Genomic DNA, 141871 nt, shown 5'->3' with positions numbered 1-141871 from the left:
CTCAATTCCACCAAGCCAGGGTGCATTAATATCAATAGGTTTCTGCGAACATAATTCAATCTCATAGCTCCTCCTTTTCTTTATAATTTTTAAGCAAAATCTCAAGCCTAGTTAGAAAACCCAAACTTTTCTGTTTAAACAGTTCCATTTGTAACACAAAACCAGTTCCATAAGTTAATTCCATTTTTACATAAACAGTTCAACAATTCATAAATCTCCAATTAATAAAGCATATATGCATACACAAAATTGCATCTTGATTTTAAGTAGAAATACATTTCTTCATTTACACAGTTTCATTTTTAACCCAATTCCAGAAAACTGTTCCTAGGTCATTACTATAAGTAAGCTCAAAATTGTCCCATTGCAATGAAATCTCTATTGTTCATTTCATTTAAGTACCAAAATTCAAATGATAAATATTGGTACTAGCCTTCCAAATTTGAAGAAATCCATAACCAAAATGTTTTTGTAATTTTATCTCATTTTAAGTTCAAAAAGTTCAAACAAGAAATAAATTCTGTTATCAGGCTTTCACTTCCAAATATGAAGAGACGTTTTTCAACCAAAACTTTTTGCAGTTAATAATTTTTGTTCAAACAAGCGTCTCTGCAATTTTTGTTCTCACAGACAGAACTTTTTAGTTATAGTAATATTTTAAACCGCACCGTTTTTGCTGTTAGGTCAGGTTTTTCTGTGCTGCATTGATATTCCATGGATCTCAGCTGCGGATGCCTTGTGCTGGTTCTGGCGTCCGCCATTCTTAGCTTCTTAGCTGCTTCTGGAGATTTTTAAACCATTCAGACTGCCTACTTTGCAGTCTACTAGGACACTATTCTCCTGTGTCTCAGGTGTTTTCACCATATACATTAATAGACTCACACTTAACATTTACACTTTACAAACCCACATAACATGTGCTTAAGCATAAACTCACTCAACATTTACACATTTTTACAAACTCACATATTAACATCTACTTATTTATACTTTAAGGAAACTATAGAACTACTTTAGCAAATATATTTCTTATTAATTCTTATATACTTATATTCATTCCATCTTATTTCTTATTTAAACTTACATTTACAACTAGCATCTTACAAGCTTATTACTACATGTCTTAAGACTACCTTAGATACTTCTTACAAGCTTATATTTTTAAAGGAACTCTATAGATCTATTTTACAAACTTATATAGGCTACCATTAGCATATATCTAACTTAGCAAACACCTAAAGATTTCTTAACACACATCTAACAAGACAGAATTTTTACAAACTCAAATATCTTATTTTCGTCTTTCTACTTCCTACTCGTAATTATCACCACCATCTCTATCAGAAAGATTTTCTTAACTAGACAGGAAGTACATACATCATTTCTAAAGTTTAGAGTTTATAGTCAGCTTTGTTATAAAGCACTGGGATTTAGTGAGTGTTGTCATTATAGAGTTGTGATACTTGTTGCTAGGGGATTGTAACATTCTCAGGACAAAGCCACACTCTAAAGTTGCCAGTTCTCTCAGCCGTTCTGGACCGGCAGAGATGCACTGTCATCGGTAAACGGTTTTTAACTAGAGGCTGTCCCTTCACCCAAATTCATAGTAGTTCCCCTAAATGCTTCATTTCATACAAACGTTTCTATCACAGCAGTACTTTTGGTTTGTTCTACTGAAAAACTTTACGCTGAGGGTGAAGTTATCATATTTAGCTGCTGTAAAGCTCTTCGCCAAAAACTGCACAGCTATTAGGTGGTATTTTAAGGATTTTAAAGTGACTTGTTTGCTCTTATAGGTAGCTTTTTTGTCATCCAATTACCGTAAAAATTTTGCACAGCTATTAGGGTAAATAAGGCATTTTACCAATGGAGCCCCAAACCGCGAAGCACCTAGTTCCGTATCCTTTCAATTTTTCATTGGAACTGACACTTAAACTCTTAGATGATTTTCCTCCTTATTCTTTTTAAAGGCTGTATTTTAAGTTTACCATGAACATATTTTTGAGCTGACAAAAGTGTTTCAGGGCAATGTCGCCATCTTTAGCAGAAAAACTACCTTTCCCAGAATGCATTTCCCTTATATCATTCCATAATAATATCAGTTCCATATCAATCCCTTATATCAGTCCCTTATATCATTTCCCATATTTCTTATCGTGTTCGCGAGTCAACTGGTTCTCTTTTACCAGACTTGCTTACAAATTCTTGCCCGGGAGGTTTGAACAAAGTTTTTTTTGCTTTTGCAATGGGAGATTTGAACAAGCATTGTTACATTTTCAGCTATGGCACATTGAGAGGTTTCTCTTCTCCTCAGCTGGCTTTAACAGGCGTTTCAACTTCATCAGACACTGGCCCCCGAATCAGAACCACACCTGCCTCGTTAGCAGGCATTGATGCTGGCATTTCTGATAGCAACTTTCCTCGGGGCTTGTGTTTGCCTTAGCCAGTCAGTGAAAAGCAAGATCATTTACAACAGCGTTTCCATAGCTCTTTCAGAGATTTTCTCCCACTGATCTTATTTTCATTTTGCTTGTTCCTTCCCCCCCAGATGCCGAGCTTCAGGTATCTGTCTGCTGCTCTGTACCTCTGCTAGCTGCCTTTGGAGGTAGGGGCTTCTTTTTCTCCCCCTGAATCTGCCTCAAACTCTAGCAGCTTTGTCAGGTCATGCATTTTCTGGGGAGGAATCTGTCTGCTCTGTTTCTTCAGAGTCTTTCTCCCAGACAGTATCCAGTTTGGTCTCAGTTTATCCCCTCTACCCCAGAAACAGTTTCCAACACTACAGTGGCGGCTTTCTCTGCTACTGAAGGTAGGGGTTTTCTGTCCGTTTCTGTTTTCAGGGTCTGTGTGGTTTGCTTACAGACTGAAAATCTAACAAGGGAGGTTTTTGCCATTTCTAAACTCCCATTAGGATAGGTGCTTTGCCTCATCAGGCCTTCACCTGGCCCAGTCCCCCAGTGGGTTGCATTTGTTTGTCTGGGTGCTCAAGGACAGAGCTTATGCCACAGGCAATCACCCCTCAGGGCTACACTCCCTCATTCTCATCGGGAGTCAGTTGAAACAAAGCTTTTCTCAGAGAGGTGCTTTCTCTGACAGAAAAGAAAGCTTTACTCCTGGATAGTTCTGTTCTGCCCTGGCTGGGCTCTTTCCCCAGACAGTGTTCTGACTCAGCAGCACGACTGCTTCAGACACAGTTCAGCTTTACTCTTTTCCCAGAAAAGTCCTTTCTCTGATAGGAAAGCTTTTTCTCAGATTTCTTTTTGTAGTTGTGGACCTTTCAACCCGGGACTTGTAGGAAAGTGGACAACTGTGCCGTTCCCACCGGCTTTAGCTTTGTTTATATTCATTAGCAATCTTCCCCTGGGTCCTGCTCCTTCCTGCCTCAGCTCTGTGCTCCAGGAAGTTTACAACTGCAGGAACCCTAGTATCCCCGAAATGCACTCCAACTCAGAGACGCTGGCCAGTCGCCTCTTGGTTTTTGCTCAGAAGCGAGGATACAATGCTAACAGTTTCAGGGAATCTTTGCATTGGACGATTAGGAGCACCTTTTCATTCTGAAACGCTCACTCAAAACCTTTGCTGCCTCAGCTCAGCTGTAACTGTGAAGCTTGACTATTTTGCTTTTCTCAGGTAAAGTTTCCTGCCCTTTTTGGGCTCTGTGTAGCTCGTCACCCACACTCTCCCCAAGCGTTTCCCTCAGGGTACTCTGACCCACTGTCTTTTACTAGCTTGAAGAGACAGAGCTTAGAAGGGGTTTTTAGAAACTTGTCCTTGCCTCCTGCATTGCAGGGATGATTTTTAAAGCTTGAAAGAGAACTTAGAGGTTTTGCTCTCTTAAGAGGTTTGTTGTTTTTCCTTAGAGCTAATCACAGGTGGTCCCCATACTAATATCTTCAGGTGATTCTAATTTTTGTCCTGAGAGAGAGTTTTGAAAGGCTTTAGTTTTTAAGTTTGAGAGCTTTTGAGAAAGATTAAGGTTTTTTAGAGAGATTTTTCCCCCAAATTTTCCAAGAAAAGCTTTATAGTTTAAGAGAAAGATTTTTTCCCCCAGGAGAAAGACCAACTTTTCCCAAAACTTCCCAACTTTAAACTTTGACTTCTTACACCCCCATTTTTGCCTCAGGGAGAAATTACTTTCTCCTGCCGCTTGGATTTGGCATTTCAGCTGTCCCCAGGTCAAAAGCTTCCATAGGAAACTTTTTCTTCCCCATAAGCTCAAAGAAGAGCTTTTTTACTACCCGTAAAGCCCAAAGAAAGATTTTTTCCCCAGTTTGCTTTCAAAGCCCCCAAAGTTAGAAAATTGAAGAGTTTTTCTGTCTAGTTGCCTTACTTATTTTTTCCTACACAATCTTACACTTCTAAGTTTTTCCTAAACTATATTACTACCCTATACCTTATACTTATCACAGATAGAAATTGAGAAAGGGATAGAAGATAGAAAATTTTGACAGAAGAGAATTTCGCTGCAGCATCGGACATCCTTCCAGTCCGCTTTCCTTTTCTCTCGAGGATAAAACCCCTGCCTCACCAAAAAATATATATATAAATATATATATATTCCATAACACCGGCATGCCTTTCCACTGGCAGGGCTGACTCAGCACTTTCACCAAAAACTCTGTAATAAAACTATTATTTTCCTTTATCTTTAGTCCCTAATACTTTGTCTTTAGTCCCTGTTCATTTGTCTTTAGTCCATTTTTTTTTCTTTAGTCCCTTTTTTTCTTTAGTCCCTGTTCACGGCGCCATTCTGTGGGGCGTTTACCCACCACCCCCACAGCTTCCCAGAGTTTTCTTGAGTGCGAGCAGCAGGAAATATTAGATAGAAGGATTTATAGCGGAGAATCTTGTGGAGATAAACAGATAGAAAATAAAGGATAGCCTCGAGAGGGCCTGGAACCTATTCCAACAGGCCCGGACTGTCTCTGGTCCAGGGTTTTTATAGAGACGCCAAGGGGTGGAGCAAAAGACCTCCTCCCCCAGCACAGCCAAGTGCAGACCATCTCAGACACCTGCACTCAGGCCCGTGGTCCTGATCATCCTCTATTCGGACCTGCTGGGTAAAGCCACGAGGAACCCCAGAACGGGCTCCCACAGTTCCCCTGTGTTTCCTTTAACAAACTCAAGAAGAATGCCAGACAAGGAGTTGATCTGAGAACCAAGTGATGGAATCCCACTCCAGGGTGGTTAATCTGCAGCCACTCCCTTAAACACGGTGTGAAGGTTAGGCTTTACCTCCATCACGTGCTCCCAAATAGTGATTCCCATTTCACACGCCACTGTTAGATCCTGACACTTTAGTAAGGGCAGATCACTTACTGCTGTGGGTGGAGGCTCTCAGTTCTTGTCTTCTCAAAGGAAAGAATTCAGTCAGGAGACACACGTGGTTTAAGCAGAAATGTATTTGGCAAAACAAAAAGAAACTGGAGTGCACTGCCCTCAAGGTGGGTATCAGCACAGGGGGTCCTGCATTGTGAATGTGAAGGTTATATGAATATTTTGAGATGGGTGGCACATTCATGAGATAGGGTAACCGATCTTCCTTTTAGGGTACTTAGTGTTCCCTCATGATCCACTTGAAAAGTCCACAAGTGGGTTAACCACAATGAAATTGATATATTAAACCAAGGTCCTTTTAGGTCACATATCTTTCCTTAGTGTGAACATATAGCAACTGGGAAAGTGCCCTGGCACCATGGTTTCTTAAAAGAGCACACCCTACCTGCAGCTTCAGGGATGTTTAACCACAAAGAAGCATCTTGACCTTCAGACGACGTATCTACCAAGATCTAGCTACAGTTTGTCTTGGTCATGCATATCTAAGTCCTTGTTTACCTAGCACCAGTGAAGGGTGTATTGCTTTGTGACTTGTTGGTTCAAGGTGTGTATTTGTGTGTGTGCTTGGCCACAAGGTAGGATATATTTCTTACTGTAAGTTATAAGGTATCACTGCACTTTGTAATCCATGTTGTGGTCCAGGGCCTCTTCTACAGATGTTAGACTACCCATTCCCCACAATTCCTAGAAAATAGATGAATAATAGAAGATAGAATGAAGTTATATAACATTTATATATATATATATATATATATATATATATATATATATATATATATATATATATATGTATCCTTACTATTCATAGTATTCACAAAATATCCAAATTAATGAATGGGCAAATAAACTCCCATGTCCATATAATTGGTTGCCTCCCTTGTATCTGTGCCATATAGACTTGACCAAGAAAAGATCTAGAGATGTAACCACCATGAATTCATGGATACATGATATGACACTGGTCTTCAAACATGGATGTGTGGTTTTCTCGGCCTAAATTCTTACCCTTTGTTTTGTGACTGGCAATAAGATACTCTGTTGTCTCTAGTAGTGGGTGTGTTGGCTCTGATTAGTTCAGTCCACTCTCACATATGATGAGTGGTGACTTCGGTCATTGGGAAGTCTCAGTCTCCATGTGCTGGAGAAGTAGATAGACATCAATGCCTCTGGAACAATTTGTTATCCAGAAGTATTTTTTGGATAAACTAAAAAATGGAAGGAAAGGTGTAGTCTCCAAGTCCTGAGTCATAATCTCCCACTTTTAGCTTGCAACTCGACGAGAGAGCCCTTGCCCTACCTGCCGCACACAGAGATCTTTATGAATGTCTAGGACATGGAGGCATCTGCAGGCTAGGTTGGGAGCTCCCTGGGCGCAGTCCTAGGTTGGGTGCTGGACTGACATAGGAATACTGGTCTATGGCTGGATCTTATCATGTCCCAAGAGAGAAAGAAGCAATTCAGGACATTGGAGAAGAGACTCACAATGCAGATGGAGCCTCCTTCATAGGAAGGATGGGGTGACTTCCCATGGGAGGTTTTCAAAGATTTCCTGAGTCATGCCCTTCTGGCCCTCCCTTGTCAGAGGACTTGTTTTCCTCTGGAGTCCCCCACCCCCACCCCAGCACATACAGCACTTCTTTCAGCATGGAGCTTGACATTCCTACAGTAGAGTGTGAGGCGGGGAACTAAGTCTGTGGCTAACTCATCTGATGTAGAGACTGACCCGTAGTCAGCGTTCCTCAGATGCTTGTGCCAAGAGAGGAGAGAACAGACGGGGCAAACGGTAAGCAGGTTCAGAGCTTAGCAATCTGATTTATCCCCGGCAAACATGGCAGCAAGCAGTATTTGAGACCCCAGGCTTAGCAACATGGGGTATCGTGAAACGCAAGTCAAGGGGCTTCTCGAGGCTTTTGAGAGAGTGAGGGCTCTTCCCTCCCTCTGTGTCTCCTCCAGGATCCATGGGATAAACTGAGCCACAGACACAAACATACCGGGCCTCCCCCTGGAACCTGAGGTTATGCCCCAGCTGAAGACACCCACTTGAAAGAGCCTCCGAGTCTCCCAGTTAGCACAGACCATGGGTGCCCCGCTGTCTCCCTGGGAATGAGAAAAGCAAGAAGCACAACCTGTGAGCGGCCAGTGGAGCCATCCAGCAAGAGGACACAGAGGGATGGCTAGTGGTATGAGCAGGGGCCTCCCTCCTGGACTCCTTCAGGGAACCTAAGAATCGTGGGGTGTGGGGAGGCGGGTGTAGCGGGGGGGGGGGGGGGGGGGGGGGGGGCTGAGTACCTGGCAGTTGCCGTTGGTGCCTACTTCCTTCCAGGCACAAAGCATGCTCCTGGAGAGCTGAGCCACCCTCTTGGCACATGCTCTCCATTTAATCTGCACCACCCTCAGCTTCGTCATGTGCATGTTGAAGCCTCTGGCTGAGCCTAGCAAAGTAAGGAAGCTAGCCTGAGGATGAGCGTGCGTTGGCCACAGCAGTGGCCAGCCCACACACATCAGAGCGGAGGTCCTGGAAGGTTGCAGGGCCAACAAGTCAGATTCACAGGTCCCCTAGGATGGATGCTTTAGTGCAAGACCCCACTCTGCTATCTAGGTGTCCCAACAAGTAGTCCCTCTGCTAATGTATATGCCCGGAGGATGCAGGCTCTCTCCAGAAGCAAGCTAGTCCCTTTGGTGAGCCCAATGGAGACACTTGGAAGAGAAGGCACATCAGGATGTATCATCGTATGGGGTGGGGTGGGGGGCGGGAAATAACCACAGTGCTAAAGGAAATCCTGGCTTCCTCCCTGTTCATGGTCCGTGGATGACCAGCCTGGTGCTCTGTAGGAAAAGGAGTGGAGTTTCCGATGCTCACTGCCCCAGGGAAACCACTGGATTGATTATATCAGCAAATGGTGGACTCTATGTGAGGCTCACAGCTGTGTGAGCCACACGCTTTTTATAGAATCCATAAAAATGACCATTGCTTTCAAGTTTTGAGATTCTTCTATCTTCTGTGTATTTGCAGGGGATTTTACATCATTTCATCCATTTCATCTACATGATTGAGTTGAGGGAGGCATTGCTCTTATTCTGTAGATGGGAAGAGGTGATGATGAAGAAGGTGATGTGTGCTGCCACAAACTCAAACCCGAGTCTTTCCCCATCTAAACATCATTCTGCTCAGCAGAAGGCAGCCTACAAGTGAGCTTCATACCGGCAGGAAGGCAAGGCGCATACCGTGGCTGTGAGTTGACGTCCACTCTGCCATCCAGCACCGGTCCCAGGAGCTCTCCTTCTGAGGCAGGCAGATGGGTATTTTGACCTTATTAAATTGGACTGGCGTGGCGAGCAGGAGCAGGCAGAGGTCGCTGTCAAGGTGGGGCGGCTTGTAATCCTTGTGAGCAATGATCTTCTGCACTTGCTTTCTCTCCAAGTTGAAGTCGCTGAAAGTCTTGGTTCCCATGACTACAGTGATGTTCACCACTGCCATTTCTAATCTGAAGAATGGATACAAAAGCACCACAGCTGACAATGGTCGTGGTGCTTTCTGCAGACACATTTCCAAGCAGTAGAAATTACCCCTAAATAGTATAGAATAGTGGGTAAGCTGTGGGATCGGGGGAGGGGTATACATCTAGAGACCAAGGAGGTCAGAGTCAGGGACCAGACCCAGAAGGATCTCTGAACAGGTGAACCATTAGCTCAGGAGAAGCTCTCACCAACACAAGTGCAATATGCCCATTGAGAAGAGAGGATGTGGATGCCTCAGTGAGAGGAATCTTGGCTCTCTTATTGACTGCTACATCCCTATCTCTTGAAACTGTCCCCAGTAGGTGCTCAATGCATGCACAAGGAATGAATTTAATGTGTCTTAATATACAGGGGGTGGGCAGGAAAAGGAAACTTACACTGGTTTTTCTCCAACACTGGTGCTGAGCTACAAGAAGCAGCCAACTTGGGATATAGTTGATGAAGTCAAGAGAGATGCTTAGGTAGGAGCAGACTTTGGTCCAAAGCCACTGGGCACAGAGCCTATGGCTTCGAAAGCTTCATGTACCAACCAACCAAGTGGCTAGCCGAGACTGCATGTGTACTACATGGGACACAAATCAAGGCGATGCCCAGACACTTACAGGGTTCTTGGGAAGCAATGTGCTGCCGTCAGAACCCACCACTGATGGATGATGGAGCCTCCACACAGGTGTTTCCCAAGCATCTGGATACTCACTTGCCATGGGAATTCACCATGCTGGACTTCAAGCAGCTCACGGAACGGCAACCATGATGAGTTTGGAAAGGCAGGTCTGTGGCCACACAGAACTGGTTTTGAAAGAGAAAGCAGAGACATTGGTACACGAGGGGCCCAGAGAAATCCTCATGTCACATTCCCAGAGGCTTCCCAGCTAAGAGCAGGGTGGCATCTGAGGGAAATCAAAAGAGAGAGCCCACAGGACAGATCTTAGAAAATACCTCCAAACTGAAAAAGACCAGTGCAGGAAAATGCAAGCTAACAAAAATAGACCTGCCTCAGAAATCACAAATTCATATTCTATGTTTAAAGGGTGTTGGAAGGGCAATGGAAGAAAAGCAACAGAAGTTACCAGCTAATGCTGTTGCTTGATAGAACTGTAAAAAGCTGTGAGTGACTTGGAGAAAGATGAGTACATAGTATGCATACATATGTGGGGTGGGGAGGGAAGAATGGAGGGAGGGAGAGAGGAGGAAGAGAGGGAGGGAGGAGGAGCAGATCAAATACAGCAAAGCCACTTTGTGAACCATAATACACGCCAGCATCCTTTTGTGTGGGGTCCTGCTGTAATTCTGCAGAAAGAGAACCAAACATTTGTACATCTGGTCTACCCACAGAACTTTCTCTGTGGGGCATCTCCCAGGACCACAGAGCAAATGTTACATGAACCGACTCCTTACACCAACGTGACCTAATATTTTCTAAATTAAATGTATTTCTCTTCAACCCCACACCTTTCTTCAGCCTCTTTCAGGGTCTGGGCCTGGAAAGAGCCTCGGTTCATTTGCAGAGAGGGGGTTGAGTGGAAGAAATAAGGCCAGTTGTTGATCTTGCCCAAGTCTCCTGTGCTTCTCGGACTCTGGGCCCAGATCCTGGGGGATTCACTGTAGGTAGCATCTTCAACCAGTCCAGGACATCTGCTTTGATCCATCAGTCACACTCTCCTCATTCCCTGAGCCAGATTCCATCTGCTGTCACCTCTGGCAGCAAAGAGCTCTGGGTGTCTCTGGGTGAGAGTTTATGTTCTCTGGATCTGGGTTAGAGACCTCTAACTCTGCACCCCCTGGAGCTCCCCATCCACTCTAGGGGATCCAGGGATGAGGTGGCAGGCTTTTCCCTACCCTCATTCTGGGCTAGCCAGACACTAACCTTGGTGGTCATGGGCGTGTCCCTTAGATGCCATGAGCAATGCAATTAGAAGTGAGAGCATCGCGTTGTCTTTGCAGCCCAGTGTCGCCCACCTTGACGTCCTGCCCACACTGATACCACAGCAGCTGCAGCTGCCACAGGTGGGCATCACAAATGCATGGCAAAGCCTAGCCTGGTGACATCACAGTAAATGCTGGGATGGAGAGGAGGTGCAGGCACAGCCTGATGGAGCCATGTCTTTCTCCCTGTTCTTTCTGGTCACCGATCCCTTTGCATAGTGGGTAAGGAACACCCTGAAAGCTTCATGCAGAGTATCATCTGCCTGTGTGCTCTGACCTTGCCCTTGACTCTGAGCATGTTGAGGAGCCGTTTATGCTACTACCACCATTGGCAATAAAGAGCTTTGGGTCTCTGGGTGGGATTTTATATTCTCTGAAATTGGGTCTCAAAAGTTCCATGTGCCTTTATAGGAAATTGCAACTCTATCATGGGTTGGTTGGAGGAGAAGAATTAAAGTGGGTGTCATTCTTCACAGACCTCGAAAAAACAATACTTCATATGGAAAAACAGAAAACCCAGGATACCTAAAACAATCTTTCACAATAAAACAACTTCTGGAGGCATCACCCTCTCTGACTTCAAGCTCTACTACAGAACTCTAGTAATAAAAACAGCTTGGTATTGGCATAAAAAACTAACATGTGGACCAATGGAATTGAACTGAAGACCCTGATATTAATCAGCACACCTATGAACATCTGATTTTTGGCAAAGAAGCCAAAACTGTACAAAGGAAAAAAGAAAAGCATCTTTAACAAATGGTGCTGGCATAACTGGATGTCAACATGTAGAAGACTGCAAATAGATCCATATCTATCACCATGCACAAAACTCAAATAAAAGTGGATCAAAGACCTCAACATAAATCCAGCTACACTGAACCAGACAGGAGAGAAAGGAAGTAGTCTTGAATGCATTAGCTCAGGAGACCACTTCCTAAATATAACACCAGTAGCACAGACACTGAGAGCAACAATTAATAAATGGGCCCTCCTGAAACTGAGAAGCTTTTGTAGGGCAAAGGGCATGGTTAATAAGACAAAACAACAGCCTACAGAATGGGAAAAGATTTCCACCAACCCCACATCTGACAGAGGGCTGATCTCCAAAATATATAAAGAACTAAAAAAACTAGACATCAAAATACCAAACAATCCAATTTAAATATAAGCTACAGATCTAAACAGAATTCTCAACAGGAGAATCTCAAATGCCTGAAAGACATTTAAGGAATTGTTCAACATCCTTAGTCATCAGGGAAATGCAAATCAAAACTATTCTGAGATACAGATATGACACCTGTCATAAGGGCTAAGATAACAAACACTGGTGACAGCTTATGTTGGAGAGGCCGTGGAACAAGGGGAACACTCCTCCACTGTTTGTGGGAATGCAAACTTTACAGCCACTTTTGGAAATTAGTATGATGGTTTCTCAGAAATCAATCTAGCTCAAGACTCAATGATAATACGCTTGGGCATATACCCAAGGGATACTCAATCTTACCACAAGGACACATGCTCAACTATGTTCATAGCAGCATTATTTACAATAGCCAGAACATGGAAACAACCTAGATGCCCATCAACCAAAGAATGGATAAAGAAAATGTGGTACATATACACAATGGAGCATTTACTCAGCTGTAAAAAAAAATTACATCATGAAATTGCATTGTAGGCAAATGAATAGAACTAGAAAATATCATCCCAAGTGAGGTAACCTAGACTCAGAAAGACAAACATGATATGTACTCACAAGTGGATACTAGATGTAGGATAATCAGACTACAACCCACAGCTCCAAAGAAGCTAGAAAACAAGTAGGATCCTAAGAGGGATGTATGGATCGCCTTGGAAGGGGAAACAGAGGAGCTATCCATGAGTAAATGGGATGAGGGAGGGCAATAGGGGGAGGGGATGGGGGGGATGAGAACATGAGGGAATGGGATAGTAGCACTGGAGGAGAGAAGGAGTGGAAGAACAAGAAAAGAGACACCTTGATATAGGGAGACATTATGGTGTAAGGGAGAAACCTGGTGCTAGGGAGATTCCCGGGAATCCACAAGGATGACCCCAGAATAGACTACTAACAATAGTGAAGAGGGTGCCTGAACTGGCCTACTCTGGTTATCAGATTGGTGAATACCCTAACTGTCATCATAAAGCCTTCATCCAGTAACTGATGGAAGCAGATGCAGAAATCCACAGCCAAGCACCAGGCTGAGCTCTGGGGGTCCAGTCAAAGAGATGGAAGAGGGATTATCTGAGCAAGGTCGGGGAGCTCAAGATCATGATGGGGAAACTGACAGAGACAGCTGAACCAAACTCAAAGGAACTCACAAACTTCATACCAACAGCTGTGGAACCTGCATGGGACTGCAACAGGACCCTCTCTGCATAGGGGAGACAGTTGTGTAGCTGGGTCTGTTTGAGGGGCCCCTGGCAGTGTGATCAGGATCTATCCCTGGTGCATGAGCTGGCTTTCTGGAGCCCATTACCTATGGTCGGATGCCTTGCTCACCCTTGATGCAGTGGGGAGGGGTTTGGACCTGCCTCAACTGAATGTACCAGGCTTTGCTGACTCTCCATGGGAGATTTTACCCTTTTGGTGGAGAGGATTGAGGGGTGGGTCAGGGGAGGGAGGCTGGGGGTGTAGTGAGAAGAAGGATCTGTGGCTGTTATGTAAAATGAATAAAAAATAAAATGAATAAAAAATAAAAAACAACAAAAAAATAAAAGGGTGTCGAGGTTACATTAAAATGTTACTTACATTAAAAGATCACTCTAGGGTGGGTTGCAGAGATAGTTCAGTCAGTAAAGTGCTTGCTTGCTAGCAAGTGCAAGGGCTTGAGTTCAATTTCTAGAACCTGTGCTTTATTAAAAGGGTGGGGGGGCATGGTGATGCATGCTTGTATTTCCAGCATTAGAGAGGCAGAGATAGGTAGAATCTTGGGGCTTGCTGGCTAGTCAGCCTAGCTTACTTGGCAACTCCCAGGACAGTTAGACACCCTATATTTGAAAAAAATTTGCAGGATCAGGGATGGAACTTGGAGCAAGTGACTCATCAATTAAGAGCACTTGATGCTCTTGCAGAGGACCTGGGTTCAACTCCCAGCACCCACATGTTGGCTCACAATGTCTGCAACTCCAGTTCTAGGGAATTTGATATCTTCTTCTGATCTCTGAGAACACCATACATCACACGGTACACATACATGCATGCAGGCAGAACATTCATACACATAAAATGAAAATATATACGTATTTTTTAAAATGATGAATAGAGCCTGAGAATTAACACCCAAGTTTGCCAAGTTTGTTCATAGCCTGCACATGCACTTAAACATGTACCACACACACACACACACACACACACACACACACACACACACACACACACACACGGAAGAGAGAGAGAGAGAGAGAGAGAGAGAGAGAGAGAGAGAGAGAGAGAGAGAGAGATTGAGATTACTCTAGCTTTACCATGGAAATATGGATGCTGTTTGGGAATGGGTAAAAGAACAGAGAACATCACACAGGAAGTCATCCAGGTGAGAGATGTTGGTGGCCTGATGTTGGTAGGACGACTGAGAAACAGAAGAACAACAGCTATTGGCATGCCATGGCCACTGGCTCCACAGCATGTACAGTCCAAAAACAGTGCAGATCGGAAGTTTGGGAAAGGGTCCATCTGTGAGGTCCTCAGATGACAGTGATGCCTGGGAGAGTACGCAGAGACAAGGGAGGACTGAGCTGCAATGGCCTCCTCTACCTTGATGTTGACCAGCAGGAGGCAGAGCCAGAAAGGAGCCTGGACACTGTAAGGGAGCAGAGAAGAGTCAGAAGTGGTACTGGGTGAGAAGTGGGGGTGGGGGGATGATTGTCTGGGAAGAGCATCCTGTGAGCTCTGAATCTCTGCCCGGTCCCGCCACCTGTCCATCATCCATCATTACCCTCTCCACCTCATCATTCTTCTCATCAACATTTTAAGATGCTAGTTATCCCTAACTTCAAACAGACACAATAAGCAGCTCTAGGATGCACCCCCTGGCTTACTGGAGGACACCGCCTTATCTGCTCTCACTCACCGAGAGTCCTGTCACTCAGCGAAGGAGTGCACACTGAGAGAAGGAATAAAGTGCCTGCTTCAGAAGCAGTGTTGCCTACAAGGTTCCTAAGTCATCTAGGAGCCTCTCAACTTCCTCCAGGCTCCAGTCTCTTGGTCAAAGAGTCCTGCCTGGATAATTACTTACTCTCTTGCTGTGAAAAGATGCCCCTTAAGAACGCAACTTAAAAAAAAGGTGTTTCTTTTGCCTCACAGTTTGAGGGTACAGTCCATCATGGTGAGGAAATCATAGTGGTAGGAACTTGGGGCAGGTGGCCACATTCCTCCGTGGTCAGGAAGCAAAGGAAGATGGATGCTGGTCCTCAGCTTGCTTTCTCCTTTTTATTCCATCTAGGATACCATCCTAAGGGATGGTACTGCCCATCGTTGATGTGGCTTTGCATACCTCAGTTAACTTAATCTAGGTAATCCCTCTGAGGCTGTCTCCTAAGTGATTTCAGATCCTGTCATTTTTGACAGCCTTAGCCATCACACTGCCCTTGCCCAAGCGCCCTTCCCCCTCTGTCCTTCGGCTGCTCTTTCTTACCTTATCTCCAATAGCTAGCCAACGCAGTCCACATCCTCAGTATTATCACTTTGTCTCCCCCCTCCACGTTAGGTTATGACTCTGGTGAGGGCAAGGGTCTTCTTTTTCTTTGCTCTTACACCCTCTGTTCTTAGAGTGCTGCCTGGTACTTACTAGGTACTTAATAAATAGTTGAAATTGAAGTGGGTGGGGACTACCACAAGGGGGCCAAAAGACAAATCAACTCTGGGCCTTTAAACGTTTACCCTTAACATCAGAGAGTGTGTTTCCTTCACCCTCAGTGCTGACCTCTCTCAGCTTTGTTGTCACACACCAGATGAGGCCACACAAGGGGAAGTTTATTGACTGGTTAGGGTCTTCCCCGAACCCTCATATTGTTGAGGCAAGTACCCGCTGGGTGCTGCTAAGTGAGAGACACCTGAGATCGCCCCAGGATCCATCCCATACAGCCAGCACCCCTTTGCCTAGCTTACAGCTGAGCAATATATTAACGTCCCACTGGCTTTGCTGACAGATAACACCCCTGACCTGTGGGTTAGGATAACAGTTACCTAGCTTCCTTTGCAGAATGTAAAGGTGTCTTAAAAAAAAACCAAACTAGCCCGCCCTCCCAAAGTCAAATGAAAGCCTGCTGTACTCTGTTGCGTGGCGCAGTCTGATGGATGTCCTCAGGCCGCCCTTCTCCCATCCCTACCCCCAGTGAAGCTTTGAATGTCTTATTCAAAATATGTGCCCTGGTCTCATTTCCATTGCTTCCGTACCGAGAGATCCCTTATTCCCACATCAGAATAAATAACTGAGTGCCTGAGAAGTCTTGCCTCCTCTTCAGGGTGGAGGTTATTCCATCCTGGACCCACCCTCCAGGGCCTGTATTATCTTGAGCAAGTCATTTAAAGTCTAACAGCGTCTTCTTCCCTCATGAATGTCCGAGAACATTAATTATAACTATGAGAGAGTTGGAGGTTGTCTAAAAACACCCACGAAAGCAGCAGGGCCCTCAACACATGTCTCCACCCCCCCACCCCCACCCCCCACAAAACAAGGGAAGGGCTAGCTTAACATCGTTTGTGGACTTTTTCTGCACACTGAAGAAGACGGCAGCAAGTGACGTCATCGCCTGCAGGAGTCACGAGGGCAAATCAGCACCCCATGCCTGAGGTGCGCCTCGCTTTGATCCTAAGAGAGGAGACAGCAAGGTGACCTCCAAGTTCATGGCTAGGACAAGCCAGAGACTATGATCTTTCACTGACTCCAAATGTAAATCCAGTGGTTAAGTTGTGACCTGGGTCATAGATCTCCCTTGTCACTGTCACAGCAAATGTGGTCACTGTGACCACGGCCATCTTCTCACCAGCTGAGAGGGCTGTTCCTGGCAGAGATGAAATCCCCTCAGGTCGCTTTGTTCCGGCCACGGCGGAAGCTGCGTTTGAAGTGGGTGACCTGCACATCTGACTACAGAGTCTGCACTATCCTGGAGTATGAAGGCCGCCTCCTGTTGGTTGGTAACTGTCCACTAGTCACGGGCACTGTGAACGGAGGGAGGCCTCCAGGAACAAAGTGTCCCCAGGTGAGGTTCATGGCCGTTGCTGGATACTGGTGAGGCCCTGTGCCTGTAACACGATGCCCCAGTTGTGACCGTGGGTTTTATTAAGTTATCATGGTAATGGCTGCCCACACGGCACCATTGAAGGACATTTGAGGCCAATCTTTAGCTCCACAGGAGGCAGTTATGACCAGCTGCCCAAGGATGTCATAAGAGCTTGGGCACGAATGGAACATGTCACTCCTACTTGACATCTGCCTCCCTCCATCAGGTAACTTGTTTGGTTCAGATTTCCCACAGTGCTATGGAAGAAATCACAAGGCTCAGGCAAGATTTTCCCCAATGGCCATAAGGACAACCTTGCATCATAGGCAGCTGGAAAGGGAGGGTAGCAGGACTCCAGTGTTTGCACAGAGCAGCACAGGATCTGTGGTTAACCGCAGCTCAGAGCTTCCTGCTCTGTTTATACATCATACCGGGGAATGACCCGCTATGCTCCGACAGAAATGTGGAGCCATGGCTTCTTCACCAGTCTTGTGCTATAGTTCTGCGGTCTCTGTGCCCAAATCCAGCTGCAATTTCCCCTGGCCACAGTCAGGACTTTTATTCTGACTGGGTGAGTGTTCAGCTCCCTCCTTGGACGAGGTTTGGAGGTCCACGCCCTTTTCAGCACTGGCTCTGCTCCCTCTTCTCCACGGGTTGAAGCTGGGGTAGATGCGGGTCAGGTGAGCTAACCCATGCAGTACACCCATGTTCTCTGGGTCTGGAGACCACTCATGGCTAATTCTTGTGGGTGGGCATGTGCGTGGGATTCTCTGTGTTCTGTGCAGGCCAAAGAGAAGCTATTATGGTGTCAAGGTCCCATTCTCCTCACAGTCTCCAAGTGTCCACTCCTGTGATCACCTTCTAAAGACTCCCTGCATCTTCCCAGTTGTATGGATGCATCCTAGGACTATCGTGTGTCTTTCCCCTGCCAGCATCTACTGGGTCCCCAAACAAACTGGAGGTTAAGGGAGACCCTAGCCAGCTGCATCCCTCTCAACTCAGCCATCCATACTCTGGATTTCCTGGGTATAAGCCAGTATTGGGCCCTGAAATGGTACTGTGGACTTGTAGAAAGAGCTTCAGGAAATGCTTGGCCCTGATTTGTTGCCCTGTCCCACTCCCCTAAATCCACTTGATCGAAATCTGCAGACTAAGCCTGTAAGTTTGCCCACAAGGCTTTCCAAATAAAAGATGGAATGTCAGCTAAACCTGAATTTCAGATAGTACTTTTTTCTTTTCTTTACTTTTTTTTTACTATTTGAATGTCCCTGCCATTGCATGGGATATACGTAAATGTAAAAAGTCATTTTTGATGGTGGCTCACACTTGCAATCCCAGCAATCAGGAGGCTGAAGCAGGATTGCTGGGAGTTCAAGGTGGGTTGGGCTAATTAGTGAGTTCAAGGACATCTAGGCTATGAGTGGCATGTCTTGCCCTGTACCTTCTTTTGAGTTTCTGCAGGTTCTTTCAGGCCCTGAAATTGCTTTCTCTTCTTTGATCCCAGTGTTCATCCAATTCTAGGGAGGAGAAGGAAGAAGGTGTCTACTATAGTCTAGGGCAGGCTTCTTGCCTTAGTTGCTGTTCTATTGCCATGAAGAGGCACAGTGACCAAGGCAACTCTTATAAAAGAAAGCATTAAATTGGATTTAATTGGGGACTCATTTACAGTTTCCGAGGGTTAGTTCATGACCATTATGGTGGGGATTGTGGCAGCAGAGAGACAGGGCTCCCACTAGAGCAGTAGCTGAGAGCGCACATCCTGATCCTAAGGTCACAGGCAGAGAGAGGGAGACTGAACTTCTGGCATGGGCATCTTTTGAAACCTCAAAGCCTATTCTCAGTGACACACCTCTTCCAGCAAGGCCACACCTACTCCCACAAGGTCACACCTCCTAATCCTTCTTAAACAGTTCCACCAACTGGGAACCAAATATTTAAATATATGAGCCTATGGGGGCCGTGCTCATCAAACATTCACATTTTTTGACTTTTTAAAAAAATCTGTGGCCGGGCGTGGTGGCGCACGCCTTTAATCCCAGCACTCGGGAGGCAGAGCCAGGCGGATCTTTGTGAGTTCGAGGCCAGCCTGGGCTACCAAGTGAGCTCCAGGAAAGGCGCAAAGCTACACAGAGAAACCCTGTCTCGAAAAAACCAAAAAAAAAAAAAAAAAAAAAAAAAAAAAAAAAAAATAAAAAAATCTGTGATACCTTTTCACCAAAGTATATAAAACATATATACAAATCAAACCTTTATTAATATAAATAGTATTTATTTTAAAACAACTCTGGGATACACATGATTTTACCATTTACTAAAGATGAAAGCAAATTTGTATATTAGAGAGATGGGTGAGCTTGCTTAGTTTTATATAAAGAATTAAATCTTATCAGGTGTGGTGGTATCCATCTTTAATCCCATTTCTCAGGAGGCAGAGGCAGATGGATATCAGGATAGCTGGGGTTACATAGCAAGACTCTTTCTCAAAAAACCAAAATCTTGGCTGAACATTTGACAAAATATCTTCCATGTTTTTCAAGGTTGATAAATATTTTTATTTTATAATCTCAGTGTTGAGAATGCAACTTCACATAAACAAAATGTCAGAAGTACGGGACTTTTCAGAAGTCACTGGAAATTCTGTCTTAACCCCAAGACTAAATTCAACGAACAATTTGTGAGACTCAGCAACTTGAACAGCAGTTTTTAAAACTCAAATATCCTAGCCCAATACAATGCAAAGCTATCCTAACGTGCTACTTATGTGCAGAGAAATGACGGCAGGAAAATATCAAAGGTCTCTGTTTCCCATCATGAAACTGTTTCTGTAAGAGCAGAAAACTGTAGGTGCAGGAAACACACCACAGTCCATGACATGCAGTCTTGAATCTGAGTTTAAGGCAGCATTGGTTGACTTTGTGGAACATGGCATGTACAATGCAAAGCATACATGTTGTACTTTCAAAGCCACAGACATGGCCAAGTCACACAATGCCACACAGGCAAGCTCTGCCAGAAACACTTCAGATCACTACTCCTTTTATTTTCATTCAGTTACGTGAGCCCCTTAAGGGGTCATGGCCCTCAGTTTAAGAAGCTATGGACTATTGAGACTGTGTTCTATGGACCATGCAGCCTCGGTCCGTGTGGCCGGGTCCCATAGCTCTGCTCCCATCATCTGTTTTTCCACCCACTGGAACATGGGGCACTGATAAAGACTTCCTATGTTGTGGTCATAGGTGGTAGGTGTATCAGGGTTCTTCAGAGGATCATAACCACTAGAATGTGCATACATACGTATCAAAAATGGGACTTCTTAGATCGACGTACACAGTGTGGGCTGTGTAGTCCAATCACGGCTATCAGCATGCCAAAAGAGGCTGAGACTCTGGTAGCTACCTAGTCTATAAGAATGGCTGTCTCAGCCATGTTCATCCAGCTCCCAGCCTGGCGGCCAGTTTGCAAGTCTGGCCTGACTTTTGCGGTGACAACTCAATGTGATAGGCTCCCCAGAAAGGGAAGCTCGTGGACCTTTAGAAGAAACAGTTACGACAGGACCAAAAACCCCAGTGTCCAAAGAGGCTGGGTGATAAGGATGGGAGTCAGGCCGGCTGAAAGGGAAGTTCTAGGGATAAAGTCTTCAAGGATGAAGTCCTGGGCGAGGCATCACAGAAAGGAAATGATTTAAGAGGAGTCTTCGTGACTTCATGTGAGTTCTCAACACAGCCATTATGACATCGATAGCCTGCCTAGCCTAAGGCATCTGAACAGCCAGCAGGCACCATTCACTCAGCCCAGCCTCCTAACCTCCAGCATACAGCACAGCAGGCGCCATGATCCTGCCCTCCATTCTGCTACTTGTTGCCCACACCCTGGGAGCAAATGTTGGTACGTGGACTCCTCTCCCTCTGGCCAGAGCTGCTGACCCAAGCAGGGCCAGCCAGGACACCTCTCCTCGCCTCCTTTCATCCTATCGATATGTGGTGAGCATTGAGGACAAAGGAGACAGTGGACATGACCCAGGCATTAGCCAATGGGCCACCAGGAGGCCACCTTCAAGAGCACAGACCCCCCCCACACCCATCCCTCTTAGGGGCTACCTGTCTAATCGTGGAGTTTTGGCTTGGAAAATTAAAATTCTACCTCACCAAAACCAAGAAATAAGGAGGTGCCCAGAGCTTGGGCCAGGAAGTAGAAGTGACTTAATTCCCCCCCCCCCCCGCCGCTTCTATGATAAAATACTCTGACAAAGCAACTTAGGGAGAAAGGACTTATTCTGGTTCACAGTTCAAGCTTATAGTCCACCATGGGTGGGGAATGAGGAGACAGGAGCTTGGAGCGGTTGGTCACATCAACACCTACGATGAGAAATCCAAGAGTGATGGACGCCTAGCCCCCGTTCTCCTCTTATACAACCCAAGTTTATTTCACAGCTTCAGGGGTGGGGGGAATTAGCCTCCACGGGGACACAACTTTGACTTGGACCCGTCTGAGCTGTACCCAGACTTCCTTCCAGCACTCTCCACACTGCCTCTGAGCAGAGCAAACATGTCTGTCTGCCCAGCCTTCAGTGTGGCCCGGGGACACTCCACGGAGGAGGGCACGGGGACACCATAGGCAGAACTGGTCCCTCTGGAGTCCAAGTCACTCGAATGACCCCTCCCTGTGGGGGCCGCTGATGTTGCCTTCAGGTTTGGTGTTCTGGCTGCTTCCACGTTGGTGTTATGGGGGTGTTCTCAGGACCAAGGATGTAGAGAGTGGAATTTTCTGCCAGTTCCATGGGGGCTTCGGCGCAAAACGGACCTGAGAAGTCCCGAACCAACTGTGGCTTGAGGATTTTGCTCCGTGCCAAGCACTTTGAGGGGCCCTTCAAACACCATCACCACATTGGATCCGTAGGCTAGCCTGGTGGGGTGGAGCCTCACGCCCATCATAGGGATGAGAAGGGAGGAGATGAGCCAGGCTAAGCAGTGTTCCCTTGAGTCATTGGATAAGGAGATCACAAACCGACCTCTGCTGTCTGCCCAGAACCTAGCCCCTAGCCAATTCTGTAGCTGCATCAGAGAGAGGGGCCTGGAACAGACACTCACTGGCCAATCAGTCAGTCAAGCCTCTCTCTGGGGGGTTATCTCGATGTATTGGCTTCCTCACATGGGCCCACATTTCTAACAAGATAAATCACATAAGGTTCAAATACGATTTGTTGAAGTTATTGCATTTTAATTTAGTGTGTGTGTGTGTGTGTGTGTGTGTGTGTGTGTGTGTGTGTATGTGTGTGTGTGTGTGTGTGCCTCATAGCACACATGCGGAGGTCAGAGAGCAGCTGTGGGAATCAGCCGCCTCCTTACACCATTTAGTTCCCCTGGAGTGGAACTCAGACCATAAGCCTTGGCAACAATGGCTTTAACCACCGAGCCAGCTCACTGCCCGCTCAAGTCTGATTCATATCCTGATCCTGATCTTTTCATTCAAGTTTATATCACAGGTACCTCCCCCACATCACTAGAAACTCCCCATGAGCCTCATTTACATGGCTGAGAGATAGTTCAGGGCACAGATACCATGACACCAGCTTGTCTTCCGTCTGTTGCTGTTGTGACCCCCCCCCCCCAAGGGACGTCTTCCAATACCCAGATTTTCCCCTTACGACAGTTCTAGCACAGAATCCTTCTGTTAGAGGATTGAGTCTCCTGGTCATTGAGTGCCTCTCTGACAGGTGGTATGGCCCCATCCTGAAGACACAGCATCACCAAGACATGCATGCTGCTTTCTCCACTTGGAGCTGGCATTCTGGGGTCAGTGGCAGACAGAAGGGCTCCGCAACGAGCTGGTGTCCACTGTAACGCAATGGAGACAGCTAAGGCAGCAGACAACATGGAATGGCCAGGGCACAGGGTCATGTTGGAGGAAGCGTCACTGAAGAAGTGATTCTTGTAGGGAAAGCCTAAACACAGAGAGCAAGCAGGCCACCAAGGAGCGAACATTCCAGGCACAGAGTAACTGAGAAGCAGGTGGCCTGGCTTTAGATTTGGGTCAGGCCACTGACTAGGCTGTGTGCTCTTGGACAATTCACCTTTGTCTGAGGCAGCACTACTTCAGTGTGATCGTGAAAAGGAACATGAGTTCATCTTTCTGCAGCGCCTCTAACAGTGTCAGACCCAAGGTGAGCACCGTGAGTGTGTTTGGTGAACAAAGAGGATGTCAAGGTCAAAAGCCCAGGAGAAGACATTTGTGTGTTACAGACCGCTTAAGGCTCTTGACATACACTGCCAAGTCTCGGCTTTCTTTCACAGCCCAGCAGCTGCAGCCTCTGCCGCCAGCTGCTGAGCGGCACAGCTGTCCTATATGGACCAGATGACAATACTAAAGGCTTCTAGTGGCTTCTGGCACTTTTCATGACTCCGTGGGGGTCTTGTGCACCTCTTCCTTACCCAGGGCTCCTGTCACATCATCACAGGCTGGGTGGTTCAAGTCCCACCAGCTTCTTCTCCGTGGTCCGTAGGGTAGAAGTACAATGTGGGGATCCCAGGGTGAAGGCGAGGGTGGATAGGACCATGCCCGGCCTGAGCAGTGGGGGAGAATTGCCACTGTCCATGTTCTGACGTTGAGTGGCTGGTCTGGATCTTTGCTTCCTTCCTCGGAGTCAGCGCTGTAGTATCTCTCTTTGTCTTGAGTCTCCCTTCTGTGTGTGTGTGTGTGTGTGTGTGTGTGTGTGTGTGTGTGTGTGTGTGTGTGTGTGTGTGTTTGCCTGTTTGGGGCAGTGCACATATGTATGCACGTGTGTGTGTAAAGGTCCAAGGACGAACTCAAGGGTTGTTCCTCGGCTACCGTCCACCTTGTCTTTTGTGACAGGGTGCCATCATTGGCCTAGAATTCACCGAGTAGGTGGGGCTGGCTGAACCCCCAGGATCATGCCTGTCTTTGCCTCCCCAGCACTGATGGTACAGCCATACTACCACACCTGGATATTTTTACGTGGCTTCTGGGGGCTCCGACTCAGGACCTTGTGCTTGAGTGGTGAGAGGTTTGCCACCTGAGCCACCTCCCCACCACGCCTCTGTTTTCTTCAGGGCCTTGAGGATGACAAGACCACGCCACCAGCCATTTGACGACCAGCAGGTTCATTCCATCCCACAGATCTCTGTTGCTTTGTAAGGGGAGAGATTTGCCAGTCCCGTGACACAGTTGCTAGACCTGGTGTGTGCCTCTGGTGGTCCCGCTCTGCCCACCCCATAGGAGTCGGCTTCTGAAAGAATTTTCTTCCGGGTTCACTGGTTAGAAACAGGCTTGGTAAAGCTGCCGTCCTGAGAGCCCATGCAGGATGTGGACAGAGCCAACACCTCCACCCCACAGCCAGAGCCGTAGGCTCCTTCCTGTCACAGCGGGGGAGCCTTGGTGTCCTGGCCTCAGAACATCCCCAGGGATTTCTCTCCCCAAGCTAGACCCAGCCTGGCCTGCCACAGGTTGACTGACAGTCTGTCTTTCCCTTTGGCTTCGCATTCCTTCAGAATGTGGCGTGAGACCCCTCTACGACAGCAGAACTCGACACTCCAGGATCATAGGAGGGCAGGAGGCTGAGGTGGGTGAGTTTCCGTGGCAGGTGAGCATTCGAGAAATGAATCATCATTTATGTGGCGGCTCCATTATCAGCGAGTGGTGGATCCTCACCGTGGCTCACTGCTTTTATTCTGAGATTTCGTAAGTACTGAGGCCTCAAGTTATTGGGGGGGGGGGGGGAGATGGCGTGTACTCAGCCACACACAGGCTGTGAGAGGGATCCTAGTGAAATTGGCCCCCTAGACAGACAAAAATGACTCCCCTCCTTCCTTCCAGTCTGGAGACTGATGCAGCTGACTGGAGACAGTGCCTGAGGTCACCCCGTCCCTAAGGCCTTGGCCCCATACCTCTCCTATGACATTCAAGCGTTCCTAGGAGGAAGTTCTAACTCTTCACATCTGGCTTTCTTGCCTGTCTGTTGCCCCTCTTCTTGGTTCTTACAGAGATTGATTTGTCCTAGGCCATCAGTGGGCATCTAGCATTGACAATTACCCACACGCCAAGGTCTTTGCTAGGACTTTTCCTATATACTAATTTATTTGACTCCACAATGACCTTTGGAAGGAGGTAAAAGAAATCATTATTTTGCAGAGAGGGAAATGGAGGTCTGATGACTGTATCACTTGCCCAAGTGTATATCCGGTAGACAAAGGCAGGGAAGAAAATCTGGAGTTTGCCTTCACCTCCTTTAAAAAAAAGTTCAGGAAACTATGGGAAGAGAAGGCATAGCCTGTAATCCCAGCTGCTGGAAACCCGAGGCAAGAGGAGCGCTCATTTGAGGCCAGCTGGGGCAACTCGCTGAGGCCTTGTCTCAAAATAATAAAATAAGCTTTAGGATGGGATGTAACATGGCTCAGTGATAGGGTGTTTGGCCAGACATGGTTGATGTCATGGGTTCTGTCTCCAGACCCACCCAAACCAAGAATGCTGTAGCTCCTCCTCTTGCAGGAGACTTGGAGACCGGTTAAGATAGTTAAGAAGCCCCTGGCCATCTTTCCTGGCTGGTGCTTTGTTTTGGAAGCTCTCTCTGTGTGTCCAGTGGAAGCTCCAAATGAAACCCTGGCCCTCATTTCTAAATGGTCGGGGAACTTAATGACACAAGCAGGGACTGCTGCTGTGTGTGCCACCACCTTGCCTCTCCGACCGCTGGTTTTCTCCATGCCAATCGGTCCTCTGTGGGCGTCTTAGTTAGGGTTACTATTGCCGTGATGAAACACCATAACCGAAAACGTGGGGAGGAAAGGGTTTATTTGGCTTACACTTCCACATCATCGTCCATCACTGACGGACGTCAGGACAGGATCTCAAACAGGACAGGAACCTGGAGGCAGGAGCTGATACAGAGGCCATGACTTGCTCTCAATGGCTTGCTCAGGCTGCTTTCTTATAGAACCTAGGATCACCAGCCCAGAGATGACACTGCCCATAATGGACTTGTCCCTTCTCTATCACTAATTAAGAAAATGCAAAGAAGTCAGAGAAGCATCACCCTTTACAATAGCCACAAATAATATAAAATACCTTGGGATAACACTAACTAAACAAGTGAAGGACCTTTTTGATAAGAACTTTAAATCTCTAAAGAAAGAAATTGAAGAAGATATCAGAAAATGGAAGGATCTCCCATGCTCATGGATAGGTAGGATTAACATAGTAAAAATGGCAATCTTACCAAAAGCAATCTACAGATTCAATGCAATCCCCATAAAAATCCCAACACAATTCTTCACAGACTTGGAAAGAAAAATACTCAACTTTATATGGAAAAACAAAAGACCCAGGATAGCTAAAAGAATCCTATACGATAAAGCAACCCTTGGAGGCATCACCATCCCTGACCTCAAACCCTACTATAGAGCTATAGTAATAAAAACAGCTTGGTACTGGTATAAAAACCGACATACGGACCAATGGAATCGAACTGAAGACCCTGACATTAATCCATGCACATATGAACACCTGGTTTTTGACAAAGGAGCCAAAACTATACAATGGAAAAAAGAAAGTATCTTCAACAAATGGTGCTGGCATAACTGGATGTCAATATGTAAAAGATTACAAATAGATCCATATCTGTCACCATGCACAAAACTCAAGTCCAAGTGGATCAAAGACCTAAACATAAATCCAGTTACACTAAACTTAATAGAAAAGAAAGTAGGAAGCACTCTTGAACACATTGGCACCGGAGACCATTTCCTAAATAAAACACCAACAGCACAGACCCTGAGCACAACAATTAATAAATGGGACCTCTTGAAACTGAGAAGCTTTTGCAGGGCAAAAAACACAGTCAATAAGACAAAAAGACAGCCAACAGAATGGGAAAAGATCTTCACCAACCCCACATCTGACAGAGGATTGATCTCCACAATATATAAAGAACTCAAGAAACTAGACATCAAAATACTGAACAGTCCAATTAATAAATGGGCTAAAGAGCTAAACAGAGAATTCACAAAACAAGAACTACAAATGGCTGAAAGACATTTAAAGAAATGCTCAACATCCTTAATCATCAGAGAAATGCAAATCAAAACGACTCTGAGATACCACCTTACACCTGTTAGAATGGCTACGATCAAAAACACCAATGACAACCAATGTTGGAGAGGATGTGGAGCAAAGGGAACACTCCTCCACTGTTGGTGGGAATGTAAACTTGTACAACCACTGTGGAAATCAGTATGGCGGTTTCTCAGAAAATTAGGAATCGAACTACCTCAAAACCCAGCCATCCCACTCTTGGGCATATACCTAAGGAATGCTGATTCATACCATAAAGATACATGCTCAGCTATGTTCATAGCAGCACTATTTGTAATAGCCAGAACCTGGAAACAACCTAGATGCCCATCAACGGAAGAATGGATGGAAAAAATGTGGTACATATACACAATGGAGTACTACTCAGCAGAGAAAAACAATGAAAGCATGAAATTTGCAGGCAAATGGATGGAACTAGAAAAAATCATCCTGAGTGAGGTAACCCAAACCCAGAAAGACAGTCATGGTATGTACTCACTCATAGGTGGATTCTAGATATAAAATAAAGAACAATCAGACCACAACCCATAGAACCATAGAGGCTATATATATAGCATGGAGGTCCCTAGGACGACTGCGGCTTATAATAAATTTCGGTTTTACTCAATTATTGAAAAAAAAATAGCCAAGTGAATGGAAACACATGAACTATGAACCAAAGGCTGAGGGACCCCCAGCTGGATCAGGCCCTCTGAATAGGTGAGACAGTTGATTGGCTTTATCAGTTTGGGAGGCAACTAGGCAGTGGGACCAAGTCCTGCGCTCATTGCATGAGTTGGCTGTTTCAAACCTGGAGCTTATGCAGGGACACTTGGCTCAGTCTGGGAGGAAGGGACTGGACCTGCCTGGACTGAGTCTACCAGGTTGATCGCAGTCCTCGGAGGAGGACTTGTCCTAGAGGAGGTGGGAATGGGGGGTAGGCTGGGGGTAAGGGAAGGGGGTGGGAGGGGGGAGAATAAGGGAACCCGTGGCTGATATGTAGAACTGAATGGTATTGTAAAATAATATATATATATATAAAGTTATTGATTGGTTAATAAATATATTAACAGAGATAAAAAAAAAAAAAAAAGAAAGAAAGAACGAAAGAAAATGCCCCACAGGCTTGCCTGCAACCTGATCTTACAGAGGCATTTTCTTAATTGAGGCTCCTGCCTCTGGATGACGTTCACTTGTGTCCATTGACATAAAAACAAGCCAGCGAAGGGCGGGGGGTCCTCAGAGAGCCCAGAACTGAACTAGTTCAACACTAGCATCTCATTCAGGTCTGGAAACCCCAAGGTCACAAGTCTACTCCCTCTGTTAGTATCTGAAGGTGCCATGTCACCCACAGGTTCGTGTGTTCGAACACTTGGTCTGCAGGTTCTAGTGCTGTATTGGGAGGTTGTGGAACCTTTAGGAGGTTGGACCTAAATAGAAGAAGTAGGTCACTGGGTGGGGGACCTTGATAACCCAGCCCACTTCCAGCCACAGTCTCCATCTGCTCCCGTTTCATACAAATATGGGCATGTAGCCTTCTCTCCCACACCACACCTTCTCTGCCAAAATGAACTATATCTTAAACTGGGTCCGAATAAGCGTCTCTTCACACAGTGTCTTGTCAAATATTTGGTCATAACAGGGAAAGGAGATACCATGTTCTTTCTATACTCTTCAAATCTGTAAGCCCTCTGAACAACTGCCCCCGTGGGACAAGGTCCTAAAAGGCCTCTAGAACTACGGTGGGTTTAGAGTTTTAGACCCATTGACCTCTTCTGTTCACTCCAGCTTCCGTTCTTCTTCCTTCCTTCCCTCTGGCTCTGTGCCACCAGCCCAAAAGAACTGACAGTCATAGTGGGAACCAATGACTTGACTACCTCCTCACCCACGGAACTAGAGGTCAGCAGCATAATTCGCCACAAAAACTTTCAAAGACACAACATGGACAATGATATTGCCTTGTTGCTGCTGGCCACGCCCATCAAATTCAATGATCTGACAGTGCCCATCTGCCTGCCTTTCCAACCCACCCCTTCCAGCTGGCATGACTGTTGGGTGGCAGGATGGGGCATAACCAACTTAGGTACGTGACTGCCCGGGGCCTCATGGGAACTACGGGATCCGGGAGAGCAGTGAGGAAGGACAAGGAAGAGTGAGAGGGTGGTGGGGTGGCTTTCAGTGGAAGAAACCTCCACACACTGGGCTCTTAGGAGCCTGGACTCAGCCTCTTCTGGGTGCCAGAGAGATGCTGCGGCTGAGATGCCAACTCTGAACCAATCCCTGGGTATGGTCAGCCGGCACAGAGTGGTCTTGTCTGTGTGCTTAGTGGAATTTCAACCACCATAGTTGTCCAAAGGCCCTACTGTTGTATTTTTAGTTCTCACATGGTAATGACTCCTACCTTGTTCCTACAGGCTCCCATGATGCCCAACTCAAGGCTGGGCTTGTAATGCTCCTGAAGTGTTAATGTTACCATTTATGACATGTTAGGCTGTTACTTAGTCAAAATAGGAAACATATACAGAGCAGGAATGTGTGAGTAAATCCCCACTTGACTGCCCCCCTTAAGAAAACCCCCAAAAGAAACAATGGGTAGGAGAGAGAGAGGAACCACCCAGCCTAAAGCCGAAGCAAGCCTCGGGCCCATGACGATGTCTTGTGTGAACTGAGCCTGGAACTTGACTTCTCTTAGCAGCTTAGCAGAGGAAGACAGGGAGAGCCAGCTGCTGGCTCCAGACAAGACTTAGAAGTGGGGAAAGAGGGAGATGGGGATCTACAAGGTTAAAGCACCCTGTGAAGGAATAACTATGAATTTCTGTGATGAGAGTTGAGACATTCAGACAAATTCCTGCTGCCGGAGGCCAAGACACTGCTTCTTGTCATCCCTTTTGTACTCATTATTTTGTGTAGGACCAAAATGTCTCCCAGAAACATGTGAGAAGAAAGGGTTATTTTGGCTCAGGATTTCAGGGATCTTGGTTCATTATTTGGGGAAGGCCGGGCATAGCGGCTCTGAGCCCAGGGGTGGTAGCATGGGGCAGAGGGTACTCACCGTGCAGTAGGCCAGGGAGCAGAGAGCAGGACAGAACAGGGAAGCAAGAATCATCTTCAAAGGCCTACTCTAGAGACCTACTCCCAGCAGCTAGGCCCCACCCCATAAAGGTTCCATAGCCTCCAAAATCAGCCCCATCTGTGGAGAAACAAGTGCTCAGAACATGGGCCTGCTCTTAGAGGCCTTTCAAATTTAAACTGTGAACCTCCAAGATCCGGCCAGGAGCTGGAGAAATGGCTCAGTGTACCCACCGAGTCCCATTCTGCTCTTGTAGGAGGTCTGAGTTCTGTTCCTAGCACCTGTGTTGAGAGGTTCACAACTGCCTGTAACTCCAGCTCCAGGGGATCGGATGCCCTCTTCTGGCCTCTGTGGGCACTCATGTGCTTATGCACACACAGATACATACGTGTACACACACACACACACACACACACACACACACACACACACTCAAAGTTTAAATCTTTTCAAAAGACAATCCAGCACATCTATCAGTGCTGGAAAAACCTAATGATAATTTTTTCACTGCGGTACAAATGTGTTTTTAATGGCCCCGTAGCAGGGATGGGAGCTAGGAGTGCTGTGTTCCTGTAATAAACAATAGTGATAGGAGTGGCAGGGAAAGGCTCACAAATATGTTTCCTGGGGTTGTCAAATCCTGGAGCTTTGGTGGAACTGGTCCGGAAGAGAACTAAGGTTCTAAATGAGAGGAACATTTCAGTGATGATAGATAAAGTTCAAGTGTGGGTTATCTGAAGGCTGTGGGTCCTGAGTCTATAAGGAGCAGGAAGGAGAGGGTTTGGGCTGGCACAGGAGGGTATAAGGCTGTCTCCAGGCCAGATCAGCTTCATTGTCTGCATAGAGACCACCCCGCCCCGACCTGGTGGCCTGTCCAATGTGCTTTCTCTCTATGCCAGTCAATAAAACATCTTCAAAAACCGACCTGATGAAGGCACCGATGCATATTATAGACTGGAAGGAATGCACAAAGATATTTACGAAGCTGACCACAAACATGCTGTGTGCTGCATATGGCAATGAGACCTATGATGCCTGCCAGGTAACGAGGGCCAGCAGCCCCTCCCTTAGCCTGTAGCCCACCCGTAGGTGTTTCCCTTGCAAGAGTGTCTCCCCTCCCCTGGGAATAGATTCAGATTCTAGAGCCTGGGAAGGGCTCACTAAAGCAAGCTTGAGGACCCTAGTTTGGTCCCCCAAACCCATGTTAAAAAAAAAAAGCCAGGCATAGTGGCATACACTTGTATTCTCAGCACAGAAAAGGTAAGAGACCCCCCTGGGACTCTGAGGCTAGCCGGCCTAACAGGCAAGTCCAGGCTAGTGAGAGAACTATATTCTCAAAACAAAAACAAAACAAACTGAAACCAAAACAAAAAGACCAATAGTCGTTAGTGGACACAATGTCTGAGAAACTGGAGGTGAAGTTGTTCTCTGGCCTCTGCGCACACCTGAACCTATGTGTACACTCAGGAGCATTTATATGCATGCACATGTGCATGTACACACACACACACACACACACACACACACACACACACACACACACACACACACACAAGTCTGAAAAGCACGTAGGCATGAGGGCCTTGAGTCATGGAACCAAGGCAGGAATTCTGAGTCTTTGGGTAAAGGCTGTACCCACAGTATCCCTGGCACTTATTGGGGTCCCCCTGGAGGGTGAGCATGCAACAAGTCCACAGACGATTTCAGGTCTTTAGGGTCACTAAAGCCCTCAGGATTCCACCAGTTTTCCACCTGTCTCTGACTCTGTGGCACTGGGATCACAAACTTTTGTCACCATGCCTAGCCTTTTTAATGTGGGGTGTAACATACAAGGCCAGCAGTGTGCAGGATCAGAAAGAGAGGCTTGAGGAGAGAAACTCCAGAGAGAGTACGGAAGACAGGCTGTGGGTGAGAGATGTGCCCCGACCGTGGGCCAGGTGGGACACAGGAAAACTTACAGCTACAAATGGCGCCCTCTACTACATTTGACACCCAATGTGGGACTCGAACCCATGACCCTGAGACTAAGAGTCTCATGCTCTACCAACTGAGCTGGCCTTGTTTGTTGCACCCCATGACTCCACAAACCACTCATCAGCGGCACATTTCTCCCATAGGGCCAGGATGGGGTGGTCACCTTGGTCAGTGGTAACCAAATTTATTTGACACATCATTTATTTGAATAGACCAGGTCAATAGATCTCTTCCCATGAATGAGATGTGCCTGGCCTCAATGGACAGCTAAAAATGGACTTACTATGGAGCTGTGTTCTCTGTCCACAGGGTGACAGTGGGGGACCACTTGTCTGCAACACAGAGCCTGGAAAGAAGTGGTATCAGGTGGGCATCATCAGCTGGGGCAAGAGCTGTGGAGAAAAAGGCGTTCCAGGAATATACACCGTGTTGTCAAACTATACCCTGTGGATTCAGAAAATAGCCCAGATAGAGGGGAAGCCCTTGGGTGTTAAGCGTTTGAGGGACTCTGGCAAGAAGAAAACCAGAGGACGCAGCCATTCCTCCAAATGCCAAGCACTGGGCTACCCCAAACGCTGCCTCCTGTCCTGCCTTCTGTCCTGTGTGCTACTCAGAGCCTTGTCCAACTGGGAATAAAGTGATGCCGTCTCTAACCCCCAGCATGTATGTGAGAATATGCTTTGGGGCCTGGCTACAAATCTGGGCCAACATCATGGAGCTTGGGGTGAGGGCAGAAACAGGAGGACCCCAAAGGCAGGCTGGAGGCCTGGTTCGGGGACTGAACGTGGACACAGCCAGATGGGGACAGCTCACTCTGGTGAACCTGGCTGTCACCCTTGGTCACCTGTCAGGTTCAAGGCAGTTTCTGGTGGGAGGGGCCTTCTCTAGCTAGTGACTCCTTTCATCCCTCCTACCTGAATGAAGTCCCTTTCTACCCATCACCTTCGGAGGCTGGAGAGATGGCTCAGTGGTTAAGAGTGCTTGCTGCTTTTGCAGAGGACCCAGGTCCAGTTCCCGGTATTCACGTGACTGCTCCTCACCACCCGTACGTAACTCCAGTTCCAGGGGATCAAATCCCCTCTTCTCACCTTGCTATGCTCCTGCACACTGATGTATACCATCCATACAGTCAGGCACACACACAGAGACTTTTTTTAAACGTCCAACTAAAGGGGATGTAGAATAGAAATCACCTGATCTGTTTGTTTGGGAAAATAAGTCACAAAGACTCGGCTGAGTTCACATGGCTTTTACATCTTGCTGTTGGCTTTAATCCCAATCCGCTGTTTATCTGGTTAAGAAATGGGTCTGGGGTTGGGAAGACACTCATCTAAATGAGTGGAGACAAGTTGGGGCGTGTGACAGTCACTGGCCTTCCCACAGGCTTGTCAGTCCTTGGAGGAGACCCTCCTGCCACTCGGTGGGGATATGCTGGTGGCCAGCCCAACCATAGACAGACAGTCCTCACTTTAGGATTTTGCTGGTGCATCAGCAGAAATAACCCTGTACCATGGGGACCTTTGCACCTACCTGTGTGCATCTCTGCCAGCAGAGGACTCCAGAGCACCTTGGGGTTTCTACCCTCCTGGTCACTGACCCCAGGGGCATACTCTGGACTGGCAGATCTCAGGTTCTCCGAAGAGTGAACAGGTGAGTGGGGAAAGAAGGTGGCGTGTGCAGAAAGATAGCATGGGCCTGATTGGGGGTGGGGCAAATCAATCATCTCATGATGGTCCCTATAGAGAAGTCCAACCCTCCCTCCAGTACCTCACAACCTGACTGTGTTTGAGGATGGGGGCCGTAAGGGTTAATATTGCTTGTCAACCTGACAGGGCTCAGGTAACCCAGGAGACAGACCTCTGAGCAGGTCGGTGGGGGAGTTTTCACAATATGCCAGCTGAGGTGGGAAGAACCCACCCTGAATGTGGCTGGTACGAATCCCAGTGCTGGAGCCCCGTCTCAGTGAAAAGGAGAGTGAGCTGAGCACCACATCCATGGCTATCTGTCTCCTCACTGCGGGTGCCACGTGACCAGCTGCCTCCCGCCCCTCCTGCCACCATGCCTGTCCTGCCCTGACGACTGTGCCCTTAAACTCGGAGCCAGAATAAACCCTCCCAACGTCGCTTTCTGTCAGATATTCTGTACTAGCACAGGGGTCTTTAAAAATGTCCTTAAGGTGAAATGAGGTCACGAAGGGGACTGGGTCCAGGGTGGCTCATGTCCGTACAGAGGAAATCTGGACACAGGGCCAGGGGGACGACTATGAAAGCTCAGACTCCCAGAAGTGAATTTGCAGTTGAAGCCCCAATGTGAGAGTTTGGGGTGCATTATGACCCTCCCCAGCGTCACCCCTCAGCCCTGGCTGCCCAGCTGACTAAGGCAGCAAAGGGACAATGCTGAGAACTGATGATTCTCTAGACCTGGGCTCACAGCACGGTTCGCTCCCCCCACACTGCACTGTCACCATCCCCAAAACATGTCCGTGTGATGGTCCCCTGACCTCTCAGCTGCCCATGAAAGAAAGCATGGGACAGCGGCTCAGGGTGAAGCCAAAAAGATACCCCAGATTGTCTGCTCAGGAGCTGATCTTTTTAGTCTCTTAATTTACTGAGTCCCCAAGTCCCAAAACATGAAATGCACAAGTCCAGCTCCTAACCTGCCATCCAGTGGTAGAGGAGATCAAGTGTGACTTTGTGTATGTATGTACATACACAAATATACACACACACATACACACACACATATGGTATAGAATATTAATGATGGTAGCCTTCTAGTGTTTGCCATGAATTATTATTGAGCTTATGTTTTAATAAGGCATGAACAGAGTTAAACGCAGAAAAACTGCCTACAAGATGCCATAGGCTACCTGAAGTTACACTAAACAGCACGTGTCTAGAGACAGCGTATTTGAAGGTCTTGAGTCAGTCATCAAACATTTGCTGAGTCGTGCCAATCTGTTCCAGCCACCTGGATGAAGCAGGGAGCAGAATGTCTGCCCTCCATGCTTCCGGGGGGAACAGACACAGCACAAAAATGTCACTGCCTATGACAGGTAGAGACAGATCAGGAGAGGGGGGAAGGCTGGGCCTGGGGAGAGCGGCTCCTTGGTAGGTTCTTAGAGAGAGCTCACAAAGAGAGGGGAGCTTGGGGGAAGTTAAGGGCAGTCTGTGTGAGGACACAGCCAAGAAGCTGCCGAGACCGGCCTGGTGCAGCTGTCATTCCCAAGTGAGGCCACAAGGTGGCAGAGTGGTTCAAGACAGGCTGTCTTCTCAGCCCTACTCGGGGAAGAACTTTGGTTCCTCCCAAAGAAGAGAACTTGAACAGGCCTCTGAGTGACAGGACACCCAAGGGGTGACAGACACAGCCCTGAAGGGAGAGAGGTGAGAGGAGGCCCTACGCTGTGCCTGGCAACTGCTGGGAGCATTGTAACAATTGTTACATGAGCGCTGGCCCGGCTCTGCTGTGGCTGAACTGTGCCTCAGTTGGTGTCATCCATAAAGCAGAAGTTTCTCTCTGCTATTTGAGGGATGCTGCCCCTGGAGGCAGAAGCCCTGGGTTGATGGGACCAGGCCCAGCAAGCTCCCAGCTTTTTCACCTCTGGCTTGACCACAAAGCCCTTGACCTCAAGCCTGTATCCATTTGGAACATATCTCAGATCAGTAAAGAAAAGAAAGCTAGCATGCTAGATCCAGGAAACAGCAGGAGCATGGTGGCCAGAAGCTAGTTCTCAGCACGTCTGTGAGCTGCAGACTCCTTTCCTGCAGGATAGAGGTCAGGGCAGCCTGGCCTCAGCCTTGGGGCAGTGAGATGGAGTATCTCACTAAGCTCCAGGCACCCCAAGATCTTCAGAGGCTCGTGTCTCTGAGAGGAACTCTCGGGTCAGACTCACCGTAATGCCAGTGTCGAGTAGCGAACACAAGGCCTCCACACACATCCAAGAGGCTGCTGCAGAGGCACCAAAGGAGGACCCAGGATCTGAGTACAAGGTCCTGCTGTTCTGCTCACCACCACTTGGTGGCAGTCACCAACTGTGGATTTTAGGGTTTTTGTTTGTTTGTTTTATATTTGTATTGTTCATGGTTTGGGGTTTCTTGGTTTTGTTTTTAGATGGGTGTTAACTCTGTTGTTTGCTTTGGCCTTGAACTTGGCTCCTTCAACCTTTGGAAGGCTGAACCACGATGTCCCAGCTAACTGCTATGTTTCAATAATAATAGAAAGAATAAGAATAATAAGAATGTCAAGGGTGTTCCGGGTCTTGGGACTTGTATTGGGAATCCTGATGTAGTTTCCAGGATTCCCCTAGCCAGACCCCTTTGTTCTTTGGGCACAGTTATCCAACCCTGCTCCCCACTGTGGAGTCAGGGTTTCCCGCGGTTTCCCCACCTGCCTGCCTTCCATCTCCCCGCTTGCCCCATGAGAACACAGGGACCTTAACCCGATGAGGATACGGTATTGAGGTTTCTGCCACGTACACTTCCCCCGTAACTGTTTTCATTCCATGTCTGTGTAGACCACACAGAGCACTTCAAAGAAGAGGGCGGGTGTGCACATGTGCATGTGTGCACGGACATGTGTGAAGGGAGGGGAGGCAGGAGAGAGGGGTATGGACTCAGCTGTCGTGTCTCTGTCACATTCGGGCAGTGTGTTATTAAATCACGGTCATTCCTGCTAAAGAGTAACTTTTCCCACTAAGGCCCCCATAGCCAGAACAGGCCCTGCCTTCTCCCAGGGCCACCGTAAAGGCCTTGCTCTCCTCACTGTGTGGTAGTGTCTTCTTATTTCAGAGCATGCGTCCGGGTTCCGCAGAGTGAGGGCTCAGGACACTGTCCTTCTGGGAGGGCGGCGGAAGGATGTCCTTTACTAGCCATCTACGCTCAACAAGTTGTAAAGGCCATGCCTCATGGCTGAAGGTCAAGAGGTACAGGAAGCAGTTGGACACTCGGGCCTTCTCCCTGATCCCTTCCAGCTTGCTTGCCCTGGGAAATGGAAACCACCTCGGCTTTAAGAAGTGTTCACGTGCCCCCTCATTCCCTCTCTTTCTTGTGCTGTATTGAGTCGGACTGAGTGGTAAGTGTGTTTGTTTCTGTGTCGGGAAGCAGAGGACAGACAGGTGGCTCGTAGTTTCTGTCTTGGGGTAACCCAGCAGCAGCCGAATTCTGCATCTGTGCGTGCAATGCAGTCAGAGGTATGAACTGGAGGCCACGATGTCCCAGAAGACCAAGGATAAGCGGTCCTATGACTGTGTGCTGGAGTACCGTGTCCCGAAAAGGGACTTTCCCTTACAGGCAAGGCTGACACCTTAGTCCAGGGTATGCGCTATGAGGAACAGCAGGGTTGGGAGATGGAACAGTGTCTTCTTGTCTGCACTGACCTCCACTGGCCTAGCGTTCTTGAGTATGAGGGAGAATCCTTCACCATTCCATTTTGAGTTGGGACCTGCTGTCCTCACTAGGACGCCCTGGCATGCCCTGTGCTAACCAACCATTCCTCAGAGCAGCACCTTTGAGAAGTCTGGCTTTTGGTGATCCTGACCAAAGGGGTAGATGAATAACAGACCATCACCCTTTCAAATAACAGCTAGACAAGGCTACTAGGTATTGAGAAATGCTTCAAAAGATGTTGAGGTCCCTGAGGAGATAGCTGGGTGCCCTGCCTACCTCGGTGAAGCTTAATAGCCATACTTCAAGAGACAACTCCTTACATCTTTCAGGAAAGGGCAGTAGGGGCCACTGGTCATGAAGAAACTCTTGGTCTCCTTAGAGTGACACTGGGACTGTTTGATATAATTCTGACTGACGCCTCTGGGGTGGAACTCCTTGAGAGAGAGAGAGATCCTATCAAAGACAAAGTCAGAGATGTCAGGAGACGCTGGGGAGGACCTCCTTCTAGTCCCCTATGCACTGTGTGAAAAGCCACATCTGAGTTGGGAGGCTCAGGCAGCCCAGGCAGGCAGACCAAAGACAGGGATTCCACCAGACAGACACGCTTTGACCGAGACAGGGGGAAACATGCCCCCAGTGAAGAAACCGTGAGAAGCAAGGGCAAATGTCCAATCAGAGGTTGATAGCTGCCCAGGTTTCTTCCTGGTGCTGTGATAAAGTACTCAGGGCAGAGAGGGCTCAGGGTTCCAGGTTCCAGTTAATCACTGCAGGGAGTCACAGTGGCAGGAACATGAGGGGTCAGGGGTCAGAGAACCACAAATGCTTGTGCTCATGTCTCTCTTTGTCCTTTACAATGCCACTCACACTCAGGTAGAACTTCCCATTTCAATCAGCCCAACTCAGAACGTCCCTTAGAGGCACGCCCACAGGCCTCCCTAATCCAGACAGTCCCTCATGGAGACTCCTTGCCCAGGTGAGTGCAGATTTTGTCAACTTCATGAGTAACACTAACCATTACCCAAGTATTTCAGGAACAAACAACTCAATAGCAAACAGACAACCTGATTTTTAAAGTGAGCAACATCTGAATATACATTTCTCACAAGAAGATAGAAAGCCAGCCAATATGTATTTGAGAAATCTCGATACCACCAGTCACCAGGGAAAAATAGGTCAAGACCACATGCGCGAACACCTCCATCTACCCAGAATGATGGCCATTGGAGATGATAAGTGTTGATAAGGATGTGGAGATAAAGAAGTCACATGCACTGTTGATAGGAATGTGCTCTAGTTTATGAATGTGGAAAACAGGTTCCTCAAAATTAATAACTAGAAGCTGGAGTTGTAGCTCTGGGTAGGGTGCTTATTTAGTATGCATGAGATCCTGGGTTTGGTCCATAGCACTGAAAAACAAAACAAAAACAAACAAACAAACAAAAAAAACAGAGCTGCCATGTAGCCCAGAGATCCCCAGCATAGGGCTGAGTTGCAGCTGGCATCAGAAAGCAAGCCTTGTTCCCCTTGCCAAGCTGTACAGAACATCTCCAGCCCAGCTTCCCAGCAGAATCCTGGGCAGGTTTTGATGGTATGTTCAGGCCGACTCTGAAAGACACAGAGGGAGTAGCTTTGGTGAGTCTCTGGCAACCTGCACGGTCCACACCGGCCTCACGGAAGCACACTTTATCGGGTTCGGCAGAACCGGGTGTAACCCTGGAACCCAGAGAACCGAACCTGTGAGGAATGACTGACCCATCCCCCAGTCTCCCAGGAAGGCCTCTCTGGATCAGATGTGGGAAACCATGCTGCTCCGCTCAGAGCAGAGATGCAAAGCCTAAGGCCATTTCACTGGAGCATCTAGACTTCGCGCCTCAGCAAAGAGCTGATGCAATGGTAGGGAAGAACCCAGAATATTATTGTGCTTGGAGGTTTGGGGGTGCAGAAGCACACATGCACTTGAGTGTGTGTGTGTGTGTGTGTGTGTGTGTGTGTGTGTGTGTGTGTGTGTGTGTGTGTGTGTGTAGGCCAGAGGGCAACCTCTGGAGCTGTTCCTTGGGTGCTTCCCACCTAGTTTTTTGAGACAGGGACTCCTCATTGGCCTGTAGCTTGAAATCAGGCCAGGCTGTCTGGCCAATAAGCCATTTCTGCCTCTTAGTTTTGAGATTGCAAGCATATACTACCATGCCTGGCTTTTTACATGGATTCTAGGGACCGAACTTAGGTCCTCATATTTGCGGGGCAAGCATTTGATCTACTGAGCCGTCTCCCCAGCCTACTGTGTTTGGAGTTTCAATCGTTAGTTCTCATTTTAAACTAATTATGACACCACAGAAAGCTGTAAGATAACATATAAGAGGTCTTCAGTATTGTTCCCCACAGCTTCCCTCACAATAGCGTCAGGGGTGGGTCCTGAAGGTGAAGCCAGTACAACATACAGACGCTCCAAGTTTTGCATTTGGAGAAGTGTGGTTTTATCCGCAAGCACTATCTGTGGTCTCAATAAACCACAGGTTACTCAACCAGATACCTGTTAAAGGCCATCCAGGCTGCTTGTAGTTGGGACTATTACAAGTAAGGCCATGAGTGCTCGCATACAGGTTTTCACATGAGCTAGAACTTTTCATTCCCTGGTATAGATATCTGAGATCTGATACTGGGCTGTGTGTCAGTTTCCTGTTCTGATTTAGAAGACACTTTCCAAGCCATTCTCAGAGTGACTGCCTAGCCCTGGGTCTTAAGCTCCTGTTTAATTTCCGTGTACATTAGTGGTGCAGACATTAGTGGTGCAGAACACTGCTCTCAGAGTCAATGGAGGCATTCCCGGGGCTGCAGGACTTAGGGATTCCTGCCTGGCTTGGCCAGTTGAGCAGAGGGCGTCAGCGTGGGATCCAATGGGCTTCATTTGCAAGAAGGATTCTTGGGAAGTCTGAGTCTTTCCCAGTTGCTGAAGCAGCCACCGCCCCCCCCCCTTTCACTTTGGTGCTTAGATGTGGCCTCATCAGAAGTGACCTTCTTGGGGCTTCGTTGACGTTCAGAAGCCATTGTACCACATCTGGCATCTGTTCTGGTCATGGATCAGGAGTGTGGAGGACAGTGTCTGCACCAGGGACATCAGTAGGGCTTCCTTGGACTCGTTTCCTGAAGTGCAGGGGATGAGCTGGAGTCATAGAATGTTCTAGCTTCCCCTCCCGACAGAGCACTTGGTCTTGTTTTTCCCACCAGCGCCTTCCATGATTGATGTGCTCACTCGGGGCTTGCTTGGGACACCTTCCACAGGGTTGTAGGTGCCCCTGCACCTGCAGCAGCAGACCCCAGCACGTGATGCTCTCTCGCTCGAACATTCCCTCATGGAGAACTCAAAGTCTTTCCTAAACCCCAACACCCTGCCCTGACTGGTCCCTCTCTGTTGGTCGCAACCCCTCCAGACTCTCGGACCAGGGAAGTCAGGGAGGTGGGGGGGGTCACTTGCTGAACAACAATTTTTTTTTAAAAAAAGGGGAAACCGAAGTCAGTGAGCAGAAGAAATCCCCTGCCCTCCCCAGAGCACACAAAGGAGACAGTGGGAGAGGAAAGTCCCAGCCAGAGGAGCTGAGGGTCCCCTCATTGTTCTCCCCCAGGTTGTGATGACAATCCCAGACTCAGGTCACAGCCCCCTTCCCCGCATCCCCACCCCCTCCACTTTCCCACCTCGGGGCCCCTGAGAAAGATGCCTTGCGGCAGATGTCCCTGGGCTCCGAAGTGGTTCCCACAGGGGGAGGAAGTGTGGGCTCACAAAGAACTGGCCTTTCCCTGAGGAAGCAAGTGGCAGTGGGTGTGCAGCGACCGCCTGCCCAAGGATGAGGGACAGGGGAGGCTGGGACCCAGGGGACAGCCCTGGAGAGGAGCTGGCTCTCCGGAGGGAAGCAGCCATTGTGAGTGTTTGTTTACGAGAGACAGGGGGCCTGACCTTGCCCGTTGTCAACAGGCTGGAGGTTCCCTCCTCCTCCACCACGGGTCCTGGGTCCTGTATTGTTGTGGAACTGGCCCATTCATAATTTTATTTGGGGGTGGTTGGGTTTTGGCTTCTAGCCCTGCCCCCAACTGGCTCACTTTCAACATTGTAACCCGGATAAAAGGCAAGATATCCTTCCCCTTTCAAGCCAGCTTCCTATCCGGCCCGTTAACCCTTGGAAGGACAGGAGGGAAACGGGTTCCCTTCCACAGAGCCCCTTCTTTCCGGAATTGACTGCGGACGGTAGAACCAGGTTCTAGGAAGGTCCGGGAGCGAAGCCTTTGGGCATGGTGGATGTAGACACTGAAAGGCAGACCACTGAGACCCAGCGAGGTGCCGGTAGAAAGCGTTTGGGACAGTGCTTGGAGTGGCTGCTGCCCAGAAGCCCCCAGATCATATCCAGGCTTCCCAAGGAGAGTGGAGACCAGTGAAATGGGGCAGGGGCTGCTAGTATGGGCAAGTCTGGAAGTTACCTGGAAAGCAAAGTAGATCCATGGGTATGGAGGTCAGGCCCAGAGAAAAATGAGGAACTGGGATGGGGGTTCCAGTTCCTCTGGGGCCAATTATTCTTTGAAACTATAAGACAGGACTAGAAGTAGGGAGGAGCTGCTGGGAAGCTTAGTTTATGTCGCCATGGATGCTCCCCGTTGTCAGAGGCAGATATGGACCCCCAGAGGAGCAGTGAACTCCCGATAACTGGAGGTATCTTGGGGACCAGGCATTGTGGGCCAGGGTGCTGAGGTTTTCCCTGAGGGCTTTTCAGGCTGCCTAGAGAACCCAGAATGGACCCCAACAGGGAGCCTGGGAGCATCCCTGGAGCAGCCCCACCCCATGAGCTCGTCATTCAACCTGAGGCCAGCTGCTGTCCTGGAGTCTCCGAACAAGCTGCAGGTGAAGCAAGATCTTTCCCATGTTGGCTCCGGGCCCAGAGGACTGGCCAGCTCCCCTCCTTCTCTCTCTTCCTTCATAGCCATGCATACTCAGAGCCAGGTCTTCCCTCAGCTGGCCCCTCACGCCTCTTGCTCCTCTCCCTGTGCTCCTAGATCTAGTTCAGAAAATCCAAAAGCTTGGCAAAGATTCTGACCCCCCCAATCGCAACCCCCACCCACCCCGCTCCAAAACCATTTTCCTCTTCTAGAGGTATCCACCTGAGTCCAGCTGGCTAACATCATGACTCACCTGCCCCTAGAGACACCTCCACAGGTGTCACAAGGTTCCCAGGGGCTCTGGCCACCCCACCTCACAGCAGCCACCATCCCCTTCGCTCCATATGGAATAGAAGCGAGCAGAAGGCAAAGCCTGACACGCTGCCACCCTTTACAGGGGCCATTGCTAGGTATAGGGAAGGTGATGCCCCTGCCTCCTTTAGGAAGGTCGCAAGCTCATAGCACACACCAACCTCCACACTGAGAAACCTCTGCAGCCCCACTTTTTCCTGGGGCACACCCTGAGTCATTGATACATGGGGTCGGGGTGGGGGTGGGGAGGCTGTCGGATCAGGCCACCATGATAAATACCATAGACTATAGGCTTGAACTAGAAACATGTTTGTTCGGGCTCCTGGGCCTGAATGGGGTGGGAAATCTATGCTGAGGTGGGACATAACTGTTCCTTTGGTGGCCTCTCTCCTTGCATGGGGATGGCAGTCTTCCCCCTGTTCCTTATACATTGTCTCTCTGTCCATGGGTCCCACTTTCCTTTCCCTACGGGGACACTAGCCAGATTGCGTTGGGACTCATCTTAATGATCTCATTTGTCCTCGCCATCTCCTTAAAGACCCTGGGGTTCAGGATTAGAATGATGGTGTGTGGCTGGTTGGGGGGGGGCATGCTATTTAGTCCACAGCAGAGGACTGTAGTGCACTAAGGTCTTCTCTGGAAGCTCTGGTTCTATGACTAGCAAAATGGCATGAGAAAAGAGCAATGGTCACAGGAAGGATGGTGGGAGGAGCAGCAGCTGAGAGTTCAGGCCTGGGGGGCCCTGGGACCCACTGGAGGAGCAGCTGTACCCTGGATGGTTCTTCGGTCACTGTAACTCAACGTTTGGGATAGTCCCCAGCCCACTGGTGGCCATCCATGGACTTATATTCTCAGTCCAGCTTGAGCAAAAGGGCAGTGACATTTGTGACCTAGACTGAAATAACCTGAGAGAAGCTGGGTCCTCTTTGTGGGTAGACGGTGCCTTGGGAGGGAAGGCCAACTGGAACAAGGCGGGCAGCACAATGGGGTCAGGCTGTGTGAAGGACTGTAGTACTCTCGGACCTTCACCAAGGACAAGCACAGCCTTCTTAGGAATCCTTACCACGTGTCAATGTGTGTGAGCATGTATGTGTGTGCACGTGTGAGTCGATACTTGCTCAGTATTTTCCTGTGTCTGGGTGTGTACATGGACACACAGACCTGTATTGCACACACCTGCATCTGCATGTATGCTGGGAGTGTTTGCTTGTGCCGGATGTGTGTAAGTGGATATGTGTGCCTATGCATATATGTCTTCATGCATGCTGGATGTATTTGCATGTGTGTGCACATGGGCACATGTATTTTGTACACGTACGTGTCTGTATGCATGCTGGGTGTGTTTGCAAGTGACTGGGAGTGTATGTGTGTGGACATGCATGTATGTGTACACCTGAGTCTGAGTACACACTGGGGCTGGTCGTATGGGTCTAAGTATGTACACTACAACTGACTGCATGCTGGGTGAGGTAAAGAAAGGGCCTGCACTTGGTGAGATAGCACAGGTTGGACTCAGGGCTCAAGCTCATTGCCAATGCGATGGCCCTGGCACATCGGGCACCAGGCTCCCGGGGGGCCTGTCCCTCTCCCAGGGCTTCCGTAGGCTCAGGTTTGGGCTGCTTATTTTTCTCCAACAAGCTACCTGCTCTATGGCAACAGAAACTATGAAGATTTGAGGGTATGGGGTATTTTGAGCTGGGGTGAAACAGATCATTCTAGGAAGCCCTCCCACCCAGTGCTAAGACACACGCCAGGCCCGCCATACCATTCCCACAGTGGCTCTAAGCAGGGGTTAGCATTGTACCCACTGTGCAGCTTGGCTGGAGGACAGACTGGGAGCTTGGCTCAGTCGCTTTGCAGTTGCGTGACTCTGGACAGAGTGAACTTCTCTGGACCCCAGTGTCCTCGGATGTAGAATGGAGACGTGAATATCTTTAAGGGTTCTCATGGTACTTGGGGAGATAAAATAACAAAGCAAGAAAAAAGGCTCACTGTGGGTGTGCAGGCCTCTTCTACCCTTCCTGCTTACAGAAAAAAAAATGGCCACAGAACTAGAGAGAAAGAGACAGAGACAGACAGACAGGGGGACACAGGGGGTGGACAGAAACAGAGAGACACAGACAAAGACACACAGAGGAAGAGAGGAGGGAAGAAGAGAGAGACAGAGACAGAGACACAGAGACAGATGGGCACCCATGGGGGTGGGGGAGGGGAAGGGTGACAAGGAACATATTTTCGCACTTCCCCCTCAGCTTGTCCTGAACCCAGACCTTTGTTCAGATGTCTCTCCCCCAGCTGACTTAACTGGGACCCATTGAGGTCAGAGGTTTGCTGGTGGTGGGGATTACCATAAGTTTTCCTTTTCATGTCCAGTGACTCAAAACCAGCAAACCTCCAGATAAGAACAGAGACGACAGGGTGACCTATCTTTTGAAACCTATAGGAATTGAGGACCTATGGAGGCCTACGGAGCCTCCCCTTCCCACAGGCATGCTGACAGCACCTGGGGGGAGTTGGGCAGATCTCCACTCCCCCTCAGTCCCTCACACACTTTCCCAGGTACTCACTGAAGACAGCCCAAGGAACATACTAGAAACAGCCCTGTTTTCAGTCCAGGGACCTGGCCCTCAGCTCCAAATGACCAAGATGAGACAAACAGTAAGAAGTACCAAGTTCCATCACTTCCTGTGCTTGTCACTAATTCCCAAGTGAGGAACAGGACAGGAGCCCAACAGCCTGGGACCCCATCGCTTCCTAAAGCCCTTCTTCAGTCTTGGACTTGGAATCAGAAGTTAACCAAGTCATGATCTAGACTCATCTCCTGGCAAGGAGAGCCTGTCCCCAACTTCAGAGCCATGGTCACCCAAAAGACAAAGCCATGGCTTTGGCTTATCAAGCTATTCCCACGTTTTGGATAGAGCATGACAAAACAAAAACCTCTCCTGGGAGAAGTTCAGGCAGGCTCCCCCAGCACCCTGTTCCTGATTTGGGCTCCCCCTTAGCTTCTGGATCTGTCCTTGAGGAATTCAGTTTGGCTCAGAACCTGGGCAGGTCAGCTCATAGGCAGTTGAGCTCTCCTGTTGGTGTCTATCCACTCCCGATAGACAAATTCCTCACCCTACCACCCTGGCCCACCTTCAGCAATAGTCCCCTTACGATGGTCTACCAGAAATTCCTGTCTTCTAACCCCCTCTCTGCAATGGCAGACATGCCCAGCCTGTGCTCACTCTTGAGTTAAACGTCTTTCTTTCTTGTTATTCCAATCCTGGTACCCATTGGGAGGGTCCTCAGCAGTCCCCCTTACCATTCTGACATGCCAGAACATAGTCTTTAATAGATGACGAGAAGAAGTAAAAATGATTATCTGTTCTTTGTGCGGTGACACACAGATGTTCACTCATATGTGTTATGATCTGCCAGCTGGTTGGAATAGCAATTGTGAAACTTATCACCAAGCCTGGGAAATGGAGGATGGAGGCTGCCAGAGTGCCCTTCGGGAGAAGAATCTGGGTCATGGACGGAAGCCTCAGCCGCTCCAGGCACTGCCTATCCTTGGAGAATGGCAGACACTGCTCTGCTGATCGCTATCAAGGTTGGCTGCACCATCAGAGAGGGGCTGGTTGAGCATGTGCTGACCCTTAGCCCTGACAGTCTCCTATGGCCAAGGTGTTCTGGCCGAGGAGTCAGTGAGGCAGTATTGACCCCTGGAGTTCTGTTGGCTTCCTGTGGAGAGAAAGCAGATGTGTTCAAGCCCTCTCCAAGTGGAAGCTTCCCTCCATGGGCCACATGGACTAAAAGGTGTAACATCAGTGAATTCCCAGCATTTGGGGGTTTGGATACCCTACGGATCTGATCTGATGCACTTCTTCATCTGAGAGCTGGAAATGGAACCATTGGTCTACAACTCTAACCTCATGCCAACTCTCCAAGTGGGGAGCCAAGCCAGTGTTAGAATCTACAGCTGGTGGGGAGAGGGGACCCTTGTCAGCCTCGAGTCCAGAAGATTGCAGTGACCAGAGACAGAAAGCACTGAGCAGTTGTTTTTCACAGGTATTTCTTAGGGTTGGGAGGACACCTTCTACAGTTTTTATTGTAAGAGTAGGAAAAAAATAAGCTGGGGCTCAGACGGGAATGCAATTTTAAAAAAATAAGTCTTGGGGCCAACGTGTTTAATGCCCGCCCCGTGGGGATCTCGGGCCCATAACTCAGAAGCACAATGGCTTTTCTTGTTATGAATGAGTGTGAAGTGCCAGCAGAGGAAATAGGAAGCCCCCAATGCAGGCTGAATGGACCTGTGAACAGGGCTAATAAAAGTTGTCCTGGATTTCCGTTACCACCAGGTGTTTCCGCCAGGACTTCCATTCATTCAGTACCCGGGGATGGCCGATCCTGCCAAACCTTCCCCCCACCGACCCCAGCCCTTTGCTCCGTGCCCTGCCCTCACCCTAGCCGCAGGAGGCCATTCATGCCTGGCAGGCTCCTGGGCCTCTGAGTTGGACATGATCTGATCCCTTGTAGCTCCATATTCATGGAATTTGTCCTAGAGTACAAGAGATGGCCAGAAGTGGAGGAGGGGAGAATCTGATGAGAAGACACACACACACACACACACACACACACACACACACACGCACGCACGCACGCACGCACGCACGCACGCACGCACACACGCACGCACGCACGCACCAAGATCTGATAGAATAATCATGGAGATGGGTGGCCACAAACTCTGGATGACTAAGACACCAGGGCCAGGAGGTGCAGTAGTAGGGAGGATGGGATTGGAATCTGAAAAGGACCATCCATCCTACATGAGTGCTGAGACCCATCAACTCAAGCACACATCCCGACAGCCAGGGTGAATGTATAGGAGTCCATCCGTATCTTGCCCTAGAAACTTGACGGTGTCTCTCATATCACCAAACCCACCCTCCAGTTCTCAGAAGGGAAGCTGGCGATGGCCTGGCCACCCGGTACTGCATTCCATCATCGAAAACCAGCTGATGATCTGGGACTGGCTCTAATCAGAGCACAAGAGGCCTCCACCTCAAATGCTCCTATGGACAGGCAGATGAGTCCGGTTGGTCTGGTGTCCGGCCACAGAGGGAGGTGGGAACCAGCATGAATGTAGCCCGTTGCCCTGTCTACAGGTGTCCAAGGTCAGTGTATCACAGGATAATGTGGGCCACAGAACATACACATCCCTGTGAAGTGCTAAGAGCTTTCTCGACGGGATTCTGGGAAGCCACTGGGTGAGATGTCAGAGCCGGGTTTTAAGTGTCTTAATGGAAAATTTGCCGCTATGTTACCCTAGTGGGGGACAGCGGTATGTTCTGGAGTAGGGGGAGTCATCTTCTTGAGGTTGAGAAGAAAGGCGCAACTTCCTTGGCTCTGTCCAGGGTAGGCGGTTCCTCACTGCTGTTGCCAAACACCTGACAAGAAGCACCTCAAGGGGGGGAGGTTCATTTTGGCTCCCACCTCCAGGGGAAGCCTTGCGATGGCAGAAGGGTCAGGTAGCTGCATATACTGTATCTGCAGTCAGGAAGCAAAGAGAGAAGTAGGGCCAGGCTTGGAAACCTCACGGCCCGCCTCCCAGGGACCTCCTTCCTCCAGCCAGGTCCTCCTCAAGGTGTGCCTCTAGCTGGCAAGCAAGTGTTCAAACATGTGTGCCATTGGGGGATTCACTTGACACAAACCGCAACAACAGTTTACCTGCCGCACCCACTTGCGGGATGAACAGGAGGTCTTGAGCTAGCCAAGATCAGCCCTCCTCATCACCGTGGCAAGTAAAGGAAGTGTGCCGAGTTCTACCATTTCCACTCAGCTTCTTCTGGCTCTGCCTTTGAGATAGACCAGGTTGCCAAATGATCAGTGCTTACAAAGCACCGGCTGGGAGTGCTTCCAAGTCTCTCTTCCAAGAGAGACTGTTCGGCACTCAGGACCTGACAGTGGATGGTCCATCAGTGTGTCTTCATCAGCTGCCTCAGGCCAGAGTGGGAACACTGACATCCACGAGAATGTGCATCTTCACGTCCCTGGACCACGATGACAAGGAGAATAGTAACCGAGATGACATGATACCCTGGATAAACAGCTTTGTGCTGAACCCTGAGCTGGCATTCATCATGTCATATGTTTTATCCCTGGCCTGACAGCTAAGGATGTGTGAAGGGAGCCAGTCAAAGTAAGGACCAGAGCTCTGAGGGCTCTTAGAAAACACAGGAGGTGACAGAAACCTGGTAACTGATAAGGGGCAGAGATGATCTTTGTCTTTGGGGCCTAAGGAGGTTGGTCTGCAAAGCATTGTGGGCCAGTGTTGACTCAGAAGTCGCTGAGTTCCTCAGCATTGGGGATGTTTGCTGGGCTCTGAAACACTACTAAGATGGGGTGACTTCAGCTTCTCATACCAGAAACATGGGGTGCCAGATCTTCCTCTGACTCTGGAGAGCCAAATGGGCTCAGGGCCTCAGCTAGAACCCTAAGATGATGATAAGAATCCTTTGCACATGCACTGTGCTGGGGGACCAACAGGCCAAAGTCCATGAGAAGCAGAGTAAGAAGTTAGTCCCCTTTGATGCCCAAAATCTTCAGTTAAAACACAGACAGAAGCCACTCAGTGGCTTTGTGGTCTCACCTGGTGTCTACAGTTTCCTCATCTGCAAAAGAGGGTATTAAATTAGATGCTGGGGGGGGGGGTCCTGCTCAATTTATTGTTGACTGCTTCTAAACTGTCTCCAGGTCCCTTTGGGAGCTGCTTACTGTCCCTTCAGGAAGTGCAGCAAAGGCCTCCCTGATGCTACCCTGTGTCTAGAAGAATTGGAGACCAAGAAAGAGCAGGAGGCACAGGGCTATGGGGGAAAGAGCAGGAGGCAGGAGGCTGCCTCCAATGAAGTAGCACTTTCTCTGTCTGCTTCCTATCCAAACCCAGCCACACCCTTGGAGTAAGATCCTGGTGTGGAAACGCTGCTCCCAGGAGCTTCCAGACCTTTCCTCCTCAGCTGGCCCTAACCCCCGGCCAGGGAGCACTCCCTCGGCCTCAGATCTGCCCACTCTGGGCTGCAAGGTTGGCAGACAGGGAGCGCTGGAGGGCTTGATGGTTGTGGCTGGGTGAACATGAAGCATTCAAGAAGCTTCCAGGCTTCCTTTGTGGTGGGAGGAGGCACGTAAAGGGGCGAAGTTCAGCTTTGTCTGAGCACCCACCCCACACCTGTCTTTCTCTTTGTCTCTCCGCTTTCTCCCTATCTGCTGCTCTGACGTCATCACCGCGGCTAAGCACCCGGCTTATCATCTCCACATTGTTCCATTTCTGCAGCTCTCGCTGGAGAGTTCCACGGAGCAGACAGACTCTGGCCCACCTTCTCTGTCACTGTGTGCCCCACAGGTAGAAGAAGAAGGGAGACAGTCGGTGCTCAATTAATGAGCCTGGCTATCACTGGGCCCAGGTTAGAGTTCAAGGAAAGGGCAACACCAAGAGATTAAGCTTTCTGTTTATGCCACAGATCGAGACAAACCCAACCCCAGGTCTTGGGAACCTCGGTTACATTAGAGAGGGACATGCCTCACGGTCCCTGGAAAGCAGTGTCAAGCTCTTCAGGAGTCTTCCTTTGGAATTCTGTTCTCTGGGAACAGCCCTGTGCCCTCCCCCATCTTCCTCCCTTCTGTTAAACAATGGGAGCCCCTTTTAGGTCATCTAAAGGCCACGGGTTATCTTATCTTTGCATCAGGTTAGCAGGGCTCCCTGGGGAAGGTCTGCAGCTACCTTTTGCCCTATCAGAGTGGCCTGGTGAAGGCCCCCCCATCCCTGCATCAACTCCACCCCATCCAAGGCCAGGGGTTGAGATGGTTAGGGCCCTGTGGTCACCATCATGTATGATTGTTACTAGAGTTGTCAAAAGTGGGAGTTGGAGATTTGGAGCTCAAGGGCTACCCCCTTCTCCCTAAAAGGCTCCCTTCCCTCTCCCTCTGAAGATGAAGTGATGCTTTACATGGAGTGGGTGGGAGCACTACATGGAATGAAACGTTCCGAAGTACCGGAGTGTACCATGAATGGTTGGATCTCCATAAGTGACTGCTGTTGTCAGCAACGAAGATGAGAAGCATAGCCATGGTCACAGAGGAACACTGTGGACCTCATAGAGGGCATTGTGTGGGCCCTGCTCCAGGGCAGGAGCACTTCTCACCCTCGGGCAGATGGGGAGAGGGGAGCAACTAAGGCCTCAGCACCCAGCATTGGGCATTTGGCTGTGAGCCAAAGATGCCATCCTAAGGGGGGTGGTGGTGGTGTCCAGGAAGGAGGGTTTAGTGGGAACATCCTTGGTGGGCCTGGCAGAAGAAGACTTGTGGTTCCAACTTCCCAGCGGCATGACACCAGGCAAGTTCTTCAAGGCCACCATCTCCCTTTGCAAAATAGAGGAGGGGAGGTTTCCAAGAGGGAATCTTTGTAAACTGGGCCTGGAAGCACCAGAAGGACTTAGAAAGATGGAGGAGGGGAATGGGCATGGGGGTGGCAGTCTGGATGGGCAGAGGTGATGAGCAGCCCTGTCCATCAGAGGCATGCTGAGGGAGATAGATCAGGGTCCTTGGGTGTCAGTCCAGATGAGCTTTTTGGTTGAAGGTTCAGGCCCAAGGAGGCCATCTGCCCTGAGCCTCTTGACTTGACTCATAAGTAGTCTCGTGATGTCAAAGGATCTCCTTGTGCATTCTAGGAAGCACCAGCAATGGCAGACAGAGTATGTGAAGAGCCCAGCAGCAAACCACGCTCTTGCATGCCTTTCTATAGGTCTGTGTGGCTCAGACAAAACTTGGGCCACTGAGGAGTGTGTGTGTGTGTGTGTGTGTGTGTGTGTGTGTGTGTGTGTGTGTGTGTTTCTTCTATTCTCCCCACTAGACTGCTGAAGCCAAAGAGAGCAAGGACAGGCAGGCAAGATCTCTGCAGAGTTCTGCCCTAGGATTGTAAAGAGCAGCAATGAGAAGGAATGCAGCGGCATTTGGGCTTGGGATAGAAGTACCCGGCCTGCGCCTGTGAGAGCTGGCCACCAGAAGCCAGCATGGCAGAAGCAGCCAGATGGAGAGCTGGTGCTGTCTCAAGTCAAAACAACAAAGGGTTCTAAAACCTCAGACTCTGGGAGTTGGGCGAGAGCTTGCAGGTAGGATCAGCAAAGCCAGAGTTCAGCGTTTAGGGTCCAAGCCCTGATCCTCTGGTGGATCCTACACACCTGTGCAAAAAAAAAAAAAAAAGGCCTCATGAGCTTTCAAAACACACCATACTATCACCTTTTGAGGGCTATCCAAGACAGTGTGTGAACTGGCACAGGTGTGAACAGGCTCTCCAGGTCCCCGTGAACTAGAAGGGGCGCCCATGTCAAGTCTGATTCGTTATAGCTCGGAAGGAGGCAAAGGGGGAGGGTCTCTGGCCCGCTGGGCAGGCAAGAACGAACAAACAAGGGTCTAGACCACTGGTTCTCAACCTTCCCAATGCTGCGACCCTTTAATACAGCACCTCGTGTGGTGGGGACCCCAACCATAGAACTACTTGCCTTTCTGCTTCGTAACTGTGACCTTGGTACTGTGGTAAGTCATAATGTAAACACCTGTGTTTTCCGATGGTCTGATGTGAAAGGAAGTCATGACCCACAGGTTGAGAACTGCTGGTTTAGACAGACCTGTGTTATATTTTATCCCAGAACAGAAGCTTCTTGGCTCTGTCTTCCCAGACACAGAGTAGATGTGGTTACACGTTTGGAGCCAGAGTCCAGAAAATCACCTGTTGTTGGCAAGTGGCTGTACCAGACACTGTCCTTGCCTCCGGCTCCTTGGCTAGAGTTTAGCTGCTTTATTCTCTCTGTAGTTAGTCACTTCGTTTGGTGGCAGTGGGGATCAAACCTAGGGCCTCACGTGCATCAGGTAATACTTTACCACTGAGCTAAACTCCCAGCCTCCCCCCATGATTTTACTTTGTTGGGAAACCAGGAATGTGTATTTTTTTTTTCCTTTAAGAACTTCAGATCTAGGCAGGGCAGTGGTAGTGTACGCTTTAATCCCAGCACTGGGGAGGCAGAGGCAGGTGGAGCTCTGGGATTTCAAGGCCAGTGTGGTCTACACAGTGAGTTACAGGACAACCAGGGCTACAAAAGAAACCGTGTCTTGAAAAACAAACAGACACACACACACACACACACACACACACACACACACACACACACACACACAAACACACACACACACCTTCAGATCAACAGGAAGATAGATTTCCAATAGTAGATAGTCCAATAGCAGCAAAGCAATGATATTTAACTAGGTTTCAAAATGGTCCACTACGTCAAACACAAGCAAGCGAGGCAGATACTTGTCCCTCTTGTGGGGGACTTTGACAGGTGAAGAGGCATCCCAGGGAAGGAGTGCTGGGCTGGCAGCAGAGTCAGGGCACTCCTGAGGACGAAGCTTCTTCTATGTGGTGTGAGGTCAATTGCTGGGCTGGGGTGTGAGGTGTCAGATGGATAACATGGTTCTCTGAGCATGAGGGCTGGTTGAGGTTGTACAGAGTCAGGACTGTTCTGCACGCTGGAAGGTGCTGTAGAGATGGGAATTATTCTAGGTTTTAGGTTCATGGATTGCTGTCCATAACCTGGGGCATGCTCTGTTCAAAGACGCTCTTCTTAAGCTCAGCTTGTCCCCAGCTCTCCCCGGGTAGCTAGGATGGTGGAGAAGCAAGCATGTCACTGGCTCAAGTGAGGCCTCGGTGGTGGCCAGGGAGTACAGAGAGCACCAGCCAGCTACCCCTCCCCCTACTTGGTGGAGAGGCTGGCCATGGTCTTGTGCTGGGAGCGCCGGGAAGGAGCCTCCTGGGAGTTGCTGACATGGATGCTTCCCGAGTGACTCCTGAACAACCTTGGCAGGCCTCTCTGGGGCTCAAAGGCCAGCACCTCACAGGGCATCTCTCACTGCTGGAAGCAGGGTGGTGTGGGAGGAAAAAGCTAAACACGAAAAACTCAGTTCCCACTTTACCCTGTCTGTCACCCAGTTGCTCTGTGACATTCAGTGAGTCTCACACTCCATCCCTTCCAAGCCTTAGTGTAGGGCCTGGAGTTATTTCCAAGATCCTTGCTAATTCTTTTTAAAATCATTTTTGGGTTTAGATTTATTAATTTTATGTGCATGAGTGTTTATCATGCATGTATGTATGTGTACTGAAGAGGACTTTGGATCTCCTGAACCTGGAGTTAGGAGTCTCCATGTGGGTACTGGGAACTGAACCCAGGTCCTCTGCAAGATCAAATGATGCTCTGAAGAGCCCATCTTTCTGTGCCTTGAGCTATGAGCACCAGTTTGGACAGAGAGGCTCCAAGGTCTAGAGGGTGAATGCACAGGGTGCATGCACAGAGGCCAGCTCCATGGATGAGCCTGCACAGTATGTGCTGTGCCTGGCCCTCAGGGTGACCACCTACAGGACTGTGTGACCTTCCCCTCTGTATTTCAGAATTTACAGCTAAACATAAGCTCTTCCCCATTCATTCTCCATGATGAGAACTGAGCCCAGGGCTTCTTGCATGAGAGGCAAACACCCTACCACTAAGCTACATCCCTAGGCCTACAACTTCCCTTCAATCCCATTAGATGACTCCAAGAGCCTGACTGTCCCAGATTAGTGCCCTCTATGTCTAGAACATCCATCCAAGTCTTATCTCCTTGAAGGTCTTCTCTGACCTGCTGTCTTTTCCTAAACTGAGATTCAGGCCCCAGAGAAAGGGATGGGGATCCTGTCAACTAGATCTCCTTGAAGGCTAGTGTCCTCCCACACACACTTCCCCTGATCTATAATGCATGCTCTGCTTACGATGAACCCCAACTTTAAGAGCCAGTTATTGGGTATTCCTGTGGGGCTGGGGTTATCTGCTGAGGCAAAGATTCTGGATTTGGTAGGACTGTCTAGGACTTGACAGGCCAAGACACATGGACAATAATAGGCTGTGCTACCTCACTAGAGGATGAGGTCACTCCGTGATGAGTTGGTACCCAGGCAGATTAGCAGCTGGATGAGTTTAGAGTGGGAGCGATAGGGAGCAGGATCTTGGGAGACAAAAGATACACGCAGCCTGATAAGTGCACAAGAGCCAAGCCCAGCGCTCAGATAGTTTTTGCGGCCCCTTCTGTAGCCCAGGGCTATCTCCCCAGCCCTCCGAAGCATTAGGAGCTGAACTGGGCTGTGAGGATGCTCCTTTTGCAGGCGGGGAGTCAAAGGCAGGAGGTCCAGGAGTGGCTTAGCCACACTCAGTCCACCAAGTGACGGCATCCGGAGCATCTTCTCCAACCTCAGTACTCACAAAGACAGTACAGGATGCCTCACGGTCCCCCAGAAGGCCCCCCAGAAGGCCCCCCAGAAAGCCAGCCGGCTTCCATAGCACTGAACTCTCTCTGTGTCTGCACCTTTCAGGGCCGTGGGGCCTCAGTGTTGAGGGCCATGCTCCAGTTCAGGGCGCAGTGAATGGGGATTGTTCCAGGAGATGGTCTGCACTGTACTCTTCTGAATTGTTTGGGTCTGTGCCAGCTCCTTCCCCCAGCAATGCCCTCTTGGCTATTGTGTCAATTATGGCTGATGGTTATCTTGCTTGTTTATCCAGTTGCTGTATAGATTGACTCTCTGAATGTCAGGGTTTGGCTGTTTCCATAACAGGAAGCCGCTTGCTGTCTTACTGTATTAAGAAACTCCAGTCAACACAATAGAATCTCAACAAAACCCTAAACACTCCATTTGCCCGGGGAGCCTCATTGAATCCAACTCTTATTGTTCCATTTAGAATTGGGATCCTGTATTTACAGTCAGAAGGGTGTGTATGTGTGTGTGTGTGTGTGTGTGTTTGATTGTGTGTGTGTGTGTGTCTGTGTGGACACGCACGTGTGTGTTTAATGAGGCCAAGCCTGGCTTTTCACTTTCTAGGTTCCCCACCCAAAGCTCCTCAAACTCAGCAGAGACGAGGGCGCCAGGATTCCCCAGCTGCAGACCTTCTGACGCTGGAGGGTGGGGACATGCAGGACAGAGTCCCTGGGGAGCTTCCTCCTGGTCTGCCTGCCTTGGGCCAGAGGAAGAGGCTTCTGTTTTCACACTGAGGCACAGACAGACAGTAGAACAAAACAGCAGTGTGGAACCGAGGCGCCCCAAACCCTGCAGAGGAAACAGGATCAAAGAGAAGCCCCCGGGCTCTCCCTTCTCTCTCCCCTTCTGTTTGTTAGGCCTTTGTGGTGGCTCCCATGCCCTGGGAGTTTCCAAGAAGCCCTCCGGGTACCTGCTTAAATAGTGTGCATTCTTCTTCTTCTTTTTTTTTTTTTTTAATTTGGCGTTTCTCTCCCATCCTCAGCTTGGCGGCGGGGCGGGGTGTGTGTGTGTCTTAGAGAAGAAAGCCCCCAGCCCACAGTGATAAACGTGATTCTGCATGAAGAGCCACCTCCTCCAGGTCAGACTTGGCACAGCTAGTGCTGTCGCAGAGCTCCAGGGGACAGATCTCCCCGTGCGGGAGGCATGGAGCGAGCTCTAGGCATGACCAGCGTAAAACTGAAACCCGAGGATAAAGTTCAAGTAGAAAATGAATCGAGATCCCATGGGTGCAATCTCCTGATACTATTAAGCCCTGAGAGTATCACCGTTATGAGCTTTGGCATTCTTGACTGATTAGTTAAGCCAATGAAACGGCTTGTGAAACCATCCACATGGGTTATGGGAAGGCTTGGATGCCAGGTCCCCTGCAAACCGAGGGCTCTCCTTCCTATCACCCCTTCTTACAGCACAAGCGGATAGCTATGTCCTGTTTTCCAATATGAACACAGGCTACAGAGTTACCTGGAATTAGGCACATTAGGGATGCTCTTAGTGCGATCCACTCTTCTATTCCCGGGAAGGTGACTGGTCCACCCAGAGAGAGGCTGTCAGAGGCTCAGGAGAGAGGGAAGTGGTGTTGCTGGGTTTGGGAGGGGAGCTGGAAGACAGTGCAGGTGTCATCCAGTTCACGTCCACTCATCACCTCACAGGTGAGGAGGGCAGGTGAGAGAGCCTAGCAAGTGCGGGTTCAAAGGAGGCCTCAGGGAAAGGGAACAGGGTAAAGGACTCACCTTGAAAGCCGGGGGGGAATGGAGGACAGCGGCATCACACAGAAGCCAGGGAATCACGGGAAGGTGGACAGGCAGCCGAGTCAAATGACCTGAGCATGGTTCCTTAGATCACCATGCACACTCTACCCTCCAAACCTCTTCAAGTTTTCTGGGCAAGTATTTCACATTACACAAAACACAGGAGGCAATGGGCTTGACTTCTTTTTAAAAAGATTTATTTTTATTTTATGTGTACAAGTGTTTCGGTGCACGTTTATAAGCATACCACGTGTGTGCCTGCTGCCCACAGAGTCCACAAGAGACTCTTACAGAGGGTTACAGGTTGCTGTCTGGGTCCTCCATAAGGGCCATCTCTCCAGCCTCAGGTCTTGACCTCTTATATTGCATAGAGTTTCCAGAGGGGTGTGTGTACTACTTAGGATATGCTCTGAACTACACAGGCTTCTTTCCCCCCTGGGGAGATGTGGATGTCCCCCATTCTGCTGGAGCTAGCTAAGTAGAAAAAGTCCTTTGGCTCCTGATGGTCCAGTAAATTTAAATATTCTCCTATCTTGATACTAATAGAACTCTAACCTCTGCCTCATGTAAAAATCGAAATAGTTTCCCCTTAGTATCCACAGAGGGCTGATTCCAGGATCCCACACAGGTGTCCAAATCCCAAGAAATTCAAGTCCCTTATAGAAAACGGCATACTCTTTGCATGGAACCCACGCACAGCTTCCTACATATTTTAAATCATCTATACATTACTTACCATACTTAACACAATGTAAATGTTATGTAAGTATTTGCTCTGGTGTATTGTTTAGGGAATGGCAGGAAAAATGTCTGCATGTTCAGGACAAAAGGCAACCAACATAAATAGATCTAATCACGCTTGGAGTCTACAGGTGGCTCACCCCTGGGACACAGAACTCCTAATTTCTGAAGGTCGCTGTAGGTTGCTGATGCAGAAACCTCTATTTTGGTCAAAGACGCTTGGTGTCTTACAGAACACACCATTTTCACTTGTTCAACTTCTCTTGACCAGTTCAAGCAAAGTAGCAGACTTAGGAACTGTAATGTAGGCAACAGAGCAGTAGAGGGCACTGTTGACCTAAACTCAAATCATGACCCTAACAGGAACTAGAATTCTGATCACTAAGTAATCAATCATCCAAAGGGGCCTCAGGGATCCTCCAAACCTTTTCTAAACCAGGCCAGTAAACACGAAGCCTGTTGGCTCACAAAGAGCTTCCCTGCCTTGCCCAGGAACTCAGACCTCAGCCTGGTGAGCTGTCCTCCGTGGAGAATGGTTCACACCAGCCTGGGTCCATTGTGTTGGATTTCCTCCTGTTCCTCTTGTTCTGGTCCACTGACTTTGAACCTTGCCTTTACATCTCAGGAGACCAAATTACTTCCCTCAAGATGCCTCCCCTCTATTATTCTTGTTTACCAGGCAGTTGCTGCCATGTGGATGTCTCTGGGGTAGGGTGGGTGTAGTACAAACTGGACCCACTTTAAATAGGCAGAGTCAGATTAATACTGCTTCAGAGCTGAGGAGAAAGATAGATCTTGGAATCACCCTTACTAGGTTGTGTTTCTTGGAAACACAGTAGCATTATCTAAGGATCAGCCAGGATTTTGTGGGTAAGGTTGAGTTTTTGGCCTTGATGTACACACCTTTAATCCCAGCACTTAGGAGGCAGGATCTGAGTTCAAGGCCAGTCTGGTCTACAGGTCAACCATGGCTACGCAATGAGACCCTGCCTGAACACAAACAAACAAAATAACACATATCCTGCTCCAGTAGGGATGCTGATAGTGGAGGACACTGCAGAGGGGGCAGCATGGGATCATGGGAAATCTGTATGCCATCCGCTTAACTTTATTGTGAGCTCAGAAGCATCTTGGACAATAAAGTCTATATCAACATATGCTAATTGTGATTTATTTGTCCTTCCCAAATGAATGCTGATTTCCAGACCTAATGGTGGATTCATAATCTTGCGTTCTGTTTCCCTGAGAGACCTCCAAGTAGTCGAGGACCCACAGAACCTGTATCTGCCCTGTCTGTGGGTACGAGAGCCTGTCAAAGCCTGCATGATTTCAGGCTCACCACTCTGCCAGTTTTCCACTCAGAGCATAAATACCAAGGGACGGAAAGTGCACTGCTGCATCTTGGGTGTGGCTCGTGGGGCTCACTCTCTGCAGTGTGGCGTTATTGGAGGGCCCGCCGATCGGAGTGTAGAGAATTGTGCTCTGAGATGGCTGGTCATTTGGAAGTGTCTTGAAGTAAGACACAGAGACTCACGGGGAGCATTTAGTCTTCCAGAGCAACTAGAAGACACAAAGAGGCTTCGCAATTCTTTGAGGGAATGACTTCCTGCTCCGGTGTGAGAAGACCCTTCTGCATCCATCTTGTCTCCATTCCTGGGGTTCCCATCCTCTAAAAGGCTTGAGTCATTAGCTCAAGAGTGTTGAGGGCTGTTCTGTTTCTAGAAATTTCTAAGTTGACTGTGGGAACATAATTAGTGAACTTTATGTCATTTTATCGAAAGTTCTACTTCACTGGGGTAAAATAAGTTTTTTTCCATAAATTAGAACACACAGAGGATTTTTTTTTCCTTACAAAAGCCACAATTCTGGTTTTCCCCAGGCAGATGAAGAAGGGTGGTCTCAGACCCAGAAAGGAGGAGGCTTCCAGGCTGTCTTGACCTAGACACTGTAATATCTGTTGTTGCCAGCAGGGGGCGGAGGAGACACACCGCCTGTAGAAGAACCATTAACCTCACTGCTGGTGGTGGGCTTTTTTTTTTTTTTTTTTTTTTTTTTTTTTTTTTAGGGGAACACAACAGCTGTGTTGGCTTCTTCTGTGCTCACAAGTCCTGATAAAGGGCGCCACCTGAGGAAGCAGAAAAGAGCCTGGGGTCCAAACTTCGACAGGCTGCTCTGAGGCCACAGTGTGGGAGCAACCCCAGACCTCTTGAGATCAATCTCCCTTCACTGTCCTAGTGGACCAGAAAATTTTAAACAAATTGCCCAAATCACACTTGCATTTCAGAGGAGAAAGAGGCAAGGTTTTAAATGTTTGGGCTGAATATCACGTGACTGCACCTGTTCTGTTTCACTTATTTGAGATCAGGTCTCTGGAGCCAGGGCTGGCCCCTAGCTCAATATTAGCAGAGGATGACCCTGACCTCGGGACCCCCTGGCCTGCACTTCTGGTGCTCTGATCACTGGTGTACACCACCATACCAGAGAGATAAACTCGTATTTTTAAAGCTGTTCTTCATGGATCCAAACATTCAAATTCAACTAGGTGTCTAGTCGTTTTAATTTGCTGCGTCTGTAACATGTACTTTTCTTTAGTGCTCTAGAATATTCTAGACCAGTGCAGATCCAAAGGGAGTTGTTCCCACTTCCTGCTAGAGCTTGTTCCCCAAGCTCTGGTAGGCGCTGTCTTATTGGGTCTGAACCATTCACTTCAGAAAGGGTCCGGGGACAGCAGGTTCCATGGCTGCTCCCCGCCACCAGCCCAATGCTAACTAAGGACAGTCCCTGAAGCAGTTCCCTTTTCTCGGCCTTGCTTGGCTTTCTCAGGAGCATCAGCCTATGCTTCACGGTCATAGACCGGAGGGTTCCCCCCTCCATGGGGCATCGGAGTGAGTGCAGAGATGGGTGGTGCCACACGTGCCTCCTGAAGTCACCTGGACTGGAGTCTGTCCATCATCCTCTGCTTTAAGGACCCCGCAGAAGAGAAGGACCAGCCAAATGTGACAAACTGTGACAGAGTGACCCTAGTGGAGCAGTTTGTCCGGGCTCTGGGATGGGCCCGCACGGGCTCGATTGTGTGGCAGGACACCTGGCATCCACCGCCCAGGCGACAGCCTCAGTGGTGGCCGTGCTTTCCTGTGCAGCCACCGCAGTGTGTGGGACGCTGATAAGGGACAACAATGTAGCAGAGGAAAAGGTGGCAGCCGTGGGGACAATGAGCGGCGGCAGGGACTCTCCCAGGCTGCGCCTCAAGAAGGACTTTTGAGTCCCAGAAGTGACAAAGACGGCTCTCGGGGTGTTGTAAGCTCTATTCCCCCCTGGGAGCTGACCCTGTCAGTCGGCCTCCCAGGTTCTCCTCTTTCCACCGTGGAGCAGACAGAGCTACTAACCCAAGAGGGACCCTTGCAACCTTCCCCAGGGGACAGGTAGATGGCAAGAGCTCCCAGGGTGACCCAGGGCTAGCTTCTCCAATTCTCTCCCCTGATCCCCATTAGTCAGGGCATGAAGTAAGGAGAGAGGTAATACACAGCTTTCAATTACAACTTTGAACATTAATGAACTAAATTCCCCAATCAAAAGACACAGACTAGGGCCAGTGAGATGGGTTCAGCAGGTAAAAAAAGCATTTGCTGGCCAAGTCTGATGGATGACCTGAGTTCAATCCCCAGAGGCCATGGTGAAAGAATGGACCAACACCTGAATGTTATCTTCCAAATTCCATACCAAGGCACAACCACATAACACACACACACACACACACACACACACACACACACACACAACTATTTAAAAAAAACTATTTAAAAGACATAAGCAAGCAGGAAAGATTAAGCAACGAGAGCCATGTATTTGTTATCTCCAAGAAACATACTTTACCATCAAAGACCAATGCAGCCCATAAGAGGGCTTTTCACCCCAGTCTGGACGTTAGGCTGGGACGAAGAAGACACCAGGCAGGCCTGATAGTTCCTCAGATAGGCTAGCCCTCGGAGGCTTCAGGGAAACCACACACTTTGAGGCTTGTGCTCAACATGAGGCCAAGCTTTCCTAGGATCAAATGGTCCACAGATATCAATCCAGGGGTCTTCTGGAGGTTCAGCCACCTTGCAGCCAAGACAGACTATTGGTGACAGGAGTGTCATCATTGGCAGCTTGTGGAACACGAGTGTGGTGGATGTAAAACCACACCCTCTGGGGTAGAGCCACTGCAGACCTGGCCCTGGGTACATGTACAGCCTCGAAGACCTGCCATCCCTTCCTGGTCACAGTGCAGAGCACTGTTCGAGACCAGCCTGAACCTTCATTGCTGAGCCCACCTTCTATGGACCAGGGCTTAGAGCAGCTTGTGAGAGGTGAACTCCCATTCTACCAAGGGGGTGAAAGAAAAAAAGAAAGAGGAGAGTAAGGGAGGCAGGGAAGGAAGGCATGATGGAGCCAGGAATAGGGAAGGAAGGCACGATGGAGCCAGGGATGGGGAGGGAAGGCATGATGGAGCCAGGGATGGGGAGGAAGGCATGATGGAGCCAGGGATGGGGAGGGAAGGCATGATGGAGCCAGGGATGGGGAAGGCACGATGGAGCCAGGGATGGGGAGGAAGACACGATGGAGCCAGGGATGGGGAGGGAAGGCACGATGGAGCCAGGGATGGGGAGGGAAGGCACGATGGAGCCAGGGATGGGGAGGGAAGGCATGATGGAGCCAGGGATGTGCCAGGCCAAAGACTGGCTGTGCCCCATGAAGTCCGGTGCCCCGGAGCTGTGCTAAGAGAAGAGCCCCATCTGTCACAGTACTTCAGAGGAGCGAAGTCCCTGATGTGCTGTTTCTCAGACTAAAACCAAAGAGATTCTTGCCCAGTGTCCTCAGGGAGAGAGCACAATCTGAAGCTGGAGCTGGGGGATTTCACTGTCCACAGCCAGCCGTTCTGGGCCATTGCTGGGAGTCTCTCACTGTAAAGCCAGGGTAAAGATGGAGGCCGGTCAGCAGAGGCCAGGAGGGACCCCTGGTCCAAGGGCACAGCCTTGTGCATCTTGGCTCTAGGAAGGGCAGGTTTTAGTATGCTAGAGAAGGGGAATTTGTGCTCTACAACTTTCAACCTGCCCCGATTCCTTCTGCTCCCCGTGAGGTGCCAGATAGCAAGGAGTTGGGAGTGTTCCTCTGGGAACATCTGGGGGATCCCAGTGTGTGGCCTTAGTTCCCTGTGCCTCTGTGCCACGCTGTGCACCATAATGGATCGCCAACCTCCTCGTGGGAGAGGAGACAAGATGTCAGAAAGGCTATTTCTCTCCCTCTCTTCTAAAGGTCTCCTAGGATATCGAGGTCTGGCTTAACACAGTGTTCTGGGGTCACTAGGTCACTTGACCACCACTGGGCCTCCTCCAGCTCCTGAGTCTGCCGGCAGGAGCTGGGGAACGGTGGCTCTCCAGGGTCCCCAGCCCTTTATCCCTGGCACATTCAGTTCTCAGAGAAGCTGCCCACCAAGTGAGCACCACGGGTTGGGATCGGGAGCCTTTGCGTATGCACACCTCGTTGGCTGCCGCTCCTTCAGCGAACCCCAAAAGCTTGTGGCCGTGCTGGATCATTTCCCAGCAGTCCCTTCCCCAGGCAATCAAGGACAGAGCACCGAGCCCCTATTATGGGCTGTTTTGTCAGCACTTGGCATGCGACCATGGAGGTGACACCAATTACTTGTGTCACAGCTTCTGGGGAAGACGGAGATGCATGAAAGCCAGCTCGGGGCCATCCATCAAGACGGGAGGGGGCTGGGGGCCTGTCACAATGACAGGGAATAGAGAGGAGCAGCGTCTCTCGGGGCCCTGAGTTGGCAAAGTGTGTTCTATCATCAGAATTGACGCCTCTGCAGGCGGGATGGACCAGGGTGAGAGGAGGGGACTTGGGGGGCTAAGGTGTCAGGTCACAGGGCCACCCCCTGTCCTCAGCCCTGCCTCTGCCTTCTTGCTGTCGTCCACACAACTGAGCTAGGTATTCTTGTTTCCTCCTCCCAACACCCCTCAGCTCTCAACTCCCCCTGTCAGGGCACCCCTGTTTCTTTGGGGAGCCAATCACATGCTGCCTCTTAGATGGGGCCGCTCCAGTCTAACCCCATGCCTGTTAAAATGTGCTCCATAGGAGTCCTGCGCCCCTAAGCCAAATGATAATCAACCTGTTGAAGTAATAGCTATTTTATCATGTTCTGCAGCGTGTCTACACCATCTGCCATACCATCAGATTCTCATGACCACGCGGCACATAGGAAAGAAGCCAGCGTTGGTAGATGGGTAAACTGAGGCTAGCGGAGCTGTTAACTCACCCCTAAATCCTACTGCTGGCATACATACCATCTGTTGGGGTATAGCAGTTGGGCAAAGTGGGAACAGAGGAAGAAATGACGGCATTCATCCTCTCATACCTCCTGCTGCTAATGTGCCTATGGGGATCGCGTGTTACAGTGAGGCTTCCTGAAGAAAGTAGGCCGCTGGGGTCACCTCGTCCAGGAAGTCCCAGGGGCCTCAAGAGATTCTGGGATTTGGGGGAGCCTTCCAGGGGAGGGAGATGCTCTTAGACCCCTGATCGGCATGCCTTTACTTCTAGCTGTCCCTGGCTCTGCTCTCAAAGAGCCTTGGAGAGCGAGGATTTTTCCGGTGCTCTACCATTGTGTATTTATTCACGCCTTATCTCACTGCTGTAACGGAATACCTGGTAGAAGCAATGTGAGGGAGGAGCATCTGTTTTAACTCTCGTTTTCTGGGTATTTCAGTCCATGGTGGGGCAGGGCGGGGAGATACGGAGTCAGGAATAGCTTGGTCCCTGTTGGAGAGAGGGTGGGGCAATAGGTCCCTTCCTGGTACCCCACCCGGAAGCAAAGACGAGGACTCAGAACCAGGCTCAGAGGCCCACCCTCAGTGATCTGCCTTTATCAGCCAAGCCCCACCTCCTAAAGATTCCACAACCTTCCTAAACAGCGCCCCCAGCTGGAGACCAGGGGTCCAAACACACGAACGAGTCTGGGGGAGGGGGCGCATCCCACGTTCAAACCACAACATATTTTGTTTCTCCTCCAGCCTGTTCTGAGGGCCAGAGGATCCCAGATGGGGGCTTCAGAGAACACAGAAGACCCTGAGCTCTGGAGAGGGTACGTCTCTGCCAAGGTCAAGGCAGGCTATAGCTGGTGGAGCCAGGCTCTGGGCCAGGACCTCCCGGAGTTTGCACAGCGCAAGCGCAGCGTAGTGATGACGTAGCAACAGAGAGAGGTCAGGCATCCCAGTAACTAACTCAGAGCTGGGAGGAGCTTTCCAGCATTGCGGGTGACTTGGAGGAGTGAAGGAACATCCAGGTTTTCTGGAAAGAACTCACCCCCAAACCCACATCCCTGAGCTTCCAGTATTCCCTGTGCTCTCTCTAAAAGGACAACAAGGAGTAAGCTATGAAATCTTCCATCTCTGCTGCAGATTCTTCATCCAAGAAACCATTTTTTTTTACCAGCAGTGTTAGGAGATGCCTCAGTTCCCATGCCCTTCAAAGATTAGCCAAGGGGCATTGGCACACGCCCGCCCCCCCCCAAAGATCTGCAGGTGACTGGCATCCATTGTCTGTCTTGTCATTTAGGAAGTAGAGGATACATGAGTGACAGTGACATGAACAATGTCTCCCAACCTGAGCTCGAGAAGGACCCCAGTGCAGTGCCCTGATACCTCCACCACGTTGTGGTCATACCCATGTCACCCTATGGTACAGACCGTCACCTGCACCCTGGTCTGCTGGCCAGGATCCCAGCGGTTTAGCCAAGTTTGTCTCCCTCCTTCCTCCAACTCTGGGTTCAGCTCACCCCTCAAACTCCAAAACTCAGCCAGCGTACCCAAGTCTATGGCGTAGGTGTCCCCTCCCCCACCCCACCCCCACGCCCCAGAGCTGCGGCTGAGGTGCACCAGGGGCGAGAAATGCAGCCATCAGCACTTCTATTTACAGCCACCCTGTTGTGTTAATTAATTAGAGCTGGTGTCTCTGAGAGATAGACACCATGTTATTCTGGCTTAAAGCCTGGGGGCTGTGGCTTTGAGCTGGATCCACCCCTTAGAATTAAAACACAAAGCGGGGGTTTGGGGTTCCAAGAAAGGGATGTGGGCACCTCCCCTCTCACCACCTCTTTGTGGCCACACACCTGAGTACACTGCCTGGCATGGCAGACCTGAAAGGGCTTCCCTAGCCGCCTGCTTAGCGGGCCGTGGGGGAGGGGCTTCCATGTTGCCAGTGGAACACATTGATGAGGGGGAAACGGGGAGGGGAGGACCACAGAGAAGATGCGCATCGGCTTCGGGAGAGCATAATAGGAAGGCTTCAGTGTGATGTATGGTTCTGGGGACATTATTAATGATTTGCTGATTTTTACCTTTAAAACCTTTGGGCAGATTATTTATTATGTCCTTGGCGTGTCTATGATCTATGGAGGGGGCACTAATCTCTGAGCATCCTCCCCCGCCTCGTGTCCCTACTCCTTTACAGTGTCTAATTAGGCTGAGATGCTGCCCTCTCTGCCAGGCTCCACCCCACACCTGAGCAGGGAGGAGGCCAGATCGTTTTTTGCCCCATGGAGCCTGAAGAGCAGGGAATCTGGTTCCTGTGCCCAGCCATGCAGGAGATTGCTGTGTGACCTTGAACTGAAGCATGCGGCGAGACTTTTCTGGGCCTCAGCTCCTGAAGGAGGCTGCTGGAGAGATCAGGCGTCGGTTAAGAGTAGAAAGCAGGACACAGGGCCCTGCTGGCACGAAAGTCTCCATCTCCTGTGACAAGGAGGACTAGACGACAGTGGGAGCACTTCCAAAGGCTCAGAGTCCTCCCTCATCCTGACCTTCTGTCTGCCAATGCTCAGCACAAGGCCTTCGAATCCTCCAGGATGGAGAGACTTCAGATCATCTGCTGGTTGGGGACACAGTGGGGACAAGAAGCCAGATGCGGAGAGAAGGCCATCATGGCTGGCAGAGCACACATATCAGGCAGAACTGTGGAAGAGAGAAGAGTGCAAACCTCCCCCCCCCCCCGCCCCCCCGGAAGTCCCAACCCCACTCCAGGAGCCCGAGTCCCAGGATCAACTTCCTACCCTGACGATTCTCCTCCAGACGCCAAGGGCCTCCTGGCAGCAGCCTTACCTCAGGTTGCCAAGTCCTCCTCCTATACCAGGCTGTATTTTGAGGACCTATTGGGTCCTCAAAGGAGGAGAACTTGGGCCAGGGTTTCGGTGGCTAGCCAGCTGGAAGGAGACCCATCCTGCCTGGGGCCTGGGGAGAGGCCAGGGGTGTGATTCTAGAGGCCTGCTTGCTCCAGCTGAATTCTGTCATCTCTGAAAGTGCAGGAGGGGGGGTTCTGAAGCCCTGATCCCACCTCTCCTGAACGATGCTTCTCTTTCAGAATGGCTGTCAGGTCACCATCAGGGCCATCAGAAACCCTCTTCAGTGAATCTCGGCTCCTTCCCTGCAGAGCACCACTACCCATAGAGGCCCCTGACCCCATGCATATACACACATGCACACACAGACAGGCACAGACAAATACATGCACATGTCTATACATACATGCCGCATGACTTATCTTTCTCATCATGGGCCCATCACCCCAAACCACAGCCCCTCACCCCAACCTCAGCCATGACTATTGATCCCAGTTCCAGTTTTGCCTCCCAGAGCGACCACACCCTCACTAATAATATCTGTCCAGAACCTCCAGTAACCCACCCTTTGGCTGCTGTGGCTGGGGTCACTGCTGAGGCCGCTCCCACTGTACCTCGCTTCCTTAACTGTCACCCAGTGGGTACCACAATGGGATCAAAACCACCTGTGCAGCAGGAGGTGGGGCTCCTGACCAATGGGTGCAGGATGGGTAACCAAGCTCGTGTGCATGTAAAAAGGGGAACAACAGGCAATAGTTTCCACTCTGCATAATCACCTGTGGCCACAGGTCTGGCACAGACCGGTGGTCAGAATGAACCCAACACTCTCTAGCTTTATCCTAGGGTCAAAGGGCTTTGGACCCAGAGACCCAGGGACCCAGGAGCTCAGGGTCTCAGAGATCCAGGGACCCAGGAGGGAACAGAGACCTGTTTGTCCTATAGAAACCTTCCAACCTCCTACCCTTATATTCTGAACTTCTATCATTACTATTATTGTTATTATTGTTACTTTTTTTTAAAAGATTTATTTATTTATTTATTATGTATACAGTGTTCTGCCTGCATGTGTCCCTGCAGGCCGGAAGAGGGCACCAGATCTCATTACAGGTGGTTGTGAGCCACCATGTGGTTGCTGGGAATTGAACTCAGGACCTCTGGAAGAGCAGTCGGTGCTCTTAACCACTGAGCCATCTCTCCAGCCCCTATTGTTACTTTTGAAACAAGACTTATTTTATTTTATGTACATGTATGTGTGTGTACACCCATCACATGTGTCCAAGTACCCTTGGAGACAGCCTGATGTAAGTGATGGGAACTGAACTCAGGTCCTTTGGAAGAGCAGCAAACTTTCCTAACCACTGAGCAATCTCTTCAGACCTTATTGTTACATTTTTTGAGCTCACTCACTAGCTCAGGCTAGCCTGGAACTCACTATGTAGCCCATGCTGGCTTCCAACTTTCATCAATCTTCCTGTGTCAGCCTCCCTAATTCTGGGATTACAGGTGTGAGCCACCACAGCCCCTTATGGGCCTGATTCTGAGGTACAGGAAGGGACTTCCGATGGGCTTGGAGGGCAGAGGCAGGAGGGAAAAGCTTGCTGCTTCTTGATAGCAGACGGAAACGGCTCTAGAAGCTTCTCTTCATCCTGGCCCCTGGCGTTGTTTGCAGCCACATGCTCGGTCTGGCCCCCACCTCCTGGCAAGCACAAGCCCTTGTGCCGTGGCCGAACAAAGTAGGATGTGAGGCTCAGGCTTGTCCCAGAAAGTGAGTCACACCACCCTTCCGTCCCTGCACCCAGCCAGTGCCTGTCCTCTGGCTTTGTCCTTTCCTGGAACCGCATGGCTGACAGATTGACGGGGCTTTGAGAAGTCACCCAGTTCATCCCGGGCCTGGAGGCAGGGTGCTCCAGAGCCAGCCTTGGGTTCAGGAAGCCGTCCTGCTCCTTCTGGGAAAGGACATGGGAAGAGTTAAAAGCCAGGAGAGGGAGGTGCAGGCCCATTTCCCTGAAGCCTTGGGGTCAAGAGGGAGGCAGCCCATTCCCAGTTCCGGCTTTCTCACCATTACGGAACAGTGACCCCTTGCAAGCCATCTCAGGGCAGTCTAGTGCTAACCTCGCACTCCACGGAGCAAAAGTAAAGAGAACTTAGGAGCTGAGCTCAGAGAGAGACTGGGCACTGCACCTGCACAGGGTTCTGGGTCCTTGGGTACCGAGCTGGTGGCAGCTGGGGTCCAGGCATGCTGCAGAATGCAAGCCTGTCATCCAGATCAGAGAGTCCAGGTCTTCTGGGCCCAGGGCATGGAATCTTCAAGTCCTGACAAGTCCTGATGAGCAAGCTGTCCTGCATCTGAGGTGTCTGCCCGGGAGGGGACCAAGTACTTATTAGTGCACTGACCATCAGGCCCAGGCCAGGGTGAGCCCACAGGCTGGGCAGGGAGACTATACCCCCCAAGTTCAGCCTGTGGCCCACACAGTTGCTCCCCCAAGGGCAGCCTCAGTTTGGAACTGAGCCTACATCTTCTTGTTATAGCAGATCAGAGGGAAGGAGAGAGGGAGAGGAATGGATGCGGGGTGGGGGGGCTGGGAGCGTGGGGGGTGTGGAACCAGCCCAAGTGAAGAAAGAAAGTTGGCTCGCTCTGCTTGGGGGTGGGGGCGGGGTGGCTTGGTTGGTGCAGCCTAGATCTCTGTGTTCGTGGATATTGGTCTTTACAGAGGCCCAGGTGGCTTAAGCTGTCAGCCGGGCTCTGGATAAGGGAGTGGGGACAGGGTCATGTTGGGAGAATGACCTTTACCCACCTAATTGCCTCTCAAGAGATGAGTGGAGAGAGAGACTGACTCTGGCTGGCCCACGTTGTCCCTTGGGCAGACCATGTAATGAGGGAGGGCAAGGAAGCCGACCTCTGGGTGTGCTCGAATGCTTGTGCATGCCATGAGTGTGTGTACGTGAGAGTATATATACACATGCATGTGAGAAGGAATGTGCGTGTGTGTGCTTATGTGTGCACACATACATGTGTCTAAGGGGGAGAACATGCCTGTGAGCCTGCATATGTGTACAAGCATGCATTCATGTGCATGGGTCCTTAGGTGGAGCAGGGCACGGTGAGTGAGCCTCCCTGGGAAGCCCAGTCCTGGTGGAGTATCTCATGACTAACTCCTGGCAGGCAATGTGGGAAGGAGTGTGAAGCTGGTTTTCCTCGGGTGCTATGGAAATTCGTGGCGAGGCTGACTTCAGACACCTGGGACCGAGTGGCACCGGAGCAGAACTGTCTGCTTCCTTTCTGCTTCCCATGACCCTTTCCATGTTTTCTTTCTCCATGACCATGATAGTGAAGGACAAAGCTGCTAGCCTGAGGTTGTTTGGGGTCCCTCTTTGGGCCTCCCTGCCACAAGCTGGTGTCTGTGACAAGGCCTTCACAGCCTGAGGACAGGTCACCTCTCCCCTAGCCATGTGAGTGGTCAATGAAGCTTGTGTCTGGGAAACTCGGGGGCTGGGATGTGGTGAAAAGGGAGGTAAGGGGGCTGGAGAGATGGCTCAGAGGTTAAGAGTACCAACTGCTCTTCCAGAGGTCCTGAGTTCAATTCCCAGCACCTACATGGTGACTCACAACCATCTGTAATGAGATCTGGTGCCCTCTTCTGTATACATAATAAATAATAAATAAATAAAAGAAAAAAGAAAAGGAAGGTAAGGTCTGCGCAAGAGGGGTGTGTGGTCTGGATGTCCAGGGACTAGTAGATCTGTTGTTCACTGTCTTCTATGAGGGTTTCTTTTGCCTCTGGACAAGGGGTACTGAGATATGGAGGGGGTCTGGGGTCTGGACCCAGCATGACTACTTCCCCAGGAAGGCTTGTCAGTTGGAGGTAGGACTGGTCAATTCAATGGAGTGCCCCAGCTCCTCTGTTATTAGCAAGGAGTGGAGCAGAAGTCCTAACCAGAGCAGCATGACCGGTCTCTGGGTGTGAGCCCCAGACATAGACTTTGGCTCCTTAGACACTGTAAAGTTGGTCTGTGGGCCGGAACCTCTGACCCCTAACACATGGGCAATAAGGTTAGGGCTCCACTCTCCAACCATTCAAGGCTGAAAAGGTTTGGGGTTGCCATGGATACTAGGAGACCTCATAAGCATTTGGATGATGGATGATTTGGGGTCTTATCCAGGAGCCAGCTGAGGGTATAGGAATGCCACAGATGCTCCTACAGCTTGGTTGCCATAGTGAAAAAGGTGGGGAGGATATATCAAGGTCCCCACCTTAGCTATGGCCACAAAACTCCTTATCTCCAAGTGGAAAAAAAAAAGCTCAGGTTGTCCATTAACAGCAACTGTTTTAAAAGATAAAAGGCAGAAATATTTGCGGACTTAAAGTAGGTGAATTTGTAACTGAGAGAATCCCACAAAGAGATACGTTTTCAGTGTGACGCTGCCTTTTACGGAGCTAGGGATGGCCAGCTCCTGATATCAGCCCGTGAGCAGAACATTCCTGAGGACATAATACAATCATCCCAGCAGAAAGAATCCCACTGAAGTCACTTTCCTAAAGCCTTCAGTATTTTTTGCAGTAAATTCACTCAGCAAAGTGTTCCGTGCCTTGATTCAGGTTACTGATTCACACAACTGAGATTGGAAAGAAAGAGAATGAAGATACAATGGAAAAGGAGGTGGACTTTGAGCGTGGTGTATCTCCCTTGCGATCCTGGCTTTGCAGCTATCTAAGTGGGTCAACTTAGGCAAGTTTCTCCATCTCCTCTATGCCTCAGTTGCTTCGTTTGTGAAATGGACATGAAAAAGCCTCTTTGCATACCTGATAGATCCACCCGGGAGATTCAACGGGACTGATTCTGTGAATGGTACGGGATGGTACCAAGTGTACTGTAAGCATTGAACACAGGACAGTGAGAAACGCGGTATTGAAAATACCCCAGTGTCCATGTAACGACATCTCTTGCATCTGCTCACTCACTTCCACAGCAACGCAGGGGTGGGGGACCACCAGTCATCCCATTCCAGAGTGTGGAAACAGATGTGAGCCCTGGATTTGAGCCCAGGTCCTCCAATCCCAAGTCTCATGCCCTTTCTACTGTTTTACTTTTTTAATATTTTTATTTTGCTGTGTGTAGAAGATGCACACATGCAAGAGCACTGGTGTAACAGTCAGAGGACAATTTGCAGGAGTCAGTTCTCTCCTTCTGCCATGTGGGTCCTGGGGACCATGTTCAGGCCCCTAGGCTTGGCAGCAAGCACCTCAACCCACTGAGCCATCTTGACAGTCCCAGTCTGCGCTTGATGAGAGAAGAGTAATGGCATTTTAATGACGTTCAGGTTAGCAGAGGGTAAGGCTGGCTGGCTGGCTGGCTGGCTGCTGCTGCTGCTGCTGCTGCTGCTGGCATTTGGGAGGCATTGGAACACCTCCTGGTGAGGACTGGAGACCTCATGTCATAGATGAGGTATGTGCTGGATGCTTCCTGACAGCTAGTGTGATAAGGGCTGGACAGCTGTGCATACCATCACATCCAGACACCTGGCCGCATCTTGGCCACCATGCAATCTGCTGGGAGAGGGAGGCTGATAGGGATTAGATTGACAAGTGGCTTGCTAGACTGTGGTCATCCAGGCCCTCCACCCAGTGTCAATATCAACGTCTACTGATTGACTGTTGGGAAATCAATTCAGTTGGGAGTGACTGTTCAGCTTCTAGGAGCATCGTACCCCCAATATATACACACAGTGAATTTATGCGCGCGCGCGCGTGTGTGTGTGTGTGTGTGTGTGTGTGTGTGTGTGTGTGTGTAATTATTGTAAAAGCCTTAAAGAATGGCCTCACAGAAGTCTTAGACCATGTCAGATTTTATAAAGGCCACCCTCACCCATAGCATAGTGGCCACAGACATGCAGATCCACTTCATCTTTGCATTGGATGGCTGCCACCAGTGATGAGTGATAAATCTGGATGTGGCTAATGATTAAGAATAGGGAAGCGGATGAGATCCAGAAATGTTTGTTCCCCACTAAGGAGTCCCCTATGGCAGCAGGACAACAACAAAGGCTTGCTGTGGAAGGATGTGGACAGAGGGCAGCAGTTTTTAAATATCAAAAATAATAAACAGGGCTGGTGAGATGACTCAGGAAGTCAAGGCACTTGTCACCAAGCCTGAGGACTTGAGTTTGATCCTCCAAACCCACACAGTGGAAGGGGAGAAGCAGCTCCATAAAGTAGCCCTCTGGCTACCACATACATGCTGTGGTACTCAAGTGCCCCTATAGAATAGTAAACAAAAGAATCTAATTAAAGATTTGAATAATGATAGAATTTTTTTTTTTTAGCCTACAGCAAAAGACAGATGTAAATCAATTCTTTAAAAAAAAATGCTAGGACCTCAGAAGAAAAATGAGTGAGCCTAGTCATATAATTTACAGAGAATGGGTTTTGTTAAACCCTAGAAAGGGTTTTAATTTCATTAATATTCAAGTATACCTAGAATGGTGCCACATGAAAATGAGATCCTGTGTTTGCTCATACAGCGAGCAAGCAATCTCTGCTTTTGAAGGTCAGCAGTGAAGACTGGTGAGCACTCTGTGATCTAGAAGATGCTGGTTAATGCTGAACTTTAGAAAAACAATGTGCCAAAATGTGCTATGATTCCTAAAAACTGACATCCTTTGACCCTGTAATATCATGCCTGGGAATCAGGTCTAAACAACTAGAAGGTAGTCCAGGGGTCGAGGGCAGGGGTGAGTGTTGTTTTGTTTGCTGGTCTGCTGGGAGGTTTGGTTTGGTTTTGCTTTTTTGAGCCAGGTTTTTGCTACATACCCCGGGGTGGCTGCAGAGACACTAAGAAGCCCAGGCAGGCCCTGGAGTCATGGCGCTCTTCATATCTCTGCCTCCGAGTGCTGGATTTCCCACTATGCACTACCATACTCAATTTGGAAACAGTTTTAAGAACAAAATAATGGAAAACTAAGGTGTTTGTGGTGCAGATATCTGCAATCCAATGTAACCTTGGCACTGGAGAGGCCGATGCAATAGAATCCAAAGTTTGAGGCTAGCCTGGGCCACAAAGCCAGCCCAGGCTATATAGCAAGGTCATTTGAAAGAGATTTTTAAATGTGTGGGTTTGGGAGGCAGATCTGCAGGTAAAGTGCTTGCTGGGTTTGGATCTCTAGAACTCTCTAAAAAGCCAGGCATGGCTGCATGTGTTTCCAAGTCCAGGGCTAGGGAGGCAGAGACAGACAGATTCTGGGGGACTTTGGCCAACTAGCAAGCTCCAGGTTTGACAAGAGGCCCTGCCATTAAAAAAAGAAAAAGGTAGAGAAATGATTGAGAAAGACTTTCCATTGTTAGCCTCTGAACTCGACATGTGCCTGCTAGCCAGGTGCACTTACATTAATATAGTATACGTGTACACGCGCCACACACACGAGGAGGCGTGGAGGAGACAGAGAGACAGAGAGAGGTCAATGATAAGAAAATGGTGATTTTTTTTTCCTATTCCCATCCAGGAAAATTCTTCTAGAATTAAAATATGAATTCAAAACTTTTTTTTTAGCATTTATCATATTCATTTATAACATGTCCTTATATATTTAAGCGTTTGGGAAAGCAGTATATAAATATTATACAGAGAACAATATTATATCTCGGCAAAACATCCAGAAAATGATGGAGGGTGTTGCATCCAGTCCCTTTCCAAAGCTGTCTACGATTTCTGGTCACTGGGCGACCACTTTTCCTTCCGGCTCTTTGCTTCCCCCTTACAAATAGTATGAGTTGTGGGGGATGGAACCTAGGACACTGGGGCTGAGAACAAACTTTATCCCATGACCCTGAATGTATCTGTGGACAGAGGAATGGCTGACATCTCATAACATGTCAGGCTCACAGCCAATGCTGTACACCGAGTCTGGGGGCCTTGAGTTTAGATCCTAGGGACAGCATGGTGTGGTCTATCTTTGGCAAGTCCTTTTCATTGTTATTACCGTTGAACCTAGAGCCACAAATCCGCCAGGCAAGCACTCCACCCCTGGGCTATAGTCTCAGACCCTGAAGCAATGTCACACTAAGTCGCCCAAGTTGGCTTTTGAACTTGCTCTATAGCCCAGGCAGGGCTTGAACTCTCTCTTCTCCCACCATAGCCTCCTGAGTCGCTAGGCCTGCAGCTCCAGGGTGGGTAGCAATTCCTTGTCTTTGTCCATGTCCCTTGTAGAGTGGTTTGATATTCCCTTGGGTACACGGGTATTATATTTATGCAGGCATCACTCAGACTCATTACTACCCTATCATTGGATACCTAGAAATCTAAGTCATCCTGGCCAAAGCCATCTACCCTACCCCCAACCTGGGTACAAATCAAGCTTCCAGCTGTCTCTTCATCTCCTGCATGACAGACGTCTCCTTCCTCCTGCTTTGGAGGTCTTGGGCTGGAGGGGGTTTCTCGTTCCGAAGAGGAACTTTCTGGATACATCATGGTGACTTTTCTCTCTGCATCCAAGTCCCTGCTGCTCTTGGCTTTGGTGCACTTGAGCGCTCCACTTGGAAAATCTTCTTCTGAGCCCTTCTGAGACACCTGTGAGCAGCTGCTCGGAGATGATGCCCTGGTGCAGTGCGCTGCAGGACGGCGTTGGGGGCCTGGTCTCCTGTGGCGGTTGTGGAGCCTCCCCTCGTGGTCTAGGCTGATGTTTTCAGAAACCACCCCTCTCTGGCTCTCTCCTGAACTAACCCAAGGACCATTCTCCTTTTCATCTTGATTTCCTCCTTCTACCTCTGGCTGTCTTTCTCTGGAAGCGTCCTGAGTCTCCACAGAATGGCTGCCATCACCCTGTCTTCCTGGAACCTCCGAAGCGTCTCCATCTCTAAAGCGCGGGTGCGGGGTTTCTTCCTTCTTGGTCACACTCTCCTCTAGCTGCCGGCTTTCTTGTGCAGCACTGATGTGGATTTCCCTTTCTCTCGAAGTGGCTGCATCCTCTTCTGGCACATGGCAGCCAGCTCCTTCTTCTTTCAAGAACTCGGGATCCGTCTCTCCTCTCAGTCTCTGCCTCTCTTCCCCCTCCTCTCCCTCATCTACCCCGGGCCCCGGGGCCAAGCTCAGCTCCTGCTTTCCATCAGTTGCTTGGACAGTTCTGGGGTCCTCCTGAGGCAACATCATCCCTGCCTTCTGAGGGGCCACCTCCATGGCCTCTCTATTCCTACCTCCTTTCTTGCTCTGCAGAATTTGCTGTAGGTCAAAGGCCTTTTTGACCGGTGCGCTGGAGACTCCTGCGGCATCCTTTGGGGATTTAGGGATCTTCTTCTTCTTCAGGCAGACTTCACAGGGACAGAACTCATCCCCCACGGCCCCCACACCTGGCCTGGTCCCTAAGGCTGTACTGAGAGTGGGCCCATCCTCCAGGGTGAGGGAGAGGGGGCCCTGGCCAGGGAAGGCTGAGAAGTTGCGCAGGCCCTGAAGGCGGCGCCTGCGCTGCTCTGTCTGTAGTGATGTTTGACCTCTGAGGGGTTCCCGGGGTGGTTCCGGGACCATCCTCCCTTGCCGGCTCTGGATCTTCCTGACTTCCCTGACAGTGCTTGCTTGAAGCCTTCGGCCCACATCCTGCTCCAGCTCGGTCACCATCTGGTCCAGCAGGCTGTTGTCGTGAAGGTTCCATCGGGCTCGGAGTTCAGTTGTGGCACCAGCCAGGTGAGCCATGAAGTCTTTCTCTATCTTCTTCAGCAGCTTGGACACCCAGACTGGGTCAGGGTCCAGACATCCTCTGTGGGCCGTGGATGTGCTCGTCTCCCTGGTTTGTGAGCTGGCCTTGATACTGGCTTGCTCGCAGCCCATGGCAGCCACGGTGGACACCTCTTCCAACCCTTGCTCCAATATGTGAACACTTGGACTCTCGCGATCATTTGAGTTGCTCCCACTGAAACGGTGAGGGGACTCTGTGGGTTCCTCTCTCCCATCTAGGGGCCACAGCCCTCCAGAGGCAGCGTCTCTTCCTGCTTCATCCTTTGACACTTTGGTGTCTTCTGGGTAGCTCTCCCCATCCCGAGAGCCAGCTCGAGGCATTTCCGGACTGCAGACTCCAGCCTTTTCTTCCGGAAGCCCCTCCCCCTGGACACCATCTTTCTGTAGCGTCTCTCTTACCCTCCCTTCTGCCTCTTCTGATTGGGCCTCCTCTTCCGGCCTTGTGCTTTCCGCGGATTGTTCTGGAGCATTGCCCCACTTCCGCTTCCTGCCACCTTTACCTGACTCCTCCCCACTGGCGGGGCCAGCCCACGCCTGGGAGCCAGATGAGGCTGCGGAATGACTCAGTCCCTCTGGGTACCCCTGGTTCCTGGAATCAGGTCTTTGAGAGGGGATTTTCAAGGGCAAATCTACCCTCTCGGGAGCCAGGGTATTATTATCCAGGGCACAGGGCACACTGCTCTCACCTGAGCCCCCAGAGCCACTGCTGACATCCACGCCAGAGGAGGAGGTGGGTGTGCAGTCCTCGGTCCCCAGCAGAGCCTGGTGTGAAGTGAGCTTCCTGAGGCCAATGTCCAGCTGGCTTTGCCCAAGCTCACTCCCAGGCCACAGGGCCCGGGAGATGCTCAGCATCTCCTTGTACCTAGGGGACTCTTCAAGCCTCGCGTTGCTGTCCAGAGGGCCCAGATCCTCATCAAAGAAATGGAGCCTGGCAAGACAGGCGATGAGGGCCCCAGCAGAGAAGCTGAGCCTCTGGGCTACTGTGCTGGAGACCTCTGGTAGACTGCTGGGCCGGCCTGGCTTGGAGCCCAGCAGGGCCTTCATGATCTGGGTGGAGGCCGAGACCCTGCTGGGCAGCGCGCATAGGCTCACACCATGGTCCACAGTGGTCCCTTCTCCTATCCCAGCTTCTGCAGGGGCCTTGGCCCCTTCACCTGATGCTGTATCATGACGTGGATCATCTCCTAGTTTGCAGCACACAGAACCAGTCCTGGGGAGGGCTCCTGCCGGCTCTGGCTGCTCATCAGTGACCCCTTCTGGGGGCTGCTGTCTGGCCTGAGCCAGTTCCCTACGGGCTTCCAGAGAGCAGCCATCACCGAGGTCGTCCTCAGGACTTTCTGGGCCATCATGGGCCACCTCTGTGGTCTCACCTTCTATCTCATAGGTCATGGGTACCGGCTTTTCTGGGATGTTGCCTAGCCACTCACGAACCACAGCGTCTGGAGAGGTGTAGGGCAGAGCACTGGGTGTCACACCACCATCCCCTTCCTGTTCCTCAAGGCTTCCCCTGATACCGGGGGACTTTCCCAGCAGAGTCTTCCTGGGCTCAGCATGGTCATCAGCTTGCTTCTGGCCACTGCTGGTACTACTGCAGCTTGTAGGATCCTTTCTGGAACATATTTGTTCCTGGGGGGCAGTTGGACAGAAGCTGCTGGCCCCCCAGCAGGCCTCAGAGATGGGGGCCTGTGTTTGACCACTGGGGGCTGTGAGGACAGAGGATGCTGCCACCTGTGAGCAGCAGCAATCTTGGTGGGGTCTTGGGTCTTCTGCTTCAGGCTGTCTGTCCAGCGACACAGAGGACGAGGGAGGCTCAGGGGTGGTCCCTGCCTTGTCCCACAGGCAGCCGACGTCTCCTGTGTGGACAGGTGTGGGAGTTGGAGAGTGAGCTGGACACTCAGGGTCCCCTGCCGGTTCTGCAGAGTGAGTTCTAGGATGGTAAACGCTGGACGCACAGTCGGAGTCACTCATGGGGATGGTGGTGGCTTTGCTGGTGGCTTGTGGGCCCTGAAAGTCAAGAGAACTGGAGAATGGTGATCTCACATTGCTGGAGGCCTGATGCCCAGCCCTGGGTGAGTTTGGAGGAGATAGTGGTGTGGGGCCTCCTGGGCAGGCCTGTTCTCTTTCCTGAGGTATTGCATTTGTGTCCAGCGAGGATTGAGTGTTCCTGCAATAGTCACACTGCCTGGCATGGCCGTTCTGAGCCACTTGGCAAGAGGCAGGGACACTGGGCAAGCACATAATACCAGCTGGCCTCTTCTGCTTTTTCTGCCTCCGTTGGGCCGGGGCACTGGCAGGAGCTGGGAGAGCATCTCTCTGTGTGTCCAAAGAGCTAAAACGGCTTGGGACCAGGGGCAGCCTCAGCTCAGGCTCGCCTCTGGCCTCCTGGCACCTGGTGCTCTGTCTACACTTCTCTGTCTGAGGGTCCATGTGGCTCAAAGAGAAGAGACTGTGGGTGGGAACACAGGACCCGTCACCTTGGGTGGCTTGCCTCTGGGAAACTGTGACCCTCACCTGGCTTGAGCCTCTGTGATGCTGGCTACCACACTCACTAGACCCCTCGGGAGACTCAGCACTGACTGATGTATCAGAAAGGGCCCTTTCTGTACCTCGGGTCTCAGGTCCCAAGTCACAGGGTCCTGTGTCCTCTAGGCAGGAGCCCTTAGCAGCTTCTAGCTCAGCCCCACTTTGGGAAGAGGCTGAGGAGACTGGATGCAAGGTGTCACTGTCTGTCTCACCTTCTGGAGTCCAGGGACAGCGGGAGCCTGGCTGGGCACTTCTCGGGTGCCTGGGACTTGAGAGTGGGCTGACACTATTGTTGCTATGTCCTTTCCGGTCATTGGCCCCCTGGCTCCTGCATCCAGAGAGCTTAGACAGGCCCCACCTCCTCCTCTGAGTTGAACCTGCACCCCCAGGGGTGGTCAGGGTGTTCCTCCAAATGTCATAGTTGGGCTGTGATTCCTGGTCCACATCAAAGGCTCTCTGGTATCCTCCATCACAGGGACCCCATCCCTGTGTCCCATGTGCCAAGAACCTCCAAGGGTGGCCCTCCTGTCTGTAACAGAAGGGATCAGCCTCCCTCAGGACCTGGCCCTCCCCACTGGCTGGGGTGCAGACACTGGCATGCCCCACCCTCTGGGACCACCGCAGGGTATCCTCGCCCAGAAGTTGGAAGCGGACTTTCATCTCCACAGACAGGCTGCCATCCTCATTCATGCAGACCTTCTTCTCCACATCATCAGCAGCCACCAAGGAGCCAGGCGGGCCAGGTGTGTCCTGAGGGCACCTGTTCAAAGCAGGCCCTGGCCAGGCCTGATGACCGGATGCTGGATGGTCACTCTCTGACATCAAGGAAAACTGCCGCAGCCTTCTGCCTGACCTGGCCCTCGAGTGCATCACACTCTGCTTGGCGTTTGGTCCCCAGCAGCCTGTTGCACAGTGGAACAAGAGAGATGAGAATAACTAGAGCATGCAACAGCAGAAAGACAAGGGTCAGAGCTATTCTAGAAGGACCCGTGGGTGTCACAGAGCACTAAGAAGGACTCGAGTGTGGGCCAGCCCAAAGCCACCAGCTACCCGCTCTGTCTGAATTTACAACCCATTAACACTGCTTCGTTACATGCAGCCATGCATATAGAGTTGCTGCACAGAAAGCTTCTTGCACAGAACATTTGCTGCATATTAATGCTTGCTGAATAGGCACCAGCACGATCAGGTTCCGGAGAGATTGTGGCATTGCAGGTGAAAACACACCATGGGGATTCATTGACCTGGCATAGGAGGAAGCTCAGGCTGCCGCCAGTGATAATCCGACCATACACTGTAAACTGATATGACTCACGGTGACCCATCTCCCTCACAATGGCCAGGCTCCTGGGCTGAAGAAAGATTGCCGGGAGAGGTCTAAACACACTACGTCAGTCTGTGATAGTCTAGCCTACCCCGCAGGCAGAAAAAAAAAAGTGATGGGCCTTGGGTGATAGAAAGTAGCTCTAAAGCTGGGCGGTGGTGGTGTATGACTTTAATCCCAGCACTAGGGAGGCAGAGCCAGGTGGATTTCTGCGTTTGAGGCCAGCCTGGTCTACAGAGCGAGATCCAGGACAGGCACCAAAACTACACAGAGAAACCCTGTCTTGAAAAACCAAATAAATAAATAAATAATAAAAAAATATAAAAAAAAAAGAAAGACGAGCTTGGTGGGATGCACCTGTGTCCAGCAGGACAGACCTCACAGACATTTCCGGCCAGGGGAAAGCATCAAGCAGGCCTGGTGGCTCTTGTAGTGTGTGCCTAGACATTGTCTTCTGTCCCAGCCACTGGGGTGCCACAGTTGCTGGTACTGTTCTTGGTCATTTTCTTAATGGAGTCCCACAAAACGCAGCCCTTTGTTCGTTCACCAAACTCTATTATCAGTCCAGCAGTTTGGCTGTCATTTTTACCCTGCACTTGGGAACTGTGCCCTCGAAATCATGCATATTTTAACAACGAAGCCTAGACCCTGACCCTCTGTGGGCTTTTTTGATGGATCTATATGTCCGAATGGGTGGTCCATGGTTGTGGTGTGTTTTAATCATCGTTAACCACTGTAGATCACCACTGCTCCCTAGGACAGCCATGACTCTGAAGGACTTAAATGTTCCCTGTACTCACAGGGCTCAGCACCTCCATGAGGACATGTCTACTGGGAATCTTAATGGTTATTTTAGACCCTAGAAACCTGGAGCCCAGATTTCCCTGGGTCATAATCTACACTGATCTCAGGTGTTCCCAGCAATGCTTTGCTCACTTAAGGCTGATGGAAGAAGGAAACGGGAAGAGAGACCCAAAGTGGCCGGAAGACCTAGGAACCCAGCCAAAGCCCCTTTCCCGTGGGTCTGGAAGTGATAACAACCAAGCCCGTAGAGCCACCGTCCCATTTAAAGAAGCCAGGAAGGCCCAGAATCTACTCACCACGTTCACTCCTTGCAGTCACACCAGAGAAGGTTCTGGTCCTGTTCCCTCCATCATTTTCCATCTCCAGGCGTCTGAAGGCCTCGTTCCCAGCACATACCAGCAGGGAGGGACCATCCAGGAGTGTCTGCAGAGAGTCCACCTGGAGGACGTGAACATGGAGTTGGGAGCCTGGCCTGCAGAGACTCTCTGCTCTGGGAGGCCCAAGAAGGAAGGTCCCATCTCCTCAGCCCTTCCTAACCCTTGCACATACCATTCTGGGTTCCCACATCCCACCATGCCTCCATCACAGCCAGGGGCTGAGAGCCCACTGCCTGCAGGATCTCTTTCTCTGTCTCCACCAGCTGGGAGCCAGACCATAGGTTACCTTGGACAGAAAGGTCAGGACCATTAAGCTGCTTCCCCCAGCACACATCTACCATCCAGAATACGTTTTGTAAAATGCTTGCAGCAGAACATTCAATGCCTCCATGTGGAGATCTGATTCTCAGTCTGTCATATTCCCAGGTGGAGTCCTCACCAGTATGGATAACTTTCCATATAATTCAAGCCAGTTGCCTCTGCTTGAGTGGATCAGTGAGGGCAAAGTACTGCTCCTCTCCCAGAGAGTCTGTCTGTTCTCAAATTCTACCCTTCCCTTAGACGCACCAGCAGGACATGCTGCTGCCAACTCCTGGCTCAGAGATGAGCAGGATGCATCACTCCAGTAAATAGGACTTCACTCTCAGAGTAGTTCCCTGGCCCCAGAGGCCCTGCATATCTGAAGGCCTGTGTTACAGCATGAATGGCAGTGTGTAGTGTCAGGGACTTTCAAAGTGCATAGTGTGTTCTTTAGAATAATCTCAAATTAGAAGGGTATGCTCAGTAACAAAAAGACACCGTCCCCACCATGGAACTATGAGAATAACCAAAACCCCAGGACAACATCAAATGCAAGGAGGTGGGACATCAGGACCTGTCACTCATGATCCATGGGGATGAAAAATGGTCTAGCCAGTCTGGAAGACAGTTTCTTGTAAAAAACCAAGCACATGAATCAGCAATTGTGCTCCTTAGTATTTATCCAAGGGACACAGCTCCCCTTCCCACAATCACAGGCAAACAACTGTGTTGTACTCTACCATCTGGCCCAGTTCGTTAGGAGGGCCCTTTGTTCTCAACTTCAAGACACATTCCTTCTTTGGGCAGATTTCTACTCCATCGCACCTCTGTAACATTAAATGCCGAGGAGGCAGTGGAGTACCAGGGACTCTTGCATCACAGACCCACTCAGGGGCCATGAAGGGTGTGGGGGAGGCTGTCCAGGGGATCGTTGGTTTTGGTTGACTCTTATCGAAGGAACAATGGATAGGGAGTGGCTAGGACTTTCAACTGAGTCAAGGACTCAACGGGACCAAGATGGAGGGTTGGTGGTAAGGGCAGCTCCCAAAGGCTCCCTGACAACTGGCTGGTGGGTGGGGACATTCTTGTCATTGCTAAGTGGTCACCAAAAGGTGACTATCACATGGACAGATAGGCCTGCTCAGTGGGTGCCCGACACCTGGTGGGCAGCCAATCAAACCGAACCCCTCCGACACCGACACCGCTGCTATTACGTAATGAGGACATCTCTGTGGTTGGGGGCAGTTTGTACCCACTGGGATGGAGTAGACTTTTGTTTTGGTTAAAGGTGGTCCTCGGCCATTCTCTTTTAGCATCACCATTGTGAGCTTTCAGAATGCCCCCTTAACACCGGCACAACCCAGGAAGATGGCTGATGTCACCGCGGAAGATATGAGGCCGTGGGCTAACACCAATAGAATTTACTGTGTGTCTGGGTATAGTGGTGAACACACCTTTGATCCTAGAACTCGAGAGGCAGAGACAGGTGGATATCTGTGAGATCTAGGCCAGCCTGGAATACATAGTGAGTTTCAGGTCAGCCAGGGTTGCATAGTGAGACCCCCATCTCAAAACAAACAATAAGAACTCACTTTGTAGCCATACACTCTATCACCCTCATAATGTGGAATAGTAGGATGAATATTCTCTGGAAGATTCCATGTGGCATCCAGCTGGAGAGGTTGAGCTGTGTTCCTATAGGATGTGATACGCATTTCCAAGGCAAGTGATGTGAACTGCTTTGCTTTTCTGTGGACCATAGACACCTGGGGATGAGAAGGCCCCATGGAACTAGAAGTCAAGGCCGTCACCAGGCACCCCAAGCTAATGAACCGACAGGCAGCAGGAGGGGTCCTGTGTAGGATAGTTAATAGGTTCTGATTATCAAGGGGAAGTCTGGTTGCTGTTCACAGTGGGGACACCCTTGTTGGGAGCCCTCTGTGGCTGCCACATGCAGTAGGACAAGGTGACAAAAGACCCCAGCAGCCCTGTATATAAGAAGGAGCCAGAGGACTCAGCCTGCCAGGACCATGGTTTAGTCACTCCATCAGGTGCATAACCACCATCAGCAGAGAGGCCAACAGAAGGGGGAAGGAACGCCAGGTGAATAGTGGAAGGACAATTTAAACACTAACCACAGCCTTGTGGGAGACTGCCCGACTTGCCAGCTCTCCATAGAGATATGTACTATAACTAATTTCCTGGCTTTTGCTCTTGATTTCTTGTGCTACTTTATGCAAGGAATTCTGGGGGCTACTGACTTTGATAGACTTTGAGAGAAGATGGCAAAGTGGCCTTGTAACCAGACTAGAAGACAGAGAGCACAGAGAGGATGTGGCTTGGGGCAGAAAGCAAATATGCTTTTGCTTTTGTTTCTTGAGACTAACCTAGACTCTCTGTGTAGGCCAGGCTGGTCTCCAATGTGCAGGTCTCTTGCCTCCGTCTCCCGAGTGCTGGGATTCTAGGCATGTGCCACCACACCTAGTTAGTAAATACAGTTCTGACTATAGGAGGCCCCGGGGCTAAGCAGATACAGGACCAGATTGTGGGGGGAGAGAACTAGATCAGCCTAGCTCGGTTTCCTGAAATGCCCACCTTTGTCAGAGACTCGTGTTTCGCAAGACCTAGGAAGGTGCCAGCTACACTTACTAGCCTCTGCAGTTAGGGTCGAGTGCATGCCGTATTCTCCCTCAACCGGGTGCCTTTGATCAAGACTGAGAAGGAAGCTGTTCTGTTCGGTACACACCACCTCATCCCCCTTCTGGCTGGTGTTGCTGTGAGCATGTAAGAATCAGGAGGTGATGGCAGCCGAGGTGGCCATGGCCGACTCATCCCTCTAGAAGTCCTGAGAGTTGAGAGGCAGCTGCACTTCCTGAGCACTGTTTCCCATGCTTGGCTGTCGGCCTCACCGATGTGTTCTTGAACTCAACATTCCCAGTGCTTCCAGTAAAGGCATGCGCTACCTGCAGGGTGTGGTGAGCTATCTCTGTCCACCCAGCCCTGATCCCACACTCCAGCTTTCCAGACCTGCCCCCCTAACGTCCTGCGTTAAATCTCTCAATGCTCAAGGTACCCTGAGTGATCTGTTTCCTGCCCTCAACTCCCATGGAAATATGCTGTTGGGAGGACTGCATAACAGATGAGGAGCACGTTCAACGCTCATGCTGGGTGCTAAGTACTTAGTAAATGGGAGCGTGAGTAGGGTGGCCGTGCGTGTGTGTGTGTGTGTGTGTGTGTGTGTGTGTGTGTGTGTGTGTGTGTGTGTGTGTGTGTGTGACTTCTGACTCAGGTCCTCATGCTGGCCTGGCAAGCACTTTACCAACAGAGCCATCCCCCACCCAGGCCTGATGATAGTTGTTTGGTTAACAGATTTGACTCAGTGTCTCCACTCTTCACCTCTAACTAGCGGTAGGCAACCAAGGATGCCTTACTAGTCCACCTGCGTATTTTGACCCAGGGTCCAAAGGTAATACCTGCCCCCACCGCCTACCTTCTTCCCGCTGATGGTGTACACCTGCTTCACGGGAAAGCGCAGAAGCTCGGAGGCTTTGCTGAGGAAGGCCGTCAGGTTCCTGGTGTTCCTGTGACTCAGAACCACTGTCTGCTGGCATCTAGGATTCCCATTCTTCACCAGTGTCATTCTCCTTGGGGCCATGGGGCCCTTCCAGGAAGAGGATGTCTCTGGAGCTTCACGCCCACCTTCATGCCCCCGGGACTGCCCAGCAGAGGGGCTTTTCCTTTGCAGGCGGCCTGGCTCTCTGGGAGTTTTAGGGGGCTTCTTATCGGAGCAGAGGTAGCAGGCCCCATCTTGCAGCTGCTCCAGGGCACTGAGGCCATGTAAGCCCCGGGGTGTGGTCACAGAGCGGACCCCAAAGGAAAGAGGCATGCGCTGAGACAGTTCATCCATCAGGGCGCTGAAGGTCTTGAAAGTGCGCTGGTGAACAGCCAGGCGAACCCCAGCAAATCGGGGATCCCCTCGCTTGAGGAAGGTTATCTTCTTAGCTGGCGTCACCTCGGTGACAGAGGGAGTGTGAGCCACAGAGGGCAGGAGACACTGCCGGTGGCTTGGGGCAGGAGCTTCCCGCATGCCTCCTGGGGTGCTGTTCATGATGCGGGGAGCTGCAGACAGCTGAAACAGACAAGAAGAGAGGCTCAGAGGGCAGGTCACAGGTCAGGACAATCTAGTCTCTTCCCTTCGTTATGGAGGTGCTTCCTGACACCCCAAATCAGTTCCATCCAGCTGTGTAGAGACAGTTCGATCCACCTGGGTTAAAAGACAAAGATTTAGCACTGGGTGTGTCTATGGCAACCCCTACCGCCCACACTTGCTACCCACGTCGTCTGGGAGGACAGTGACTTACTGAGCCCCATCTGCAGAATTCAGCTGAGTCTGGATAGTGGTCATAGTACGCAAATGCATTTCTACGTCTGAACTGCTTCACATAGAGCAAGGGTCAAAAGTCTTCAGTCTCTTCCCTCCTCTGGCTGTTTCTCTTGCCCTCTTCTGCCAACAGACAACCCCCCTGAATGTCCTCGTGTGTTCTCCTCTAAAAATGTGGGTAGGCAGAACAAAGAGTGACCGTCACAGGTAGAATGCTAGACACAGAGTCAAGAGCTCCGCGCAGCAGGCTTCCCTCTCTTGCGGTCTCCCCACACGCCCTGGGGATCCCTATCTCTCTGGACTCCATTCATGCAGCTGTTAGGTGGGGGAGGGAGGGCTGGGGTTCCAGCACTGGTTCCAGACCCTCTAGGGGCCGGGAATCAGACAAGGAGACTCGACACCCTTGTCTATGTAACCCAAAGCAAGATGCATCACTTCATATCCTGTGTCTTCGTCACCAGTTGGTGTTGGCATCGGTATTAAAAATAAGCTATGGGGCTGGCAAGATGGCTCAGTGGGTAGAGACACTTGCTGCCAAGACTGATGACCTGAGCTCCTCCATCTCTGGGACCCACGTAGTGGAAGGAGAGAACCAACTCCCATATGTTATTCTCTGACCCTCATGGGTGTAAATACACACACACACACACACACACACACACACACACACACACACACTGACACCCTCACATACACGCATTCACAAACAAATGAAATATTTAAAAACCATGAGTTTTTAAAGCTGTGTCTAAGGTCCCCCTAAAGTCTTTTCTGTGGGTGGCTGTCAGCTTGCTGCCACCCACAGGAAAGAGTAAGGCACACACCTGTCCCCACTGTCCACTTCCACTTCCACTATGCCATGGTGTGCAGCCCTCTGACCTCCCACAGGACACTTGCAAAACCCTTTCATCTGCCTCTCTTGTCCCAGGTCACCACACTCCCCTCTGCCCGTGGCAGGCAGGTTACCCTGAGACCCAGCTTCTTCTTGTGTCCCCAAACCTTTCTGGCTCCCCAGATCTGTAGAAAAAAGTCCGCACCTTTATTCTGCTACTCAAAGTCTTCTCCCACACGTCCCCTGTCGACTCTGTGAGCCTGGCCTCTTCTCACAGAAGGACTCTAAGGTTCTCCTGAGAGGCGGCCCTGCCCTTCTGCATCTCACTGTGGCTGACCTCTTCGTTGAGACCTCTCCAACCCTCATTGTTAGTGTAGCATCTCTCGAAGCTCCTACCCTCCAGTCCCTGCCTTCTCCAGCTTACCCCACCTGGGAAGCAGAACCCACACTTTCCAGGGCACCCAGCCTCATGTCTGAGAAGTAAACATGCATTGATAACCTTTACCCTCATAGCGCTTCCTGCTGGGGGCGGGATCTGAGCTGATGGGGTTGGAACAGGATTGTCCCGACTCAGGAGTGGACATCCTTCGTGTGCATGGGAGGCTACTGGGGCCACAACTCCCTCCTCCCTGGCATTGCTCTTCATTTAGTCCCATTTGTTGGATGGAAAAGAACTCTTCTCTCATTTTCAAAAGCACGGGGCACAAAAGAGGCCTGTAATCCTCTCATCTCTGGACAGATGTATAATTAGCTCCCGAGACCTCCTCCCTGCCAGCTAATCCCCGCAGGCTGTTCCCATTAGCCCTCCGGCCGATGTTACTACAGCTCCAGGAGCAGTTCTTCCCCAGTGCCTGCCCATGGGGGCTGTTTGTCCCTCCTGGTGTTCATTTTCACTCACAACGACAGCCTTTGATGACAAGCCCAGAGAGGAAGGAAGCACCCTACTGCCCCCAGCACCACCATGTACGTGGACATCAATCACCATGTCTCCAGTACCATCATGTCTACCACATCAGTGTGTTCCAAAATCACCATGTCTACTGGGGTGATCTTGTCCATCACATCCCACAATGCCACTATGCCTCAGAGATTCACTCAGTCCGAAATAGCAAACCCTCCAGTCAACATATCCTCCAGCATCACTGTGTCCCACAGTGTCTCTGTATAACCCAACAGAACCACGTCCTTGATTGACATCATCATGTCCCCAGCACCACTGTGTCTCTCAGTATCACCGTGTCCTCTAGCACCCCCAGTAGATAGGACTTCTGCCCCTGCAACCCTGCTTGGGTACAGGGGCCCAATGGGACAAGAGTTTAGCAGGACACCCAAGGAACGGCACAAGTCTAAGGCAAAGACCTCCTTGGCTCCTCCAGGCCCCAGGCAGAAGTGCAACATCACGACCCAAGAGCCTGATAACCCCAGGATTCTGACACTCTTCTAGACTACAACTGCCCTCTGAATTGGGATTTCTGATCACCCAATAGGCTTCGTGACCTGCAGGACCTAAGTGCCAAAGCAGAGCTGGCAGGCAGTTCCTGACTCTTCTCCCAGTGAATGCCCTGCACTGGTGTGTGACAGCATTGTGCAGGTCACTAGCCATTCCTTCACCCTCACGTCTATCAGCACACACCCCCTCACACCATCCATACACATGGACCCAGGATTCCATTCATATCCTTAGACACACTCAAGCATATTTTTATGGGCACACACACACACCTTAGAAGGAGTCTCAGTCCCAGGAGAAGAAACTGGAGGAACAGGGCTGCCAGGCTGGGATCTATGAAGGGGACACCGTGGAAGACATTACAGGAAGAGGTGGCATTGATCTCTAGCTTTGCCTCCCCTTGAATCCGGGGAGGTGAACCCTCAGTTCTATGGGAATCACCAACAAGTGGAACTTGTAGCCACAGGGGTGGGAGTCAAAGCAAAAAAGAGTCTCTTCTTGGAAGACATGTGACAAATCTTTTGAGCCCTCCCTCCTCAAGGCCCTCTGGTGTCACCTGGCTGTTTGCTCACTCATATTCACCAAAGAGTACTGGACATCTGCTGTTCTAGCTTGTACACTGGGTTACAGGAATGCAAAGACTAAAATGCCGTGGCACCCACCTACAAGGCCTGCACACTGAGTGTGTCCAGTGGGCACACTATGACAAGTGGCTTTTATAGCTTTTTAGTCTCTGTGTTCCCATAACCCAGTGGGCAGCCCAAGACAGCAGGTGTTGTGATATCCTTGGTGAATGAATGAATGAATGAATGGATATATGGATGAATGGGAGAAAGCAGCAAGTGATTGTGAATGGGAAGGAGTCAAATGGTCCTTGAACATGGACTGCTCAGTAACAAGAGCCAGAAACTTTCCCTTGGTGAGTATGCGTTGGGGTGTAGGCCATGGGATTTAAGCCTTACACGGCGTTGACTAGCCAAAGAGCAGCAGCAGCAGCAGCAGCAGCAGCAGCAGCAGCAGCAGCAGCAGCAATCACCCACATTTCTTCAGACACAGAAGCTAGAGCTGAGCTAGGAAAAGAGCTTGGGCTGCCAGGTGGGCTAAGGCCCCTGTTAGATCACCTAGGTGCCTCATGCGCCGCAGGTGTAAGCCCCATCTCCTCCAGGCAGATCTTCAGAGGTGATGCAAAGGACCAGGCACCAGCCAAGGCAGAGCAGGGTGCATCTTAATTTCCCCCCTATTTCCCTCCTTTCCTGGTCTTCATTTTCCCTCCAGAAGGAGCCTTGAGAAGTCCTGTCCTTCTTCACCAGCCAAGCTGAGGCAGGTCTAGGCAGGGTGCCCTGTACCTGGGGGCCACTGTTCTAGAAGCATCAGTGAGGAGCCCACAGGCGCAGAACCATCTACAGCACAGAGAAGATCACTCCCCTGACATTTATATCCACATGAAGGTCCAGAGAAGATGGATGGTAAGACGGTGTGGTTCCCAGGACCGCAGTCCTTCCAGCTGGGCTCACACGGGTAGAACTAGTGTAGGGTACATCCAGGAAAGGAGGAGGGCCCCATCAGGCAACGCTGGGATCTGTTGATTACAGGAATCTCTTTCTCAGTTTTCTAAGCGTGTGGGGGCCCCAGGGTGCAGACAGGGTCACCTGGGAGTCAATATCTTGCTAGGAGACTGTAACAAATGATCCTGGTAGCCCAGAGTCTGTGAGGCCCCACCATTGGTGATGGAGTATCCCAGGGAACTCCTCAGCCGCCGAGGACACTGAGTCTGCCTGGAGGGGTGGAGTCCGGAAGGATGGAGAGGGCGGAAGGGTGCGGGGATTTCAGGGGAAGTGGACAGAAAGCAGAGGCTGCCAGCTTGGGGGTGGAGAGGTGGATCTGAGAAAAAACAGATTAAGGGAGAAAAAATAGAAACCACAGGAAATACTCAAAAAGGTGACAGACCAATGGAGGAATTGGGCTGGGTGGGCCCCTGAGGGCTTGGGGGAGGAAACAGTTTAGCTGGCCAGAGACCTGGAAGTGGGCTCGGCTGGGGGACAGACGAGGCCAGTGAACAAGTAAGATAAGTGGATTCAGGAAGAGAGTAAATATGGTGAGAGGAGTCAGCAGGCAGGGAAAGGGACAGTGACATCACTGGCAGACCTAAAGGGGACGGGCAGGAGGGAGGGAACATGTCAGGGACCTTGAACAGCTGATGAGTTCACTCACAGATGCTAAGAACTGTAGGTAAAAGGGCACATGGCTTCCAGAGGCAGCGAGAGCCACAGGCTGTCACTCAGCAGGGAATTAAGTCCTTCTTGGGGGTTCCAGTTGCTAGATGGGGTCTGAATAGTCCCTAAGGGGTCATATGATCGTTTTAGCGTGGACTTCTAGTGCCTCAACTCCACCAGAGTTGCCAGGAGATTGATGTAATTTATGATCGTCTAAGAAAGGAAGGAATAGGAATCTTGATGAGCTAAGATGTGGTATCAATAATAAACTGCATCTAAATTTCAGGGATATTAAAGTATGGTGGGGAGACATATCTTTGTATCAAAGGCTGACAAGGGCCAAGTGCAGTGAACACATATCCGTGATGGAATGTCAAGCAGTGCAGCCCCCAAGTACAGCAGTGTGGCAGAGGATCAATAAACTGAGTGTGGAATTAGCACAGAATCCAGCAAACCCACTTGTGAATTTACACAGAGCAACTGGAAGCAAGGTCTGAAAGAGATATGTGTATGGCAACCTTTATCCTGAGAAGGCTTATTCAGAGGTTTAGTCACAGAAGCCAGAGACTGGAAACCACCCAAGTGCCCATTCCCAGATGGGCGGATAAGCATCATGTGATCTGCCCACAGAACAGAATGATTAGTGAGCTTTGAAAATAATCTCACCATTCTGACATGTGCTATGACCTGGACGAGTTAGGCGGACACTGTGCTAAGTGAAATAAGCCAATCACGGAAGGATGAGAGCTGTGCCGGTCCAGTTTTAAGCAGTCCCTGGAGTGGCTGGAGACAGCGGAGAATGACAGCTACCGCCCTGGAGGAGACGAGGGAGGAAGAGTGGGTATTTAATGGTACGAGGTTTCAGTTTGGAATAACAGAAAGTGTGCAGAGATGGCTTGCACAAGGATGTGAGTGGGCCTTATACACTGAACCAAGCTCCTGAGAAGGTTAAAATAGTAATTTTACACATTTTACAACAATTAAAAATTATAAAATACTTTTAAAAGAGAGGCTGCTCAGGGGATACTGTCATGCATCTGGAATCCTAGAGCCTGGGAGACAATGAGTTCAAGGCCATTTTGGGATACCAAGAAAGACCCTGTACTTAAATAGTTAAAAATAAGTGGAACTTGTGAGATGGCCAGCAAGTAAGTGCTTGCCTCATAAACTGAGTCCAATCCCTAGAACTCACAGCAGAAGGAAAAAACCAACTCCCAAAAGTTGTCCCCAGACCTCTATACATATTCCATGGCACACATGTGCCTCCCTCTACACACTAATAACAAACACATTTTTTTTTAAATTAAGTAGCGTTGGGGCTGGAGGGATGGCTCAGTGTTTAAGAGCACTTGCTGCTTTTCCAGAGAACCAGAGTTGAGTCCAAAGCACCCATACTGGGCGCCAGGCACCTGTAACTCTAGCTCCAGGGGATCTGACACGCTCTTCTGGCCTCTGAGGGCATGCAGACACAAATACGTACACTGAATTAAATAACAAATCTTTAAAACAAAGCAAGGGGATTAGGGGCAGGATGAACGGCCTTTTAAGAAAGGCCACTCAGTGCAGGATGTCTTCCGAAAGCCAGGTGCTGTTGAGGGTTTGGGGAAGAAGACCATGTCTGTATGGTAGAACAGGTATTCCTTGCCGCTCAGAGTTTGCCCCTGGCAGAGAGCCACAGGATGGGTGTGGGTGTGGCACTCACAAACAGGAGCAGCCTGTCACCAAATGCTGATTGGCTCCTATGTGTCATACCTTAGCCAGACAGAAATGAGGCACAGGGTGGAGGGCCAGACTCCAGCCTCATGGACTTCATCACCCTGAGAGGAAGGGAACACTCCTGTGCCCGGGTCCTCACCTTTTGACCCTTGAGGGACCCGCTGCTTCTGACTCAGCTTGGCTCTGTCAGGAACTAACTGGCTAGCCAGCTGCTTGGCTCCTCCGTGTTTCTACGACCTCAACCATAAAATGGGTGCTGCTCTAAAGGCCACTGAAGTTATATAGGAATTGTCTGGAAAAGGCCTGCACACAAAGTCTTCCCTGAATCTGGGAATCTTGAGAAATCCAGAAGACGTTAGTTCTGGGTCATAGTCTCACCACCTGTCACAATGATGGGGAAAACTGTAAAAAAACAAAAACAAACACAAAACAAAACCAAACCAAAACAAGAATTCCCTTTCTTTCCTACATACACTGCAGATGATGTCAGCATTCTGGGCCTCTGATGCCTCTGCAAAGGTCCAGAGCCCAGATTAAGAACGGAAGAGCATAGAGCAGAGGGACCGTAGAGAAAGCTCAGGACTAGCCAGGGGACTCGATGGTGTATGGTTTAGCCAGGAAAGTGCTTAAATTCTTTTTAAGCCTGCAGCCACTAGGAAAAAGCTCCCAACCGTTGATAAAGGAAGACAACATCCATGACAACTAAGGAAAAGACACCTCGGGCAGGAAAAGCCTGATATTGGCACAGGAAGGAGAATCCCTGGAAACTGCCGAGAAGCAAAACAAAACCCAGCGTCGGAACATCTTCCTGCCCTCCACCCTGCCCCACTTGCTAACATTCCCTAGACAGCTTATCTGCAGGGGAAGCCGGCTACGGGCATGGCCTCCCCTTAGGGGGCTTGGATGACAAGAGAGATGTGCAGTCTGGGCTCTTCAAAGGCAGGAAGGGACACTGGTATGGGTCTGTGCCCTGGATTTGCATTCTGAAATGCCTGACAAATGTGTGTGGAGTAACTGATGTGGGGCCAGGAGAGGGGGTGTCCATGCAGTGAGGAGGATTGGGGGGTGGAGCCAGTAGAGAAAGCTGGGACAGTGGAAATGGTTCTCGTACCTGATTGTGGGCCACTGTGTGTGTGAACAGCTAAAGAAAGAAGATGTTCTGCAGCTGTCAGGGCTGAGGGAACCGTGGAAGGTCTGGGATGTGTGAAGATAGCGGGCACGTGCTCATACGTGCTCTCACACATGTGCATACACACACACACACACACACACACACACACACACACACACACACACACTCACCACAGGCTACCCATGGCCCTCAAAGCTGAGAAAGCAAGCCAAGGGCCTACGAGCCAGTGAACAGTTGCAAGATGGAGCCAACAGCATCAAGATGAAAACATCAATAGGAGGAAATAGGGGGAAGTTAGAGAGAACAGAGTGGGTACATTGGAGGGGGAGGTGGCCCTGAGGTAAGGGGAAGAGGTGACCATTAATAGTAGCCAGGGAACCAGGGAGACGGCTTTGTTAAGTACCTGCATTGTAAGCATGAGGACCTGAGTTCAATCCCCAGAACTCATACAAAGGGAGGGAGGAAGAGGAAGGAAGGAAGGAAGGAAGGAAGGAAGGAAGGAAGGAAGGAAGGAAAGAAAGAAAGAAAGAAAGAAAGAAAGAAAGAAAGAAAGAAAGAAAGAAAGAAAGAAAGAAAGAAAGAAAGAAAGAAAGAAAGAAAGAAAGAAAGGTATGATGTATAATGCTGTGCACTTGTAATCCCAGCTCTGGGGAGGTGGGGACGAGTGGATCCCTGGGGCTTGCTGGTCACCTAGCCTACTTGGTGAATTCCAGGCAAGTGAGAGATACTGTCTCAAAAAAAAAATGATGCATGGGGTCTGAGGAAGACATGCACAGGCTCACACAGACACTGTACCTGAACCCACAGAAGTGTGTAACACAAACACACACACACACACACACACACACACACACACACACACACACACACACACACACGGGGGTAGGGGGGACTAGCCAGGGCTTTCTTAAGACATTGGGGCAGCCATCAAAATTCAGGAAAACGGCATTGAACACAAGCTTTCTTGAGAGTGGGTGGCTGCACCAAGAATCAATGACAGAGACCCCACCCTGCCCATGACTTAGCCCCCACAGAAGTCTAGAAACAGAGCCTATAAACCTGGTGTTGAGATCTTCTCCAGCCTGCAGGATTAGGAGAAATGGGCAGACAGCAACCTCAGGCAGAGAGGTGATGGTATGGTATCTCCCAGTCACACTCAGACACCTACAGGGAAGGGAAGGCCAGTAGGGAGGAGACAGCCACCTCAGGCAAATAGCACATAGGAAGGCCTGAGGAGTCAGCCGCTCACCACCACCAAGAAGAGATCATATGAAATAGGACAGCAAAAGTCAGCAGGCCCAGACTGGCAACGGCCTTTGACAGAAAGTGACGGGGGTGAGTGATGGCCGCCATGTCTTAGCGACTGTGGTCAGCAGGCACCTAGGTCAAGGAGGTCCTGCTGTGTCTGGCAGAGCTGAGTCTCCTGTTCAGCATTCTCACTACATGCACAAAATGCTCAACTATCAGCTATGAAAGAACCCCAGGAGGCTCCGAGAGGCACCGATGAGCTGACGCCTCTGTTTTCTTGACTGGGGTGATGATGCTACAGGGTTTGTTCGTGTGTCCCAAATCACCAAGTTGAATACATCTCACTTACACAGAAAATAAAAATGCAGCTCTTTACAAGATAGTACGTTGAGGCTGGGGAGACGGCTCAGCCAAGAAAGCTCAGCCACATAAACATGAGCACATGGTTTGATCCCCAGAACCCGGGTAGGTCAGGTATGGTGGCATGGGCTTGTTATCTCAGAGCTGAGAAGGAAGACAGGAGGATCCTTGGGGCTTGGTAGCAGCCAGGCTACCAAAATGACAAGTCTTGGGTATCCATAAAGGATTCCATTTCAAAAAACAAGACGGGCTAGTGAGATGGCTCGGCAGGTCTTGCTGCTGCCACCCCTGATGACCTGAGCCTGATCCCCGGACCCCAAATCGTAGAGAGAACTGACTGTTGCAAGTTGTCCTCTGACCTCCACATGTGTGCCATAGCATAGATTAATGCACGCATGCACGCGTGTGTGCACACACACATACACACACACACACACATACACACACACACACACACAGATTAATCATATATATATATATAACTATTAAGAAAACCATTTTAAAAATTGGGGCAAAGGAGCCATGACTGCCAGGCCTTCAGCAGAAGAAGCCGTTGGTTACCCACTAAGAGGCGGCGGCAGCCATTACACAGAGGGAATCTAACTGTTGCAGAACCCCAAGCTCAGGAGGGCTCGGCAGGGAGGGGCAATGCAGCTGGTGAGGGGGCCCCAGCCTCCATATCATAGGAGGTCCCCAAGGCGGTTGAAGTTGCGAACTCCTGGACTCCAGCCGCAAACATTGGGCCTTTGTGATTGGGCAAAAGCCTAAGCACTGAGACAACGCAAGCTTTTGGTATTTGTAATTTTCCGACGGTGCTGGAACTCACCAGGGTCACCCCGTGGGCCTAGTCGAGTGGCAATCCCATGCTACCCCATCAGGACACTAAGTCTAGGTGCAGGTGAGGGTCCACAAGGAGGGCCCGTCCTCCGTCAGAGCTCGGGAAAGTGTGCATCTACGCAGCAGGGGAAAGCTGAGGCCTGCAGCCACCCCACTGAAAGGAACTTGTTTGAGTGAAGCACATGCTAGGTACCCGAGGCGAATGGTATTGCAGGGTCTGGGGGAGGCGGGTTTTCTAAAAGCAGCCACTGCAGTCGGGCACCGCGACAACTTTGGAGCAAGGCAGGGTGTTGCGAAATGGGGCTGGAGATCAAGACCCAGCTGCAGGTCTGTGCAGACTTAGGCATGTTATTTCAGCCTCTTCTTCTGTTCCTATGAGACGAGGAGGCTGGGAAAACCCCTCACAGAGAAGGAACCGGTGGCTTGGCGAAGTGCCATGTTCCCCACCCCCCACCCCACCCCGTGCTCTGGTCCTAAGTGGCAGAGGCTAGCCCGGAGCCAGCTCTCGGACGGTAACATGGTTTCTTCCCTAGCCTGCTTTCTGCAGTGTGGACTGCGTGGAAGCAGCCATCCCTGGTGGGTGAAGACCAAGGACTGTGGACCCCAAAAGGTTCTGGCCCCTGGGGAAAATAATTTGGAGTCCAAACAGGAAGGGGGACCAGCCCGGAGCACTTGGAACGGTTCCATGGCAGCAGCAGAGCGAGGGACTCCGTGACACCGCGGTGGCCTCCGCGCAGAGAGGCTCATTTCCTCAAGAATGTTTTTGTCATTTGGTCATCACGCTTCTCACCATGGTCGAGGTCGCCCTGGAGGCCACTAGAGGCCAAGTCCCGGTGAGGAAGGAAAGAGACAGAGGTGGGGCAGAGCCCAGGAGGAGGCCAGGGTGAGGCCTGGGAGAGTCCAGTCCTCAGAGTCCCATCACCCGTCTACCGGGTGACCCGAAGAAACCTGTAGCCATGTTGGGCAGCAGACCCTGGGGGATGCCCACTGCCCCCACTTAGGGTCAGTTTGAAGTGGGTAACACTCGAGGATGCTTCACCGGGATAGAGACAGCTCATTCTAGAACATTCTGCTTCAGTTTCTTCTTCCCCAGAAAGGCATGGAAGTAGTTCTCTGTCCTACATGGATACAGAAGAAACTGGAGAGATAGTCTCCGAACCTGGTATTTGCTGGGCAATTGTCCAACCTTCAAGGCTCAGCCCACATCCCAGTGCAAGGGTGGGTGACATCGTGGTTTCCAGGGAGTGAGGTAAGATGGGAGGAACCGTTCATACATCAGTGCACTGACAGCTGCTGATTCTCTTCTAGTTTGACTAACTAGTGGCCAGTAACTCTTCAACCTAGTTAATGGTTTATACAGATACCTCCACGTAAAATACAAGGCAGAGGACTCGCTGTCCTGCCTCCATGTCCTTCTTCTCTTGACTCCTGCAGTGACTCATTTCTGCCTCTCTCATCCCCATGCCAGCTGATCCGGTACAGCTGTGGGCACATCTGGTTTATTTCTCCTACTAGGTCAGGAGATAGCCAAGGGTGAGGACCAGGCCTCACCCTGGGAGTCCCCAGTACATAGTACTTCATGCAGCACACTCTAGGTGCTTAGGAAGAGCTTGTTGAGTGAATGAATGGGTGAGAGGATTAGACACTCACTGGGCACAAGGGCCGTCAGGTTTTCAGTCTGGGCTTGACCTGATGCCCAGGCTGTAGGCTGCCTATGAGGAGCCCAGATGGCTCTGATAGTATTTGAGGTCTGTGAGATTGACAGGCCCATCAATCAGATCCCTTTCTACTGGCCACATCTGGGGCTGGGACTGGAGTGATTACTGCAAGCTACTCCAGTGCTGGGTGACCCAAAGCTTGAGGGGTCACTCTGATGGTGAGAGTCAACAGGAAAGGTTAACTAACTCACTCAAGATCATTTAGGGAAGAGACACTGGCAGAGCACTCAATGCTCTGAGTCCACCCTGCATCCTCTGAGGATGTGCCTACGAGATGGTACCAGTGGGAAGCTTTGGCTATGTGTCTCTCTGGCAGAAGAGGAAATGGCCCCTTTCGACCAGGAGCCCCAGAGCTGAAAAATCCAGGGAACTTGAGTAGACAAATGTAGTCAAGGTCAAGGCTGTGGCTGGGCTTGAAATGGGGAAACAAGGACACATCTTCTCTCCTCTCTTTCTCATCCCCCACTGGTGCTTCCTGTTGTCTAACCACCAGAAGCAAGAAAGGCAAAAGAGCTAGAGAGACAACCCACAGAAGCCAAACATCTAGCTGAGAGGATATAAGGGTACATGGATATTTAATAACCCTCAACGGTTTGTTGCCTGTTGTTATAACAAAATATCTGAAGCTGGGCACTAACAAAGGAAAAAAAATGTCTATTTAACTCAACTATTTTGGAGCAGGGAAGTTCAAGATCAATTGTCCCCAGTGTTTCAGTCCTAGGGGAGGGACCCTCAGTGCTCGGCTGCATCCTTTCATAGCAGATGGATTGGCAGCATGGTGGGAGCACATGATCAAGGGAGTGGGCACATGGCAGCCAGAGGCTTCCACAAGGACTAGCCTGGACGCTTCATCTCCATCCAGGGAGCACCAGCTGGAGTCAGTTCTAAACTGCTGTGGGCATTGGTCTGACTCCAGCCTACCTAATGGTAGCCAGGGTGCAGACAGAGCTGGAGCCGTAGGTGATGGTTCAGACAGCCTGTTTTGTCTTTCTCCCTCATTTATCTACAAGGTTTCTCTTGACCATTTGCCCTGAGCAAGACACAGAAAGTGCTGGTGGTGTGTGAGTAAGTTGCTTCACCTCCTTGGCCTGTATTTTCTCGTCTGTACAATGAGTTATTGAGACATAGAGAGGCTGTGAGTCTATGACGGGATCCTGAGAGCTCTAGGGCCCCTATCTTGACTTGGTGGAGCAGATAGCCTGCACCCCTTCCATCCTGAAAGGGTCTACTTGAGGAGAAGCAGGAGAAACAGACTTACACCTGGCATTCAACCTCTCAGCACTACCCAAGCATTCACGTCTCTGGACATGGACATTAAAATGGACACACAGACACGTGCCCTGCAGGTTCCGGGGAATGGTGGGGCTGTTCCTGCACAATCATAGGGCTTACCCCCTCCTTCTCCCCCACTCCCCTCTGTCCTATCTCAGGGTTGGTGGCTGCGGCTCAAGGATCTTGCTTCACGGTGCCCCCTGGATGAAAGGCCCGGGCCACAGGAAAGCCTGTTGTTTCCACAGCTCTGGACTTCCCCCCTTTGTCTCGGCGTTATAAACAAGCCCATTCCCAAAGCCACAGCTGACGATCCAGCTGCAGGCGGTCGGCAATCCAGCCGTGGAAAAGGCTCTTAGGTGGGATGAGTTTAGCCTTGAGCCGGCCTGATTCGGACAAGAGTCAGCCTGCCCACATAGTCCCTTGACACACTGCATAAAGCCAGACCAGCCTTGGACCTCACTGATCTGACCCCAGGACAAGTGTCCTGCAGGGGATGCTACTGGTAAGATGAAAGACATTGTCACCCATTTTCCAGCCACTTGTTTAAGTGGAGTCCTTAGAGGAAAATGATGTGAAGCTCAGAAAACAATGTGGGCAGAGAGTCCAGGCCTGGGCAGGTAATGGGGAGCCCAGCCTTCCTGGATGTCTCCATGGCCTTTCTCTTCCAGCAGAACCTTATACCCGCCAGCGCTCCAGGCTCAGCCTCGCAGCCCCACAGTGGCAGGGCATTCCTATGCCAGCCTTTCATAGGAAGGGATTGGATTGCCTTCAGCATTTACCTATTGACTACACAGCAAGCCAACCAAGCAATAGGTTTAATGATGCCTACTGTGTGGTGGTTCATGAACCCTACAGGCTCCTTTAAGCTCCTTTTGACAAGCTATTTTTCAGATGGAAGAAAAGATACCACAATAAAAGCTGGGCCCGGGGCTTGGATGGGATGATGGCTCAGTGGGAAAAGTGCTTGCCACACAAGCGTGAGTTCAGACCTCCAGCACCTATGGAAAAAGCCAGCTTGGAATCCCAGTTCTGGGGAGGCAGAGACAGGAGGATCCCTGCGGCCCCACGGCTACCTAGTCTTGCTAAAGTGGTGAGCTCCAGGTTCAGTGACTCTGTCACGGAAAATAAGGTAGAGAACAAGCAGAACACTCAGTACCAACCTCTGATCTGCACACATGCATGCACACCCATGCACACACATAGAATACACATAAGCTGGGTGTGTGTTAGCACATGGCTATAATCCCAGTACTTAGAAGGCTGAGGCAGAAGGATCACAAGGTCAGGGATAACCTGGGTTACATGAGTCTCTCTCTCTCTCTCTCTCTCTCTCTCTCTCTCTCTCTCTCCCTCCTTCTCCCTCTTCCCCCCTCTTTATATATGTACATAGTATTATATAAATTAAATTATATACAGACATGCATAATATTTTTAAGATGCCTCCATTTATAGCCACATGACCTGCTGAGGATGAAATCTACATCCTTGTCACAGATCAGTTGATCTTTCCTGCCAAGAAAGAGTTAACCTAGCTATTACTTGTGGCAACTTATCTCCTACATAGGAGTTAATTTCCCTAAATTGGTGGAGGAGGGGAAAGGAAGGGAGGAAGTAGGAAGAGAGAGAGGAAAACTGCCCTAGGCTCCAGATCAAAGATGCTCTGAGATCCAGAAGGAAGCAGGGACTCGGGGTGGGGGTGGGGGATTCTGAAGACTGCATCCTTCTGATAAGGAGCTGGACCTTGAGATGGCCTCTTCCTCCTGCAGGCAGACCCCAGCTGGGTCCTCTTTGCCACCAGAGCAGGCAGTGGCACTCGCCACAGGGCCTAGAAGGTCCCAGAGGCAGCCCCAGGTGGAGGAAGCCTGCCTCAAGCCAGGGCATGAAAAAGCGATAGGAAATAACCCATGTTATTTACACGTTGCCAGGCTGGATGTGTTGTTAGCTGCAGGTCTGGTTCACGTCATTGATGTGTGTGAATGTGTGGTATTAGCTGAGCTCGCCCACCCATGCCAGCAAGGGCACAGTTAATTCCATGCTGTGTGTTCACAGGCACTTGTGAGTCTCGTCCAGGCCCTGAGCCAATTCTACTGATGGGACATTAGGAAGCCGTTTCCCTAGGCAGCTAGGCACAGGGACAAGAGATTCAGTTTTAATGCAAGAAAAATATTAAAGAATTGCAATAATTTGTTACCTTGGCTGGTGTGTGTGTGTGTTCACCTACAGCTATCTTCATGTGCATGCAGTGGCCAGAGGCTCTTTCTGGATTGCTCTCCTAGATTCCATATTTTCTGAGATAGGCTTCCCGCTGAATCTAGAGTTATCCCATTCAGATAGACTAGCTGTCCAGGGGGCCCCAGGGATCCTCCTGACCCCGTCTCCCCAGAGCTGGGATTACAGCTGCACCCTTGCCATACTCAACTTGGTTTTTTTTCTTCTTCTTTTTTCTTGTTAGTTTTTAATGGTTGCTAGGAATCCAAACTCAGGTTTGGATGCTTACATAGCAAACACTTGGACATCTAAGCCATCTTCCCAAATCCCTACTTCCTTGGTTTTTCTTTCTCATAAAATTAGATTAAAATTTCTACTCAGAGTGAGGGGTCGTGGGGGGTGGGGTGGGGCTGGAGAGATGGCTCAGAGGTTAAGAACACTGGCTGCTCTTCTAGGGGACCTGGGTTCCTACCACCTACAAGTTGGCTCACAAATACCTATAATGCTAGATACAGAAGGTCTGATGGCCTTTCTTGACTTTCTTAGACACTGCATGTATGTGATATACAGACATACATGCAGGAAAACACCCATATACATAAAATAATGTTTTAAGTGATGAGCGCAGTCGCTGGGCCCTGAACTGAGTGCCACCAGGGAGCTTCCCAACAGAAGGATATCCTTAAGCCCATTAGTGGGGCTCATCAGATGAGCATAGGCTCTAAGGCAGCTGGAGATCCCTCGCCACTCCCAGAGAGCAGCTGAGTTGCTCCTGCTGGGGCTCCTGCACACCCTAGACATTGTATGCACAACACTATCATCATGGGATAGTTCTTGTGTCCAAGAGAGGGAATAAGAAGGGGCCAGAGAGAGACAGACAGACAGACAGACAGAGACGGACACACACACACACACACACACACACACACACACAGAGAGAGAGAGAGAGAGAGAGAGAGAGAGAGAGAGAGAGAGAGAGAGAGAGAGAGAGAGAGAGAGAGAGAGAGAACATCCAGATGTCGTATTACAGGGATTCTGGGAATGCACATTTCTCCTGATCCCATTTACCTGCCCCAACTCTTTTCTCTTTTCCTCTTGCTGATGTTTTACAATTATTATTATTAATGAAACCTGTTATTGGAGCATCTTACCGTGAGCCTGTTTCCTGACCTCAGGGAAAGGGAAATCTTGACTAAACTATAGTTAGGCTACGAGGCCCTCACACCACAAATATGATAGAGGAATGGGTTGAATGTGCCGAATGGACGAAAGGCATTCCTGGCACAAGGGAGGGTGTGGCCTGAGTAAAGCCCTTGGGGCACTCTCCTTCTTCTAGGGCCTGGTGCACAGATGCTGCCTGATTTGTGTTTGTCATAGTGTTCCCTTATTACACTGTTTCTATGATTTTCTACTTAATAAAACATGAGATAAGGAGCCGGGGAGACGGCTCATTTGGTAAAGCACTTGCTGTGCAAGCGTGCAGATCTGAGTTCACTCTCTAGAGTGAGAATGTCGGGGGGTGGTGGCAAGCTCTTGTAAGCCCAGCACTGGAGAGGCAGAGACGAGTGGATCCCTGGGGTTCTCTAGCCAGCCAGCCTGGCTGAACTGACAAGTCCCTAGTTCAGTGAGAGACTCTGTCTCAAAATATAAGGTAGAGAGCCACTGAGGAAGAGCCCATGTTGACCTCTGGCCTTCATAGAAATGCACACATATCCATGCACACGCACATGCATCTATGAGCGTGCATGGGCACAAACACAGAATGGATCTACTTCATAGGGACATCATAACGGGAAAGAAAGTTTGGAAACTGGCTAGATTTGAGGGTGAGCTAACAGGCCCTTATGCTGGCCAGGAAGCAGAGCATGTGATGCAAAGGGAACTACTTGGTCCCTCTCATCTTAACCATAGCACTGTTTCGTGAGTCATCAGAAGCTTTCAAATATATCAAGAATTATTGTTATTAATATTATTATTATATGATAAATTATTCTATAATTATATTTGGGAGAATTTGTGGGAAGTAGACTATATTAGGACTGTATTAGCATTATGATGTCATCTTATAAACTAAGACACATTTCCTCACGAGTAGGAGCAGATACATTGATGTGGCCCTTTTCATGCCAGGCCACACTCGTCCTTCCTCCCACACTCTCTTGTGAAAGAGAGAGTTGAGGGCCATGTGGCCTGTGGTGAGGCGGGGCCATGTGACTAGTTCTCACCAGTGAATCATGCATATTGCATGTATTTGTATGTACATTCAAAGGCCAGAGGATCATTTAGAGGGTTGTTCCTCAGGACAACAGAGCCACCATGCTAAAGCCACTTGGACCCAAGTGCTCTCCCACAGGACAGTTGCCTCCGAGGGCTGCCTGAATGGACAGCAGCTCCATATCACTGAGACAGTAACCTGTGTGGACTGAGCTGCTGGGGTGTCGAGGTTGTTCAACATTGCAGGCTGTCTACAGGAATAAACATTGCAGGAGACGACAAAACAGAGATGCACATGCCAGGGGCTGGAGAGAAGACTCAGCACTTAAGGGCACTGGTTGCTCTTCCGGAGGACCCAGGTTTGGTTCTCAGCACCTACGTGGCGACTCATAACCATCTGTAACTCCAGTACCTGGGGAATCTGATGCCCCCCAATTTGGCTTCTGTGGGTACCAGGCAAGCCAATGGTGCTGGTGGGCATTTATGCATGCAGGCAAAGTGCTCATGCACATAAAGTGAAATTTTAAAAAAATAGAGATTCACACTCAAAGATGTAAGGAGAGGCACCACAGTGTTTACTGTGCCTTTTACTATGGCAATTACTTACAGGTTATTTACTGTCTTATTTATCTTAATTTGCCATAGGGTAACATAGACTAATGCCTGGGCTAACTGCCTCTGAATGCTTATCCCTGGGAATTAAAACTCTGACTCCCCTGACAGCCTGTGAGCCTATGTTCACAGCAGCTTTAAAAACAAATGGGGAGGAGACCGGAGCTGGCTCAGCAGGTACAGGTGCTTGCCGTGAAAATCTGGAGGCTGGAGTTAGATCTTCAAAATGCCTGTAAAGGTGGATGGAGAGAACCAACTCTACAAAACTGTCCCTGACCTCCACATGTACACATACATGTATCCTCATACTCACATCATACATACACACACACACACACACACACACACACACACACACACACACACAATACATTTTGTTGTTGAGACAAGATCTCATTCTGCAGCCCAGACAGACCCGGAATTTTCTATGCAGCTAAGACTCACAGTGATCCTCGAGGATGCTAGGGTTATAGGCTAGCACCACCATGTCATCTGGAAACAGCCAGATGTCTCTCAGAATGACACCTGTAGCAATGACAGGATGTCCGCGCCTTGGAATATAAGTCAGCCAGGAAAAAGAACACAGCACGCTCTGACTCCACTTACACAGAATCTGGAAATGACAAAAATCTCACACAAGGAGGAGACTCTTGTGCTTGCTGGGAGCTAAGGCAGCCTCAAACGGAGGGAAGTGGGTATGGCGTGGCTGCTGAAGGGCACCCACAGGCTTCCTGGGATGACCTTGGGACATCAGTGTCTCTGTCTTCATTGGATAAGGTCAGTGTCTTGGTGGTGTTGTCACAAGCAGTGTGCAGAGGTGGGTGTGGGTGTATGGTGGGAACCTGGCTGAAAACATGAGCAATTCATCTGCGTTATTTGTCACACTTGCATACAAATCAGCAATTATGTACAATAAAAGGCATAATTCTTTAAAAGCAACGTTTTAACAAAAACTCCAAAGATGACAGAGATCAAAATCATCCATTCTGTCCTGGTTTGCAAATTCACTATTAAACTCATGCCTATGACGCTGCATTAAGTATTCTCAGTTCATAAAACACTTCAACATTCCTTTCCAGGTGGCGTGAGCCGAGGGGTTTTAGGTGAAGTCATTTGGACGGGTTTCTAGGAAACCCCTTTAAAGGTTGCTTCTCCCTCTTCCCCTTGCTCCTTCCAGGTACCTGGAAAGTGCATACAATGGCTGGCGCTCCTGAAACAATTTTGTAACCACAAGGGAATCCAGTCCTAAAGATAAAAGACAGAAGGAATTCCAGTGTCAATGGCCTCAGAGATAACACAGTAGCCTCAGATTGCCCCGATCCACTGAGAGTTGATTTTACATGACATGCCTTAGAGCCAGCCCTAACTGGGACATCCATTCTCTCTGTCCAAGTTCCCCTGCTAGGTCCCAAAGCATCCCCAGCTCCCACAGAGGGACTGGGAATTGGTTGATTGGATTTTAATTGTGCTTAAAAGTTAAGGGGTGGATTTGAAGGACTGGAAGAGCAAAGAAAGCCCACATTTATTCTCACTAGACACCCACAGCTCAGCAGATCAAAACTGGCTGGGAAGTCGGAAGTGAAGGAAAATCAGAGGGAATAGCATCCGCACCAGATAAGATTAGGAGAAGAAAAGGTTCCAGGAGCTTCTTAGGAAATGTTTCTGGGGGAAGATAAGCAACTGAGATGTTAGGTGCTTTCCTACAGAACTGTCTCGGGGACCTTTTAGTGGTGTTTTGGTAAATAGCAGTTTGTTATTTGCATACATGTATTCAGGCGGGCACACATGAAGGGGGTGTGTGCACGTGTCTGTGTATGCATGTCGAGGCCAGAGAGCAACCTCAAGTGTTGTCCCTCAGAAATACTTTCACCTTAATTTTGAGAGGAGATCTCTCATGGGGACCTGGGACTCTGAGGAGCCGAGTGGCTGGTCAATGAGCCTCAGGAATCCTCCTGTCTCTGCCTCCCCAGCACTGAGATCACAAGTGCATGCCACCACACCTGGCGTTTCCAGATGGGTTTGGGGATCAAATTCAGGTCTTTGTTTTCAAGGCAAGCACTGTATGGACTAAGCCATCTCCCCAGCTTAACTCACTCAGTTTACAAGTTCAGTTTAAAATATAAAATGGTGCCTCTTTGGCAGTGAGATTGTGCCTTCAAGTTGCCCACCTGCATTTGGGTTGCACAGAATTCTCTGTGTGTTTGGGAAACCTGAAGTAGCTACTTCCAACAAAAGGGAAGAGCAAGCAGGGGATTTCAGGAGGCAGAGCAGACCATGGCAAAACGACCAATTTCCAAAGGGAAAAAAGAACTCTCTGAAGGCCGGAGGGGAGGGTTTTGCTTCTTCTTAGACCCACAAAGGCTTTGAATTAGACAAGCCAGGACAAATTTTGGGTTCCACTTCTTTGAAAGGCATGGTGCGCAGTGATGCTGGTCTGTAGGCTTCTCTCCTGCTGATCATCTATAGGGCACCTGCTCTCCTGGATGGCCAGGATTCCACCAGTGACTTGAAGATTTGGGATGTGTCACAGAAAGGAAGGAGAGCATTCATGATTAAGAGGATGATGAAAACAAGGCAGGAGGACTCAGGTGAGAGGAAGAGGGGGAAGAGAAGGAGGAGGGAGAGGAGAGGAGGAGGGAAGAGGGGAAGATGAAGGAGAAAGAAGAGAGGAGGAAGAGAGAAAGAGAGAAGGAGGGAGGAGGAAGAGAGGAAGAGGGAGGAGGAAGAGAGGAAGAGGGTGGAGGAAGAGAGGAAGAGAGAGGAGGAAGAGAGGAAGAGGGAAGGAGGGAGGAGGAAGAGAGGAAGAGGGAAGGAGGGAGGAGGAAGAGAGGAAGAGGGGAAGAAGGAAGGAGGGAGGAGGAAGAGGGAAGGAGGGAGGAGAAAGATGACACTGTCTTTTTTTCTTTCTCTTTCACCGGGTACCAGAGATCCTGGGAAGAGTTGGAATGAGGCCATGCCTGCCTGCATGATGAAAACAGTCTCCAAGAGAAGGGCCTGGTGCAGCCAACAGCCTGATGTGGGAGCTAAGAAAATGTGCCTTCCTTGCCTGGGGCTTTGCAGGCTCGCCTCACTCAGGCAGGTGGTGGTGTCTAGTAAGCCATCCAAGCTACGTCCAAGAAAAGGCGTTGATAGATCCATGGAAATTCAGAAGATGGAAGCCACCAGAATGTATGAGAAACTGATTCATAAGGCCAGAGCAATAAAACTGGGTGCAGCCTGTATCATGCTGGCAGAGTGGCCTGGGGTAAGTGGAGCAAGATCGGGAGTAGAAGGGAACAGAACCTTCCAACATCTGTCAACAGGGGGCATGTAGCCAGGGCGTGGCTTGGGATGTGAGAATGTCTTTTCAGGTGCCGAGAGCATGCATCCCAATTCTGCTTTGGGGAAGTGTGCTCTGCTTCCTGTCCCTTTTATCTTGATGGGCCCGAGTTCTATTCAGGGAGCATGCAACCATCACTCTAGGGTTGGTTTTTTTTTTTCTTCCCTCTCTGGGTAGACCTGGCTGTCCTGGAACTCACTCTGTAAACCAGGCTGGCCTGGAACTCATAGAGATCCACCTGCCTCTGCCTAGGCCTGTGCAATCGCTGCCTGGCTCATCACTCTAGTTTTACTCAGGAGTCCGGAGACAGGCAAGCCTACAGAGAGTTCAACAACCTGGAACATCACTTGGTGTGAGCTATTTAACACATATACCTTTGTTAACAACACTTAGCAGTGTAGGACTCCACCTACGTCAAACTGCACACACCCCTCTCCATGCAGCAGTCGAGACACTCTGACTTCTAGCTGCCTAGCAACCGTTAGTGACTCCTCTTTCGTGGCCAGACACATCCCGAAACACATCCTGAAAGTAGGGATAGTGAGACAGTGCCCCAGAGACTAGGTTTGGGTACATGTGCAGCAGGGCAAATTGTGTCCTCTGAGTGAACTTTTAGGAGGAATTCCCTGTTTGCTATCTTATACCTATGCATGACTGGGCGTGCATATGATTAAAATCAGATGCATTATGGGAAAGGATATGCACAGTCAATAAAAAAGCTTGCATAACCTAAGCCCATCAATTAAAACAGAAAAACATCCACACTGCCCCTAGCAACTTAACTCCATTTCCTAGACCCAAGAAAGGAAGCCCTGGGCAGTGACCATGGCTTCTAGAGCTGCATGCTGGCTCTGGGCCCGCTGCTCTCTTGCAGTGTATCTAACCTGTGTTTCCACTTTGGCACTGAATACAGCTCCTTGTTACTTGGGTATTTGTGTGTGCTCCTTATGTTCCGTGAAGAAGATGCCAAGCACTGGAGACAGAGACCCCGACAGCAGTCCTTCATTCTAATCTCCCCCAGGGCGGTGAGGTCCAGTGAGGAGCTGGATCAGGCAGGTCTGAGGAAACCGTCTTCGAGGCCTGCCATGTCATTGGAGGGCCACCACCTTCCTACAGCTACCGTCCCCAGAGCACATAGCAGGCAGCTCGTTCTCTGAGCTGTTCTCCATGCTGAAACAGCCCTGCCCTTGGGAGGTACAGACCTGGCCATAGACCCCGATTTCTCACATGGAACTACAGAAAACAGTGATGGCTGAGAATGACCATCCAGAAGACATTACAGCACCCATGGGTGAATCTCTGCATGTCTTACCAGGCCCCTTGGGAGGATGAACCCAGAAGAGAGCTGACACAGGCCCTGGAAACCCAGAGAATTCCATGTCCCTATGAAAAATATTTATTCAAGGGCAAAGAAGGCACATCCCATTGGCCTTGGACTCCATGCTCCTAAGAAGTGCCATGGTAGGAAAGACTGGTGCCTCTTGTCACATCTAAAGTGGCCTATGGGGACTCACAGACAGGTAGGGTGGCCCTAAGCTGGCTTGTCCATTTCTGGGCCTGGGGATTTGGACAGGTGGCTTCCGTATGGAACAGGAATAGTTCTGCTTGCTCAGAAAGTGAAGCACAGGGTAAGGCAGTGGCACTCAGAAGCCTGCTGGACGTCACTGGGTACAGGTCTTCCATCTTCGTCTCAGTCACTGTTCTATTGCTGTGAAGAGACACACTGACCAAGGCAACTCTCCTAACATAAAACATTTAACTGGGGGCTCGCTAACAGTTTCAGAGGCTTAGTCCATCATCACCATGGCAGAGAGCATGGTGGCGTGCAGGCACGCTGCTGGAGAAGTAGCTGAAAGTTCTACATCCTGATCCACAAGCAGAGAAATAAGAGAGACTGGGCCTGCCTGGACTTTTGAAACCTCAAAGCCTGCTGCCAGTGACATACTTCCTCTAACAAGGCCACACCTCCTTGTCCTTCTCAAAAGGTGCCACTCCCTAACTACTAAGCATTCAAATATAGGAGTCTATGGGAGTCATTCTTATTCAAACCATCACAGTCTTCTCAAGGAGAAGCCTTAGCCTGGGAGATTCCTCCAGCTGGGGAGCCTGACCCTGGATCTCCCCTTACAAGACAATAAACACCCATAGACTGTCCCCCATCCACAGGCAGTCCCCAGGAGCTGCAAAGAACAGAGACATGGTGCTGTTCTCCCTTCAGAAAGCCCTGCAAAACTGGTTCGATGTCCATGCACTCTCCATGATGGCTGGCTCCTCCCTCTGCCCCCCTTCTCATTAAACTCCCTCTACAGGGTTTTGTGACCAGGACACCTAAGAAGCCATGGCCCTCAAACCTCCTCCTCAGCTGACTGCCCAGAACCTACGTGTGACAGCTGAGAACCTGTACTCTTGCTGTACTCCGTGTGCGTGCGTGCGTGCGTGCGTGTGTGTCGTGTGTGTGTGTGTGTGTGTGTGTGTGTGTGTGTGTGTGTGTGTGTGTGTTTCCTTTGAGTGGTGGTAAAGAGTACCCATCTGCACTGTTTTAAAGTTCACCTTCCAGGGGCCGGGGAGACAGATCAGCAGGATAAAGACGCTTGCTGCAAAAGCCTGGCACCCTGAGTTCAATCCTGAAACCCATGAGAAGACGGAAGGAGAGAAGTGACTTCACAACACTGGTTCTCTGGCCCCCACAAGTGTGCCATGGCACATGTGCCCGAACACAACACTGACTGAGTCAGACAAATATTTAAAGTGTGTATCCCAGTGGCCTTAAGTCCAGCCATGTGGCTGTGAAACAAATGCCTTCATCTCAAGGACGTTCTCACAATCCCAGGCTGGAACTCAGTCCCCGGGAAGCATCTCTCCCCCAGCTCCTGCCACTATGATGCTCTGCCCAAGTTGACAAGGCTAAGTGACCCAGGACAGAAGCCCCAAAACCTTACATCAAAACAAAACTCCCCCCACCTGCCAACTTAAACTGTCTGTTAGGTATTTGGGCCACAATAGCAAAAAGCCAGCTGAAACACAGTCTGCACTCTCCTCTCTGTCCCTATGAGTTTGATCACTCTATGGACTTCTTATACATGGACACAGCATCTGCCCTTTGTGACCAGCTTCTTTCAAGTCTTTAGTGTTCATCCACTCTGTAACGTGTCAAGATCTTTTTATGTGATGCTCTACTGTATGGACAGCTCATAGTTTGTTCTCCACTGGTCCCTTAATAGACAGTGTTGCTGTGAACATGGTGTGCTGGCCATCTGTCCAGGACCCTGATTTCAGTCTTTTGGGGGTGCATATCTAGCAATGGCCAGTGGCCATACCATTTTACAGTCCGACCCACAGTGCTCAAGGCTTCTGGGTTCTCCACATCCTCTCAAACCCTTGTATTTTCTGCTTTTTACTTCTGCGATTATTTTTCAGTGCAGGTCCACGGGCCCTTTTATTTTATTGAGACAGTGGTCTTACTGTGTATCCCCGGCTAGTCTGGAACTTACTATATAGACCAAGCTAGTCTCAAACTCACAGTGATCCATCTGTCTCTACCTCCTGAGTTCACCACCACACCTAGCCCCAAGTGTTACACCCATTTGACAATCGCAGCTCTGAATCTCTAGGTAATATGGATCCCAGGCCAGCACAAGTCTGATGCATGGTTCTGGGATTTTAAAACTCTCATCACAAAGAACCGTGAGTCAGGCCTGGGAATGTGCCTTCCAAGGTCCTGGGTTCTCTGTCCCTGTGGCGTGGTCTTCACATCTTTGCCTCAAATGAGCAGAGTGAAGAGGTAGGGTTGGTCTTAGAGGTCTTGGCCCCCACTGCTTGCTGTGAGATTCCAGCTGGGCACTCAGCTGGATCGGACACCTTTACTAAGCAATAACAGTCAGCACACACCTGAGGGGTAGGGCACAGTGTCCACCCTCCCAGCATCTACTTCCTCACATCTACCCCCCCCCACTTCTGCACACCCCTTCCTTCAGCTGCTCCAATGCTCTCAGGCTCACGGCTTTCCCACGCATCTTCTCAGAAGCCGAAAGGGATTGGTGCCAGGGACCCACACTCCAGGCCTAAAGGTCCAATGCCATGGGAAATGCCATCTCTACTCCCTGTCCCTGCCTCCTCACATGGCTGCCTGGCTGTTCCTGAGCCCAGACAGGGATGAAAGGCTTGTTGGTGAGTTCTCTTCTTCAGGAAACCCTGATCCACTCCCTGAGGATTCACAAGGCTCTGAAGGAAGAAGAATGAAATCAGACCAGCTACTTGCCCGGCCTTCTCAAAATGCCAGCAAAATCCAGCTCACTGTGAGCTGTGAAGATGGCTTAATGTGTAAAGTGCTTGCCTTATAAGTGTGATGACCTGAGTTCAATCCCTAGAACCTTTGTTTAAAATATTAAAATAAATAAAAATTTAAAAGACTGAGTATGGTCATGTGTAGTTATAATCCCAGCCCTGGGAAGGCAGAGACAGGAGGACCTTGAGACTCAGCAGCCAGCCTCGCCTACATAATGAGCCAACTGTAGCTACCCAAGAAGTGATGGACCTAAGAGGAAGCAGGTATACTTCCTGTAGTGACACAGTGATGCTCATGCGCTTTCCCAGGCCCAGGACTTCACCAGAGAGACACCATGGCCAATAAGTTCAGTAGGCTGTGACTTATTGATCTGTCCTGACCCACAGGGACCTGCCCTGCCCCTCCAACAAGATGACTGCTTTACTGTGATTTGCTGGCCCTGGCTGCCAGGGAGCTCAGCAACCTCAAGGAAGGTAGCTGGGGAGAACCTGCCAAGTCCCTCTCTGGCTGTGCTTTCTGAGCCAAGAAGAGCTTGGGATGTGTGGAATGATCACCAGCAGAGAAATGCTGAGGGGGACTGGAGGGTGGATAGACAGGCGGCCCCTTCTCCTTAGTCCTTTCTGCACTGATTCTTGTTTCCACACAAGTTTTCTGGAGCATCCCATAGTTCCTGGGTCTCTTTTTACCCAGGGACTGAATATACAATACATAGCCCAAGCCAATTGTGTTTATTCCATTCCCCTGTTTTAGGGTATGTGACAGAACCCTAGCCAATGAGAAGATTCCGAAAAAGGTTTCTCATCCATGAAAAGGATACTAGTAGGGCACTCATCTTGCTTTTGGATGTTGTCCTGTATGTGTGTATGATGCCTGGTGCAACTGCAACCACAATGTAACCATGGGGAGAAAGTCAAGATTTCAGAGTCTTTATCAACGACTGAGTTAGTCAACCACACCTCTGGAATGTTTGTTAGATGAGTCAAGAAGTCCCATGTCCTTAAATTCTCTTCTAGCATGGAGCCCTTCATCATATGGCCGGGAACACCCTAACTGGTAACCGTGGGCTCCAATGCAGCTTTGACCTAGGGAGTCAACATGACTCAGAGCATCCACAGAAGATGCAGTGCAGTCTTGCATTATCCACATCCATAGGAACTAGGTGTCCTGTGACTGAGGCTGGCACACAGGATGGCTCACGGGACACCCTGTCACAATACGGGTGAGGAAATGGAGGATTAGGGAAGTTAAAAGAACAAGATTTGGTAGCTCTTTGTGTTTCACAATACGCTTTTATATAGAATAATTTACTTAATCTTTACAAAAATAACTCAGCATCCTCATTTCATAAGGCAGGTGAAGCTGAATTAGACGTCAAGCTGTTAATGGTTATTTGACATTTCATAGTTTACAGAGTACTTTGTGAATGTGTGTAGTTATTACCTGGAAAGAACTGTCTAGTCTAAAGGATGGACGTTTGTAGCAAGGAAGGCTCTGCTCGATTAGCTGAGTAAGTGCCAGTGCACCCAGAGAGAGGACATCTGGGCTTCTCAGCCCTTGAACCCAGAGCCTCAGGGCCTCCCCCTGGGGAGGGGCTTCTTAGAGGCACAAATTAACACAGAGCTCAGACTTCCTGGGTCAGAGGTTCTAGGGCAGTGGTTCTCAACCTTCCCTAAGGCTGCGACCCTTCAATACAATTCCTCATGTGCTGACCCCCCAACCATAAAAATATTTCATTGCTGCTTCATAGCTGTAATTTTGCTACTGTTATGAATCATAACGTTAATATCTGTGTTTTCCGATGGTCTTAAGCGACCCCTATGAAAAGGTTGTTTGATCTCAAAGGAAATGTGACCCAGCAGTTGAGGGTCCCCGCTCTAGGGTGAGGGTGGTGTGTGGAGCCCAGTGGGGTGCTTTTGATTCCAACCTCCAGTTGAGAGTGATGTAAAGATGTAAGTAAAGCTTGAGAAGCTTGGCTTTGCCAACTGTTTTCTCCTAACTAGTCCTCACCAAGTTAGTTGTAGGTCATGACCAAGACTGAATATTTCCCAGTACTGCAAACAGATGTTAAACCCAAACAGTGTTCCCAGCCACAGAGAAAAACACAAAAAACAAAAAAACAAAAAGTTCAGTCACACTGCCAAGCCTAGACCGTTTGGTCCCCAAGCAGGGGACCGTGCGAAATGAAATTGCTTTTAAGGTTAAAGGAAATGTCTTTGATCTAAAAGCGAGGACAACAGTCCTGTGCAGGCCACATAGGTGATTCACGTTGTTGCTTATGTCTTGTTGCAACACAAACACCTGGCAGAAGGGACTGGAAGGATGTCTTTGTCTCCCATTTCGGAGAGACTTTTGTTCATCGTGGCCACGGTGGAGAAAGCATGGCCCCAGGAGGAGGCCTGTCCGTGGTGGTAGGGGTGTGTGTGCTGGGTAGAGAGTGCACACAGCAGTGGCCCAGGAAGCAGGGAAGGCACCAGAGGTGGGCCACACCATAACTTTCAAAGGCCCATCCCCGGTGACCCGCTTCCATCAACTAGACCCTGCCTACTGAAGGTACCATGACTTTCAAAACACAGCCACCAACTAGAGAGCAGCCGGAGATCAGTCATGAGCCTAGAGGGGACGTTGCCAACTTAGACAGCGACTCTCACTCATGGAGCACAGCACCCCAGCTCACAGTGTGGTAGTCAGGATCAATCTCACCCATAGGAGCTGCAGAGCACCGAGAAACTGGGTCACAGTGTCAGAGTGGAAAGACCAGGGTGGGGGTAGTGGGAGGAGATGTCTATTGTCACCTGCTCTGTGTCAGACACCCAGGTAAGTGACGCTATCTCAGCTTCCTAGTGGGACCCTCTTCCCCTAATGCCTTAGAAGATCTAGCTGAAAGATGAAACGGATTGCTCAAGGTGCCTGTGGCTGTTGATTAAAATACAAGTTTGCTTTCCTCCAGGTTCTGGGTTCTTTGAGCCACCCCACTTTGTATTCATCCGACTGTATCAGGAAATTGAGTCCTGCAAAGCAGCCCACATAGCAATGCCGATGTTCTGTCTGCAACCTTGGCCTTGGCTGGCTCCTGACCAGGAGGGATCATTATCCTTATTGCTTCTGCAGTCTCTTGACGCACCTGCCTTTCGCTCTGGTGGCCAGGGACTTCCCACTCATTGTCCCTGCGCTCACAGTGCCTAGCCAACCTCTGAACCCAGCTGGTGCCCACCTGATGTCTACATGCCATGTTCTCAGAGATGCTGGGTGAAGGCCCTGATCTTTGGGGAAGGGTGCCATTAAAAAAGGATCGATGTCCTCCCCACGAGTCCCCAAGGCCCCAGGCCATGGCTGGCCAAATGAACCCCAGGTCTGAGGCAAGGTGAAAGCCCTCTCGGTTGCAGAGCGGTTGAGCTGTATCAGCCGGGCATCTCCCGCAAGCCGCAGGGTGCTTGCTTAAGAACTCCTGCTGACAGACTGATTTACTGACTAATTTATGTGACATACTTATGGAGTGACACAGGTCTCTTGGAAGAAGTTCAGAGGAAAACAGCCACGATGATTAAAGGATTGGAAAGTGGGTTTTTTCAGGGAAAGGTTCTAAGGACTGGGCCATGGCGATGGAAGGTACATGGCCTCCTCCTTCAGTCCACTCCTCATTCTCCGCCAGGTAGACCAAAGTTCAGGACAGAGCACTACCTGATCGGCCAAAGCAGGGTCCCACCGGTGACTGAAAGGCCAGGGGTCCCCTGCCACACCAGCTTTTCCTCTTAAACATGCTCACTCACACACAAGCGCACCAACACATGCACAAACATGCACACCCATGCCTGTACGATCGCCTGGATGTACACCCACGTGTGCACACCTATCTCTCTTTGTGTCTGGCTGTCTCTGCCTCTCTGTCTCTGTCTCCCCCCCCCCCCCCCCACACAGGTACTGAGGCGCTGAGAATGGCCGACAGCTCTTCTCCTGTCTTGTGGGTTAAGACAACGGCCTGTCTGAGGTCACTCTGACTTGTAAGAGGATTTTTACAAGTCTCTGTCACTAAGAGGGTAACTAAGATTCAATCCCACTCCTGCGGGCAGTGGGGGCGGAGTCTCCACTGTCTGTAGGCCTGCACCTTCCTGAGGGCTGGGCTGCAATCTTCCCCAGGGTTGTGTCAGGAGGAGGAGGCAGTGGCTAATGCCTCTCACCTCCCCCCTCTTCTCTCCTTGTCACTGTGGAGCAGTTGGGGAGGGTGGGGACTTCCCCTCCATGGAGGGAGCTTTCAGGGCTCCGTGAGAGGGATACAGGGTGTGGCCCCGTGGGAAAGTCAAAGCTGAGGTATGGGCACAGTGATGACGATGCTGGAGCTGGTCTGAGGAACCCAGACTCAGCATGAACCCTCACTCACAGGCCTTGGGACCTTCAGGGCACCTACTGCCCCAACCTTGGCTTCCACATCACTGAACCTGGGCCAGGGCAGCGGCACTGTCCCCACCCTCCCGAGGAGTCTCTGACTGGGACGAACATCCTGTTTGGCTCTGGGGTCCTTCCAGTACTCAGTTTCTCTGCATCTTGGTTACTTCCTGTAGAAATGAACAAGGATGCTAACCCTGAGGCTAGTCTAGAAAATTCCATAGGTCATACTCAGGGTCCTCGAGGCCCTTTTTTTTTTCTTTGCCCTGTTAGAGATGGAGTCTAGGGCATTTCATATGCTAGGAAAACTATCTACTACAGAGCCCTAGCACCAGCTCCCCAAGACCCTGGTTTTGACACTCTCTGCTTGAGGTCTAGGTCTTCTAGAAGCAAACTGGACCCTTCCCTAGAAGCCAGCCCCTCCTCCCTGGATATCTTCACCCCTGCAGGGCCAGCTGACACCTCTCCTTCCACCGTGGGACCCTAAATATCCTGGGAAGGAATTTCCCTCTTGCTGGCTTTAGCAACTGCATCGTTCCCCTCAAAGGTCCAGATGGAAGGACCGGACAGGCTGCAGCCTTGACACCCATAAATCAATCTGCAGGAACCTGAAACTCGGCTGCTGTGACAGCACCATGTTTCAACATGATCTGCTCCCAGCTCAGCAGGCTGCGGGGAGGCAGTGGAGCCTTGCATCACCACCAGCAGCTGCAGCAGAAAAGCCTCCCCATTTTCGAGGACTTCCCAGAGTCGGTCCTCCTATTCCCCACCCCCAGTGCCTCACCTCACTGGTTACAGGTAGCTAGGCAGGCACTCACCGTCTTCAGGGGAGCGCTTGGGCATGGCTCGGCTCTCTGAGCCCAGGGAACAGCCAATCAAGGTCAGGCTGAGGTGGATGGTGCTTCTCTCCCAGTAGCTGCTGTGGGCCTTTTGATGGACCCTCTGGACATGCCTCAGGGTGTTCTTCTGTGGCTTCTGGAACTCTCTGCCCAGTCACTGGCCCTCTCACATGGGGCCTCACCACCTCAGCAGCTTCCAGAAAGGCTGGATTATGACAAGCCCAAGAAGATTACAGGGGTTCACCATCTGCAGAGAGAATAATTAGCTTTGTGCACTTACACAAACGGCTTCTGGCCCTCGGCCCTCAGGATGGCTGTGAGGACAGCACAATATGGCCGTGTGTTCATGGGGAACCTTCAAGTCCCGAGGGTCTCCATTTGACTTCAGCCCTTGCAGTGGCCACAGCCCAGGTGACAACAAGCAGGAGCACTAAGTGAAAAGAGAAAGGGAGATGTGGGCCACCAGCCCAAGGAGAGCTGGCAGAGAAACAGGAGGAGAGTACCTGGGATGGTATGATGGGAAATCTTGATTATTTGCTTGATGGGGTTAGAATCATCATGGAAACAACCTTTAGGCATGCTTGTGAGGGAGTTTCTAGACAGAGTTTATTAAGGTGGGAAATTCCATTCTAAATGTGGGTGGCACTCTTCCACAGGCCAGGGCTCGGGGCTGAATAAAAAGGAAAAGGCAAACGGAGTGTTGAATGTTCTCTCCTTCTTGACTGTGGAGACAATGTGACCAGTGGCTTCCAGCTCCTTTCCCTTTTGACTTCTTGCAATGATGGACAGTGTCCTCAAACTATGAGTCCAAATAAACCCCCTCCCCCTTCCTTGAGTTGCTTTTCTCAGATATTGGGAAAGCTCTCACCTGTTTTTCCCTCCAGCAGCTGACATCCAGTTTCCCTCTGAGGGTTCCCATGACTCTTTCAAATTGAGTCAGCCATACTGGTTTTTGTTGACCACAACCAAGGAGAATGATAGGAGGCTGGAATAATCAAATCCAACCTCTCTGAAGACAAAACAATCTCTGTTTTACAAAAATGTCTCAGTGTAGATCCATGGTTGCCAGGAGGAAGGGGGTGAACTGTGACCTGCACCCCAGCATTCCGCTCAGTAGAAATGTGATGGGAGAAAGAGCAACCTGTGAGAATTCCTGGTGATGCTGCCTTCGGGAGACGGAGGCTGAGCTGCCATGCATCCGCTCCAGCCCGGTCAACTCTGCAATGAACTCAAGGAGGGTTTCCTTCTGGGTGACAGGCACATCTGGTCATCCCAGTGATCAAATGGGCATGAATGTGAGCCACAGGGATGGGGTCACTATAATGAGCCAGCTGGGCCCACTCAAGGCATTTTGCTAAGTTATAACAACCATTATCAGATCTCATAGGCTAAAACACTAGTTCTTCCAAAACACGGGCAACATGAAGGGCTCTCCGTGCGCACCTGCTTGTTTTGTCTCTATCTACTGAACCTCTGCAAAGTGTGCAAGGTCACTGGTGTCTAAGAAATGCCATGCCACTAAGGATCTGCATCAGCACACACTGGCCCAAGGAGTGTTCACTGGAGTTTGGGTTAGTTATGTTTTAGGCCAGTAAAGGGAAGGTATCATTTGTTCAATGTCTTACATTTAGTGAAATAAGGGGAGTGGACATGGTAGCCTTTCCTTGGGTGGCCACATATTTTTACTATCAAAACCAAGGCACTTTGAAGAGAAAATGGAGGCACTACCAGTTAGGTTGGGGACAACAGGAGCAAACCTGCCCACCCTCAGGCAATCAAGACATCACTTTGCCTTACTATGGGGGACTGTAAGTCAATGAGTTGGATAGTCACCTAGACTTTAGCATACAGACAACAGATTCAAGTTATTTCATCTCTAAAAAAGTCACTGACCTGTAACACTGTAGCCATCCACAGAAGATTCATGACTCTATAACTTCCACTGTATTCCAACCACTCCAGGAACCATGGTAGAGGATGCCACGAATTCTCAAAGATGCTGGCATCAAGTTTCAGAATCAAGAAAAAAGTCAGTTCAAGTGAAATGCTGGTCTGGGTTTCATAATAATTCATGCAACCCAAAGGAGAAGCTGTCAACTGAGCAAAGTTGACAGCAGAGGCTACTAAAGTCCTAGAGCTAGGGCGTCATTGTGACAGGAACGACATCACTGATGAGGGACAGAAGGTAAAGGATAGTCCCGGTTATTTGGAACAGGATATTTGTGCATACATGTGCACCTTTTGCTCCATGTTCATCAACACAGAGAAGAAAGGAAAACCATAAAGATGGAAGTAGGATGGTCCACAGCCCTGCACAGGAAGACTGCCCTGTTACTACTTCAAGGAGGAAACAAGCACAAGGTTGGTGGGGAGACTGACCCGGGCTTCCCAGGCTCATCTATGCTCCTCAGAAATAAAAGCTGTTCAGTGTAGCATTTGTTACTTTTCTCTCTGCTGGGACTAATCTCTGACAAAAAGCAACTTAAGGAAAGGTTCGTTGCTCAAGGAGACACAGTCCGCCATTTTGGAGAAGCCGTGGTGGTAGTAAGGAGAAGCCATGTTGCATCCACAGTCAGGAAGCAGAGAGAGATGAACAGAGCTCAGCTCCCTTTCTCTTGCTGGCCTTTTTATTCGGTCTGGGACCTTGGTCCACGGGGTAGTTGGTGCCACCCACACTCAAGGTGGGTCATCATTCCTCTGTTCATCCTCTCTGGGAATGCCTTCACAGACATGCGCACAGGTGTGTCTCCTAGGCGACTCTAAATCTAGCCCAGTTGACAGTGATGATGAACCATCATGGGCACTGTGGCTCTAGACCATCAGCTATCAACAGGCAGGCAGGAACTGACCCTATGGGACATAATACAAGGATTGGAAATGCTGTGGACACCATAGTTGGCAGGGAGCCTGCTGTTAACATCTAGTTGGCAGAGGCCTGGGATGCTTCTCAGCAGCCAGCAATGAACAGGGTGGCTCCCTCTATCAATGCTGCTGAGGCTAGAAACTGGTTTGTGTGACACTATTGGCCTCAGGTAGAGAGGGGAGGGTCCAGCTGCATGGTTGATGACATGGACCAGGGATAACCTCAATGTCTCCAAAGAACAGATCTCATTACGAGTCCTGGTTGTGAGACTTGGTTCTGACCAGAGCCTAGGGAGCCACAGGGATAATCACAAAGCCACCACATTCAGGGGGAAACAAAACCACTGAGGCCAAGTAAGCCTGCAACCTGAGGCTCAGAAGCACAGGACAAATAGTATATGCAAATACAGAGAATTGACAGTTTAGGAAGTAGGACTAGGAGGAGGAACTGGGCCAATGGGGATCGTGCCTGTGAAGAGCATCTCTTGTCCTAGCATGCCCTTCACCCCCACTGCCCTTCCCTGGCTATGACCGTTAGGTAAGCAGCTTTGTTAAATCCTGGGTTTTTGTTCCACCATGATGTTTTGCTTCAGCACTGGCCCAGAATCAACAAAGCCAAGTGACCATCAGCTGACACCTATGAACCCATGAGCCTAAATAAATAAGAGTGGGCACAAGGAAGGGACACAGACTCAGGAAAGCCATATCAACTCCAGAGGAAATCAGTCTTCTTGGGTGGTCTGATCAGGCTCGGTGAAGACTCAATGATAAAGACCCAGCAGAAGCCACACGCCACACTTGGCTTTTGTAATGCTGGACCTTCCCGCTTCCCGAATCTTCCTCCCTGATCCTTCCCACACTCTCGTCTTCCCCCTCTTTAACAAGATGTGGGTGGATGCTATATTCTCTGGAGGCATAGTAGTTGCTTGGCTCCAAATCCTGGCTCCCGCCCCTTGACCCACACATACTTCATCCCAATCCTCCCATCAAGAGCCCGCGTCCACCCATTGTATGCCCCTGCTCAGGTTTGCTGTAACAGAGTTCTACACACCAAAGGACTCAAAGAGCAGACACATCCTCAGTTCTGGAGGATGGGTGTCCAAAGTCAAGTGTCCACAGGGCTGGTTCTTTCTGGGGCATCTCTCCTTGGCATTCAGATAGCTATGACCCTACATGGTCATTTGATGTCTGTTGCCCTCTTCTGATAGGGACACATACTTGGCAGTTCCCAAGGTTCGGAGTCCAAAATCAAGGTGTCCACATTGGATGAGAGTCCCTCCTAAAGATCTCATTTACCTTTGTTGCATCTTTAAAGACCGTATGTGCAAGCATGCTCACATTCTGAAGTACTGAGGACTTTAACACGGCAATGAGGGGCAAGGGGCACATTTCAGCACACGCCATGCCCGAGCATGCACACTCAGACTGTGCTCTCCAGCATCTGCATCTTCTCCACCCGACTCCTAGCACTTGCCAGGAGTTAGGCTTCCGAAGATGGAAATAGCTACCCAGTGGGAATCACAGCTCATGTCTAATGTGGCCAAACAGTTCTTACATGCTCAGTGGCCATTTTTGAGTGAGCAGATGGATGAAGAAAGGAGGCACTGAGGGTGACTGTCCCCCCACTCCCAACTGCAAGGCTCCCATTGGACACAGTCACCTGGCATGATGCTCTTCGTCCTTTCCTGGGGCCAGCAAGGCTTCCACCTGCACCATAGCCTTCAGGCTCTGGCACACTGAATTGATGTTGAGAGGACACGTGCAGATAGGTAGGATAGCCCCACAGCAGCAGCACCCTCTGTCCTTGATGGGGTGACTTTGTGTCAAAGAGCAGGTCTCCCAGCCTCCTCTAGTCCTAGGAAACTCTCTTTGAATGACTGGGCGGACTGTCACTTTCTCAGGGCCCTTACAGGAAGTGGGCCATGCAGCTCCCATGGGTGACAAGGGGGGACATCCTGAAACCTCCGCACCTCCACTTCCTGGTTCTGGAAAATCACTTTGCTTTCACGAACAAGAGCCCCTCCTCTTTGGTTTGGCCCACCTCCCGATGACCTCATTTGACCCAACGGGAGACTCAGAAGGTTGAGTGTAGCTGCTGGGAACTCTAACCCCAAGGGACAGCACCTTAAACCAGACATACGAAGTGTTCCCTCCTTGCCTCCCATCTAGGACAGTGCAGCCAGGCAGCTGATGGAGGAGATATGGTGGGCTTGATGTTCTCCGGGAGCCCAGGATGGGACTCAGCCATGTGCTTGCAGCATGATTGCTGGTGTTCGACAGTCATCTCTGCATTCCTGCATGGGAGACAGCAAAAGAAGGGGCAAAATGGCTTCTTCAAAGTCTAGGAAGCCTCCCCTATGAAGCCAGCCTTGTTCCCATGGTCTACAGGCTAGCTGAAGCCTCACCGTGTGTCTGTGCTCCGATTAGGAAGAGGGGGAAAGAAAAGGCCAAGAACAAGCTCTGGCTTGGCAGTTTGCTCCTAAGGCCCTCTCCTGACCCTCCCCTGTTCACACTGAGCTGGCTGCAGACGTCAAAGACCTACTAAGTGCTGCTTAACAGCACCTTGCTTGGGGCTTGATTAAATGACTGTCAACCATGGCACAGCCAAATCCACGTAACTGATACATGCGTGCATCTGTGTGGGGGCTGGGGAGGGTAGTCAACATGAAAGACAGATTAGAGGTCTCCAGTGAGAAGCTCAGCCCCCAGCACAGCAAGACATAGAAGATGGTGATCAATAAGTTCCCCTGGCTAGGAGTCAGCAGGGAAAAGGGTCAGGGTGCATGTGAGGGGCAGTGGGGAAAGGTCCCCTCCTCTAGTGACGCCGCCACTGTGGGTCTTAGTTGGCTTTCTATTGCTGTGATAAAACACTGACAAACCAACTTGGAAGGCAAAGGGTTAATCTGGTTTCCATGTCACAGTCCATCATTGAGAGAAGCCAAGGCAGAAACTCAAGGCAGGAACCTGGAGGCAGGAACTAAACCAGTGACCATGGAGAAATGCTGCTCATTGGTCTATTCCTTATGGCTTTCTTAATTTTCTTTCTTATATAGCCCAGGACCACCTGACTAGGGATGGTACCACCCAGTGGGCTGGGGCCTCCCACATCAACCATTAATCAAGAAAATGTCTCTGTAGACTTGCCTACTGGCTAATCTGGTAGAACTATTTTCTCAATTAAGGTTCCTCTTCCCAGATGACCTTAGCTGGTGTCATGTTGACAGAAAACTAACCAACACAGCAGAGAACACCAACCTTAGCCAGTGTTCCCAGGCCCTCCTACTGGGGCTTTGGACATGAGCAGTGAGGGGTTGGCCATAGTTGTGCCTTAGGTGACCCAGGTGCCGCCAGGACAGGGGAGGCTAGGAGGGAGCCTGACTCATCACTCTCAGCATCTGGTGCCTGGGCACAACACTTGAGGTGCCCCTGCCTAGCTGCTTTCTGGGTCCTCAAAGCTAAGTCATACCATTGAAAATATAGAATTATGGAAGCTGCTGGGTGGCGGCGGGGGCAGGTTGGGTTAGATCCTGAAGGGATGAGGTAAGGACATGAAGGTCAGTATGGAGATCAAGCCTGGCCGGTAGAGGGACAGGGAGATGCAGGCTGCAATCAGCAGGATATGTAGGATGAGGGAAGTGGAGTGTGTGTGCACGTGTGTGCATGCACATGCCTGTACATGATGGAGAACAGATGAGAAACTGAGACAGATGAAAGGGGAAGGGGGCTAAGGTTTCCTGCACAGATACAGGAGGATGACCTACAGCACAGGACTGCTGAAGGGCCAGTATGAAAAAACTAGAAGGAGCCAGGGACCCCGTGACATAACAAAGCCAGGCTTCCTTGCCAGGGTTCTGGGAACTGAGTCAGTCCCAGTGAGGTCTCCTAGCAACTGGGGGGAGCCAGGGCCATGGCACTCCTAACACCCCAGGGAGTGAAGGAAGTCTTCCAGTTTCAGGTGAAGATCTGGGTTAGAGACCTTTGCTCCGGTGGATATGGTGGGAAGGGGGAGGTGTGCCAGCAAGGCTCAAGGATGCTGTCTTCTTGGGTAGCACTTCTAACATCCCAACACACCGCCTCTAAGGGCACAATGGATGCTTGAGGCTGGAATTCTAGAGTCACCAGCCCTGAGCCTGGCTCAATGGATGCTTGAGGATGGAATTCCAGAGTCATAGGCTGTTTGGGCTCACTGGAAAGTCTAGGCTGCGGACCAGCTCACCAGGGATGGGGGAGGAGACAATACCTGCCATCTGCTGCGTTGGGCCCCAACAACCCTCTAGAGCTGTCTTCTCATGTGAGGGAGGGTGAAGGGGCTCTTGATGGATGGGAACTACAGGGAAGGAGTGCATAGGACAGAGAAGTGTGGTCAACAGAAACTGCCAGGGGCTGAGAATTGGGCTCTAGGCCCACGGGATCTGCCATTGATCGACTTAGAGTTCCCCTAGCGAGAGCCCCCTCACCCTGGGGAGCAGCGGCTCTCTGGATGGTGGGTCTCTATATCTTCCCATTTCTTGTTGTTATTGAAGGGACTCTTGCTTCACCTACTGTCCACCCCTTCTAGAAAGGCTATAGCAGCCCCAGTGAGAGAAAATTTATACTCTATCAGTCCACAAGAGAGCCTGAACATCCATCAAGCTAAACATCCCCTCACTAAACCTCTTTTCCACCGGTCATTCACCCTCTAGTATGAATGTATCAGGGTAGCTGGTTGAAAGAAGCCTCAGGGAAATCAACAACTTGTTTTAGGGGACAGAAAACGGGAACCATCATTCCCAAACCTGAGGCTTGTTGGGGGTGCACAAACCTGGGGCTGCACTGGCTGGTGTCAGAACTCTTAAAGAAAGGAGTGCTAGAAGAAGAAGAGGGGTCGGGGAGAATAATTCCACTGGTCAAGTGCTTGCCACACAAGTGCAAGGACATGGCTGTGTCTGATCCCCAAGAACACACTTCAGAGACAGCCAGAGGTGGTGCCGAAGCGTTGTAATCCCAATGCTAGGGAGGCAGAGACAGGCAGCAAGCCCAGCCTACTTGGCGAGTTCCAGGCCAGTGAGAAACCCTGTCTCAAAAACAAGGTGGACTATGAGTGACGACTGACTCCTGAGGCTGCCCTCTGACCTCCACATACACACCCACACATGTGCACCGACACACAGAGGAGAACACCCACACATGTGTACCAACACACATGGGTGTACCAGGCTTTTTCTTTGGGGCCACCAACCAGCCCCCAAATCATGACACCGAGGCTTCTTATTACTTATAAATGCTCAGCCTAGCTTAGGCTCATTTCTGGGTAGCTCTTTTAACTTAAATTAACCTGTTTCTCTTTATCTACCTTTTGCCTCTGGGTTTTTTTTTTTACCTTTTCTTACTTTCTTGCTGTCTCTCTGTCTGGCTGGTAGCTGCCTGGCTTCTGGCCCTGGGCATCTCCTGTGTTCTTTCCTCCTCTCTCTTCTCTACTTCTTCTTGTCCTTTTTGAGCCTAGAGTTCTCCTATTTATTCTCTCTGCCTGCTAGCCCCGACTATCCTTTCTCTGCCTAGCTGTTGGCTGTTCAGCTTTTTATTAGACCGATCAGGTGCCTTAGGCAGGCAAGGTGAAACAAATACAACACATCTTCACATAATTAAACACACATCCTTATATTGTTAAATAAAGTCAGCATAAACAAATGTAACACACCTTTACACAGTTAAAGTAATATTCTGTAGCATAAACAAATGTAACACATCTTTGCCTGGTTAAAATAATACCCCACAACACACGGGAGCACACCCACATGTGTACTGACACACTGAAGCACACCCACACATGTGTACTGACACACTGGAGCACACCCAAAAGAACAAGCTTCCAGAAAGGGGAGGCATAGCTGTCTAGAAACCAAGCCCAATTCTTCCTTGGTGTCCCTATATTCCTGGTCATTCTCAGGATTTTCGTGTGGCCCCCAACAGTGTCATGCCCAGTAATGACATTGTCCCCTTTCCCCATACCACCTCCGGCAGAAACCCCGTGGACGAGAGCACCTGCGGAGGCTCCTGAACTGGGAGGAGTTTGATGAGCTGAGGGATGCTCGCCGGAGCATCCTGCTGGACACCCTCTATGACAGTGTCATCTTTGCTGTGGGAAAAGGCTTCCCATGGGTCGAGGTGGTCCAGGTGGTCAAGTTCACGGAAGAGCTGCTCAAGGAGACCAAAGGTAAAGAGTGACACCGAGGGCTGGCACATGAGAGCTCCCAGGAGCCAGAGACCTCTTCAGAGGCTCTGTGCTCAGAAACAGCACAGCCCTGGACTCAGGTCCCCATCCCTGACTTTCATGGCTGCAAATCCTGCACCACTCCACACTGTGCCCACATGCTCAGGGTGTTGGCTTGGCTTATATAAACCAAGTGTGTCAGCCCCTCTTTAGAGCCTTTCCCTTGTGCCCTGGGACAGCAGGTTGTCCCCTCAATGGGTTATGCTCCTCAGAAGGTGTCTCTTCTGGTGTGGGCCGGGCAGTGCAGAACCATTATGGAAACATAATGGCTTAATTACAAAAAACAAAGACTGTGTATTTCCCACCATCGTTCCTCAGTGTGAACCAGACCGGGGTGTCTTTAGGTGGGATTGTGTTAGAAGGTTTGCTTTTGAAAATTGCCATTTGAGTTGCTTGTGGGAGCCCACAGAGGTTTCCTAGTGAGATCTGAGCTTGCTTTACACAGCAGGGCTGCATTCGGGGGTGGCTTGACCACGTGCATGGTCACCAGGTGTCTGAGATGGTCTGCACTTGGCTGTGCTGGGGGAGGGGGGAGCTTTTGCTCCACCCCTTGGTGTTCCTTTATATACCTGAGAGCAGAGACAGTCAGGGCCCGACAGATAAGGATCCAGGTCTTCCCAAGGCTATTCTGTGTTTCTGTCTGTCTGTCTCTCTCTAGCTATATTTCTATCTAATATTTCCTGTTGCTCCTGCTCAAGAGTACCCTAGGGAAAGGTGGGGGTGAGATGGTCCCCCACAGTTGCTGACTTGAATTTCATAAGAATATCTTTTGATGATTTTGGCTTGAGATTAGGGCAAATTTTCCACCAATTTCTGAAATGGCCAGGGGCACACTTTTGTAATTTTGTACTATGTATTTATTTGAAGCAAGTGTTCTCAGCATTGTACAATCAAAATATTAATCAACTCTGAAAAAATGTTGAAGATATTCTATATTCTACAGTCTTAGTTATCTAAGATTTTATTTTTATATTTAAATAAACAAGTAGACAGTCTCATTAATATATAACTTTAATTTTAATCAATGGTTAAAAATATATCTGCTGGAAAATGTTAAAAATATAATACTCATAATCAGTTAATGTTTGATTTGCATACCTATTTTCTTTACATAGCCAGAGTTGTGTTACATTCGGAGGGCATGAAGCTGGGCATGGTGGTGAACATCTCAGCACTTGGGAGGCAGAGGGAGGTGGGCCTCTGTGAGTAAGTGGTCAGCCTGATCTATATAGTGTACCTAGTGAGTTCCAGGCCAGCCAGGGCTACATAGTGAGACCCAGTCTCAAAATAAAATCAGTGGGGGTACAAAAGGGTCACAAGTAGAAAGCATTCAAGAAGTCATGCTTATAGCACTTGGGGCCTTGGCTGAAGGTAGAAGACTCATAAGGTCATGTTACCATCACCCCACAGCTGAAGGTTCACCTGTACAACCTCACCTGTTCTCTGAACCAGCCACCCATTCAGAACTCTGGGTCTTCTGTACAATCCACTGACTTCCATCACTGCTTCTGGCTTCACTAGGCTCCTCCCTGCCACCCCAGTTTTCTCTGACTTTACTAGGCTGCTCCCCGAATAGTTCTGTCCAACACCAGCCTTGATCTTGATCTGCCTTTTCTCTCCCCTTTGGTAACATCTGAACCAGCCACCCATGTTCGCTGTTGGGCTATGATCCCAAATGCTGAACCTGCAAAAAATAAAAACTCTTAAAAGTTGGGCTGGGGAAATGGTTCAATTCATAGATTGCTTGCTGAGCCAATGTGAGGACCTGAGTTGGGGTCCTCAGCAACCACAGAAAGGCAAGGCATTGTGGTGTATGTCTATATGTGGAGTACACCTCAACACTAGGGCGGAAGTTTGGAGTCAGGGCAGAACCCTAGGACTTGCTAGCAAAATGGTGAGATCCAGGTTCATTGAGAGACCTTGTCTCAAAAAACAAGGAAAACAACTAATAAAGACACCCAGCATTAATCTCTGGCCTCCATACATGCATGTGTAAGGCTAGCACACCACAAACACATGTACATGTACACACACACACACACACACACACACACACACACACACACACCACTGTCCACTTGGCTCTTCAAAGAGCTGAAATCTTGAGACATTTTCTCTTTCACAAAGGCAGATTGCGATAAAGACATCTCTCTATCTAGTGAAGAGGTGTCAGCATTTCCACACTGTGCACAGCGTCTGCTGTGATGATCACACTCCGGGAACCAAATTCACAAAGCAGTGCATGAAGCAGATTAGAACTGTTTGCACTACTGATACCTCAAGCACCCGAAATGAAGCAAAGCTGAGGTAGACAGCATTGTGAAGAACAGAAAAATAACGGTCAACTAAGGTTTTGTCTGGTCAACACCTTAAAATAGTGGGAGAAGACTTAAAAGAATAAACTGAAAAAGTTGCAAGCCAGAAACAGCATTTGCTATATTAAAATTTTTAAACTAACTCAGTCACAGACCAACCATACTCTGAAGTCTTTGTCACAGTGGGTAGCTGCTTTTTCCCCCTACAGATGCTAATATTTTTGAAATTTTTCTATGGTTTGAGGTAAACAAGACAGATGTTCTCTGCTCTATTATCCTGCCTCCCGTGCCATGGCTGGATGTTGTTTCCTGGGCATGGAAGTCCATCCTACACACCCTCAAATTTGGGTCAGATGGAGCTGGTAGTCAAACAGCTGTGCCCCTGCAGAGATGTCTTTTTTTTTTTCCTCTTCCACATTGAAGCAGTCAGTTGCCACGTTGGCTTCTTCAAGCGAACACGGCCTTCATTCACTAGGGGCCCCGGATGTCTCCCCAGCAGAGGAGACACCAGTGCAGACAGGGGTGTGTTTGTAAACTCCAGCTTTGTCTCTGTGCACCCCTGGCCAGCCGCTCTGCTGGGCGGCTCTGTCAAGTGCACTGGGCTAAGTGAAAAGCTAATAATGGTCCAGGATAGAGAGCCAGACAAGGCATTCTTTTCACCTGCAGATGGGTTCAGGTTATGGGTCAGCACAAAGGAACCCCAGGAAATCACTGAGTGCCTTCTAATCCAGCTGCCGTAGGCCATGACCTCCCCTGGCACACATGCACACAAGCACCTACCTGTATGATTGACGGAACCACGTACTGTCCTGATGAGGGCACCCAAGTCTCCTTGCTATCCTGTATCCTGCATCCTGCCCCAGCCCCTCCTAGGTACATCACCCCTATGACAGCTGTTGGCACAGGATGCAGCCAGTGGGGGCCACAGGCCAACGCCATCAGAGTTTCTGTTCCGGCTGACATCCATACTGGCTGTCACTCATCTTGGCAGGTGGCTTTCCCTGGGGTGCTTTGTTGTGGCTAACCTAGGCTAAGGATGGCTGTATTTTGTTTGCACGACAGATGAGGACATTGGCAGGCAGTGTTTAAGGAGTGGTTGTGTTTGCACAACAGTGATTCAGAGCCCTGCCAGGATGGCTGCCAGCTCAGCTTATCTCCTTGCCCAATCGAGCCCAGCACGGGGAGGGACATGGTGGCCCTTTATTCAAAAGCATAAGCTGATTCCATCCTGGCAAAGGGCTCCCAGGATCTTCTGGCCTCAGTTCCAGGCTCTGTACTTGGCACCTTCTTGGGTCAGCCTCCGGGAAGGCTGGGCAACTCACATCCAGCTGTCTGCCCCTCTCCCCGGGGGCCTAGGGTGAGATCACCAACCATGGGGTCAAGGGACAGAGTTCTTCCAGTCTACCGCATCCTGGTGGGGAGAGAATGGCAGGAAAGGGCAGACTTTATGTTCTGTACCCGGGCTATAGGAGACTCAGGAGAAAAGACAGAGCCTCCAGTATGTGGCTGCTCAGGAAGTCATGGGCAGGAAGGAAGGGATGAAGGGGGCTGGGGCAGCCTGGCCTACCTCAGTTTCACTCTGCAGTCCTTGCCCTCTGCTTGCCTGGAGGACTCTCCCCGACCAACTGCCTGCTTCCACGCCTTGTCACCATGGCAAGACGGACCCATGAGGTAGGAAGACACCTCTGTCCTCTGTCCTGGCCACAAAATCCTGGGACTAGTAGGAAGGCGGCCTGGGAGACCAGTTGACAGAGGCAGAGCAGAGTGCGTCATGATCCTGGCATCCGTAAGTTCCACCCATGCCACTCCTGATTCTCCAGGAAATGTCACTAGGCCACCACAGGGTGGGAAGGCAGCCACCCGCCTGTCCCCAGCAGCCCAGACCTGGAGTAAGCAGTGACTCACCAGGCTACCCGGCATGGCTCTTCCACCCAGGGGACTCATGGCATGCACAAGTTCTGTACCCTCGCCACCACCCCGCTGCAGCACCCCAGGCCAGCAAAGCAGATAGCAGGTGCCATTTTCAACTGCCTGTGACAGACTGAGCAGGGGTACCCTCAGACCAGACTGAGCAGGGGCACCCTCAGACCAGACTGAGCAGGGGTACCCTCAGACCAGACTGAGCAGGGACACCCTCAGACCAGACTGAGCAGGGGCACCCTCAGACCAGACTGAGCAGGGGTACCCTCAGACCAGACTGAGCAGGGGTACCCCCAGACCAGACTGAGCAGGGGTACCCTCAGACCAGGCCAGGACAGAGACGTTAGAGTGAATTCTCTGCCAAGATTCCCTCCCAGACCCTTGGTGGAGATGTAGAACGTTTCTTGGGACACACTGGCAGCCCTCACTTCAGAGATTCCCCTGAGTGAATATGATGCCTCAGGTCACCCTTGAAAGTGCCATAGACAGCGAGAGTTAGCAGCATACACCTGCTTCCTTACTGTTCTAGAGGCTCCAAGTCCAGGAAGAGGTACTGGCAGGCTGCTTGTTCCTGAGACTGCGCATGCTGGCTTCCAGCTGCCATCACCTCCCCACGTCCTCACGTGGTCCCCTTCTGTCCCGTATCCTCATGTGGTCCTCTTCTGTACGTGTTCTCACGTGGTCCCCTTCTGTACGTGTCCACTACTTCTCACATTAAGGCCCCACTCAGATTACATGACTTCATTTAACCCCAACTACTTTAAAGGCCTTATCTCTTCCCCTCCCCCCCCAAAAACATTCTGGGGTCTTTGCGGGTGGTTAGGTGTCTAATGTAGAAGTTTGAGGAGGGAAGTCAGGTGTAGTGACATATGTCTGCAATCCCAGAACTTGGGAGATTGAGACAGAAGGTTTTGAGATGGAAACCATCCTGGACTATACCACGAGAGTCCATATTAAAAGAAAAAAAGAGTAGTTCAGGGTAGGTGAGGGTGGGGTATAACTTAACCAATGTGCAGAGTGAGGTCACAGCTAACTAAGTCAACAAGACTGCCACAGAAGCATCCACATTCCCTGGCCAGACCATGCATCCTGCCAACGATGGCTATGAAAAGTCCAGCCTTACCTGTGGCGTCAATAATCTTCCCTATGGTCTGGTATGAAAAGCAGCATTTTAAAGGTGAGATGCTGTGACCCAGAGAAATTAACCTTCCTAAGAATGCACGTAGGGTAAGTGGGTTCAGGATTTGAATCCAGATCTGTATCTGACTCAGAATCCACACCCTACCTGGTGACTTTGCATTTTGATCAAGGACCTGAGCACATGGGGTGTATATAGGCCTGGGAGGTAGAGAGGGAGCCCGAGAGAGGCTCCTACCTCAAGTGGGATGGGAAGCTGGCATGTAGGACGCAAAAGCACCTAGGAGGGCCAGGTAATCTGTCTGGGAGTGCACTCCTAGCTGGGTCACAGCATGAGCTTGGGGACTGATCCCAGCCACCAGCAGGAGGGGTCCAGTGGGGTCAGTGTCTCAACCCAGACTGAAAGAGAAGCCTGTGTCTACCAGCTGGTCATGCAACCTATGGATGAATGTGCATGTCTCCTGCAGACCAGTCCTCCAGCTCTTAACTGTGACCCTCTGCCATTTTACTCCTGTCCTTTCTAGGGCTGAGGGCCTAGCATCCCGGAGAGAGGTGTTGCATGAAATAGCTGATTGCCAGGCTGGGGACAGAGTCGTGTCCCTGACATGGGAGGATTGTTTGCTTGTGTCCGTCTCAGACAGTTAAGACGATGGGGCTGCAGAGTCCGAGCTCCCTTCCTAAACTGGAGGATACTGGGGAGCATGGCTCCCAGCACCCCCCGCAGCCCACTATGGCTCAGGGGACTGTCGGCTCCATGGAAATCCTCACAGCCTCTTAGAGTGGAAAGGAACCCAGGAGGTTACCTGATCTACCCCCAACCCATCCAACAGCACATTTTAGAATCCTCTGGCACCCATGTCCCACCTCCCATACCAGACACTAGATGACTATCAAGGGGCTGGATAGAGGCCACTCTTTATCCAGGACTTGGGGCCCTAAGCTGGTACCTCACCTCTAGAGAGCCAGATAGATTCTAGATTATCCCCAGGGAGGTGCTGGTAGAGACCTAAGGAGGAAGGAGAGGATGAACACACAAAGCCACATTATTTATCACTATGGGAAGCCCAGGATATTCACTGTCTTTGGACCTGACAAGGCAAGATTTTTATTGGCTCCATTTTCCAGATAAAAGCACTGATTTCTAGAGTCACCCATGCAAGTGAGGACACGCTGTGACCAGGTGTGAGCTGCATCTTCCTCCGTGAATCCTCAGCCTGGGCTGTCATGGGCTCCCTGGGCTGCTTTGTGGAGAAGCCAAGCTCTGAGCTCAGCTCCCAGTGTCAAAGCCATCTTGAGCTCAGTGGGAGACTCACAGGGACTGTCAGCCAGGGAGGGGGAGGTGAGTGAAAGGCTGTCTGTCACTCCTCAATCTGAAGCCCAGAGCAGAGGGGACGCTTGGAATCAGACTGCCCACTCCCCTGTCCCTGCAATCAACCGCTGCAGGAGGGCGTTGTTCTTGAGAGGACTTCTGGCTCTAAAGAGAGAGGGAGCCAGCATCCCAGAGACCCAGGGATAGACAGGGGGACAGGGAAACAGTACCAGGCAGAGATGGAGAAATCTCGCAGCTCTGATCTCAAAGTGCTGTGCGTCCCTGGCCATTGGTCAGCAGGGAAGACTCAGAGCGCACTGGAGGGGAAGTAGCAGAATGGTGTCTCCTGCCCCAACTTAGCCCTTCCTTTCCTCAGAGACTGTGGCTAGCTACCTTCAGAGACACTTCTGACCACAAGAAGCCACAGAGTCCAGGGGAAAGAAGTAGAAACATGTCCCTTCCCTAGGTTAGAAATTGAAACACACTCCAGGGCCAGGCCCTGATCCCTTGCCTGGGGCAGGTCCCACCATTTTTCTGGACCTTAGTTTATCTATCTTAGAACAAGATCCTTTGACATAGAGAGATGATCTACCTCAAGGAGCTTTGAAGAACTTTGAATTTGCTCCACCTTGTTGATTGGACTGGGCTCATTAGCATATTGAGGCCGCTCACTTTCCTTGGATGGGTTTATTTTCAAGGTCTCTGGCTCAGGCCATGCATCTTTGATACAGTACCTACTGCAGAAAAGCTTTTAGAAATCTGAGAGACTTGAGGTCCTTCTTGCACCTACCTCCAAGAGTCTACAAAGAGAGCTTGAAGTCACTTGGAGACAAGAGACTGGGGCTGAATTCCGACTCTGTCGCTTATCAACTCTGCATCCTGAGTGAATCCCTCAGCCTCTCTGTGATTCTCAATGTGCCCTGTGGATAAGGATGAGCCTCCCGGAGCTGAGCGGGGCTTGGGAGGCCGAGCGCCACAGGTGCACGTGACACAATGCTGTGGGATCCTCCAACCCTGAGGACAATGATGCCTTGGTAGTCACTGCGTGGGTTCCTGAATGCTGGGGAACACAGAGCAGAGCTCGATGCAGATGACAGGCCTGGCCTTCCCTCTGCCTTCCTCTTCTTGCTCACGTACCGAGAAAGTCAAGTTGTCATGCTGTATCCTGGCTTGACTCTTCTGCCTTGGATCCAAAACAAGACAACCAGACAGTCTTGTCAGAGACACCCCGGTCATCTGGTACCCATCCAGAAAGCTCAGCCCCTCTTCACCATTTCCCTGTCCTCCCCACCCTCAGGCTGGGCCCTGTCTCCTGTGTTGCTATGGAGATGCCAGTACTCCCCCTCCAGGTCCTTTCTGCCCAGTGCGGGAGCAAGCAAGCATCTTGTGTTGCCATCGGCGGATCCTCCCCCACACCCCTCTTCCATCATTCCTCTCCTCCTCCACTCTGCTCCTCCTCACAGGTGTGGGCCTCCAGGGGTTTGGGGACAGACTTCAGGAAGTTCCCAGTGGCCAATGCAAATGAAGGCCACTCCCTGTTATTGAAGAGCAGTGTGCAGGCCCAGCTCTGCCTGCCTCTACCAGAGACATCTACTGCTTAATCCCTCAGTGCTGAGTCACTGGGACGCAGGGAGCAGGTTGTGCATCTCACAGCAGCTGCGCAGCAGTGAGGGACAAGGTCTACTGAGCCCAGGAAGTGTCTTTGGTGGAGTTCAATTTCAACCAGGGATCTTCCCATTGGCCCAGGCAAAGGCTACACTAATGTTTCCCTACCTTTCAGGAAAGCTGTATGGCAATTGTGGCATGATTTGGACATGATAGCCTCACAGACGTCTTGTGTGGCCACTGGGGATGCAGAGGACTGGATGGGGAAAGCGGCAGACATGACATCCACATAGAGGGGCAGGTTCCCCACTCTGTGCACTGCCAGGCCAAGCCAGGCTGCAGGCAGAACAGAGCAACCTCTGATAAATAATTAATTCACTATGAGGAGCCTAGAGACGGGTCCCCTCATGGAGGTTCACCTACAGTCCTTCACCCAGGCTTGCAGGCCAGCTTTAATAGACATAAACAATGACTTCCTGGCACTCTCCTAGGATCACTTTTCTGGTGGTCCCTCTACTTGTCTGCCATCTTCAGTCTGAAATCCACTCAACCTCTTGCTTCTTGCTTTTTGCTTCCCTACCCCTGAGGGCCCTGGAGCTCCACGGCAATGCTTAACTTGGGGGAACTTAAGGATTCTATGCATTCCTTCAGCTCCAGGAACCCCTTACCTCCTGTTCTCAGCACCCACACATCCTCTGTCCAGCCTCTCAGTACTCCCTGCCTTTCTCATCCTGGGCCTCGTATGGGCTCCAGGTGATTATATGCACGTCCTCAGCTCTGGCTTAGGTAATTTGTAGCATATATGTGCCCTCAAGGAAGCCAAGCCTGCCTATCCTATGTCATTTTAACCACTACCACCCCCTCCAAGAGCAGAAATGAATCCGTCAATATGCCTACACATCTGAGCAGCCCCAGACTCATTCACACATGTAGAAAAGGCCTCAGCAGCAGGGGGGTAACCCAGAAGTGATGGCAGAGAGTGGAGGTTCTGATTTCCTGCTGGTCACCCTTCATCCTGCTTCTCTCAGGGGTTAGGTCACAACCACAAGAAAGGCAACGGATACAGGCGACACATCAGAGTCACTCGGGAAAATATCAGCCAAAGAGGGCACAGCAAGAGGGAGCTGGGCCGGATTCTGGACCCAGGCTGGTACCGGATGAGGGGCCAAGCTGCTCTTCAGAGCACAGCTACCCCCGTCACGGTGTTCCCAGGGGGATGCTGCTGTCCACCGGCTGCCCTTGCCGTCGAGGAGTCCCTAATCAGACACCCAGCTCTGACAAGAGGAGGGCAGCAAGGGACACTAGGTGTTCGCACAGTCACTGTTCCCAGGGTGGCAGCTGCCGAGAGGCCCTGGTTGGTGAACCAGACCAGCACCTGCTCCTAGCCAAGCCTCCAGATAGGTCTGTCAGTTCCTCTCTCTTCACGGCCTGTTGCTCCTGCTCACAATCATCCCCAAGAACCCATTTCTGCTCACCTCCAGCCTGCTACTCAGGTGGTCCAAACTGTCTTGTCCTGAAAACAAAGCTATAGCCATTGAGCCCGGCCCATGGGTCCTTCTCACCTGCTTTCCCACCAGCAGTTGCTGCCGGCTATCTGCCTTTAGCATTTGGGGCCCAATCTTGCCCCAGCCGGGGCCATATTGCTGTTGGCCCATCTCTCCCTCTCCATCCTGAACTGACCATCCCTGCCTCGCTCGGCCCCCTTTAGCCAGAACAAAGCCAATTGTCCCACCCTCCTCTTCTCAGAGAACTCTCATCTGAGTGCTCCCGTGGCCCAATTCTGTCCTTCCTAGTTGAACACCACGGCTATGGCTTCTCCCACCCACGCTTCATGGGCAGGACCGTGTCTTTTTATCACAGCACTACCAGCACCCAGCACAGCACCTCCTTAAAGGACTGACAGAGGCCGTTCACAGACTCGGCAACAGTTGACAGATTCACCTTGTAAAAAGGGACACACAGGAGGGGGACACAGGGAAGAAGGAAGACAGGAGAGAGGAGGGGGGAGGGAAAGGGGGGATACAGGAAGGAATAGACAGAAGAGGGAGGAGGGAGACAGGAATGGAGAGAAGAGGGAAACAAAGAGGGAGGGAATCCGGAGGGAGGGAGGAGGGAGCCAGGGAGGAAGGGAAGAGGGAGGTAGACTTTTCTCAAATGGCTGGCACAACTACTCCACCCCCTAGCATCTGTGGCTTTCTCCCCACGAGCTCTAGGACAGGCAAATGAACATGTTAGCTCACAAGACCCTCCAACAAGCCTCTGAAGTTAATATATGCAATCCTCAACTTTACATTAAAATCAAAGGTGCCCCAGCTAGGAAGGGACAGAGCGTCTTGGAGCTCCAAGTCAAGGGCCTTCCCCAGAGACAGAAGCGCAGCTCTCAGCACTGAGCCTGTTCGACTCCGAATGAAGGGGTCTGCCTGTGCCAGGCTCCAGCCTGTAACCACTTCCCTCCACCACTCACCTGCGGAGCACAGGCACTAACGGTTTAAATCTGAAATGTTCCCTAAAGACTCGTGTGGTGATGTTTTGTTTGGGAGGAGAGAGGAATATAAGGCGGGAGGAGACAGGAGCTCAATCCCTTTCAGGCTGAGGAGTTGACTGGGGAGGTAAGAGGTGGCTGGGGCTGGCTCCTTTGTCTCTCTGATCCTTCTTTCAGCATTTACCCGGATATCTGGCTCTGGGTTTTTATTATTAAAACCAATTAGAATTCGAGGTACAGACTCCCGTTTGGATTCACTTCCCAGTGAGTCGCATTGACTCTAGGAGATGGGCTGAGGTACTTAGCAGCGTGGACTTTTGAAAGGGGCCTCCAATGCCTGTCCCACCCCTGCACTCTGCTTCCTGGGTCACTGTCACATGACTAGCCTCCACCTCACACATAAACTGCCACAGACTAAGCTTCACTCCCTGGCCTTCCAAGCCTTCCCCACTGTGACAGACTGAAATACCTCCAACAAGCCCTTCTTCCCTTAAGTTGGTTCTGTTGGGTTTGGTTACAGGGACATAGAGGTAAAAATACACCAGACAATCTCCCTAGCATGTATGAAGGAAGCTTTCAGCAAAGACGGGCCCTGTCTACCTGCTGTTTCTAAGGCAACATGGCCTCATCCCCTGGTCCTCGGGGTGATGAGATGATGGTTAATATTCCCACACAGAGCAGCAGAGCCTTTTGAGGAGCCCGGAGTGATTGGAGAAGTAAGATGGAGGGCTTTCAACACCACCCTCCAGGCAGAGCCAAGTCACCCCTCTGTAGGAGATGAGAAAGGGCAGAAGTGAAAACTCTAAAGCCAGGAAATAAGGGGTAACAGGCGGAAATAAGGAAGATATATGCAGAGGAGTTGCTCCAACTTCAGGAAAAAGCCAGACTCTTGCATCGTGCACTTGATTTCCATGGCTGTTAACGGACCTGGATTCTAAGCATGTGTGGCTCAGTGGTCTCCTGCAAAGGAGGGCAGGAGAGACGTGACCAAGCTCACGGTGTTTATCCATAGTGCTGTGAGAACCGGCTCTCCTGGCTGTAGGAGGGCCATGTTCTTAAGCCATATCTGGACTTGCTATGCCCAGGACCTGCATGGCATTCTGCCATGACTCTTCAGAAACCAATTCCTGTGTCAGGTCCTGGCAGCCTGCATGGAGTTCTGCCTCCGATCATTGCACTAAGGCACCTGGAGGGTTCAGGCATGGGAAGAAACAGGGGAGAACTGTTCCCTTTCTGAGGAGCTGCATCCTTGGTACTGTTCTCATAGCTGACTCCATGTGAGGTCAGCACTATTTGTCCAGCTCTGTCGTCCCAAGTCCCCAGTATAAAGGTTACCCAGACGCATCTCCAGTCACCTCCTTCTCCACAAACATCAGAAACCCCCCGTTACTCGCTGTTCTCCTTCCTGAGGAATTTGAAGTCAAAACAATCTAAAGCACAGTTGAAGCAAGTCGGAACAGGAGCTTAAAAACAGAAGGAGGCAATAACCCTATAGGGAAAACTTGATAAATACAACTTACTGTAGAAGACTGGCCCTGAGCTTCCTGGAATCCAAAATAAAGTGGGAAATGAGATGCACTCCAGAGCTCTTGAGCGGGAGCTGATGGGTAGTGCTGGAGAATCAGAGTCGGGACGCAGGTCCTGAGGTTGGACCTGGATTCACAGCCCAATTTACACTCTGTACCCTCCTCCCCTGTACCCCCAGGCTGCTCCATCACGGAGGCTGTGACGGTCCTGGGGAAGAAGCTCCGAGATTACCAGAAGCATTTCAACGTCACCCACCTGCTGGCCCTCTGTGACTACTTCCACAACACCTTCATCCGACACTATAGACTCTACCAGTACGTCCTGAGCCAGGACCAGGAGGTCAACCTGACAGTCGCCCACGTGCAAATGTGTGCGCCCCCCCAGCCCCTTCCACTAACAGAAGGCATCGACAGGGATGTGTGGAGGCATGAGCAGCAGGTGGCTGAACTGAGCACAGCGGAGGTGCAGAAGCGCACGAATGTGCTAATGCTGAAGGAGACGCTGAGCTTGGAGCAGGCGCACATGCTGCAGAAGGCCTTTGGGGTCGAGGAGCCGCCAGGGCAGCTACAGCCCCGGCCAACCTTGAGGAGAGAGGTGAGACTCTGTCTGCCAGCCCCAGGGTCTCTGAGACTCAGCGGGCTGGACTAATTCCCGGGCCTCCTTCACTCTCTGCACTGGTAGTGGGGGACAGAGTCACGGGGGCATCTAACATCTCCCACAGACTTTGCATGCACATCCTTGCACAACATCCCTGCAGGGTAGAAGAAGCTCGTGTCCCCATTTTCCTCATGACACAATGGGGTTAAAGAACATCATTTGACTAATGCCATCAAGGTACCATGGAGTAGAGTTCCTAGTTGGTCAAGGCCTGCAGACCTTGAAGTCTGAGTTTTTCCCTCTGTGTCATTGACTGGTGACAGAGTCCACTGAGAGACAGGAAAGGGACATAGACCTCTGAGCTGCTGGGGAATGTCCCAGTGCCCTTGGTCTGCAGTCAGAGCCATTATCATGGAGACCCAAGGTGCAGACAGCTCAGGGAAGGTGTGTGAGCAGCTGGCCCAGAGAAGACTGGAAGAGCTGAGTGTGTGTGTGTGTGTGTGTGTGTGTGTGTGTGTGTGTGTGTGTGTGTGTGTGTGTGTGTGTAAATGCACAGGCACAGCAGGAGAGGTAGTGGCAAGATTGTTTTGAAGGGGTTCTGTTTGTTGTTTGGTTAGTTTTGGCTTCTGATTTGTCGGCCAAAGAAAAGTATTCCTCCAAAGTTCAAAAGGATGTCTGGGAAATTGCTAAAATAATTACCCAGCAGGTTGGATGATACTCATCCAAGCTCAAGGCTTCTGATACATAATAACAGGACAAGACCATGCTATCTTAGTACATTAAGACATCCAAAGTAGGCAGCCAGGCATAGTGGTGTACAGCTATGGTCCTACCACTCAGGAAGTGATGGCAGAAGGTTCAAGAGTTCAAGGCCAGGCAGGTCCAGTCCCCTCCTCCCAGGCTGAGCAAAGTGTCCCCGCATAGGCCCCAGGTTCCAAACAGCCAGCTGAATCTACCAGGTTGAGCTGAATCCCCAGGGGTGTCCTTGCCCTGGAGGAGATGGGAATGGGGGATGGGCTGAGGGGGAAGGCGGGGGTGGGGTATGCGGGAGGGGGGAGGACAGGAGAATTCGTGGCTGATATGTAAAATTAAATCAAATTATAAAATTTAAAAAAAAGGAGTTCAAGGCCAACCTTAACTATGTGAGACTCCATCACAAAACAGCTGGGCGGTGGTGGCGGCGCACGCCTTTAATCCCAGCACTCGGGAGGCAGAGCCAGGCGGATCTCTGTGAGTTCGAGGCCAGCCTGGACTACAGAGTGAGTTCCAGGAAAGGCGCAAAGCTACACAGAGAAACCCTGTCTTGAAAAAAAAAAAAAGTGGGAATCCATCACAAAACAACAGCAACAGACTTCCAACCAGGATCCAGGAAGCTAAGTGACAGGTTGTCTCTGGGTCCTTAAAGGACTTTGCTCTGTGATATCGTGGAGTCTGTAGACTAGGTCAGGAGAGGGCTGCCGGATACCAGCTCCTGCTCCACCACGCCTTTCAGCTCCCCTTTAATCTCCAGTGGGGGCTCTCTGGCAAAGCTGGGGAGCCCTGGCAGTAAGCCTGAGGGAAGCACTCAACAACCATCACCACCACAGGACAAATGCACCTCTTTATGGAGTCCGATCCTTCTCTAAAGATCTGGGGAAGCACATTAATTTTATATTAAAATAAAATCCAAGGGACATTCTGGGGCAAACTGACACCAGAGTTTAAGTATGTATTACAAACAACAGCATACCCCAATGCATATCCCTCATCACTCATATATCCCTCATCCCAGATATCATGCATAACTTCTCTGTCCTGTCTCTAGGACACTAGAGGGTCAAGTATGTGAAGGGGGGTCACAGTGGATTCTGTTAGAATAGCAAATGGGGGCTGAGTTCATATTCTTCCTGGAGTGGGCTGGTCCCAAAGTAACCCCATTCTCTAAAGCTGTCCCTGTCCCCTCCGGTGAAGTCACCAGGACTGTGACATGTGAGAGCAGTCGGGAGGTGGGAGGAGCTCACGATGGCCATGTGGAGCACCACTGGCCGCTGGCCTCTGGTCCCAGAACCATGTGAGGAACGAATGCCACACACCAGGAGATTTGCTACCCAGGACTCTATGGGGGAAGGGAGAGAGCTGATGGGCAGGATGGGGGAAGGGAGAGAGCTGGTGGGCAGGATGGGGGAAGGGAGAGAGCTGGTGGGCAGGATGGGGGAAGGGAGGGAGCTGGTGGGCCCACAGCAGAGGGCCACCACTATGGGGAGCCACGGCCACTGAGAGGAGGATGGGCCTCGGCTGTCCTCCAAGCATGCTCGCTGATGTGTGTCCTGCAGGCTCTGGAGCGTCTGGTCAGCGAGGCCATCCACATCCAGATCGCATGCCTGCAGGAGCTTCTACAGTACGAGATCCAAGCCGCTTTTGACATCCTGGACCTGAGGCTGCAGAAGAAGACCCTGACCCTCGGTGCTCCGCCACCCCCACTCCCCTGCATCACCGCTGGCCAGGCAGCCTTAGAGGACTCTCCTAAGGCCAGTAAAGCCAATAAAGGAAAGAAAGGCAAAGCTAAGAAGTAGGAGGCTGGCAGCTACCATCCGAGGACTCACGAGAGAAGCAATATAGGCATGCTCAGCATAGACCAGAGGCTCCTAGTGATTAAAAGAAACAAAGCCACTCCCGCGCTGTCTCTGTCTCATGTGTGATGGGGGAGGGTATTTTCTTGGCTAGGCCAGACTTTTCTTTGAGTAGGACCACAGAGGTCACCTGAGCAGATCATGCCCTGGGATTCTCCTTCCCTGGATGTAGAGCGTAAGTGGTGGAAGGTCTTACAGTGCATGCCAGCAGAGAGTTCAAGCAAGGCCAGATAAGTCAGGGAGGCTCACAACCTCCCAGAGACAGAGCCGAAGAAAGGGGAGCCAGTGCTCAAGGCTCTGTGTCTGGGCTCTTTCTCTGGGGCACTGTGCCTTCATGCAGACACCTACACATGCTTTCAGCTGCTGGTTTGACAAGGGGACAATGGCAAACCTGTAAGAGTAGACCACCAGCCCAGCAAGAC

General features: G+C 50.2%; 4 protein-coding genes across 9 annotated transcripts; 2 read left to right on the top strand and 2 right to left on the bottom strand.

Annotated features, from left to right (window-relative positions):
* Positions 1-5381: 5381 nt before the first annotated feature.
* On the bottom strand, positions 5382-10840 carry Prss51 (serine protease 51). 4 transcript variants are annotated; one of them, XM_042285008.2, is made up of 5 exons: positions 10721-10840; positions 9551-9642; positions 8560-8819; positions 7624-7766; positions 5382-7431 (listed from the first exon to the last, which is right to left on the bottom strand). In XM_042285008.2, the coding sequence occupies exons 1-5, from the start codon at positions 10730-10732 to the stop codon at positions 7135-7137; spliced, it is 804 nt and encodes a 267-aa protein (XP_042140942.1). In that variant the 5' UTR covers positions 10733-10840; the 3' UTR covers positions 5382-7134. The 4 variants fall into 4 exon arrangements, with proteins under 4 accessions (XP_042140942.1, XP_042140945.2, XP_006988859.1 ...); XM_042285011.2 differs by having other exon boundaries at positions 9456-9642; positions 10721-10839; XM_006988797.4 differs by lacking the exon at positions 10721-10840 and adding an exon at positions 10306-10668.
* Positions 10841-20766: 9926 nt separating this feature from the next.
* Positions 20767-32799, top strand: Prss55 (serine protease 55). 3 transcript variants are annotated; one of them, XM_042285007.2, is made up of 6 exons: positions 20780-20907; positions 24090-24216; positions 24528-24717; positions 28935-29185; positions 31072-31214; positions 32456-32799. In XM_042285007.2, the coding sequence occupies exons 3-6, from the start codon at positions 24635-24637 to the stop codon at positions 32780-32782; spliced, it is 804 nt and encodes a 267-aa protein (XP_042140941.1). In that variant the 5' UTR covers positions 20780-20907; positions 24090-24216; positions 24528-24634; the 3' UTR covers positions 32783-32799. The 3 variants fall into 3 exon arrangements, with proteins under 3 accessions (XP_006988861.1, XP_042140941.1, XP_076401300.1); XM_076545185.1 differs by lacking the exon at positions 24090-24216 and adding an exon at positions 27749-27822 and having other exon boundaries at positions 20791-21002; XM_006988799.4 differs by lacking the exon at positions 24090-24216 and having other exon boundaries at positions 20767-20907.
* A 41516-nt stretch (positions 32800-74315) lies between these two features.
* Rp1l1 (RP1 like 1) lies at positions 74316-121985 on the bottom strand. The gene is made up of 4 exons (XM_076545184.1): positions 116816-121985; positions 85311-85949; positions 81440-81581; positions 74316-79917 (listed from the first exon to the last, which is right to left on the bottom strand). Exons 2-4 carry the CDS (start codon positions 85926-85928, stop codon positions 75059-75061), a joined length of 5619 nt encoding a protein of 1872 aa, XP_076401299.1. The 5' UTR covers positions 85929-85949; positions 116816-121985; the 3' UTR covers positions 74316-75058.
* A 1567-nt stretch (positions 121986-123552) lies between these two features.
* On the top strand, positions 123553-141490 carry C9H8orf74 (chromosome 9 C8orf74 homolog). Its single transcript, XM_006995976.4, has 4 exons — positions 123553-123653; positions 125699-125891; positions 138422-138837; positions 141153-141490. Exons 1-4 carry the CDS (start codon positions 123606-123608, stop codon positions 141390-141392), a joined length of 897 nt encoding a protein of 298 aa, XP_006996038.1. The 5' UTR covers positions 123553-123605; the 3' UTR covers positions 141393-141490.
* Positions 141491-141871: the final 381 nt, after the last annotated feature.

The sequence above is a fragment of the Peromyscus maniculatus genome, chromosome 9 (genome assembly GCF_049852395.1).
Source record: "Peromyscus maniculatus bairdii isolate BWxNUB_F1_BW_parent chromosome 9, HU_Pman_BW_mat_3.1, whole genome shotgun sequence".
Classification (NCBI taxonomy): Eukaryota; Metazoa; Chordata; class Mammalia; order Rodentia; family Cricetidae; genus Peromyscus; species Peromyscus maniculatus.
This window is presented reverse-complemented; position numbering and strand designations above follow the sequence as displayed.

Coding starts and splice junctions, on each gene's coding strand:
- Prss55 (XM_006988799.4), top strand. CDS start 20,853: ATGATCCTGCCCTCCATTCTGCTACTTGTTGCCCACACCCTGGGAGCA. Junction 24,718..28,934: donor TGCTTTTATTCTGAGATTTC/GTAAGTACTGAG, acceptor CTGTGCCACCAG/CCCAAAAGAACTGACAGTCA. Junction 31,215..32,455: donor AGACCTATGATGCCTGCCAG/GTAACGAGGGCC, acceptor CTCTGTCCACAG/GGTGACAGTGGGGGACCACT.
- Prss51 (XM_042285011.2), bottom strand. CDS start 10,781: ATGCTCTCACTTCTAATTGCATTGCTCATGGCATCTAAGGGACACGCC. Junction 8,820..9,455: donor CATTGCTTCCCAAGAACCCT/GTAAGTGTCTGG, acceptor TCCATTCTTCAG/ATTAGAAATGGCAGTGGTGA. Junction 7,432..7,623: donor GCACCAACGGCAACTGCCAG/GTACTCAGCCCC, acceptor TCTCATTCCCAG/GGAGACAGCGGGGCACCCAT.
- C9H8orf74 (XM_006995976.4), top strand. CDS start 123,606: ATGGCACTCCTAACACCCCAGGGAGTGAAGGAAGTCTTCCAGTTTCAG. Junction 125,892..138,421: donor GCTGCTCAAGGAGACCAAAG/GTAAAGAGTGAC, acceptor CTGTACCCCCAG/GCTGCTCCATCACGGAGGCT. Junction 138,838..141,152: donor GGCCAACCTTGAGGAGAGAG/GTGAGACTCTGT, acceptor TGTGTCCTGCAG/GCTCTGGAGCGTCTGGTCAG.
- Rp1l1 (XM_076545184.1), bottom strand. CDS start 85,928: ATGAACAGCACCCCAGGAGGCATGCGGGAAGCTCCTGCCCCAAGCCAC. Junction 81,582..85,310: donor ACACCATCAGCGGGAAGAAG/GTAGGCGGTGGG, acceptor CACGTCCTCCAG/GTGGACTCTCTGCAGACACT. Junction 79,918..81,439: donor GACTGCAAGGAGTGAACGTG/GTGAGTAGATTC, acceptor ACTGTGCAACAG/GCTGCTGGGGACCAAACGCC.